At 40.4% G+C, this 144,179-nt stretch overlaps 6 protein-coding genes across 11 annotated transcripts in view; 2 read left to right on the forward strand and 4 right to left on the reverse strand.

The window, feature by feature from the left end:
- Positions 1-6,390: 6,390 nt before the first annotated feature.
- Positions 6,391-70,771, reverse strand: dachc (dachshund c). Of its 5 annotated transcripts, none has more exons than XM_058381005.1 (11): positions 69,984-70,771; positions 42,697-42,812; positions 37,834-37,959; positions 24,574-24,749; positions 24,128-24,329; positions 23,150-23,284; positions 14,263-14,408; positions 13,699-13,846; positions 10,451-10,594; positions 8,691-8,759; positions 6,391-8,024 (listed from the first exon to the last, which is right to left on the reverse strand). In XM_058381005.1, exons 1-11 carry the CDS (start codon positions 70,538-70,540, stop codon positions 7,987-7,989), a joined length of 1,857 nt encoding a protein of 618 aa, XP_058236988.1. In that variant the 5' UTR covers positions 70,541-70,771; the 3' UTR covers positions 6,391-7,986. The 5 variants fall into 5 exon arrangements, with proteins under 5 accessions (XP_058236988.1, XP_058236986.1, XP_058236987.1 ...); XM_058381003.1 differs by having other exon boundaries at positions 24,119-24,329; XM_058381004.1 differs by having other exon boundaries at positions 6,396-8,024; positions 24,119-24,329; positions 24,574-24,746; positions 69,984-70,769.
- Positions 70,772-90,456: 19,685 nt separating this feature from the next.
- On the reverse strand, positions 90,457-96,463 carry mzt1 (mitotic spindle organizing protein 1). The gene is made up of 3 exons (XM_058379879.1): positions 96,179-96,463; positions 93,327-93,472; positions 90,457-91,019 (listed from the first exon to the last, which is right to left on the reverse strand). The coding sequence occupies exons 1-3, from the start codon at positions 96,228-96,230 to the stop codon at positions 90,990-90,992; spliced, it is 228 nt and encodes a 75-aa protein (XP_058235862.1). The 5' UTR covers positions 96,231-96,463; the 3' UTR covers positions 90,457-90,989.
- A 70-nt stretch (positions 96,464-96,533) lies between these two features.
- bora (bora aurora kinase A activator) lies at positions 96,534-104,991 on the forward strand. 2 transcript variants are annotated; one of them, XM_058379877.1, is made up of 12 exons: positions 96,534-96,607; positions 96,819-96,996; positions 98,834-98,940; positions 99,032-99,077; positions 99,735-99,819; positions 99,993-100,046; positions 100,142-100,198; positions 101,028-101,248; positions 102,179-102,332; positions 102,501-103,012; positions 103,820-103,960; positions 104,488-104,989. In XM_058379877.1, the coding sequence occupies exons 2-12, from the start codon at positions 96,844-96,846 to the stop codon at positions 104,503-104,505; spliced, it is 1,548 nt and encodes a 515-aa protein (XP_058235860.1). In that variant the 5' UTR covers positions 96,534-96,607; positions 96,819-96,843; the 3' UTR covers positions 104,506-104,989. The 2 variants fall into 2 exon arrangements, with proteins under 2 accessions (XP_058235860.1, XP_058235861.1); XM_058379878.1 differs by having other exon boundaries at positions 96,580-96,654; positions 104,488-104,991.
- Positions 104,992-106,023: 1,032 nt separating this feature from the next.
- On the reverse strand, positions 106,024-118,130 carry dis3 (DIS3 exosome endoribonuclease and 3'-5' exoribonuclease). Its single transcript, XM_058381206.1, has 21 exons — positions 117,836-118,130; positions 116,778-116,935; positions 116,483-116,676; positions 116,319-116,392; positions 115,278-115,445; positions 114,734-114,895; positions 113,318-113,434; positions 112,927-113,064; positions 112,663-112,809; positions 112,439-112,555; positions 112,140-112,241; positions 112,005-112,069; positions 111,418-111,502; positions 111,143-111,270; positions 110,556-110,642; positions 110,310-110,466; positions 109,855-110,069; positions 108,957-109,125; positions 108,718-108,876; positions 107,524-107,649; positions 106,024-106,472 (listed from the first exon to the last, which is right to left on the reverse strand). Exons 1-21 carry the CDS (start codon positions 118,052-118,054, stop codon positions 106,404-106,406), a joined length of 2,856 nt encoding a protein of 951 aa, XP_058237189.1. The 5' UTR covers positions 118,055-118,130; the 3' UTR covers positions 106,024-106,403.
- A 4,034-nt stretch (positions 118,131-122,164) lies between these two features.
- On the forward strand, positions 122,165-136,809 carry metap1d (methionyl aminopeptidase type 1D (mitochondrial)). The gene is made up of 10 exons (XM_058380925.1): positions 122,165-122,262; positions 127,243-127,406; positions 128,433-128,582; positions 128,794-128,942; positions 130,386-130,428; positions 130,610-130,773; positions 134,063-134,160; positions 135,179-135,226; positions 135,326-135,404; positions 136,431-136,809. The coding sequence occupies exons 1-10, from the start codon at positions 122,214-122,216 to the stop codon at positions 136,507-136,509; spliced, it is 1,023 nt and encodes a 340-aa protein (XP_058236908.1). The 5' UTR covers positions 122,165-122,213; the 3' UTR covers positions 136,510-136,809.
- A 6,832-nt stretch (positions 136,810-143,641) lies between these two features.
- dlx2b (distal-less homeobox 2b) overlaps positions 143,642-144,179 on the reverse strand; it is a 2,925-nt gene continuing 2,387 nt past the window's right edge. The window contains exon 3 of the mRNA XM_058379913.1: positions 143,642-144,179. This exon is cut by the window's right edge and continues 737 nt beyond it. The gene's annotated coding sequence lies outside the window, so the exon portion shown is untranslated.

Genomic DNA, 144,179 nt, shown 5'->3' on the forward strand with positions numbered 1-144,179 from the left:
CTGCTTAGTAAATTATTAGTCATATAAATAAGACCCATGGCGCTTGAACTGTATCTGAAAACGTCTTAAAAAATGAAATGCGCTTCAGGAAAATAAAAAAGTGCTATAAAAAAGTACCTTTCCATCGAGAACATTTTTTTATTGGGGAATGAAGATGCTCGGAATAACAGAGATATTTTTTAATAATTAGATAATTAAGGAGATTAAAAGAGAACTTGAATATTAAATGCAAGGTTATGTCTGTGGTTTGGTGTAGATGATAAGACCTTTATATAAGACTAAGTATGAAATGAAGGGTGTTTTAAACTCCAGTACAGAGCTGAGCTGACCGTGCTGGACACCACAAATCACTACAAAAATCTCCATACACAGGCATCACTTCTAAGCAAAATGTCTTATACTTACTTTCTTTCTTTCTTTCTTTCTTTCTTTCTTTCTTTCTTTCTTTCTTTCTTTCTTTCTTTCTTTCTTTCTTTCTTTCTTTCTTTCTTTCTTTCTTTCTTTCTTTCTTTCTTTCTTTCTTTCTTTGCCCACTTATAGTTCCTTCCTTCCTTCCTTCCTTCCTCTCTATCTCTATCCATTTCATTCCATATCTTTTTATTCCTTATCCTTCCATTCCATATCATTCCTTCCTTCCTTCCTTTCCATCCCTATCCCTTTCCATATCCTTCCTTCCTTCCTTCCTTCCTTCCTTCCTTCCTTCCTTCCTTCCTTCTCTCCCTATCTCCTTCCTTCCTTCCTTCCTTCCTTCCTTCCTTCCTTCCTTCTCTCCCTTCCTCCCTCTCTCCTTCCTTCCTTCCTTCCTCTCTATCTCTATCCATCTCATTCCATATCTTTCTATTCCTTATCGTTCCATTCCATATCATTCCTTCCTTCCTATCCCTTTCCATAGCCTTCCTTCCTTCATTCCCTCCCTCCCTCCCTCCCTCCTTCCTTCCTTCCTTCCTTCCTTCCTCTCTATCTCTATGCCTCTCATTGCATATCCTTCCTTCCTTTGTTCATTCCTTCGTTCCTTCCTCTCTATCCCTTTCCATCCGTTCACTGAACTTAAAGTTATCTTAATTAAAACAAACGTTTATTATTCTATTCTATTCCATTTTATTGTACTCTTTTCTTATTCTATGAACAAACCTTATTCTTCCTCTTTCTTGAAGACTTTCCCGTGTCAGAAAAGTTCCAGCTTTATCTCTGACTGTTACAAAGCGCTGACTCTGTAAACTGCATCCTAAAATGTAAAGGATACGACACTCAGTTCTAGTCCACTAATCTGATTGGAAAAAATGTGTTCCAACAGTGCTTATAATCAGTGTAACTCCACTGGAACGCTTCACTGTGTGTCTCATGCGGCTTGTATGTACACTTCCAGGTCTAGCAGAATCTGTTACTACACTGTAGTGGGTGAAATCATCAGCAGACAGGAATAAAACTTCTGAATTAAAATATCAAAGCTGTGTGCACTTTATTGCCAGCTAGCTAGCTAGCAAGCTGACGTGCTATCAAGCGAGTGTGGCTTCTATTTCTGCTAGCACAATCCTGCATGACTAGCTAGTTTGCTAAGTCATAAAGAAATTATTATGCTAAACCTAAACGGATCTGGGGTTAGAACTTCATACATTATCTATACCCGCTTTATTCCTAATTAGGGTCACGGGGATCTGCTGGAGCCTATCCCAGCACACATTGGGCAAAAGGCAGGGGTACACCCTGGACAGGTCACCAGTCCATCACAGGACCACACATATAGACAGACAACCACACACACTCACTCCTATGGGCAATTTAGAATGACCAATCAACCTAATGCACATGTTTTTGGACTGTGGGAGGAAACCAGAGTAAACCCTCACAGGAACAGGGAGAACATGCAAAGGCCCCTGCCTGTTCGAACCCGGGATTCGAACCCAGGATCCTCTTGCTGTGAGGCAACAGTGCTAACCACTAAGTCTTAACTAACTCGCTTCTCTTTATATTTAATAAAATAATATCCTAACCTAGCTAATTTACCAAAGTACCAAACTAGCTAGCTGATTCACAGGAAAAAATAAACAATAATTTTGCTTCCAAAATATCGGATACTCAATATTCATTCCATATTATGGCTTATATACTGTATCTCCCACTCAACATCATGCTGTTAGACCGAATATGGCCACAGCTGTGATTAGCTACAGCGCTCGTGCCACATCTGCGCCGGTACGCAGCAGAACTGCACTCGTTCAACACTGATTAAATAAACATTTCCTCACAGAAAACCTTCCGAGCGGGAATCACGAGACGGAGGACTGTCCTTAGTCGAGAATGAATAATTACTGTACTGATTAATGAAGAGTGCTACAGCGCTAATGACTAGCTTTTTTTCCCCTCCACTAGCAGGCTGTTAGCTAGCTAATCAATAAGACGACATCATGACGTTCAGGTGTCTTCCTTCAGTATAGTTTTAAAAAGCACTCTGTTTTCGTGAAAGCGATCGGACCACACTCGGCATCTTAAAGTGACCTTCCGCAGCGCAGGTCACTAGGAGCCGCGACGTGTCCGTTATTTTCGTACTTCTTTCTCGTTTCCTTTTTTTGCCGAGATTCTCTGAATGACCGAGTTCGATTGATCAGGCTTATGGATGCTAGTTATGTCACGGCTAACAAAGAGAGCGGTGTTAATGTTCGAGGCCGTGCGTCTTCTTTAAATAAAAGCCCCTTTGAGCCAGAGTGGCAGGTTATCTCTTGGGCGTGATTAATGAAAAACGAATAAAGGGAGGAAAGAAAAAAGACATGCAGCAGGGAGAAAAGGAAAAGGAGAAAGAATAGGCATGTCTGTGTCTGAGTTAAACTCGAGGACAAATTACTGTGTGCTTTCAGTAATGAAGAAAAGCCAGATTTGTAGTCAGCAGTGTCTCCTGCTGTTTGCTTTGTCCATTAGAAGGAAATGAGCAGATGGTTGTTGGCCTGCGCTTGTCCTCTCTCTCTCTCTCTCTCTCTCTCTCTGCCTATCGCTCTCTGTCACTGTTTCTCTTTTTGTCTTTCTGTTCGTCTGAGTCTCATGGGCCTTTTCTGTCCGTGTCTGTTTCACTGTTTCCCTGCCTGTCGCTTTCTCTTTTTATTTCTGTCTCTTTCTCTTGTCCTTCTAGCTGTCTCTGTCCATGTCTGTTTCACAGCTTCCTTGTTACTTTCTGTACTTTTTTCCCCCTTCTTCTTCTGTCACTTTCTCCGTCACTCTGTTCCATCCCATTCTCTCTACTTAGTCGTTTCTTCTCCTTCTCCCCCTCTCCTCTCATTAAGCCTTTTTTCTGTCTTTCACAAGTATGTTCATCTCTGTCCTCTTTCGCCATCAATCGTCCTCTTTCTGTCCACTCCGATTTCATTCTTTCTTTCCATTGCGTTCGTCCTGTGTTTCTGTTTCTCTCACTGTCACACCGATTCCGTCCATCGTTCCCTTTCCCTCCCTTCCTCCCTCTGTTCCTCCCTCCCTCCCTCCCTTCGCCGTGTCCTTATTGTCCATTAATCTCTCTCCTCGCAGTCTGGCCAAGCACAAAGCTGACAGCGAATACCCAGGGGACGACAGCGAAAACAAGCCAGTCCAGCTGTCAAGAGGCGGCCAGGAGATGTCATCTTGAGAACACACACATATATATATACACACACATAGACAAACTTGGGGATGCACACACACCAATAAAAAGGAGCGACAGTAGTGTTGGGAAACAATAAATACTCATTAGGGAGCAGTTACATGGGGAGATGGGAGAATGTGACAGAGATGTCTGAACAGTGTCCACCAACATCTGCTTCCCGTACTGCTGACTAGCAGCAAAAATCCGTCTGAATGGCTCCCTTCTGTGGAGAAAGTGGAAGACGTTGAGGCATCAGTGATCGTGAGATTTTAGTTTATTTTTTTTTTATTTTTCGCCTTCGTCGATCGTCCCTCAGGACTCTCTGCAGCTGGAGTGCCAGTTTTTCATTTTGGAACACTACGGGCTCAATCTGACTCCATGTACAGAAATCCCCCTTGTAGAAATATGCGCATCATCAAAACTGCACAGTGTGTAAAAGCGAGTTGAGTGGCGTCGAAGAAGTCATAAGAAAGGTTCCTCGGTACTGGAGCACAGGTTTTGAGCGTAAGGTTCACACTTTCAGCCTCTTCACTTTCCCCTCCTCTTGTAGCAGGAAATTTATTTTATAAAGTAAACAAGTGATGCTTTAAGTTTTCAGCATCATCTCTCTTAACCAGCAGCGAATGAATGGGAAGTGTGTAAGCTTTTAGTGAGGAAGATGAGGATTCAGACTTCACCAAAAAATTCCTACACAGATCCATCCTTATCTAGAGCAACTTACATTTAAACTCATTTCACACAACTGAGTAATAAGGGCCTTGATTAGGGGCACAGCAGGGGCAGCTTGGTGGACCTGGGTTTGAACTCACAACCTTCTGACCAGTAGCCACCGCCTTGGCTAAGACTTTTGTTCGGTTCGTTAGCACTGAATATTAGAATAATCGTGGCTTTGACGTATTTAAAAAACGTTCTTGCGAGAATTCTTGATTGTGATTGGTCGGAATCGATGTGTCGATTCATTTATTATCACAGCAGCTCTGATACAAATGCGCTCACTCTAGTATGGTATCATTTCCATAATAGATCAGGGACCAGAATGGTGGAAACACACAAACTGTATAAAAAGGGTGTAATTGATATAATAAAGCTTTTGGAAGGAGTCTCCAGTGTCAGCGCTGTCGTAGCAGTCTGTGGAACCTAACATGGGAAAGCAATTTGCACTGAACCCTGATGTGGGTAATATGACAAGCTGTTTCTATTCTCATTGAGATACGCTGGTTTTGTGACATCGCAACTTGAAATGAAGAGTCGCTGTGATGCAAGAGGACTAAATGACACTAGGATGTGTTGTTATCACACCATGCTGATGTTGATCCTCTTCCTAAAACTGCACACACCCCGTTCCAGTCCTTATCTATAACGTGGTGATACTTAAAAAAGGCCCGATTTTAGCTTCTAAAAATACTCGAAGGAACATTTCCTGTGTCTGTTTACGCCTAAAGTACACAAAGTGTTTCTCAAGGGTTCCTCAGTGGTTATTGGTTTCTAAAGTGAGCGTACATGGAGCCGGACTGAGAAAGGAAACATTTCTTGTTACAAAAAGAGTTAAGGAACCTTTTTGGAAATTTTCCAAATGGAAAAACTCTCCTTTGGCCAGACAGAACATTTTTACTGAGAGCAAAATGGCTTCCTTTTGCAAAGGAAATGAAAGTTGTTTTTTTTTATTATTATTTGAGGAGATGAGTCTTTAGTGACACGCTTTAATGAGAATTTGATGTAGGACGAGACAATAAAAGATAAAACTCTGACTGTAATCGTTACAGAACAACTCCATCCTGGCGAAAAAAAAACAAGTGGAGCTGGATCAGGCAAGACTTCGTCAGGCTAATTAGCACCGGAGTCAGAGAGCTCGGAGCTCGGAGCTCGGCCTAGTGGTGTTTTTTTTTTCTTCCTTTTTTAGGAAACCTCAAGTCAGCAAATGTTAAGTATGTAGTAAAGCTCCACGTCCATTAAAAGGTTCCTTTCGGAATTCACACTTTAGCTCAATGAATGGCACTAAATCCTGCCCTCTTTTAACCTCCCTTTTTAGCCCGGAGAGTAAAGGTTGATCAAAGTAAACAATACACTCTCATATGGAGAGCAGTCAATTTCCCAGCATTTCCTGTGTGGAGCTTTCGGAGTCAAAAGCAGCCCAACCCTTTGCAAACGAGACTCAATTTCACGGCACATTATCCCCACACCGTTTTTTTTTCTTCTTCTCCCTGTTCCCTAAACACTCTCCCTCTCTTTTCCTCTCTCATCACTAAGAGCAAGAAAGAGCAGCATGAATTAGTAATGGCTAAAAGAGAAAGGCCTAAAAGCCGTCCGCTCCTCTCTTGCCCTTTCATTATCCGTCCACGGACCCTGGTCCTCATCGCTTCTTCGCACTCATTTAGATAACACGTCCTCCAACCTTACCTCAGCCGCCAGACGCCTCGGAACGCTACGGCTAACACGCACGCTAATGCATAATATCCCCTTTCTGATTAGATTACATTAGCCTTATCTTCCTGCTCCATTGTGGCTGGACGCTATCGCTAACTGCATTGCACGCTACAGTGAGACACGTCTGATTTGTCACATAGGCTGTAGCCATGCTTAATGACACCACTGCGCGAGGGATACCGTAATTGATGTCCGGTAAAAAAAAAAAGGGGGGGGCGTGTCTGCCCCTAGTGGTCAATTGCAGCTGCATATGAACAAGTGATCTTTTCGTGAAAGCATCGGCTTGAATGAAAATTGAACATGACGGAACGGTCCATTTTTTTTATACCACTTACACAGAGCACACACACATATATAAATATAAATCTAACTGTATATTAATTTAACTAATTACTTTGCATAAAAGATGAGCCTGTCCCAATTTTTTCAAGCCAACATGGAGCAGCTAACACATAATGAGAAGCAGTCTGTAACATAAGTTAAGGGAATATTTTTAAGTGGTTCGTGATCCTGTAGAAACAGCGTTAAGTAGAAGGTACTCTTAACCCTAAAGAGTCCTGCAGCTCTGGAAGAACCACCGTGTGACCTCCTTAAGAAGAGAGAGAGACCCACAACCGTCTAAAGAACCCCTTGAGAAACCACACCATCTCACCAAAATGCACCGAATCAACACTGAAACATGTAGCAAATACATTATTTTTTCCTCTTTTGGAGAATTTTAGGAGGCCAGAGCGCCGTGGCGCTTTAACACAGGGAAGTAAAAAGGGTTTTCGTGCAGGTCTTCCATTTGTAGGATGTTCAAAAACGTGTATAAAAGCAACTGGGGCGAAGCGATTTATAATACATTTCCAAACTTATAGATCTTGTCATTAAAAAAACAATAATCACTCTGGGACGCTGTATAGGTGCCAAATGTTGATGAAATTTCCAAACCTGGACAAAGGGCATTAGTTATTAAAGAAAAACAAAGGGCACGTGTGGATCGGAAACGTGTCGGTAAGGTGTGACCTGCTTTGTACCAGGTGAAAAAATATTTTTATTATATATATATATATATATGTATATATATATCAGACGGACACGACAAATGTAATGACATGCCAGCATGCTCTCCTAATCAGGTATGACGATGGATTATGGACCTAATCATAATAATCATAATAATAATAATAATAATAACTTAGATGCAAGATATTTCATTAAAGAGGTTTGTATTGAGTTCCTAACAGCGCTACGACATACAATGCACAATATTATCTCTACACTTTTATGTACACGTTTTTTTTTTTGTTGTTGTTTGTTTTCTTTTTTTTCCGTTTGAGAATACCTGCTATTTGATATAATCATCAAACATATAATAATAATAATAATAATAATAATAATAATAATAATAATAATAATAATAATGACAGAAAACAAAAACAAAAACAAAACAAAAAGAACATAGACAATCTTTCGGGGACTAACAAGACAGCTACACGAAAACACATTAAATGTCATGTAGATATTCAATAAACGATGAAAAAAAAAAACCTCAATACACCAGACCCCCCCCTCCCCCCCACCCCCTCGATGGAAATAGTGCTTTATAGATAGTTAAACATGGCAGGGCTATAAAAGAGAAGCTCTGAAATCTTTTTGTTTGTTTGTTTTCTTTTTTCCATGGTCTGTAAAGTGTGTGTGGTTTTTTTAAATATCCTAGAAAAAAATGTTGTGAAGGTCCACATGGTGTTAGCTTCTGTGATAAGAAAAAGGTGCCTCGGCTTCACTGAGAGGCACAATGAAAGCATTGATTTCCAATGCGTGTGACAGTCTCCTCGCAAGTAATTTGTAGACACTGACCCTTCGGGGTCCTTGAAATGTCTCTAGTCCTCTGATACAATCGATTTTTTGTGATTATTCGCACTTCTGCTTCCTGCGTCTCCGCACTGATTTACATGTTCTCTCGCTCCATTTCTTCAGAACATGACCGCGGTCTTGAGAAAGAGCCGTCCATCTGTAGACACACACACACACACAAACACACACAAAAAAAGGTCTTTAATGAACCCGAAATGTATTTGAATATTTGCCAGACTTGACTGATGTGGGCCTCGATGCGCGATGAATAGCCCCGGTCCGTGAGGTTGTGTTCTTACACGGGCAGATCTCAAAACGAGATGAAAGGTTTTGTCGAGAGAGGAGACGCGCATTAAAATAAATGTCAGCCGAAACAGAGTGCCCACGCGCTCTCGACCCAGACGAGAAAAAGGAGAAAGGAACCCCTTTGAATGATTAATTACTACATGTAAATTATGTAAATTATGCCCATGCAAATATTTCACGAGGACAATTAAGAGAGCCATTAATTACTGCCCACCCGCCTACCCCCCCCCCCCCGCCCCCACCCCCGTCTCTCTTTTTTTGCTTCGCTGACATTCAATTTAATTTCCTTCTCAATGCTTTAGATGTTTAATCTTTGAACAAAGGCTTCATGACACAATTTCTGGTCACACTGCTGAGACTTATGATCAGGGCCACTGATATGATGGGTGCGCTGACACCCAGCGCGTGATTTGTGTGCTAGTGCGCCTCAGAAAAAAAAAAAGGAAATTGGAGAAAGAGTAAACAAATCAAGACTACAGTTCCCAGATTCGGAGAGTGGACGGTGATGGGATGTTACCTGGTATCGTCCTGTCGGCGTCTGTTCTGTCCCTGCTCAGGTCGCTCTCCATTTCCGGAGCGGGAGGCTCTGAAGAAAACAACGAGTTTATTGACAAAGATCAAAATGTGAAAGGAAAAATCCTCCGTGAATGAATTCTCTTTTAATTTGAATTTATTAGCATTATAGATTACACATGATCTTTGGTGCTGGTCATCGGCATCATCATCGGTTTGCTGCATTACTCACAATGCCATTCAACTACCTGCTGATAAAGCTTTAGCCTCTGTTTCATCTCTAACTAAAGAGTGTGATGCAGAGCCGCTTTAGTACCTCAATCTCTCACATCTGTACCCTCTACTCAAACAGATCAGGGTACAACTTTAATTCTAATACCACCAATTCACCATTTAACAGATCTGTAACTAGCCTCTGTTGTAACTCACTACATGTGAGGTAGACTGTGATTAATATACACTGACCAGGCATAACATCATGACCACCCGGCTAATATTGTGTTGCCCTGACTCATCATGCAGTGTGTATTCTGACCCCTTTCTATCAGAAACAGCATTAACTTCTTCAGCAATTTGAGCAACAGTAGCTCGTCTGTTGGATCGGATCACACGGTCCAGCCTTCACTCCCCACGTACATGAGTGAGCCTTGACCGCCCATGACCCTGACTCCGGTTCACCACTGTTCCTTCCTTGGACCACTTTTGATAGATACTGACCACTGCAGACCGGGAACACCCCATAAGAGCTGCAGTTTTGGAGATGCTCTGATCCAGTCGACTAGCCATCAGAATCTGGTCCTTCATCAAACTCACTCAAATCCTTACACTTGTCCATTTTTCCTGCTTCTAACACATCAACTTTGAGGACAAAATGTTCACTTGCTGCCTAATATATCCCACCCACTAACAGGTGCCATGATGAGGAGATCATCAGTCTTATTCACTTCACTTCTCAGTGGTCATAATGTTATGCCTGATCAGTGTACAGCTTCACTACGTACTTGAACATGGAGTCCAGTGACTCCACTAGTTCCACATTGAGTTTCACATGAATGTGACATTAAAAGCCTCTAGAAAATGGGTAAAAAAAAAACCCTAAAATCTGTTAGCTCTTATGTTTAAGCTCATGGTAACTAGGTTATGAATATCAGCCTGTGACATCAGCTAACTTTTCACAGGAATAGCAAATAGACAGCTGCAACCAACAATTGAACACCAGAATCGACTATAAATAAATATTTAATGTGTGGATTAAAAGAAACAATGTCATCTAGGAACAATGATTTCGGTAATGCTAAGCTTGATCACGACAAGCTATTCTTAGCTAGCTTCAAGTACAAAAAAACACCAGACACACATCTTGGCTAGTGGAGGACATCTGGGTTCCTTCATTTCTGACTGAAATGTTCCTTTAACAATCGACAACCTTTTTCCACGAAGACGTGAAAAAATAAACTCCTGGAAAAAAAAAAGCGTTTAGAAAAGAAATAAATAAATAAAAGAAACCCCGGGTGTTCGGTGTGTGTCGAACGCGGGGATAAACAACAGAAGAGCAATTGCGGATGTAATCAATACAGAATGATGGATCGGCAGCGCACAATGCAGGAGGAAGAAAGCCTGTGATTTATACTCCATGTGCTACAATTGTAAAGTTCTGCAATATATCAGCAGCCTAATGACATGCATTTTTCAGCTCTCTGTGTGTATGTGTGTGGAGCACCAGAAGCTCGTTCTTCCGGCTGTGTGTGAGGTGTGTTCGCTCACCGTTTGGAGTGTGGGAGTGTTCGCTGGCCGTCGTCTGCTGCAGCGTCTGCTCGGCTTGGTCGCGCCGCTTGGACTCGTACTCCAGGGCTTCCTGGAGCTTCCGCTTTGTCTTCTTCTCTTTCTTTAGTCGCTTCTGGATCAGGGCTGGAAATGTGAAAACGTGACGGTTTAATGCTATGGAGAATTCTCGCTGAAATATTAGAGCACAGTGATGGTAGTGCCAGACGGGCTGGTTTGAGTATTTCAGAAATCTCCTTGGGTCTGACCATTTATCTGTCTCTAGAATTCACCCAGAATGGTGTGAAAAAACTAACACCCAGTGAAAGGAAGCATCTTGTTGATGAGAGACTGGATGTCTAACACTGGGTGTCTATGGTGGTGTCTTCATTCAATGATTGACTCGAGATGCTTTTCTGCTCAGCGTGGTTATCAAGAGTGACCGTTTCAGCCGTATTATCTACGGCTCTATATGTGTGTTCGTTAACAACAACCATAAACAAACCCAGAAATATAAAAGAAGAAATATGGCCGAAATTCTGCAGTGTCAGAATATGTTTAATGGCTGTTCTGTAAAACGACACAAAATTGGACTGATATGTGACATCGCCAGATTCGTACGGTGTGTAAGAAATATGGATTATTTCCGGGTGTATCCGATATTGGAATATCAGCACGTCTGTAATAAAAATCGCCCACCAGCGCTGAGCAGAGGGACCATTACGGTTCACAATGGCAGGAAAATCCCTGATCCAGTTCAATCCACACACACACACACACCCAGCTAATTAAACTAGGAAATACTACAGCAGCAATAAGTAACGCTGTAGCTAAATGATTTTAATGAGTAAACGCTCTGCGCATAATTGCTGCTCAGATGTAGTTCGGTAACAACTCGGTATATGGTGCAATGCGTGTATTAAATGTTCGACGGAGCTCAATTCTCAACTGACCCCCTTCATTTTCTTCTGTTTGTAATAATGGACTTAAGACATTCGAGTCAGCGAAAATGGGCTTCTTTGCATTAGCTCTAATGCTCCCCTGGGCATTGGAGGCTTCCTCTTTCCCTTTATTAACCGATCTGGAATCAGCCCTCACATTTCCACCTTCTTCATTCACCGTTAAGAGATAAAACAGCAAATTATTCTACGATGAGTTGTACAAGCCGAGTCGTACAACCCGAGAACTCACTTAGTGCTAATGTGATGTATTATGTACAGCCAGCGTCGTGTTTATCGTTTTTTTTTTTTTTTTAATCTGGTGTGGGCGAATATTAAGACGGCATCGTTTCAGCTTACAGACATAATCAATCATTAAAACAAATTAAAATCAAAGTGAGTACATGTAATTACAACCAGCACTTCCTTTTGAATATGGGCACTTTGTGTTGTTCTGCTTGTAATCTGCGCCTTTGTTTATGCACAGATCTGCCTAGGTGTGTGTGTGTGTGTGTGTGTGAAGGAAAATGCTGAACCTACAGTTTATTTCTGTCGGCTCGATCATAGCGTGGGCGATATTAAACAAATGACGGAGGGCCTCGTAATTAAACAACGTTAATTAACGCTGCATGTTTTCCCGTCGCCGTGTTTTAGCCGCTTCACGTCTCTTAATGTAACCAAAGTCTGAAGACCGGAATGTTTGCGGTGATTCAGATGGAAATCAATGTGCTTAGAAACGTATGTATAAAGTATTTAAGCTTAAAGAATAACGTTGCTTTCATGCATGAACGAGTTGATTTAGTCTGTATGATGATAATACGGCGAGAGGTTAGCTTGTTAGCTGTGTAATCTTCCTAGAATGTTTTGATGATTTCTCTTTGGCTGTGTTTTCGTAAGGGGCCATGGAACACAGCATTTGTGGGATTTTAACTCGTTTTCTGCTAAACAGACGTAAGGTATCTGTCACGCTAGCATCGAATCATTTCCTCCGAAGCGCTTCTCCTTTATAAAGCAACTAAGCCGATCTCGGAACAGCTGCTGGATGTATAAGAAAAGATGGATGACATCTCCGCCAGAGTGAGAGAAATATTCTATCTAGTTAATCACATTTTCAGGATTGATAGCTCAGTGGTTAAGGTTCTAATCCAGCAATCGCAAGGGTTGTAAGTTCAAATCCCACAGAGCTGTTGCTGGACCTTTAACTAATGAGCTCAGTGCTTGAATTGTGCCCTCTATAAGTAACTCGGAGCACACGGCTGGCTCCTTAATCACAATATACTTCATATGACATCACGGTCCTCAGTGTAAGTCTGCTGACGTCGGATCTATCTTCACTAGCAGCAACCTCTGGGTACCTCATTTTTAGACAGTGTTCATTCAAGAAGCCCAATTGTTGATATATCTTAATGTATATTGACTGCTGATTTTACAGATTGAATTATTTCTATCCTGTTATTTCTATTAGGGACAAATTTCACTGTTCAGTTGTAGTTTGCAATATTTGCATATACAAAAGCACATTTAAACATGTGAGATATCATGGTCTTGGATGTCATTTACCAGTTCCTCGTTTATGTCTATTTATATCAGTTAAAAATGTGTCAAAAAATGATTGAAATAAATGTAATTTTTTTTTAAATAATAATTATTATTTATAAATATATTATTTTATGATTAATTTAATAATAATAATAAATTATTAAATTATTAAATAATTAAATAAATAAATAAATGAATAAATAAATAAATAAATAAATTAAAAAAAAGGGTTTGGCCAAAATGTTTTTTTGTTTTTTTTTTTACTGTGACGCACTTTGATACCTCAAAAAGTCATAAATATATTTTATGAAATGACATGGAAAGGGTTTCATTTGCTTTTTAATCTTGCATTCTTGCTTTCTGCCGGCAAAGAAAGCCGAGTGTGATCAGGTTGTTGGATCGAAATGTGCCGCAAAATGATTTAAACATAATGCAGAATTTTTTTAAGATAGAATCACGATGCATGCAATAATCTAGGGATTGTTACCCAGGTCTGAGATCAGTTAATCTATCCCACTCAGGGTGTGAAGTTTAAACCAACCTGCTCTCATAAAAATACAGAAATATTAGACTTCATATTCAACGCCACACCGAACTAGAACTGACTTTCATCAGGTTTTGTCTAAGTTTCTGAGAGTTGGGGCTTTTTTAAAGCTGGGAATTTACACCATTATTTGTGTCACAGGCTCAGGGAGAGTAAGACTTTCGTTGGTATGGTAATTTGCTGTACATGACTGAAAGATCCCAGATCAGATTTTTGGGTGTGGTAATGACCTCGGTTTTTCTGCTCCACGCAGAGCTGTCTCTCCAGAGTCTCACGGAGTTCCCTCTCCCGATACAGCTCCATCTTCAGCTCTGTCTTCTCTAGCTGCACCTGCTTCTCCTGCGCCCGGGCGTTATCTATAGCCACTTTCAGCAGACCCTGAACACACACACACACACACAAAATAAATAATATGAATAAATTACACAGCTTTTTAATAATCATCACATATAAATTTCAAATTTTTTAATGCATTATTTTGTGTGGAAAAAAAAATCCTAAAATGTAATTAATATGTTGAAACACGCATATAATACAAAATATGTATCATCCGTATTCAATAATGGAAATTCTTGTTTTTAATCCATAATTATGTTTAAAAAAACAAAACAAACGAGTTTTATTATAACAATTGCATAGAATGGATTGAATTTTCCACCTGTGCTGTTCATTTATTGCGGAGCACATAGAATAAACTAAAGTAAGATGGTTCATTCTTGAGACCTAAACTGTAAACAATCAAGTGCTTTTCTTAGCACTGCGTGCTCCATGTGCTTTCTAGGAACTGGACTTACCTGGATGTTAGTGAGGAGAGTTTCTATGGAAGACAGGCCCTCTGGGAAGAGCAGCGGTGCGGGGAAGCCTGGAGGAAGCGTGGGGATGGTGTGAGAAACCCGCTCGTAGGTCTCGCGAGATGTGGGTGTACACAATACGCTGTCTTCTGTAACAAGAATAATAACAATAATAATAAAAAACCCAGTAGTTATAAATTCTAAGAATTTAAAGCTATAGCTGAAAGTTAAAGGTTCGGAGAGTTGAGTGACAAGTGACGTGGAGGGAAGTGGGATTTACTGTGAGCTTTGACTGTGACGAGATGAACAAGAAGAGATTGGATTAATGAACCTTATTTAAGGTTATACCGCTGTTCCATTAAACATATATAGCAGTGGTGAGAGCTGAAGAATTACTTTACTGACCGCTTCATGGTTTTTATGAAATGATATACTGTTTTTTAACATCCTTCATTTTTTGATTCCTTCTCAGTGTTTTGGTTAAAGATATTCCTTGTTTTTTTTTTACTGAAGGCAATGAAGCTTTAGTATTTCTTATAGAGTCAATTTCCAATTTGGAAAACTAGCCACATTTTTATTTCTTATATTTGGAAAAAATCAAACTGTTTGTTAGGCTTAATTACTGTTTGTAATGATCAGAAGATGTTGTAGTTCAGTAGTATTTAACTAATAACTAATTTATTCAGCTAATATTGATTGTTGGCTTATACAATACATGCCTAGAAATTGAGGCGGAATATGTGTTATTACATCATAAGATCCAGGAGCCAATCACATACCAGTATGCAAATACTAATAAAACAAGCTTCAGTGTAGCTTAGACAGCGACAGATTTGTAGCCTCAGTGTAGCGTACATTTTTCTCAACTTCATTTTTGAAGTACCTTGAACAAATCTACAGGGAAACACCACGAGCCTCAGACAGGTTCAAGGCCAGTGTTACATCCATGTTCACAACCGCTAGGATCCTCAGTCCATGACCTCATCACACGACCTCCTGTCAGGCTCCCATGCCTGCTCACAGTCTCCTGATTGGTTATGACACTAGCCTGTTTGCAATCACACTACTGGCTTTAAACACTCAGTGTCACTTTGTGAAGTTATCCTGCTTCACGTGATCTGTTTGCAGTTGAATCAATCTGGCCGCTTCATGACGGCTTTCAAACAGCTGAGAATCTCCTACTTTCAGACTTGAAAGTCATTCTTATATGCACTTTCAACAAGGAATAAACTGATACTTTATTCATGTTACGTAAACATGAACTTCATTATTATATGCAAATGGGGGAGAGGGATGTTTGACTCGCACCTCCAAGGTTTCTTTGTGCTTCCAAGGGTTTTCTCCAGTTTCTCACCCCAATCCCAAAGCCATGTGTTTTAGGTTGATTCGCATCTCTAAATTGTTTGTGGTGTGTGAGTGATGGGTTAGCACCCAATCCTCTGCCCTGTGCCCTGAGTCTTCTGGAATGGACTTGAGGTTCACCAGGACACTGTGTTGGATAAGCGCTACAGAAAATGGATGGACAGATGAATGGGTGGATGAGCAAATGAACTACACCCAAAAAACGTGGTTCCTTGAGAGCTTTTTGGACGGTTAAGTGTTCTATCTTTGCTCTGTCAAGGGTTTTATTCCTTTGGCAGACCTTTCTTATCCAAAGCAACAATGCAAGCGAATCCGATCCATGAAACCGAAGCAGTAATGCAGAACTCGGGTTACACCACAAACCAGAAATTGCAGGTTAGTTGTAGATGAACCCAGAGCCACAAACAAGCCCGAGTGTTACTTACCTACAAACGCTTTATCCTCTGAAACAGCAGGTTTTTATATGCAGAGCCGAGCATTTCAGCCGTGCGTCTTTATGGCCGAGTGCCAGACAGGTCTAATAACACTCCAAGGTCGTTACAGCACATCAAAGCTACTTTGTGTTTCTAATGCGGCCCGTGTCACTCGGCCTGAATAAATGTCAGCTCGATCGTTTGCTGAGAGTCAGCATGTTCTCTCCACCTCTGGCCTCCGCACTGTAAATTTCCATCTCTTCTGCGCAGAGCCGTCTCAAATCCGCTCTTATTATGACTCGGACCGTAGCATCTCTGTTTCTACGGCTACAATACACCTGCTGCTTCTGGACCTTACGGTTCTAGTAACATTTCTGAAACAGGATAGTACAGATTTCATGGAAATACCTTTGAACAAAATCATAAAACATGTTTTTAATGACTAAATCCCTTCAGAGGAGTTCATTAAAAGGGAGCAAACGTCTCAGACCAGGAAGATTGTTTTCTTTCACAATGTAATGTAGACATCTCACTGCAAATCTGAAAGAAAATTTTGCAAGCTAATGTATTCCTTTTTGAAAAGAATAATAAAACAACCAATCACCCATCCAAGCAAACGTACTGACTATTCTAAATCCACGATTTGGAGCTACAGTCATTTTGGCCAGTATATCTGTCTATCCCTGAAACGTCTGATGCGAGCGTTAATGTGTCATAAAATATAAAAGCCAATCAGATTTCAGTATGCAAATTAAGACGACGTTACAAGTTTTACATTTGTGTGTGCAAAATCCTTCTCCGATTTAAGAACCGTGAGGGTCATTTGTTTTCTGGTCCAATCTGAATATATATCACATATATAATGCTATAATATAATAAAGATTAAAATAAATCTATGCAAATTCATGGTACTTAAATAATAGTTTCTCATTCATAAAAAGGAAAGTGTGTTTATGCCTGTTTTATTTTTTTTTTGCAGATTCAAAGAATTTGTCATACGGCACACAAAAAAGCTACCGTATCTTTACCTTTTTATTGTCTAATTAAAAAATGATATGATTTTATATATATGTATAATAAATTTGATGATATTCGTGTATAGTTCTTCCAAAAGTTTTCAGTGACTTGGAAAAGCTTCTGCAGCGACGGCAGCCTGCATCAGTCGTAAAGTTTCGGATGCTCGATAATTACAGCAGCGCTGATCTGAGACCTGCACTTAAAGCAGCAGACGAGGCAAACGCACACACCGCAGCGCGCATGAGTTGTTTTTGATCAGGCCGAAGCCTTGATCTTGACTTCAGTCACTTCAAAGGGCCTGCTAATGTATGAGGCCTTATGGTATGAAGCAGGTTAACCAGGGGCAACGGTTATTACGGGTCTGTAGCGAGAAGGAATTTGTCGTAGCATTGTACCTTTCTCTGATGTTTAGCAAATGCAACTAATTATACAGCATGCCAACGTTTAATATGGAACTCATACCTGTGCATGTGCACGGCATGATCGCTGACTGATTTCTGTTTTGCAAAATCTTGATAAACATTATTAAAGCAATTATATAATCACAAAGCTCATAAGAATGTCTTCATAGCGACACATGGCGTAATGGATCTATCAAAGCACCATGATAATAAGTCAGTGATCTCAATAACGTGCCTAGCCGCATGCTTTCGTAGCTGTTGAGTGCTTCTTTTACAGCCCAGATATCGCTCGGCACATTTATCAATGCTGCTGTAAAAATAAATAAATAAATAAATAAAAAATTCCACCGTCATTTTTAAATGCTGCACAGCACACAGGCTCTCCTGAACAAGGGTCCTGTATGCATGTAGCTGTAATAACCGACTTTGTGCAGGCTAATAAAAAGTGTTGTTCGGTGGGGGGGAGGTGACTTTCTGTTCAAAAACACAGCTGCTTTATTTCCATAACCCTGTCTGCCCATATGGCTCGGCCACTCACCCAAACCGTGTGCATAAATAATGCTGGTTTGCCGTATGTTTAGGACAGAACAGACCTAGCGACGAGTTGAGCTTCACTGTTATGCTAATCAGAAAAAGGGAAAGCACAAATGTGACTAATGTATAAATACTGTACAACCATATGGTGATGCTAACTTGGGTTAAATTCCAGCAGGTAAAGTTCGAGGTAAAGTTGTTTCGGTTACGACAAAAAATATTTCGGACAAACTTTGACGCTGATTTGTCTTCACGCTGACGCCTGTACGTTCATGAATCACCTGTGAAGTGCAACGAGCTTTCGTGCTACAGCTCGTCTAAAAGGTAAAGCTGTCAGAAAGCGAAATGAGGACAAAAGTGGCAAAAAAAAACACGGCAGAAGTTATTTTGACTCATGCCTAGTTGTTGTTGTTGATCTTTCGGCTGCTCCCTGTTTGGGGTCGCCACAGTGGAACAGTTGGTCCACATGTTTCAACTTGGCACAGGTTTTTACGCCGGATGCCCTTCCTGACGCAACCCTCCCCTTTAATCCGGGCTTGGGTTAGCGCCCTGCCCGGGAATCGGACCCGGGCCACGGCAATGAGAGCAGGGGATCCTGCCACTGGACCACCAGGAGGCTGATATTTTGACTCATGCCTATAAGCAATGAAAATATTTTGAAGGCTTAAAATCTGGAGAGGGATTTTAAAGAATTGAAATAAATGCCCATAACCCAGAAAATGTACAGTGTGATACTTCTATCTCTGAGTAACTGACTTACATACTAATGTTTTACCAGGGATACCAGGTGAAGAATCTAGACGCGGATGCTTAGGGATGCTACATTACAGCCTGATCAGCAGGTATGCATGTAATTAGCTATAAAGCTACTTGTTAATAAATCTGTGTACACGCTAAATATACATTCAATCACTTTATTAGGAACACCTGCTCATTGGTGCACCTGCGCTTCATACACGATCAGGTACATAAAATCATGCAGATACAGGTCAAAATGATGATCTGCTGGGATTTATACACACAATCGCCTCTAGTGTTTGTCTCTAGTGGTGCAGGAAGGAAAAAAAAAAACAAAAAAAACGTGTTCATGATTGTGGTTTAAAATGGATTTCGGTAACCCAAATATCACTCTTTACAACAGAGCTGAGCAGAAAAGCATCACAGAACAATGTTAAACCCTGAGGTAGACGGACTACGACATCAGAAGACCGAATTCCTATCAACCAGGAACAGGCTTGTGCATTCGGAGAGTAGCGCAGGCTTGCAGGTGTTCCTAATAAAATGGACGTGAGCCCACAGATCTAGAAACGTACGAGGCGGGGAGCGTTTCATTAATTCAGCCTTCTTACAGGACTATCTGCAACACTGCTGCAGCTGCAGGACTGCTTCCATATGCAGCTACGTATTCCTCCTCTTTAAACACAGCTTCATGTCAGATTTAAGTTTCTGTTGAATAAGTCACTTTCAACACAGTTTTGTCGAAGCAGCAGTTTTGACATACGGGATATTAGGCATGGCGCAGTATGTGAGCACTTTTAATTGCATTGAGACGTTCCGTGCTTAAAAATATTCCACTTATCTCTTCTGTGTTGGACTGTTTGAGTGGTGATTATAAAGAGCACAGGCTATTTTTACAGGGGTGGGCTGCGGGTGACAGGAAATATTTAATGGAAGTCAGTTAATGAAACTCTGGACCGGATTTAACTGCACGTCTCACTTTCTCTCTCTCTCTCTCTCTCTCTCTCTCTCTCTCTGTGGTTCGCTCTGTTTTTTTTATTTTCGTCCCCCCCTTTTAGAGTAGATTTAGCTGCCTCTGTCTATTTTCTATGGTTTCTCTGTCCATTTGTCCATCCGTATCTGACTTTATCAGCTCGAGTATCAGTCACTTACTCGTTCTTCATTCCACCGCACACCTACTTTATCGCCGTCTATTCTCGGACGTCCTTCACTTTAAAAACCATGTTAAAAATTCTCGCTGTAGCTTTTTGGCCACAGCGCATTTTAAGTACATATAATGCCATACAGGATCCATTTAAACGAGCAGGTGCTCAAAATCTCACCTTCTGCCCGCTATGTGATAAAGGCTGATTAGATTTACGCCCCCCCCCCTCCCCCCACTTAGCTGACCAAAGCATCTTTATCCGATCTCTCCGTCTTGGCAGGAGAGTGAAGCCCGCTGTCACATCCAAGGTGTTTCAAAGATGAAAAACAATCCATCTCTTGCTCCCTCATCCATCTCTCTTCCCCCCTTCCCGCTCTCCTGGCTAAAAAAGCCAGGCATCTGGAGGAATGTGATTAGCCGAATGCCGGCATGGGCCGCTGGAGCACTCAGCGGGAGAAAACCTCACGCCGTGCTGCTGAACTACGGTGCCCCCACAGGGACAATCGGTGCTGAGTTAGCACCGGCCGCACCTCTATGAAATCTGATGGATCTTTTCATAGCGTTTTTTTTTTTTTCCCAGCACAAACTGGAAGCCTGTTTGATCATAAGCAGTCCTCTTCAAACCAAGGTCGTTTCATCGCTCTCTTTCTGTCTCTGCTCAGATTCCTCAGGGTAATGAACTTTCTCGTGCTAAAGTCCGCCGTAGTCAGCATTAGAGCGAAAGACCGCCAGAGAGCGAGCAGACCGAGGAGGAGGATGAGGGACAACGTCTTTGAGGCTAGTCCTCTTTGAGGGAGACGCCTTGATTTCTGATCTTGACACTTTCAGTTCTGCCCCCTGAAGATTCGTTTAAAAAGCAATGACAAAGAGGTCCTGCCTGCTCTGCATTAGCTGCTGAATGGTAAAACGCTTCTCTTTTCTTTCATAAAACAAACCTAATTTTTAAGCGATGCTGCTTCGCTAGCTTAGAAAGTTCTCTGTGGGACCTGTAGGCGGTGGACAACACCTTCACTGCAGTGCGGAGCTTTTTGCTTACCTGACAGACTGACCCCTACTGAGAAAACATGATTTCTTGGGATCTCTGTACAATAGATAATGGTGAAAACACTGACCTGTTCTCCATCGATCTATTGGAACTGGACAGATTGAATCCATTTTCTCAAGGAAAACTATGTGAAAGTTTGGCATATTGTGTATATTGTGCATAGCTAGAAGTAAGTATGCCAAAATATGGCCAAAATTGATACAGAAAAATTGTCAAATGTTTATTTTTAACAATGCTGACAAACAACAAACCGACAGAATATATTAAAAGTTCATTTCAACTGCTAACCTCGCCGAAACCCTAACGCTAAACTTTGTGACTTTTCATATGACTTGAGTTGTTGAGTCTAGCGCAATTTGAAACCAGGATAAAGATGCACTTCAAGTAGTTTCTTCAAGAAAGAAAGCATCCTTCAGTTTGAACCGTTAAAGGATCTCAGCAGACCCCTACACCGGGTATTAATAAATCTAAATAAATGCTCCACTATCTAAAGAAAACCCTTTTTTTCCCCCCTAATAGTGTATGAATGTACAAGCTGTATACGGATGCTGCATTGGGAAGGGGGGGGGTATATACGGTGCAGACGTGCAAATTATTTGTGATCAAAACAAATTATGTGCTAATATTTGCTGTCGTTATTCGCTACAGCTCGTTACACCTCGGCTCTTCTAGCGCGTTGGGTCTAGGTATGATGAGCAGATCGTGGATATTGGTTACAAATGAAACAGCTTCTCAATTACCTGCTTCAGCTCGTCAGCCGGTCATGCCTGACGAGTGTCTGTTTATCACAGAGTGTTCATCTCACTCAGAGAGAGAGAGAGAGAGAAAGAGAGAGAGAGAGAGAGAGAGAGAGCAATGCTGGTTCTCATTAATCTAATGCACTGCGGCCCGTCTCATCATCGTTTACACCTTACTCCGACGTGACTTTTATTATCGCCCCTCTTTTAGTGACGCCTCCGCTAAATGATATTGCTGTCCGAGCATCTCGCGTACGATCTCGGCCATTTCTCAACTTGCGCAAGGCAAACCTTAGGAGTCTCTTCGAACTCGTAAACTCACGAGTCCGCCCGGCCCGCTGCCACCGCTAACACACACAGCACACGGCGGCGTAGACGATCCGGAGGTATCGTGGCGCGATGAGAAATTTGTGCTGACTACTCGCCCTTGCAAAAGTCCTCATTAAGCTAATGAAAGCCTTCAAATGCAGAAACCAAACAAGGGTTCTGGGAGGTTATTACAGAAAATTACACCTCCAGGAGAGCTGGGGAAAAAGGAGGAGGAGGTAGAGCGGAGGGGGAAAAAAAAGCTTGTTCATTAATTCACGCTTCGCAAATCGCTAACTAATTTAGCCCCGCTGCCTTCTCTTTCCCACCCTAATGGATTATTTTCATAGAAATGTGAGCGAGCACATTGATTTTCTTTGTTCTCGGAACACGCGTTCTGAGACCCCATGCATGAGCGCAGAGAAAACACACTGAATTTTAATTTACATTAAAGCACATCAGGGGATCGTTCACAGGTCTGCTCTTCATACTGCTGCTGTGGTGCCTCTGCAGACAATACCAGAATAATCAGGAGAAGAATATAGATAAGTGAGCGAGGCTCAAGCGCACAATCGTGGCTCTCCATCACCTTTACAGTCGTTAGCGCATTATGTATAATTGAATGCAAAAGTTTACACCCCCCTTTGTTTTTGTTTTTTTAAATGAAAAGTTGTAGTTTATCTACAAAATAAATGAAATAGCGGCATGTAAGCATGTAAACATCTATAGAGAATATTTTTGAAGAGCAACGGGAGCAAAAAGTCATTGTTTTGTCTTGATGCTTTTATTTTCCAGATCTGGTCTGAAGAAAATACATCATTTTGGTAGAGTAATAATGGATAAGTCAGGGCTGCATTTCTTGTCATTTTGTCCTAGGGGTGTACAAACTTTCGCACTCTCCAATACGACTCTTCCAGTAAATATAACTGTAGTTGAACTGAATGTGTTAATAACAATATTAAGTCATATTTTATAGTGCAAATGGTTTTGGCTGGTTGATCATCCAGTTACCCAGAATGCACTGCACAAATACATTATACTTATAAACCATCTTAGAATTTTTCAGCTTCCCATACAATTCATCTGAGTTGGAATTTTTGACCGGAACGTCCAGTTTAATTCCAAATTTTGTCCAATTTAGTTTCGTCATAAGCATGGCCAAAAATGTCATAAAGTAATGTAAAATGCCTCACCCTTTTCTGCATGCGTCCTCCTAGAGTCATGACCAGCATCCTGGGTTGCCAGATCTCCCTCTTTTGGTCCCGGGGGTGCGTTGGGAGACAGGCCTAACAGAGCGTGACCCAAGGAAAGGCCATTCTGATGCACAGCTGCAGGTAAAAGAGTGAAAGTAGACAGGAAGTGTGAGGATGTTCCAGGGGGGGGAGAGTAAATCCAACATATTAACATTCTCTACTGATGTATACGATAACGCCATCAAAGAACGGCTGCGGTGTGTCACTTCAACTATCTACTCCAGACATGAAAAACAAAAACGTCACTTTCCCAAGCCTGAGCTAACATGATATTTGAACATCGCTCTGAATTTCCCCTCAAACTTTGACCATAAATTAGTCATCTTAACCCGAATAAAGCGCAGAATCAAATCTTACTGTGGACAACCGCTAAACCAATAAGGAAACCAGACACCTGGGTAGGATGTCTTATAAGTGCTTTAAAGTTGTCCACTTGAAATCTGATAAAAAAAAATAGGATTTAAAGCACAGCTAGACGTGCTGCGCCGTTTTGAGGTCATACTCTCGGATCAGTTACCCAAGATAGAACTTTTATATTAGTGTATTAGTCGAGATGATAAAAGCAGAAAGCTTGACATGTGCTCGTGCAGTTTTATCTCCTAAAGTAAGATCCAGATTCAATGAAAGTGTTCCTTTCAGCAGATTATACCGTATCATCTTATACCTAATGCTAAAAGCCTGGCACACACGCGAGGCTGCGGCGTGTGCCGGAGTCGCCACATTATCATAAAAGCACATATCCCAAGTGCTGTGTGAGTGGACTAGTGTGTAGTGTAGCAGAAATGAGAGTTAAAAATGTATATTTATGACAGATAATAAAATCTCATTCTTGTAATTTGGCTGTTATATGGGTAAAAGAAAAACCAAAGTTCTGTATTAATGTAGCCCCTCATCTGTGTGTAAGCCTGCCTTTCATACACTTGGCTAGAAAAGTTTGGAGTAGGGAAGCCTTCAGCGTTGTTTGAAAAGTGTGTACAGACGTACACGGCCGATCAGACGAGCTCTCGGTGTGAGCAGGAGAACTGGACACGCTGCTGCTCTGCCTGGAGGACGCATGACTCCCTGACCTGCGGCCGTCCTCCAGAGAGGGAGATGGGGATGGACTGTCTCGCACGCGCTCCTGAAACACACATCATCATTTTCCAAAGCTTTATTCACAACTCATGTAATCAGGCTCTAATCATCCTGAAACACTTCTACTGTGGCCGTTCTCGCCTTCTGGATCTGCCTGATTTCATTCTGATCCCCTGCTACAGCTTGGGACTTCTGCCCTTGTCATTAATAAACACTTCCTTTTTTGTTTGTTATGTTTAGGTACAAAACAATCAAACAGCTGAAGTCTGTTCCTGAGATGATGTTCTGACCTTAATGACGGAGGTGGCCACTCGGCTCGAGTCGTTCTGCGCCTGAGCGGTGGCGGCCATGCTGGCGATGGTGCTCAGGTGGTTCATCTGATTCATTGCCATAGTGACCGAAGCAGGGGGCAGGCTTACAGGAATCAGAGGGTGTGACATCATCATGAATGGCAGCTCCAAACCTGCTGAGCATATAAACAAAACATGTAATTGTATTCCAGGCCTCAAGTACTAAAGTCGTGTGCAAACGCTGGAGAAATAGAAACCTATCCTGTAACAACGCATCAATGCTAAAGCTCTCTTTATCTCCAGATCCGATGAAGAAGGAGGTATATGACTGGTTCACATACCCTGTGCACCTGCATGATGAATCTGATTGAATGGACAGTGACGGTAGTTAAAAGTTGCTTGTCAAGGATGATGGATATGATATCCAATGTGCATGCGATGCAAATTTAAAAACAGCCCATTTTATAAAAACATAACCATAATGGGACTTTAATCCCAACATGCAGTTACACCTCCATAAAGAGAAGAGAAAACATTTCCAGTAAACACAACTTAATTATGAAATCTATTTATGCTGAAGGATGTGGTGTTAGGTCTCAGCATGGCGGCGAGTGTTTTCTGTTCCATGCTGCACACCAATTAGCTCCTTCTCGAACCGCTGCAGATGTCTTCATCCATAACCACCCGGTGATAAATTAAAGCAGATGCTATTTGGAGCGCAACACGCCGCGTGACAACAGCAGGAAAAAAGAAAAGTTGATTTTCTCTGATCGTCTCTGATCGCTGGCTGCTTGCTTGTTTAGTTCGCTAATCTAATACTCAGTGTGCCTTAGCTTGTTCACTTCTACAGTGTGTGTGTGTGGTGGTGGAAGTATGGATGTATATGCTCTCTCCTCTTTGTATTGGACAGGTCAGTGCTTGAGGTTGGATTCGGTCATCTGACTGTGGCTGCTGGCCATCCCTTTGAAAGTGTGGGATGAAAAAGGAAGCACATTTTAGCGCGTTTCCTTCAAAAGACCCGGCTGTTTTTCCAGCAGAAGTTAAAACGATCTCTGTAACCGATTCTGGAGACTATGCTCACAGCGAGATGGGAGACATAATAATACACACACATGCACAGATACACACGCACCCATATTCACGGCCACCTGGCAATCTGTTTTTCTGCTTTTGAACCGAAATACCAGCCAAAAGCTCGGCAAAAGGTCAGAGGTGCCCCCTCAACGGCGGAGACTAAACTTGCGTGGGAGAAAACAAAAGGCGACATGCTTTCTCCCAAACCTACCCCCCCTTTCTGACATTTTTACTCAGAGACAGAGGAAAGCAAATGAAGAAAAAGACAAGGGAGGTGGGGGGGCTCTTGATTTTCATGGGACAGATGACACGCAGATCAGTCATGCTGCTCAAGCAGACGAGAAAGCAAGATCAAAGAGGACAAAGTGTGTGTGCGCGGCCGCATGTTTGTCTTCAGGGGGCTGTTATTTGGATGAGCTGATCTCCGGCACATGCCAAAAGCACTTGCAAGCTGTTCCTTCATTTTGTTTTTTTGGCCCGTAACTAACTGCTGCCTCCACGTTAAAGGTTAAATTAATCCACAATGGACAAAAGAAATGTGCTCTTTAAACACTTGCTGGGCTCGTGACGCTGATTCAGGGGCGTGTCCGGGTTCTTTAGACACAAGGTATATATATATTTACAAAGAAAAAATACCTCATTTGTTTTTTTGGGCACATGACTTCACAGTTCTTACTGCATGAAATATTGCAAGAAATGATGACGTATCCCTGAATAGCAGAAAAGTAAAAATGATTGAGAATGGGTTGGCTCATGTGAGAGACGGCCACGCCCCCTGGCCTGCTTTTACTGATTTTTCTTCCTCAGTATCCAAAGATGTAAAGCAACATAAACAGGAATGAACACATCCCAACCTCAGCACTAAGTGGCTGGGGAACACTAAAACCCTCATGTCTTCTAGAAAGTCACCTCTGGATCGATGCCAAATGCACACACACACACACACACACACACAGAACTCCACGTCATCTCCAGGGCCCAAAGCCCCTGCTACAGCTGCAAAGTGAATGACAACGCAGCCTTCTAATGTCTGAAGGCCCCGTTTTCTGCAACACATGGCACCCAATATTGCTAGCTGAGGAGCTTTCAATCTCTATTTACCTAAAACAAAAGAGCCCCGAGAGTTTAGAAATCAGAGACACCCCCGCCTCGACCGCGATGGCTCCCATTGTGCAACCCGGCGCTGGAGCTATTATGGGAGCGTAAATGATTTCGACAGGAAGTTGCGATTTGTATAAATATTTAGCGTCGAATATGAGGGGGGGGAAAAAAGAGAGGGAGAAGCAAAACAAACGGAACGGCGAGGAGAGAAAACAAAGGAAGTCTAATGACAGAGCGGGACCGGAGCCAGGCTGAGCACGGCTGGCTAAATCCAAACACAAAAGGGATCTTGGAGCTGATTTGGGCACAAACTGTCGCAATAACAGTGCGCGCAAAACAATGAGGCAACAAAAACACCTGGAGGGAAATCAAACAGGAGGAAATAAAGCACAATGAATAAAATTCGCTTGCTGCCAAGTTGAATTGTGAGGTCTGTGGATAGAGTTCGCGTTTGCGCTTACTGAGTGTGCAGGCGCTTTTTTCGCCCCCAAACTTCTACCCCTGACTTCTACCTTCTACCTCATTATCTCTAGATTCGAAATGGCATTGTCGGTGAATCTAGGGGTGGGGATCGAAATGAGCTCACTTTGTGATGTCACTAAACAATATGCAAATGATTAGGAACTTTTCGCCAAATACGCTGAGTTAGAAAGTTGCAGCTAATTTTGTTTGGGTTACTGTCAAGATGAGACGTGCTTCATGATGCCAAGAGCCATGTGCTCGTGTTTTGGTTTCCACCCTACTGTCCTGTCATCGGTTTCTTCCTCTGTTACACTCACCTGTTCTTCGTTGTGTTTTATTGGGATCTCCATGAACATGTAAATTTATACTTAAGGGAATAAGCAGATGTGTTTATCCAGAGCAACTGGCAGAAGAGTCTCTATCAAGGAATACATCCTGATAGTGGTTCACAGACTGATAATAATAACATCAGGCTCAAAACTCTTATTGGGATGAAATATAGTAAGAAAAACAACTAAGCTAAAATTGCCCATTCTGAAAGCCATTTTCAGAACAAAGATCTGATGATGTCTGCGAAGGTTGGGGGGTGTGGCTATTTATAGGGGCTGAGTTAACTCTTAATAGCTCTTCTTACAGGACCATCTGAGCTGACATTTGGTGTGCTGCTAATCTGTAACTGGATAAACTGAATTAATACAAAATCAGCCAATCAGCTTTTAGCAGGAATTTTACACAGAGAGAGAGAGCTATTGAGCTATTGTCACTGAACTTAATAATGGTCAAGAACTGGCCACTTGAGGCACTATTTCTGTGGAGGTCCGTGAGATCACTGCTATATTTACTAACATTGTGTCAGATGGTTTGCTCTGTCAGCTCCTACATGCTTTAATGCTACAAACAACTACATAATATTAAAACCACCTGTCCAATATGGTGCTGCCAGAACAGCTCTGACCCATGTACCCTGTCGGTAGCTAGTTTACATGCAGTTAACTAGTTGAGCATTTTCAGTGAGCGTATTAGTGCATGTTTATGAATTTCTAAAACGGGGGTTTTCTCAGGATTGAAACCCATTCGAAACAATTAATGTTTTTCTGCATGATCTGATTGGATCTGTTCAAATTTCACGACAGAAGCTAAGCCTCCAAGCAAACATCTCAGTGCGCATTCGCATGCTTTCCTTCATTCCGCTGGAGGATATCGTCAAGGAGTCGCTGGTGCAGCAGATTGTACGCGGCCACCAGTGACTTCTCATAAAAATACCACCACATGTCATTTTCCTCCTGCCAGTAAAGCCAAAAAAAAAAAAAAAACCCCTCTCTCTTCCACACGAAAATCCAAAGCCTTCAGAGAGAAGACAACCTGGTGATTAGGGCATGTGTAAGCGGGTGATAAGATGTGATCGCAACTTAATGACTTCCATCCTGCATGAGGGAGAGGAAAACAGACAGACAGACAGCAAACACAAAGCGCCACAAAAGTTAAAGCATCCAACAATACAAACACGCCAAGCGCACATTAGCTGCCCTTCAGACACGCCGTCATCATCCCGACTCCCCACATGTCCATTCAACACAAGCAGCAAAGCAAATCCTTGAGGTTCGCTACTAATACCCCTTAAAAAGAAGCTAAAAACCTGTCCCAGCCTGACGAGCCTTAGAAAACACACATGGACTTCCCAGACGAAGGTGTGTCTGCCCGTAAGTGCCTGTTGGGAAGGTGTTTAGTCTGAGAGTTTAGTAAAGGGGGCTTTGTAGTGGTCGGACGCACACCAGAGCCATTTCCACGTCCCCCACAGTAAAGCGCAGGGATTTATGGAAAACCAGGAGCCCTGTGTTGTGTGTTTTTCCCCCTAAGCTGCAATTAATGATGCCTTGGTGTGTTTAATGTCGAGTTAGCCTTATGGAAATAATCACGGTACATGAAGCGACGGCTTGGGGGGGGGGATGGGGGGGTGTTAGAAGTGAAGAAAATAACAAAGGGGGTTGTGTAACTCGGGTGGATTGTGTTGTTTTGGAGTTTTGCTTGTTGTGTGGGACAGAGAAGCCACCAGGTGAGAGCGGAATTTTTTGTGAGGAATTTTTTGTGGGTTAAACTCGTCAATTTTTGGTATTGTAAGTATCTTATTACTTATTATTTATCTCTACAATACACCACTCTACACCACTCAACCCTGTAGAGTCAAAGCCTCGTATCTGCATGATCACAGTGCATTTCCAAAACAGCATGCAAAATCATTGAGTGTTTTAAGGGAAGAATTGTTTGGTGGAAGGTAAGACGGGATTGAAAAGCTGTAAAAAAAAGAAAAAAGAAAAAAAAGGGCGGATAAATAAATAAATAAATAAATAGAATAGAATAAATAAACAGTGAGAATAAATTTAGAATAAATAAATAAATAAATAAATACATATATATAAATATATATAAATAAAAAAAGAAATAAATACACATAAATAAATAAAAAAAGAAATATACAAATAAATAAATAAATGAATAAATACACACATATATAAAAAAAATACATGTGTAAATAAAAAAATAAATACACACATAAATAAATAAATAAATAAATAAATAAACAAATACACACACAAATAAATAAATAAAAGAAAATTAAAAAACAAATACATGCATAAATAAATAAATAAATAAATAAATAAATAAATAGATACACATGCAAATAAATAAATAAAAAATAAATAAATAAATAAATAAATAAATAAATAAATAAATAAATAAATAGTGTGGTTAGATGTGCTGATGTGATATCCAATCAAATCAGCTCTCATTTCCTTTCAAATACTGAGTGTGGATAAAAATAACTCCACTTCATTTGACTAAAATCTCATTTTGGCCTCCACAAGGTCTCAGGACACAGTAATGCCGATGCCAGTTTGGATCAGGGTGTGTTTAAAAATACCGCTACATTAAATGATTTTAGATTCCCTATTTCTCTGTTGCTCTGCGTACGTCCCTGCAGAAAATAGCAACTGAATTAAAAATGGGGGGAAAATAATCAATGGCACCAAAGTTAGGTGAGTGAGGTGAGTGATGCTGTACGGAAATGTTAATGTACAGCGATGAGGAAATCTAGAATAGTTTTTTTTTCCATTAATATTAGTAAAGGAGATATGCTCAAATATGCTGTTAAAAAAATCAATATAGTATAATTTACTTTTTTTTTTATAGTGGAAACACATTCGGTGAAAATGAAAGAGACCTAACAAATTAGGAGGTTTTAATGAATAGCGTTCAATATATGCACCACTACTGCACTGTTGTATAGCATTTTAAAGAATTACTGAGCATTTCTGACCTTATCTCTATCCAACACATCTGTAGCATAGGTGTGATCACAACAGACAAGAATTTCCACACCTTTTCCTCTACTGACAAAAACTGTGAAAATCTGTTTAGTGAAGTTTAATTATAGTGGAAGTCTAAGAGCAGTTGTTAAACTGTAATGTCATTCCAGGATGCTCTTCTTCTTCTTCTTCTTCTTCTTCTTCTTCTTCTTCTATCGGCTTTTCCCTTCAGGGGTGGCCACAGCGACTCATCTCTCTCCACCTATCCCTATATTCTGCATCTTCAACACTAGCTTCATATCCTATCATTTATTCCATCCATATACCTCCTCTTTGGCCTTCCTCTTTGCCTCCTGCCTGGCAGCTCCATGTCCAACATTCTCCTGCCGATATATTCACTCTCCCTCCTCTGAACATGTCCAAACCATCATTCTAGTATGCTTTTAACGTACAGTATAAAAGCTTCCTCTCTCCTTAAGGACAAATGATATGGATTCACTGCAAAGTATTATACAGACTTAAAAATTCATAATAAATTATAAATTCAAGAAATTGTGAGTTCGCAAAGTTCAACAGCTGCCCCATACGATTTAAGTAAAAGTTTTCCTAATGATGGGAGACTAAACACAAACAGGTGAGAGCAAACCAAATACCAAGACTGCAAAGGGGGCGGAGCCATGACCAAATATGGAAATGAACCCGGAGTATTCCTTTAATGTATGGTTATGTATGGTTTTCCATCCATAATCATAATTTTGGTAGACAAAAAAAATGTTTAGATATTTTTTATTGGTACGAATATGCAACAGATTAGAAATATTATATGTTTAGAAAATAATTATGTGGAAGTAAAAAAAAAAGTGTCAGTGTGTGATAAAGCGCTTCTGTGTCATATCAGATCTGTTTGTTTGGGCTGAGCAACATGCTCTCAAACACACACACACACACACACACACACTTTCTTTTGAAGCTGCCACACACAGTCATCGAGAGTTGGCGTAGCTGAGCAGCTGCTCCTGATTACTCATGTTTACAATGAACATCGGGCATCTGCCGAGTGCAACCTTGTAGACACGCGCGCACACACACACACACACACACACACACACACACACACACTGTGATTCACACTTTAGAGCAACTTACAGAAACTCGGTCTGTCCTCATCACAATGGTGTGTACTTGCCGGATATACTTCACTAAAACCCTGCTACTGGTACCTCAACGATACACTTTAATGATGTGTATAAGGGTCAGTAAGCACTTTTGTCCAAGCAGGAATCAATACGTATACATTATACAGTGTGTTCCATTGTGTATAATGTTTTATGTGCATTACTCGTTTTACGCTGTCATGAAAAAAAATAATAATAAAATCTCGTTTTTCTTGTCCTGCAATCCACAGAAACACTCACCAGTTTCCAGTCGATACTGTATCTCTGTCCTTCCTGTTCTAATAGTTGCTTAGAAAGTGTCTAAACACACACATTTCCTCTCATACAGGCACACACACTCATCATACTGCTGCTCTAATTATAACCAGCCATTCACACAGTGTATTAGTGTCTTTGCACATTGAGGCGCTCTCCTGGCGCGGACCTTTTCGTTAAAGGTCAGCATGTTCTTGTGCCTCAGATTCATCATGACAGCCTCAGACCTACTCATTCTAATGCAGAGAAGATCCAGTCTATATTCAGATTATTAACACACCCATGCAGTCGAAGTAAATACGTCCGCCTTCCATGAAAAAGGCTGTTTCATGAAAATAAATGGAACCAAGTGAACTTGCTATTCATTCCTGTTATACTCTATTCGACAAAAGAGGTTTCTCAGTGGTTTGTGGTATAGTTAAAAGTTCCTCACTTTCTAGCAGGGTTCTACTTGGAACCTTGATCTGAACAAGAAAACTTTTCACTCCTATTAAAAAGGCTCTTTTACTCAGTATTTGGTTTCATTCCTTGGTACTTTGGTTTGACCCTAGCTTTAAAAAAAAAAAAAAGTGTTCTAGGGTTCTACAGACAAAGCCTATATAACGACAAGCCAAAGAACCCAGAAGCCTAGATTCGACACTCCTGATATGACATTCGAGTGTCTAGACTGACCCTGAAGGCTAAATCTCGCATGTTCAAGTGTTCATCTGGGGGAACTCTCATCTGTTCCATGTAGAACCTACTATCCATCCATCCATTTTCTATACCCACCTTATTCCTAATTAGGGTCACAGGGATCTGCTGGAGTCTATCCCAGCACACATTGGGCAAAAGTCAGGGGTACACCCTGGACAGGTCGCCAGTCCATCGTAAGGCCTAGAACCTACTACAGATCCATTTAAAGAACCTTTAAAGAACCCTTTTTTCTGAGAAAACACAAATTTGCTGAATGAATGAATTGTTTCTTTTTAAAATCACATTGAAGACACAATATATCAAAACAGCTCAAGTTTTTGGGAAGTACAAAATAATGATATGATTATAAATAAATAAATAATAAATTGTACAGCTTTAATAGGAATTTCAGCCTCTCTGTTGCTTGAGTCCAAACCCTTCAGCATGTAAATGCATCACGCTGTTAGAGGTAAACATCTCCAACTCCTTATTGCCCATAAAATGTTACGATTTACCCATAAAGCTCAGTCCAGTTCAGAGGTTATCTACGTCCTACGCCTCCTGCTCCTCGGAGAGCATCATCATCACATGCACTCCACTTTTCTGCTGATTCTCAGCTGGTTGGACAGGATTTAATAGAGAAAGAGAAGAAGTGGGGTTTGGGGAGCGCCCAGGCTGTTCAACTTCATTAAGCGTTCATCTATTATCAGCTGATTTTCCCCATTATCCCAGCGTCCTGTAGGAATCCTATTTCTCCCTCCATCAAATCCCATTATAAATTTTAAGGAACGTTACGCTTATCTGTCACCTGAAGCCCACGAGAGAGAAGACACTAGTGGGTGTGTGTGAAGGGCTAAGACCCTGGAGACATCACACCTCAATCCAGACCAACTTAATTCCTTGTCTTTGCTTCTCACCACTTTACTTTTCTTCTTCTCACCTTTTATATACTACTCACTGTTTTATTTACTCTTGTTCCTTCTTCATCTACAAAGCTTTAGATGAAACGTTTACATTTAGGACGCCCTTATCAAGAAGTTCAGAAATCCACAGTTCTAGAGAAGGTTGTAGACATAAGAAGCCCACTGATGTTGGGAACTACATAGAATTTTTTAGGGTTTTCCTCAAACGGACCAAGTATAGATTTTTTCCCCCCAAGTACACTGAAGTCCAGAACAAGCATTGTTAATTGTTAACGACCCATATGACAGATACACTATATTGTCAAAAGTTTTGGGACGTCTGCCTTTACATGCACATGAATGTAATATGGAGTTGTTCTGCCCTTTGCAGCTATAAAAGCTTCAACTCTTCTGGGAAGGCTTTCTACAAGGTTCAGGAGTGTCTTTATGGGAATTTTTGACCATTCCTCTAGAACGCATTTATGAGGTCAGGCACTGATGTTGGACGAGAAAGCCTGGCTCACAGTCTCCGCTCTAATTCATCCCAAAGGTGTTCTATCAGGTTGAGGTCAAAACTCTGTGAAGTTCCTCCACACCAAACTCACTCATCCATGTCTTTATGGACCTTGCTTCGTGTTGGAACAGGAATAGGTCATCTCCAAACTGTTCCCCCAAAGTTTGGAGCATGAAATTGTCCAAAATGTCTTGTTATGTTGAAGCATTAAGAGTTCCTTTCATGGGAACTAAGGAGCCGAGCCCAACCCCTGAAAATCAACACCTGAATTCAATGATTTGGAGGGGTGTCCCAAAACTTTTGGCAATATAGCGTAGCTATGATAGTGAGCACTTGTATTTCAGCAGATAAGATTCTTTGGCAGTGATCAAGGTTTGTGAGTTCTCTGGAGTCTAAACTTATTAAGTGTGAGTAGTGAGGATTTTATACAGATATTTTGTGTTTCTGGTATGCAGATCTCAAACGTACCTAATACTTAATCCTTGTTTTATTTTTCAGGCCTAAAGTCAACTACTTGGTTTTAAAGGCGGTGGTCTGCATGCTATTGAAAAAAACCCACCTTGAGAAAACAGACCCAGAGTAAAATAGTTTTGAGATGTCTGCAACTCTTTCGAACCTGACTCTGAATACCCTTAATTCCCAGTGTAAATATTGACGTACATTTTACACTTAAGCCTAAATAACTGAAGCCTAATCTGGACTAGGTCATTCCAGGGTCGTTCCAAATCTTGTATCTTGAACAGCAAGAAAGATTGATTCCTCTTTATGGTGATATCAGTCGATACAGTTAAAAAATGTTCTGTCTATGTCCTTATCCATATGTATTGTCAAGAAGCAGTGTACCAGTGGCAATCGTTTGTCACATCACAATAGTTGGGCTTACTTTCTTTGGCATTCCTTTGAATTAAGGGGGACCTCTGGTTCAAGGACCTCTTAAGGATTCCCCCTGCATGGCTCCTGCTAGAGCTCATCCAGGCATGTGCCACTTAACGGAGACCCTGGGGTAGCCCCCCAGGAACCGCTACAGGGACTACATCCCATAATTGGCTTGGGAACATCTGGGGATCCTCCTGGAGCAGCTGGAATTTGTTAATGGAGAACGGTAAGTCTGATCTTTTCAGCTTGGTCCATTGCCAATAGGATGGTAGACGAGCAAATGAATAAATCAACCCTTGCACTTGTTTACATGAGTGTCAGTATTTGTGCAATCATCTTAAACAAATGACAATGATGTCCATTCCATATAGCTATTACTCTTTAACCCTACAGAGGGGGACACTTCACCAAAGGTACGGAATGAAGCACTTCAGAATGGACTATCTCAGGATTAAGACCACCAAAGAGCAAGTGTAGGAAGCAAGGCTTAAAGCCTGACAGATGATAGATGTCTTTTTCACTTGCATGTCTCTTTTGATAAAAGCTTCTGCCAAGAAATAAACACTAAGTGTTAGGTTTATCACTGTTTTCCTTCAGTATATCAGTCCAACTCGGTGCTGTTATCAATGCTGAAACCCAGCTGTCTGTTTAGCATCTTCCACAATCGGGTAAGAGGGACACTTCCTTGCTACATTCCTCAGTGACAGGACAGCTTGAAAATGTCCAGAGTCTTCCACTTCCTGCTCAGAGGGCACAGCTGTTCAAGGGATCTCTATTTAACCAAGGATGAGCTCACATCCTGGCAATCAAGGCTGCTAAAAACAGGGCACCAATCATATCTGGAGCACTGCCAGAGTTCCACTGTGAAGTCATTTATTGCAAGTGCAGGATGTATTATAAAACAGTCCATCACTTGTTCTGTTACTTAATGCAGGTAAATAATTAAGGGTGCATTTCGTCAATTAACAATAGCTTTCAAGCTATTAACAATAGCGCTTTCTCTCCAACGTTCCTCAATCGATCCCGAGCTTGGCTTACGCTTTGTTTTTTTCATATTCACCCAATGCCTGTAGGGGTTTCATCCAGGTCCTCCCAAATCCCAAAAACACTCCAGTTGGCTATGCTAGGTTGTGCAAATGTGTATGCATGGTGTCTCATCCAGGGTCTATTCCCACATTGTTCCCAATATTCCTGGGACAGGCCTTGCATCCATGACATTCCGAACCAGTATAAAATAAAAAATAAGGTTCTGAAAATAAATGAAATGAAAGAAATCTTCTTTAATGACCTTTTACCCTCCATTAGATTGGGAAATTATATTCAGTATTCAGTCATCAGTTCATACTCAGTGTATTCTATCTGTCCCTGCATGGCTGGGAATGTATGGAAAATCACGCTAACAATCAGTATTCTTTCACTTCTTTTTTCTGGAGATAGCATCTTGTTTAGAGTGTAAATGCCGGGAAGGCCCCAGAATATACAAACACAGGAAACAGAAGAGTTACTAAAAGATCTGTGTTGTTTAGCAAATTGTATTTTTGCTAAGCCATGAAATATTGAGTTTTGGGCACTTTGTTTGTTGTTTATTTTTAAAGCTTAGTAAAATTATTAGCAATGCCTGCAAAGATCCCAAACAGTCAGGATGAAGGTTTTTACAGATGTACACTAATCTGACAGACTATCTGACTTGCTGGCTAGCATTAGCCACAACAATTTGATTCAATTTGTTAGCTTACTCTTGAAGAGACCCTCGAGACAGATAAGTAATTATTTTATAAAAAAACATCAACACTGGGATAAAAAAAATAATTCATCGTCGTGAGAATTTATTATTTATTATTATTTATTATTTAAATTTATTATTTATTATTTATTATTATTTATTATCCGTGACTGGATTTGTGTTCCGTGTACATTGTCAACCTTAATATATAAAATAAAATCATTTTGTCCCACATAGGTAAACAAGTACCTAAAAATAACACAAAACTCAGCAACCAAAACAAGAAGGACTCGAAGACTCGGAAAGGAAGAAATTGCTATTCTGTTCCACTCATCCCTCTTATACACGTCTCGCTTTTCTCTATTAGTACTCTGGGCGAGGACTCGGCACTCAAGGTTACCCTCACTTTAAACCGCCGAAGATAAAAAGCGCCATCCTCATTAGCATCTATAGGTAAAACCTGGCTAATCTTATTCACACTTATCCTTCTCGCTGTGACATCTTGGCCCCGTTCTTCTATTCTTTCTCCCGCTAAAGATTATGACCTCATTTCCTGAGCATTTTCTCCCTTAAATCTGCTTACGAATCATAAAATAAGAGACGTTTCAAAGTGTCTCTTAGATCCATCTTTTCTTTTCTTTTTTTTCCCCTCCTCTGGTGTAATTGAACACGATAATAGACGCTGCCAGAGAGGTGCATGAATCTCCATAATAATAGTGATTCCTAGGAAGACTTATGTTCTTTTTCAAACTGTTTTGTTTTTCTATATAGCCGCGACATCTGTTTAAAGGATCAGGCCGGCTTTAGGAGAGGAAGCCGTATTTTTTGATAAAGGATGTTATATTTAGCTGCTACACAAGGCTGCTATATTTCCTTTTTTAAGCCGAGGCAGGATAAAATGGGGATGATGCAAAATTCTTCTGGTCCTTATTTAGCCAAGAAGTCAGGGGTTAACGGCAGGATATCTTATGGGATCTTAATAAAAACAGAACAATAATAATAATAATAATAAGGAATTCAGGAATGTATTCGGGACTGTTTAAACATGGAGTATTTTCAGACATACCGTTCGCAGCAGCACCGACTGATTTAGATTGATCAGATTTAGTCTGTACTTTAAAAACAACAGTCGGAGAATGTTTACACATGCAAAAAAATGAAACGCATGGATGTGTTTGGAAAGTTTTGTGAGACTCACCCATGCCTGAGTTGAGGTCTCCGTTCTCAGGGTCTGCGCCATGGTTGTTAGTAGCGTGGTAACTGTTCAAAACCTCCAGTTTAATCTTCTTCTTCATGGCCTCGGCCAAAGTAGCAGCTGTCAGACCTGTACCGCATGCACAGAGAGAGAGAGAGAGAGAGAGAGAGAGAGAGAGAGAGAGAGAGGAATTTGAGTTGAAGAAAAAGTGAAACAGACAGCACAAGTTAAACTTCTCACATTACTACATTGCTATATAAGTTCAAAGTACAAGGGTGGACAAGTGATAAATGCATAGCAAGACCACCGGCTAAGTAAAAGCTCCTGTGATCTGTCCACTCCCATGAGCTGATCGTCTATCACAGAAAGTGCTAGCTAAGAGCTGATGCACTAACATGTGACAAGACAGTTAGCTAGATGTAATAAAGCAAACACACAAAGTATATAAATCTCTATGGTGGGAAAGACTGTATAACCATAGCCCTTATCTTCTCTTGACAAAGTTTCTAATCAAGCACATTATATTTACAAGCTTGACGAAAAGTCACCAAGTTGTTGGTTAACATTAAGCATTGGTTGGGATGAATTACAGCGGAGACTGCGAGCCAGGCCTTCTCTGCCTGACCTCACAAATGCGCTTCTAGTGGAACGGTCAAAAATTCCCATGAACACACCCCTAAACCTTGTGGAAAGCCTTCCCAGAAGAGTTGAAGCTGTTATAGCTGCAAAGGGCAGGACAACTCCATATTACTGTACATTCATGTGCATGTAAAGGCAGACGTCCCAAAACTTTTGGCAACGTAGTGTATGTATAAAGATACAAAGAGTGTAACTAAGCAATCTTTCTGGAAAGCTATAAACTGTTGATATTATGACTTACAAATCTGTAGCCTGTAGGAAAGTGACTACTTTTCATATATATATGTACTAGCAAACTGCAAATACTAGCTTAAAGATAGCCGTTACTATGGTTATATTCCAACAGGAAAACGTATGAGCATGAGAAAGACTGACCACTGGCTCTTTGCATCTGCTTTATGAATTTCTCTCTCAAGACATGGTGTTAACTCTCAGTAGTTTGTTTCATGAACTTTGTGTTTGGGGGAGAGTAGGACAAGACAGTGATATGATGCTAATCTGGGCCTAAATGAATTATGATACTAACTACACACACACACACACATATATACAGTCAGTGTGGAGACCTAACACTCTAATAGTGTGCACAGTAATTAAGAGTGTGTGATACGGGGCATGCTGCTCTGGTTCTGCTCACACCTGAAGAATTGTGATATATCATATAACTGATTATCCTCATCCACCCAATCATTCTTAATGTCACTGACACAAAAGCAGTTCTCGGAGCAGACTGCGAATGCTTGGAGGGCCAGTCGTTTGACAGCACTAGTAGATATTAATAGACTAGTCACTTTGGCATTTTAATTTGACATTGTCCACTTCTCCTGTCACTCAGCTCCGTGGAACTGCTTTTCTCTTCATTACATGAAACACTGACAGTATGAAAAATGAATTAGTTCCTTTTTCACACAGATGACGTTTCATCTGGGGGTTTTTTTATCGTAAAGTACGACTTTTTTACATAGACCTTGTATAATGTATGGGGCAAAAGTTTGTGATCCTTGATGGTTTTCATATCAGATTCACATCCCATCAGAAAAGTGGGAATGATGGGTTCAACAACCGGAAAAGCATTACCATTTCAAAATAACAATAAGTACAGAACGTCACCTCACAGTTAAACAAAGTCATGACCCAAAAATTTTGTCAGTGGGAAAACAGAAAACTTGGCCTTATACACAGACCAGGCATAACATTATGACCACCTGCCTAATATTGTGTTGGTCCCCATTTTGCTGCCAGAACAGCCCTGACCCATCATGCACTGACACCTTTCTATCAGAACCAGCATTAACTTCTTCAGCAGTTTGAGCAACAGTAGCTTGTCTGTTAGATCGGATCACATGGTCCAGCCTTCACTCCCCACGTGCATCAATGAGCCTTGGCTGCCCATGACCCTGTCTCCGGTTCACCACTGTTGGATCACTTTTGATAGATAATGACCACTGCAGACCGGGATCACCCCACAGGAGCTGCAGTTTTGGAGATGCTCTGATCCATTCGTCTAGCCATCACAATCTGGTCCTTGTCAATCTCACTCAAATCCTTACACTTGTCCATTTTTCCTGCTTCTAACACATCAACTTTGACGACAAAATGTTGACTTGCTGCCTAATATATCCCACCCACTAACAGGTGCCATGATGAGGAGATCATCAGTCTTATTCACTTCACCTCTCAGTGCTCATAATGTTATGGCTGATCGGTGTATATAACTTGTGTGATGTGAGGAAAAGTTTGAATCTTGCTTCTACATTATTATTATTTTTATCATTATTATTATACATGTAATGTAGCTTTTTTACGACTATGCTAATAATTTAGCCTGAGATCACTGTGTGAGTTTGGCTAGAGTTTAGTGGTTTTGTCTGCCATGTGTTTTTCTGTACAGTTGTTGAAGGAGAACCGATACAACCAGGCTAAAACCCTGTAGTATAACATGGAAACTGTTGTACTATCAGATAAAACCTGGTCTGACAGAAATAATCCTAAACTCTCAAGAAAACGTTAAGTTGGAGTTTCACCAAATTGGTAACTTCCCATAACAATTTCCTGATCTGAGTTCATGTAATTGCAGAGGTACGGTATAATCCCTACAATCGTGCATTCCTTTGATTAACGCAAAATGTCTTACATACGTGTGACTTCACTGTATAAACAGCACTAGCTGAGGATAAATATAATCTGGGAAATATGGTCCCGTCAAATAAAAGTATATTTGGCCAAAACTTTCCCAAACACTCCGGAGAACTTAATTTCACACACTCAGACCAGCCTAAACTGCAGTCCTGCTACTTTTAGCTACCTGGCATTTAGACAAACTGAAACTGTCTACAATTTATGTGCAAGTTAAAAGGAGACACCGTATGTGTGTGTGTGTGTGTGTGTGTTTTTTCTCAGTCGCTCTCCAAATGCTTTCACAAAATGTCAAGATCAGAGCATGAAAGCCAAGGCCCCCATTCAGCCAGCAGAGAGAACGATATCAAAGCGTTCTTCTTTCTCCCTCTTTGAGCCTCTCAAAGGAAAAAAAACTGTCCTCTTTCCATCTTCCTCTCTCTGTTTTTTCCCTCCCTCCGTCCCCCAGAGGCTTTTGAGTTCCCATCTCCATAGTTGACATTGATAGTGTGACCTCTGTTGAAGATAAAAGAAAACTTGAGGCTGCCTGCATTAGAGATCCCACCCCCTCAACACACCTTTCTTTGGCTCGCTCTCTCTCTCTCTCGCTCTGTCTCTCTCTCTCACCTGCTCTTTCCAAACGAGTACAAATGTATGGGCCTCTCTTTCTAGGACTCTCTTTGAGGAGTGGCAGGAAAAGAGCATATTCACAGACACACTCACACACACACACACACTCACACACTCACACATACACAAAGGCAAGGGCAGCTCAGATGTCGTAGCAGATGAGTGTTTAGCTTCACAGACGCGCCAGGAGGGAAAGGTGGCGGTTTATACTGTAAAGTTCTGCTGTACTTCAGCAGACTTGAGCTAGTTCAAGAATAAAGTTAATACAGAATAAAAAATACACACACATAAAAATAAATAAATAAATTTAAAAAACCCAGACAACCCCAGTACGATGCACGGGTTAGAGCACTTAGCGTGCAGTTTAATGTTTTCTGTACTAAAACACCTCATTTAACTCAACGACTTAATTATCACATGGTAGGTAATTTTAATCAAGGCATGCTAGCAACATGAGATCAGAAAGTGTAACATCTTGGTCCTGGAGGACTGCCTTTGGGAAACACAGTGAAAAGGGGAAATGAAGGAAGGTCTTAATTGGACTCTATCTTGGATTTCTTCACTGAGTGCATTCATTAGGTGTGTGCAGATATTACATTTTTATACAACAATAATTGCCTAGCTGTCAAGTCTGACCCCATTCTGTCCCAAATCACCCGCCATACGATTCGTATATATATATATCGTGATTTATCCCTATTTGCAAACCACTTTCCTTATATGGTCAACGTTTCCTAGTAGTACCTGTTACTCAGTTTATATGTAAACAGTTGGTCTGTATCTGTATAATGTACTTTGCTGACATGCTATGTCTATAAACTGTCCTGCTTCAGTCCTAGTCTTCTCCTTGATTTTGATGCTTTTCAGGGTTTCCTCCAAATTCTCTGGTTCCCGCCTCCCTTCAAAAAAAAAAAAAAAACCCAAACAAGCCAGTAGCTGGACTGGTGGAAATAATCTGCCCCTAGGTGTGAATGAGTGTGTGAATGAGTGTGTGTGATGTCTTGCAATGGACTGGCATCCATCCAGGATGTAATTCCTGCCGCTTGCGTCCGTCCTCGGACACCCGCATCATTTCACTGTGGTTCGGGAAAGTTTTCATAACACCGTAAATAAATGTCTGTGATTGTCAGTAGTAGCTCCATATAGAGGTACAGGTTCTGTCTGATAGGCTTGTGACGATAATTACGACTTAATCACATTGGTGTAATTCTGTAAAAGCATGATAAAGCAGTAAGTGTGGAAAAATAACGTTAACACAAATGGTTTTATTTCCAAAGTTCCAGCAATCTCTCATCGGGTGACTAGAATTTAGCTGCCTTCAAGTTTAGAGACCTTTTAAACGGGAATCAGGAGCTGCAAATGTTTCCCAAAAGCTCTGAATGGAATGCAGCGGTAGAGACAATGTGTCATTGAATATACGGATATATCATGTAACCAGTTGTGGGCACAAGTCTATTGTTAACGTGTCTGATTCGGCACTACCTGTGTGAGACATGATTCCTGAGGACATGAGTCCAGAGACGGAGTGGGGCAGGATGTGTGGACTCTCGGGGGACGTCACACTCTGGGTCCTTTTCGGAGGTCGGCCAGGTCTGGAGCTGAAAAGCAGAGAACACAGAGCTAGTTCAATTCAATTGCCCACACTGAATTATGAGTGCGATCTGAAACTATTGTGCTGCAGGGACAAAAGGGATCAGGTGTATCAAAGGGCAGAACACGTTAATACCATCCTTCACACACACACACACACACACATTTTCACCCACATGCACAGTCTGGTTCTTTATAAAGTGTCCTGATCTAAAGGATCATAAGAAAGTCTTGGGAATAAATAGAAAACCAGGCATTTATTGTATATGTAAATGACATGATGTGTAAAGAGACATTTATACAGAAGAGAGGGAGAGAGAGAGAGTGAGAGAGAGAGAGAGAGAGAGAGAGAGAGAGAGAGAGAAACTTGGACTGATTCACGATGCAGAGTAAGCGTCAGTAAATGCTCTCAAGGACATTCACCGTTCTGCCGTCTCTCTCTTTTTCCAGTAATTAGATCACACAGTAGACTCATCTGCCTTTTCCACAATCAGCCATTTTTCCCTCATGAATTATTGATACCGTGCGCCTCGTTACCTGCTCCTCGGCATTCACGCACTTCATCTGAATTCGAGTTTACACACGCCAAGATCAGCTCTCTGCTTAACGCAGTGACCTGGATTTCTTCTCACATTACTCACACTCACCACATTTATAGCTCGCCTGTTGGATACGAGATAAAAAAAAAAAAGATGTGACAATTAGGTTAGCTGGCTAGCTAACAGTTTCACACGGGACAACGATCGGCTCTGATGTCAAAGGAATTAGCGCTGCAGTCTCATTGTTTCCATGCAAATAAATGTAATTAGCGATAATATTTCTAAGCATGTGGTAAAAAAAAAAAAAAAAAAAAATCTGCCTAGCTAGCTACCAACATACAGCCAAGAGGCAAATTTAACGAGCATCTCATAGTTTAGCATCGTACACATCGCCACACCTCTCCAAATACGTTGTTTAGAGCACCTGACATATCTAGAAGGAACAAAAAGAAGACGACACCGTCATGTTTTATCCCTCAGCACACTTGCAGTGAAGTAGGAGGAAGAGTGTTTCATTTCGTTTTAGATATTAAACTGTTCAAAGCACCATTACTAGCGAGGCTAATAAAGACAAGTGGTAAGGATTTACCACATGAGTTTTTCCACTTTATTAGCCTCAAAGCCAGAGAATCAATCTTAACTACATTTTGGGTAAGTGAAAATCTGTGTAGCTTTCTTTTTTTTTGGTCGTTTCTTTTAACAAACACTGGGCTGTAGCTCATACGCCGCCTCATACACACACACACACACACGAGCGAGCGAGTGCGCACCCACCGCGAGCGCCAATCATCCCTCATAAAATATTAAGCTCTCCACCATTTGCCCTTTCAAAATCTCCCTCTCGCCGCTCCCTAATTGTTCCGTTTCTTTATCTGTCTGCCGCAGAGAGTAAATAAATGAACAAAATGGCTTTTTCTTAATGGCAGCGAGTGACCTTTTAAACTGTAAGCGAGGATTATGACAGGTTTAGCTCTTTCACCTCATCCCATCCACCGACTCACACCACCACAGAACGGTCTTGTACAGTATCACAACATTTCTATTCATTTATAACCACAGGTTGCCTCAGCTTAGAATATCCCCAAAAAGGTAGAGCAGCACATATAACAGGATGAGTCGATTATTATATATATTTATATATATATATATATAAAAAACACATCGTGATATCAAACACAGCCCCTATTTCCCTCCATGTCCTGTTTTCTATAGCACTGAGCTACACTTATGAGAAGAAACACTTTTCCCCTGAAAACGTCCAGCACCCGGTGATTAATATTCATCAGAAGACCGCCGATTAATATTCATTTGCTGACCTGCAAAATTGTCATCTGTGAGTCAAAGTTTAACGTGGCACATGATGAAGAAGAAGACCAGGGGAAAAAAAATGATCGACATTTCAACAGTTGTTGAATGTACTGTTAACTTAGGCTAGTTAATTAGCTAGCTATCAGCATACTTAAGGTAAAGACAAGCAGTCTGCAAGGGAGTACAAGCGGGCGCTATCGCCGAAATCAATTTTATGTTCGAATGCTAATTTCATCCAAGTAGAACCGTTTCTATGAGGAGAACATGCTAATGGACACCGATGCTAAATATGAGCTTCACGGGTTTTATACCTGAGGAACAAGCCTTATAAAGTTGTAATGTCGGCTCGAATCGCACTATTTGTACTCTACCCTTGAACAATATGATATATGACGCAGTGAGCCAATCACAATGCAGTACGGAAATAACATGCAAATCAGCATCGCCCACGTTACATCTTGAGGTCCTGAATGTAAAAATAAAAGACGGGTGTTTTGAGAAGAAACCAAACTATAGTGCAGATGTGGCTGTGACTTATTATAGCATGAATGCTACCATATCCAGAAATATTTCACAAGACAACCCTTTTAGCACAAGCACATCCACAGTTATGCTAACACACACACACACACTGATTTTAGCAGCACAAATATATCCGCTGCATCAATTCAACCCGAGAACATGATGCTGTTTGACTTTCTGTTAATGCTGTAATGATGAGGAGTTATTACTGTATCAGTGCTAATAAAAAACACAGGCCTTTCACAACACACACACTCACTCACACACACACAGCCACACACACACACACACACACACACACACTGTTCTTGCTCCTCTTTCCAGAAGCGAGCTGGACACCTAATGGCATTTTTAATCATTCCTAATGGGCAGCGTTTTAATTAAACCCATACTGACGGCACCAGATTAAATGCGGCTTTAATCCGAGCCACGCAAATGACTAGCTCCGGGAAGCGCAAAGCCTGATCGGCAGGGATGATATAATTCTCGCTGTAATAAAAGCAAATATAAAGTATTAATCGTGCCTCCTTTGGTTAACAAAATGGACACGATCTTTATCGGTGCCACCGCCGTAGAAAGTTCATCTGACTGATGTGTGGATGGGGAAAAAAACGCAATAAACAGGGGATTTCATCAGAAAGAAAGAGAGAGAGAGAGAGAGAGAGAGAGAGAGAGAACAAAAATGTAACTTAGCACTCAGGGTGCCTTTGAGGACATTTAATTAAAATCTAATCCCACATTCATTAAGGCTCCCATAAATTAAGCTGTCATTCATAAGATTTATGGATTCTCATTTGCATACCCCACAATTCATCAATTACAAAGGTATGAAAGGGGGCACAACACCCTGTGGGCTGCCCACTGCCTGGCAAACAACGGAGAGAGAGAGAGAGAGAGAGAGAGAGAGAGAACAGCAGGCTGTCAAGTTCCTTCTTAATCTAATTGTGTTGGAAACCCCTGGCAAATACTGTCTGCCGTCGCCCATATGCACCTTTCAATTCTGCATTGCTCGCACTTCAAATGCGCTCTCCTCGTACGGTCACCGTGCCAAGACAGATGGCACACATCTTAAAGAACCCCTGAACATGTCATTTTAAACATTCTAAATAATTGATGTCAAATAATAAACTATTTAATATGTTTTAATGCGGTTAAAAAACAGCCTACGCCTTTAGCCGCATCAAAAATGCGAGCGTCTATGAATATGCATAAATATGCTAATGGGATCCACCCACGTGCCCTCCTGCGATTCCAAATAGCTAGATAAGTGCTTGCGAACTAGCTCACATTTGTCAGAGTTAAACACGAGCTGGATCGCGACGGGGGTTTCTGAACTTAGCTTAGTTTTGCATTGCAATTCTCACCGGTCAGCTCTGACAGGAGTCAACTTTTATATGAATGTACTCATTTCTATAATAATAACATGCACAAGGCCTCATAACTCTAACTGGTGATATGATGTTTTCTGGAAAGGAGTCTCCATTGTAAGTGCTTAATAATGAAGGAAGCTGTAGTATAAGTTTTCTGATATGGTAACATCTGGATGCTGGGCTTTCTTTTCACTTGACAAGCTGATAATTAGCCAAACGGTTTCTATAGCAACCACAATTGTTCTCAGCATTAATATTAGCTAGGTTAGTGTTCAGATTCTGTGGTATTACAGTTGTACGTTAACCTAGCAGCAATCAGGCCACACAGCATTATTATTATTATTAATATTAATAGTATTATTTAGTTAGTTATTTTCTGTTTCTGTTCTATTGTTATGCACTTCACAAGACATTCCGTCCTATTCAGTGACCTGCATTTGATCGGATTTCCATGTGTTCAGCACAAACACCGCGATCCGCTCTGTTCGTCTCATTGTAAAAGGAATCATTTGTTTTCCTGTTTATTTCGGGTGAACAGGAAGTGACCTAAATGAGCGTAGAAAGTGTTGTGATGAGCGGCGTACAAAGTTAAGCGTAGCAGCAGTTAACCTGATTGGATAATATTTGTTGTTTCTGTGTGTGGCAGGAAGAGACGTGTCCTAGATGAGCATTTGCTGCCGGTGTGTGCGAACACACATCCACCCACCCACACACACACACACACACACCTGTCTCCTATTCACTGCTTCATTAACTCTGCATATTAATCAGCTCTTTCCTTACTCTCTCCTATTCCTCTATTCCTCGGAACACCTAAAACATCCATTCTTACAGCAAGTGCAACTTTTCCCTCAGTGCCTTTACCCTTATTAATGAGGACAGCCTTAAGTCAAAGTCTTCAAGGTTACATTGTGATGACCAGAAGGTCAAGCATTCAAATCCCAAGACTGACAAAGATGACAGGACCTTCACCTCTTGGCCTCTCACCTCTCTGACTGCCCTTGTATTCTGCTTGCCTCACATAAATGCAAATCAATAAATGTAAAACTCCATGGGTGAGCAATGAAATTTACACAAATTTCCATAAGCCTACCTCGAACCCTTAGCTGTTTGGTGTCTCTACTACATTTTCTCTTATGTCCCACACTCTAGATATCTGAACAATCATGCTCATTACCGAAAACTCATTTCTTCATTGACCTCCTTTCTAACCATCCAGCCCGTGTTCTCAAATTTCACAAATCAAGGTTGTTCAGGTTTTAACGCCCTGACACACCGAGAGAGATTGCCAGGGGAAAAGGGGGCGGGGTTTGTAGAGTTACTGGTTTGCTTATAAAATCGAGATATCTTAAGGAAGGTTAAGGTGTGGGTGCTTCGGTGTCTTGTTCGGTCTGGGTTATGTTCTCTGTGGATCTAAATCACACATTGGAAATGGTCTTTTGAAGCAAATGAGCAGTTTTTATTATTTCTCTTTGTCTGCTTTAGCTACATATACAGAAGTCTGCTTAAATATAATAATGTTTACATCCTAATCTGCAATTGAAAACCGTACGTCTAAACATAGTACGTGAAATCAGTATGCCACTACACTGTACCTATTTTAAGATACAATTTTGGACCTACCGGATTGGAGAACAAGAGAAACAAGAGCTCATGAGCGTTGGCCAATGGTGGGTCTCTGTGAGTTCATGTATGCAGAAGAGGGCAGACAGCACTTTCCTCTATGTGTCTTTAGCATAAAAAGATTTATAAAGATGCCTTGGCTTTATGTAGCTCAGAGGAAGCACATGATACCTGGTAGTGGCTGTGTTCAACTCTGTAAGCATGCTGAAGACATAAGAGGGCAGTGTGGTGTGAACGTTAGTCAATGGTCGACATAGCAAGCAAGAAATTAGTAGGAAAAGGTTTAAGCCAGACATTTTGAATGATTGTTTATGTCTGAATGCTGGTCTATGTTGTCTGATTAGTGCAGAATGTCTGTGTTCAATTCGAGCTATATAGTTGAGTGCTAGTGTTAAGTAACAAGCCTCCTGGTGATCCCGAGCTCTCATTGCTTCGGCCCGAGTCCTGGGCAAGGCGCTAACCCAGCCAATAAAGAGTTAACTCTCAATGCCGGTTAAATGCGTCAGGAAGAGCATCCGGCGTAAAACACGTGGACTAAATGATCCTGAACAGGTAGCAGTTGAAAGAACAACAACAACTTGTGTTAAGTAATAATATAGCCATAATACTAGAACTGTTCCTATTTACATTGTTTTACATAGCCTACTCAAGAACACTGCCCCCTGCAGGTATGGAGATGTATTTCTTGTCACATGTGCATGTTAATAAATAGCTATGCACCTTTTTATTTATTCTAAATAGATTGGTAAAGTCCTCATGAAACGGTTTAAGGACCATGATTTGGTTCTGTATGCTTGAAGGAAGACACACAGCCACAAAATATAGTGATGAACCATGTTTGCTGCTAACAAGCTCTTACTGTTGAGCAAGACCTACCTCTAAAATGTGAGACGTAGATGTTTTAGAAAGCCGTAATGAACTATTAAATTAAAATGAGAATACATCCAAAACTTTTGTTTTGTTTTTTTTTTGTAATAGCTTGCCGTTTTATTTTCAGTTCTTCTCTTCATAACACCGGACATCTGGTCCAGTCACACTCTCTCTTCTTCATTTAAAAGTGGCTTTGGATAAAAAAGCTTCATCCGAATGAATAATGGAAGTGTCATAGCACAACATTTTCTTTAAGGAGGCTCCAAACAAAAGAACCTCTGACTGTCCGTTCCTGAATAGTGTATTATTCGAATTTTCATATTAATAATACACACAGAGACACACAAACACACACACACACACAAATTTGAGTGGAACGACCCTTTGAGGAAACAGAGGGGGTTTACGCCAGGGTCAAAGCGGGAAGGCGAGAAACAAACATCCCTTATTCAGACCTCAAACAGGAAGTTGCTTCACGATGGGCCCGTAATTGGAGCCCTTATCGGGTCTCTGTGTGAAAGCTGCTGCCCAAATAAGCCACTATTTATGCTGCAGTCTGTGCTGCAGTGTGTAATGAAAGCTATGTAAATAGTGCTGTGAACTTCAGAGAGAGAGAGAGAGAGAGAGAGAGACTGAGAGAGATAGATAGATAGAGAGAGAGAGAGAGAGAGTTAAACATCTGTGTCTTACATACAAACATTACTTGTACATTCCCATTCTCATCACACACACACACACACACACACACACACACACATACACAACAGGAAATATCAGCAAAGGAAATAATAGTACAGAAAACATCTTACAAACAGAGCTTTTTCCAAAACACATGCACACACACACACACACACACACTATTTCAGGACAAACATAAACTAACCCAAACCTCCTCCGGGTGCTTCGAGTCTATAGAGATTTCAATAATTCCCACAATTCCCTCTGACCTTTTCCAGAATAACAGCTGCTCCTGAAGCATCCTGATTATTAAAGAACAAATTTGTACACGAAGTACATGCTTTCTGAGACGATTTCCATTAAACGGAAATGCGCCGACCGCTCTGTATAAATCACCATATCGCTATCCGTACCGAGTGTTTAATACAGTAGGTGTTTATTAGGAGGATAATGTGTTGCAATGGCTGATAGTGAGTAAAAAGCTATTACAGGGACCTTGTCGTGTGTGTAAGGTGTTAGTACAGAGATCATTCGTTATGTGTTCAGCTAACGCAGGGACGTCTCTGTTACTTCTGGATGATTAATGCAGGAACTAGGCTGAGTTTCCCCCAAAGCACTGCAGTACAAAGAGCATTGTGAAAGGCGAGAGGAAACATCACGCTCTACCAGTTTAAATGAACTTTATGATACTTTTGGGAAACTGGGCCATAAAGGATTAAGGTCACCCTAAACTTCATGAAAATGTGTTTTGGTTAATTAGATTACAGTTTATTAGCATCGACTCTTGACCAATGTGTGTAACTGTAACTACCGTCTTCTCGCAAATATGTTGTCACCCACAAACCAGCTCTGCTCTATAACATCAAGCTGCGACTACTATAAAGGCTCGTACATGCTTCCCCTGAGACACGTGAAGCTGGTCAGCTCGTTTTTCTTCACGCAGGGCAGCGTAACACACTTTGAGGAAGTTTTTCGCCCTCTTCCGCATACATCGACTCACAGTAAATCTCCATCCCGCTGTGATGATACCCATTACATGCCATCCCTCTTACTCAGACAGTGCAGGGTCCAGATTTTGTGTTACAATATGCAAATGAGTTTGGGGGGGTGGGGTGGGGCAGATTCCAATTTGCATATTCATAGGAACAAATGATTGCGCATGCCTTCAGGCCATTTATTTACTGATATGTCAAGCAGGGTGATCAGGCATAACTTTATGACCACCTGCCTATTATTGAGTTGGTCCCCCCTTTTTGCTGCCAAAACAGCCCGTCATGCCCTGTGTATTCTGAAACCTTTCTATCAGAACTAGTATTAACTTCTCCAGCAATTTGAGCAACAGTAGGTCATCTGTTGGAACTACCTCGCTCCCCACGTGCATCAGTGATCCTTGGCCATCCATGACCCTGTCGCCGGTTCACCACTGTTCCTTCCTTGCACCAAAGTTGATAGATACTGACCACTGCAGACCGGGAACACCACATCAAACTCGCTCAAGTCCTTACTCTTGTCCATTTCTCCTGCTTCTAACACATCAACTTTGAGGACAAAATGTTCACTTGCTGCCAAATATATCCCACCCACTAACAGGTGCCATGATGAGGAGATCATCAGTTTTATTCACTTCACCTCTCAGTGCTCATAATGTTATGCCTGATCAGTGTATAATAATACTAATAATAATGTCACAACTTATAACATCTCTGCCATCCTTTTCCATTATTAAATTTCTATACAAAAGTTTTTTTGTTTTTTTTAAATTGACTAAAAAATTACCAGAAAAATAGAAAACTCCAGCAGAGTTGACGTCACCGGTCCTTCCTAGAAGGCGATGCTGTTTCAAAAGTAAGCGAGAAAACGGAGACCATGTAGGGTGGCTTTCTTTTTTTTTTACTGCCTTGCCTTGTTTCATTGTAAAAACCTATTCATTTAAAATCACAACACAGCGAGTCCGATTAGTTATAAACTGACATAAGAACTGAGCGAGAGAGAGAGAGAGAGAGATCAAGAGACTTACATAAACACATGAATCAGCGGGATCAAATAGTTCTTGAAGAGACTCTCAAAGACAACACGGACTACAGATAATCAAAACACAGAAAGAGAAAGAGAAAAGGAAAAAAGGAGGGGTCATTCAGACTGCTGGTAAGTGGCGGGGTTCAAACAACGGTTATTCAGAGTTCGGAGTTCATGAAGACTCTTAGATTAAACACCACAACTCTCCTGGATCAAGAATATTCACAGTCAAAAATACCTAGTTCCCTTTCCAGTCTGGTTCCGTATCTCCTTCTCAGGAATTTGTTTCTCGCTGTTGTTTCCTGGTTTGCTCATTAGGGATCGAAATGTTCATCCAGATTTCTGTCAAGCTGAGTTTGTGACAATGTCTATTGTTATAGAGCTTTATAAATAAAAGTGAATCAGATTAAAGCATGATGGGAAATGCTCAAATACTGGAAAAAAGGTTAGTGGAAATCCCAGCACTGCTAAAGAGCCACCTTTGTGCTAAACAGTTAACCCTCATTTCCTAGATTGCAAAACAAATATATTCTCCGCTTCAAACCCGGGACAATGGAAGATTTGGGAGTTTTTTTTTTTATCAGCTATAGGACTGTTTCCTCCCCCATCAGATTGAGTCCTGCTCTTTAATTAGATTCCAATCATCTCGAACAGCTCGTGGGTCTCGGGTCACGGTGATCAGCGCTGCAGCTATAAATACATGGTTCAGGTTCGGCGTCGGGGCAAACGTCAAAAAGGTTAATTTAAAAAGCTGGTTTTAGGCTGTTATTATTGTCTCTCATTACAGCTCCAGCCCACGGGGAGCTGGACAGCAGGAGGTCAGAGGTCAAGCATGTGACTCTTTACTGTAACACGCGGCCTGGTGCTGCCTTTTAATGCACTGTGATGGTAACGGATCATATGGTATAGAAAACACAGTCAAGGAAGGAAGGAAGGAAGGAAGGAGGAAAGAGATTAAAAATAAAAATAAAAGACAGGCAGGTGAAAGAAAGTGGAAGTGAGCAAGGATGACAAGAAAGAAAGAAAGAAAGAAAGAAAGAAAGAAAGAAAGAAAGAAAGAAAGAAAGAATAGATAGACAGATGGATAAGGGCAGAAAGAAAGAAAGAAAGAAAGAAAGAAAGAAAGAAAGAAAGAAAGAAAGAAAGAAAGAAAGAATAGATAGACAGATGGATAAGGGCAGAAAGAAAGAAAGAAAGAAAGAAAGAAAGAAAGAAAGAAAGAAAGAAAGAAAGAAAGAAAGAACAGATAGACAGATGGGCAAGGAAGGAAGGAAAGAAAGAAAGAAAGAAAGAAAGAAAGAAAGAAAGACAGATGGGCAAGGAAGGAAGGAAAGAAAGAAAGAAAGAAAGAAAGAAAGAAAGAAAGAAAGAAAGAAAGAAAGAACAGATAGACAGATGGGCAAGGAAGGAAGGAAAGAAAGAAAGAAAGAAAGAAAGAAAGAAAGAAAGAAAGAAAGAAAGAAAGAAAGAATAGATAGACAGATGGATAAGGGCAGAAAGAAAGAAAAAAAGAAAGAACAGATAGACAGATGGATAAGGGCAGAAAGAAAGAAAGAAAGAAAGAAAGAAAGAAAGAAAGAAAGAAAGAAAGAAAGAAAGAAAGAAAGAAAGAAAGAACAGATAGACAGATGGGCAAGGAAGGAAAGAAAGAAAGAAAGAAAGAAAGAAAGAAAGAAAGAAAGAAAGAAAGAAAGAAAGAAAGAAAGAAAGAAAGAAAGATAGACAGATGGGCAAGGAAGGAAAGAAAGAAAGAAAGAAAGAAAGAAAGAACAGATAGACAGATGGGCAATGAAAGAAAGAAAGATGGGTAAGGGGAAAGAAAGAAAGGATGAAAGAAAAAGTAGATAGACAGATGGGTAAGGGTGGAAAGAAAGAAAGAAAGAAAGAACAGATAGGCAGAAGATGAGTGAGAGAGAGAAACAGAGAGGAAGAGAAAGCAGGAGGTAGACAGATGTAGAGATGTACAGAGTTCCTGCCCCAGTGACCAGGAGTAAAGAGTTTCAGAGAGACACACCGGAGTCTCGTCACTGTCTCTCATCTGTCTTATTCACAATGTGTGTGTGTGTGTGTGTGTATTAGTGAGTGTGTGTTAGAGTGTGTGTGTGTGTTAGTGAGTGTGTGTGTTAGTGAATGTGTGTGTGTTAGTGTGTATGTGTCTATTACTGAGTTTGTGTGTGTGTTAGTGAGTGTGTGTGTGTGTTAGTGTGTGTGTTAGTGAGTGTGTGTGTGTTAGTGTGTGTGTTAGTGAGTGTGTGTGTTAGTGTGTATGTGTCTATTACTGAGTGTGTGTGTGTGTTAGTGAGTGTGTGTGTGTGTGTGTGTTAGTGTGTGTGTTAGTGAGTGTGTGTGTATTACTGAGTGTGTGTGTGTTAGTGAGTGTGTGTGTTAGTGTGTGTGTGTGTCCTTGGTGTATGTGGGACAGCGCAGGACGGTTTCACCCTGACTCCCGCTGCAGTGCTGTGTGTGAAGCTGTATATAGGCCACAGTGTGCAGAGTGTCTTTGGCCTCACTGAGACGCCGTGTGTCCCTTCTGTCCTCCACTCAGCCCAGGTCCACAACAAAAATAGGCAGATCCACACGGCCTCATATATAAATCACTGCATATCCTCTAAGGCTGCTGGCAGATATGGGGCACGTGTGTGTGTGTGTGTATCTTTAAGGTCTGAGGGTTCCCTTTTAAACCTAATGGAGGGAAAATACAAAAGTTTATATACAGTGCTTTCCACTTTGTGTGTGGGTTTGCGGTGACTTTCTTGTTATCTCTCTCTTTCTCTGTCTCACACACACACACACACACACACACACACCCATCCTTTCCTTTCCTCTCGGCGTGTGTGTTTTATTGTCATCTTGCTGTCTGCAGCATGCGGTGCATTAAACCCCCACTTCCCTTTTTCCCTTTCCCACACCACACACAGTGTGTTTACACATAACTCATTAAGGCCCATTCTCCCACAGAGACCATACATCCACACACACACACACACACACACCCCGCAGGCTACTGTACCACAGCCTTTTAACAAGCACACGGCAGTTTACTTTCTATCCTGTGAAAACACAACTACACTAAACGCCACGTTACCAAGTTACGCTGAAAACACACCCAGAACCCTAATTTCCTTCCATCCAGGAAGCGCATCCATATGTGTGTGTGTGTGTGTGTGTGTAAGCATGTTTGTATTAATTAGTTTTATAGGCTTGCATTTTCAGCTGAATAAGGTATTGAAAGCTGTCAGAATCCTCCATGGAGTATGAGCAGATATCAGCAGTACACATGAGACTAGCTATTAGGAAGAATGGAAGTGCAGACAGACTGAATTCTACACCATTACATGTGTATTCCTAACGTAGTTGATCATCCAAGATATATCTGGTGTCCAAACTTTGTTACTTTGGTTTTCATTTCTTTTAAAAGACAGTGTTTGTCTCACAAGTTAGAATAAGTTCATTGGTTTTTATATATATTTTTAGTTTCCACCAATATGGAAGGAAGGAAGGAAGGAAAAGAGAGAGAGAGAGACAGAGAAAGAAAGAAAGAAAGAAAGAAAGAAAGAAAGAAAGAAAGAAAGAAAGAAAGAAAGAAAGAAAGAAAGAAAGAAAGAAAGAAAGAAAGAAAGAAAGAAAGAAAGAAAGAAAGAAAGAAAGAAAGAAAGAAAGAAACACCTCCTTATCCTGGATGGTTTCTCACAGGCACAACTAATGACCAGATATTTTATTTTTAAGTTGCCAGATTGTGAGAAAAACCTCACCAAAATATCAGTTATAAATGTTATGCTTATTGTTATAAATTATAATAAATATTTATTTTATTTAAGTATAATTTTCTATCATTTTGGATATGTAAAAAAATTATTAAAAAAAATATTAAAAATATCTGATACGAATTAATCCTGTATCTTTAAAATTGATATATATTTTTATCTTTTTATTTGCAAAAAATTACAGATAAATCATGATGCATACCGCATGTGGTAGAATATGTTGAAGTTTAGTAATACTGTATTTCATCACATGTCCTACTGCCTGAATATTACAAAAAAATGTCTAGCTTCAAAGTCACAGAGGACACCTTTAAAAATTCGGAATTGCTAAGAAAATTCAATCCGATTTACAGCTCGTGTTCTGGTGAGCGCTAAACTTAGCCCTGCCCCAAATCATAACCCTCGTGTGTTTGGAAGTCACTTCAGATTAAAGCACCTGCTAAATGAAGAGATGTAAATACTTCATATTGACACAAATGGAAAAGGATTTCGTTGCGTTCTCACTCAATCGGAAGCTAAGCGCTGTAATTCAGTTTATGTTTGAGAAACAACCCAGAAAATTAATGAACCGTTTTCATCACCTCATATTCTGCAACACTTTGTGTGTGTGTGTGCCCGCACCAGGGTTTGTGCCTTTATGATCACACAAGCAGAAAGGTGCGTTAATAATCAAACCAAGTCAAAAACATCACCTCACTCCAACACACACACACACCGACACACACAATCACAATGCAGATTTCTGTGCACTACAGAGGGAGCCGGAACACTGAGACTCCCTGAGGTGGAAATAATGAAAAACCCTTTCATGGAAAAGTCATCAAGCCGAGAGATGGGGGGGACCACTAGTGTGTGTGTGTGTGTGGGTGTGTGTGTCTGCTTGTGTATGTGTGTACTTGTGTGTGAGCGGGGGTCAGGACGCGTGACCTCTCATTTCATACTTTAATTAAAATCTCCCTCTGACGTCTTTCCCTCCTCTACTCCATGCTGGCTCACTTTCCTACTGCCAGAATGCACACACACACACATACACACACACACACAGTATTTAGCAGGACATATTTCTGTTGCCCTATTGTCTCTGTATGAGAGCAGCTCAGTGGGTCAGGATTCTACATGATGAATAACAGGGTTGGAGGTTTGAGTCTTCTGTGTGCCCTTGACTACGTCCCTCGTCCATAGTCAAGGTCTTCAGCTGTGTCTCTTTCCTTCCCTCTTACTCTACAATCCCAGCATTATGGTGATATAATGCCCTTCTCCATAATATAATTCTTAAAATTTATATTTTAAACTGAAAATAGTTCGAAACGAATCATTCCCATTCGACTCAGAGTCGTTTCAAAGCCCTACAGTGTGATTCAGTTTGATTTTAACACCAAAAAGCTGTTAGGGTTCTAAGGCCACGCCTCCTTCACTACAATCTGATAACATTGCTAAATAATAAATACTAGTAATGAAAGAGTTGGCCGTGTAGAATCAAACTTTTGTCCTACACACGCCGTTATGAATCATAAATATTGAATGTCGGCGTATCGATTTGAATCGGTCAGTTTTAACTCCTTTAGCGAGAGTGGGGAAGCACAAAACGGTCATTTTGTCTCGACACACAATACACAGGAGCGCAATTAAACGGTAAACAGCGGCCGGTGCTAATAGGTAATGGAGCTAAAAAATGCTTCATTAGCAGCCAGATGGAAAATTGAATCTCGATTAAATCTCAGCCCCATGTGTTTTACTAAGGTCACATTCAGCTACGTTATAGAGCGCTATGAAAACCACAGATAGACAGCTGCTGGGCGAAGGCTAGCCTCTCTCGCGCGTATGTGTGTGTGGGTAAGAGACAGAGAGTGTAAACGTAGACATATGTCTCACACGTGCATGAGACGATAGATAATCTGTTATACACATGATATACAGCAACATGCAATATTGCTAGAGTGGACGCTTCAAACTATTGTCTCGTATTTTACTTGCGAGGACGCTACGTATGGCAGCGGGCGACATTTTTGTGCTTTCAAGATAAAGTAATGTACATCCCATTCAGAAAAGCACAGACAGCTGTCTTCTAATTCTGGACAAATCTTTCAAAGTATCAGATATGTCTTTGACACAAAAAAATGTGTTGGAAATGTTATAAAAAATAAAATAAATAAAATAAAAATAAATAAATAAAATCTCTATTTTTATAACCTGAGTTTGGAATAATAATAATAATAATAATAATAATAATAATAATAATAATAATAATAATATCAAACAAATTACGACAAGCATAGATGCCTTCACGAGAGAGCATTAATTTATTTCAAACAACAAGCTAGTACATCAGAGGGACGGCTCATGTCATGGACATTTGGGGGGACGAAGTTACGGAGAGGCCAGATTAACATGTCCAGTTTGGACATGTTCAGAGGAGGGAGAGTGAGTATATCGGTAGGAGAATGTTGGACATGGAGCTGCCAGGCAGGAGGCAAAGAGGAGGTATATGGATGTAATAAATGAGGATATGAAGCTAGTGTTGAGGATGCAGAAGATAGGGATAGATGGAGAGAGATGATTCGCTGTGGCCACCCCTGAAGGGAAACGCCGAAAAAAGAAGAAGCTAGCTAGCCTATATTACCGACCAAATGTTTATGTGATTACTTTCTTGTTGAGTCCGAATTATTGTCGTACAATCAGGACAACAATCCAATAAACACATTGACGCACATCATTCGCTCCTGGCTCGGAACTTATTGTATGGTTTAAGACACTGCATGACTTCCAGGTAATCTACAAGGCAACAACAAAGAAAACATCAACGTTTAACTGAACGCTGTGACGTGACGGCCATTTTGGACAACTAGAGTTTTCAGTGGAATTCTGTATCAGTCACCTAGGCCTTTCGTATGTGTGTGTGTGTGTGTTGATAATATAATATAGATCAAAAAATAATTAAATAAAATGAGCTAACACAAAATTATCCCTGTAAAAGATGTCAGGTGAGACAGATTTCAGTCAATTAGCTTGGAAACTCCAGTACAAAGAAGGAGATGTCAAACCCCAAACTTTTGTCTGATTAGTGTACTTTGTGCAAATTTCATATATATTTATTTTTTATCCAAATTATTCCTTTAAGCAGTTCTAATTTAATATCAACACATGTCCAGTGTAGGAGCAGCTGCTTCCCGCAGGTGGCTCACAGTTCAGTGATAGCCGAACAAAGTGAGAGCAGTTTTACGGCCTCGGGCTTTAAACTGAACTACCTCTGCTGTTTGCTCATGTTCTGCTGATCTGAGGTCAGTGCTGCTCTTGTTTGGGTACCGGTGCAGACGGGGCCTAAAACTGATCCTGGGTCTGTGTAAAATGGTGTATAGCTGGAAAAAAGTGATCTGTCAGCTGCTTGTCATTGTTTATAGTCGACAGTCAGTACAGGCACACTGAGGATTAAGTGACAAAGAGACAATGGTAATAACGAAAGAGCTATTTTAGAAATCACACAAACACACACAGATACACACACACACACACAAAACACACACACACATACACATTTGGAGTGCTGACATTTGGAGTTTTTTCCTGGATAGCAAATTTCTGCACCACATGCTGAGCACTGACAGAAGCTATTGAGTTTTGTTTGACTGCAACACACACACACACACACACACACAAACATGAAAGACATTAATAATGCCTGTTCCACTGTTCCATGTCAGGTGATATTTTCCACCCTTCTCATCAGTCCTACTGTCCACCCACGTCCCTAATACACACACACACACTCACACACACACACACACACACTGTGACTAAGACATCATCTGTACAAAACCGTTGTTCTAGAACACGATCATGCTTTCTTCTCTAACGTGGCATACAGGGCTATCGGGTGTCTCGGCAGCTGCTGCGGGGTTTTTCGCTGGAGTCGATGAGCTTAGAAAGATCAAAACACACACACACACACTCTCTCACACTCACATACATTGGGTGTCTGCTTCCACCGGGTCTATTCAACACAAACTCCAAGGCCGTGTGTAATGCCAGATGGAAAACACACGGGAGAACTTAAAGGCTGGAAGGACAATACAAGCTTGATGGGTTACAATTTACACACACACACACACACACACATGTACACCGATTCGACCCCCCCCCCCTTTCTGTAAGCCTCTGTTCAATGCAAGTTTAAGCTCCACAGAATCAAGCATCAACTGTGCTGACTGATGCCGGCTCATGTTTCCTCAGGGGTGGACATGAAGGTCAAGACAGGAAAGAGATGCAGAAAAGTGTGTGTGTGTATGTGTGTGTGTACGTGTGTGAGGGAAAGTGTATGCGAAATACCCCTGAGAAAGCAAACACTTCAATATCAATCAATAGTTGGCTATTACCTACCACCAAGGTCTCCAATGTTTCTCCTTCAGAACTAATCGGATCCTTGAGTGTTTGGACGATTCGCAATATAACATTTGTTTCGATTTCTGTATAGAAGTGGAAGAGAGACGACACACCTAGGGATATAAAACGTCCATATCGCTAAATACTTAACCTATTATCACTAATATCAGCTGCCTCACTGTAGCAAACTTAGATAATGGGTTTAATCTCAGTACAATTGTTTTACCTCACGTTAGCTAGCTTGCTACGAAACCTGTTTGTGTTTTAATATTTTTCTAAATGTTTTACCTCACATTAGCTAGCTACAAACCTGCTTGCTGCTTCTAATCTATTAATGAAACTGTTTTACCTCACATTAGCTAGCTTGCTACAAAACTTGACTAGTGTTTTAAGATTTTACTAAATGTTTTACCTCATATTAGCTGGCTACTACTAGCTAGCTTTGTACAAACCTGCTTGCTGCTTTTAATCTCTTAATACAATTGTTTGTGTGTTACCTCATATTAGCTAGCTTGTTACAAACCTTTAATATTTGACGTTTCACCTGATGTTATCTGATTTGCTAGTAAACCTTACTGCTGCTTTAACTCAGCTGCTTTAATTAAAAGCGTTTTACCTCACATTAGCTAGCTTCTACAAGCTTGCTTGCTACAAACCTGCTTTCTTAATTTAATCTCATAATAAAATTGTTTTACCTCACAAAAGCTAGCTTGTTACAAACTTTTAATACAACTTTCAATATTTGAAGTTGTCCCTGATGTTAGCTGATTTGCTAGCAAACTGTACTGCTGCTTTAACTCTCTTAATGCAATTCTTTTACCTCACATGAGCTAGCCTGCTACAAAACCTGACTAGTGTTATTAATATTTTTTAATAAATGCTTTTACCTCACATAAGCTAGCTACTACAAGCTAGCTTGGTACAAACCTGGTTGCTGCTTTAACTCTCTTAATAAAATTGTTTTACCTCACAGGAGCTACCTTGCTACAAAACCTGACTAGTGTTATTATTATTTTAATAGATGTTTTACCTCTCATTAGCTAGCTACCACTAGCAAGCTTGCTACAAACCTGGTTGGTGCTTTTAATCTCTTGGTAAAATAGTTTAACCTCACGTTAGCTAGCTTGCTACAAGACCTGGTTAGTGTTTTAATATTTTTCTAAATGTTTTACCTCACATTAGCTAGCTACAAACTCGATTGCTGCGTTTAATCTATTAATGAATTTGCTTTACCTCACATTAGCTAGCTTGCTAGAAAACCTGATTAGTGTTTTTAAAATTTGAATAAATGTTTTACCTAGCTAGCTAGATACAAACTTTTAATACAACTTTGAATATCTGAAGTTGTACCTGTTAGCTGATTTGCTAGCAAACCTTACTGCTGCTTTAACTCTCTTATTAAAACAGTTTTACCTCACATGAGCTAGCTTGCTTGCTACAAACCTGGTTGCTGCTTTAAATCTCCTAGTAAAATTGTTTTACCTCACATTAGCTAACATGCTACAAAACTTGGTTACCTCTTTTAATCCTCTGTTAAAATAGTTTTAGCTTGCCGCAAACTTTTATTACAACCTTTAATGTTTGAAGTTTTACCTGATGTTAGCTGATTTGCTAGCAGACCTCTTAATAAAACAGTTTTACCTCACATTAGCTAGCTTTGCTACAAACCCTGACTAGTGTTTTAATATTTTAATAAAGGTTTTTTACCCCACATTAGCTAGCTACTACTAGCTATCTTGCTACAAACCTGATTGCTGCTTTTAATAATTATCTCAATAAAAATTAATTTACTTTTTTATTTTCACATTAGCTAGCTAGCTTGCTACAAAACATTTAACACAGCTTTTAATGTTTCAAGCTTGCAACAAAACTTACCTACTCTTTTTAGCCTCACATTAGCTGACGTACTAGCAAACCTAGCCGCTGCTTGTACTCTTTTAGTAAACTATTTTTTAACGTCCTACTAGCTAGCTTGCTACCAAACATAACTACTGCTTTAAACACTGCTTTATTCACATTAACCTACTTTGCTACGAATTCTAGCCATCTTTTAATGCAATGTTTTTTACCGCACAATATCTAGCACATACCCTATTAGCACTTCGTTGTCTCACTAGCAAACCTGGTTAAGGCTTTTAATCTTTTAATTAAAGCAGAAAATTAGTAATAAAATTTTGAAAAGAATTAGTCCATGTAACGTTCGCTCTATTGCGCTGCCGTCTCCTTTCCTTTGAATTTGTCCAGAACATGGCTTCGCTAACAGCTTTCCAAAACTTTATCTCGGAATCAGCATCGTTCTTGTTGTGGAATACTGACTTACAAATTACGAGCACATAACTAACACTGACATTTATATACAAAATGAAAGTTTTAACTGCTGCATCTCTGCTGTTTAGTACACACAAATGTCCCATTTTCAGTATTACTGGAGGTTTCAGCAAAACTAACTCTGGAGTCTCTAGAGTCAGTTCACACACACACACACACACACACACACACGCACACGCACACAGCTGTGTGCTGGAAGAACGTTGACAGAAAGGTCACTTCACAGGGCTAATGAGGTGTGATGCATCACTCACTGCAGCCATTTAAGACTTTCTGGAAGTTGGAGTCCTTTCTGAGAGGAGACGATTGATAAATAAATCAAAAAGAAATAAATAAACGAATAAATAAATCTATAGAAAGCACCTGCCGATTGTAAGTAAGACGCAGCGGAACTGTAAGCGAGCGGCGTAAGCGCTTTTTTACGGCTTACGAGTCGCAAAATCTGCTGAGATCAAAATGTCTTTTATGGACACCTAAGACCTTTATTGTGGCGGATGCATCTTTAATGGCTCCAACAGCTTGTGCGGAATAGAAGATTATATCCCCGAACAACACACGCTGGGCAGATAAAGTTACGATAGCGCAAACCGTAAGACTGCTAACACAAGGAGGTTTTAGTGTCAGTCAAAAATGCTCTTTACAGGGCAATATGTAAACGTTATTGATGGCAGGCCTCATGATGGAGCCGTTCAGCAACCAATCGGTGCCTGTCTGGGGGCGGGGCTTAAGACGTTGCATAAGACCGTGGAGGAAATAATCACAGATTTCAGTTTGGAATCGAAATCTGTGATGAGCAGGCTAGCGTTAAAACAGTATGATGGCTAGCAAGGATGAGAAATGACAGGGAAATGACCGTTTTTTAGACCTCGACTGGTCTGAAAAATCAATCCAGAATGAAATAAGTCACTTCATTGTGTTCATGAGAGATACTGATATTAGCTTGTGCTTGTGTGTTATTTAGCAAGACTTGAATGATCAGGTTAGCTAGCCAATTCTAGGTTAGCTTGCTTTAGCTATGTAAGTAGCCATGTTGGAAACTGACTGGTGTTTACTGTAGAAAATGCATTAGCTATGTGGCTATTACTTTAGTAATATTTAGCTCTGAGCCATTCGTCATGGACACCAATCATCCCTTTGAAATTTTCTTTCCAGTTTGACCAATTGTGTTTCCTGGCACTGGTTTTTAGATGTGTATCTCTATGCATTAAACCAGCTGTTCTACAATAAACACCGTTTTAAAGGAATACACTGTGGATTATAAAAACCTGATCTGAGATCAGTTATGCGGTCGGTTTTATGGCAAACGACGGCACGGCTTCATCGGGTCGAGCCGATCTGTGATCGGTGTGAAAGAGTGAGGATATAAGAGTGATAAATGACTGGAGACACACTGAGTCAGCACAAAGGGCGTTTAGATAAATGCAGGCAGATAGAGGTAGAGAGATGGAGCGGCGGATGAGGTGATGAGGATGTGTCTTTCCACCACAGACGCTGAGGTAATTGCCTGGGTTTAATGCATAATAGTTAAGACTGCAGTGAGGACAGCATCACATTAGGCAGCAATATTAGTGGGTCAAAGGTGCGAGTGTGAGTGAGTACAAGTTGTGTGTGTGTGTTTGTGAGAGAGAGAGAGAGAGAGAGAGAGAGAGAACGAGAGGGGGGGGTTGTGTGTGTGTGTGTGTGTGTGCGCTTGTGTGTGCATGAGAGAGAGCAAGAGAGTTAACGAGGGTCGGTGAGTGAATAAGTAACAAGAAAGAAACTGAGCATATGTGAGTGTTTGTGAGTGTGTGTGTGTGTGTGTGACTATGTGTATGTTTTTATTAGCCCACCTAACATCACTGCAGCATTTTCCTGTAAGTACTTTTCCTTTTATGGTCTATTTCGGGAACAGTTTGGATGACATGATGTTAAAGGGATCTGCAGCAGCGTGTCATCTTGAGTCAATATGAGTCACTTTTGAGTCGCCATCACACACTTGTGTTACCATGACACACAAGTCTAGGATCAGTTGCTCTCACACTTTTGTTGGGGAGAGCTGGCTAATGTGGGCAAATGAGGAAGATGAAAAATCCCTCGGGATGTGATAGATAAAGGAGCATAAGCTTTAAATGCAGGAGTGAAAAACATTACCACAGGCTCCTGAACAAACATTTTATCTCAGTATATAAGTACCTAAGGAAAATGTTGGAATGCATTTAAGTCTCTTTAGTGTAGTGTTTTCTAAATCTACCTTTCAGCACGGAGTTTTTTATTTATTTACTATTAAACTAGAGGCTCATTTTGGTTTACTGGTTTGCCTCACACCTCTGGGACTCCCGCCTCCGCCCTGAGTGTGTGATGTTCTCCCTGTGCTTTAGGGTTTCCTCTGGGTTCTCTGGTTTCCTCTCCCAGTCCAAAGACATGTCTTGTAGTCTGACTAGCATCTCTAAATTGTCTGTAGTGTGTGAAAGGGTGTGTGATTGTGCCCTGAATCCTGTGGGATAGACTCCAGTTTCCCTGTGCTACAGAAAATAGTTAGATGGAGGCCTCCTTTGTGCCATAACTATTCAAGGTATGGTCAGAAGTTCATCATCAGAGTTACATGACATATTTTACCTGTCAGCTTTTCTGTAGTAAATGTAGAATTCCTCGCCGTTTCTAAACATAGATCAATGGCCGATGGCAGGTTTGCCGTGATTGCTACGACGTGAGATGAATCATTTCAAATCCTTGTTAATCCACAGCTCTCTTTATACAGACAACATAATTTGCAGTGGTCTCTTGATGGGAAGAACAAGCTTTTCTTCTCCCCACGTCAGTCGGATAGTTGCTGTCCAACCGAATGTGTACATTTAAGGTCTCCTTCCTTTAATGTTGCCTAAACAGCGGTTTTTACGAAGACAATCAGGGAGAAAAAGAGTGATGAGGAAAAGTGAAGGCTGGGGGACTGGGTGCTTTTCTCTCATGCTGCGCTCTGTCGTTTTTATAAGGTTTGAAAAAATGCAACCGTAAAGGTCAAATTTCACCTCCTGATGAAAAAACAGACACATTTCTGACACTGTCTCTGCAGCTGTCTTCTCGTGTTTTAGCCCTTCGCTGTGATTTTGCCACCTAAGCCACGCAAACCCCCAAAAATGGGACTTACAAGCACACTGGAATAGAGAGGATAGGATTAAATAATCATGCCACAAAAAAATAGAAAAGACCCTCTAAAATTTTCCGCCTGGCCGTTTTCAATTTTCTGCTCGTTTGGCCAAGACTCGGCTCACGTTTCCGAACAACTCCTCGCCCCATATCCGTCCTAATTAGCCAATCCGGGCCCGGGGAGACGAGCTGATTTGCATAATTTAATCGTAAAGTGGTGATACAAATTTCGAAATGCTGCAGTCGTCAAATGATCTTTCCATCCTCCCGGGGAGAAAAATATTAATACAATTAGGCCGTAATTCAACAAGGAGAGGAAGGGATAAGAGGGGGGAAGAAAGAAACACTTGGAGCGTGCCCCTGTTAATTAATTTTTCTGTGGAGAATCGGGTTCTCCTCATGACTGTTTTAGCTGTAACCGGAATGTGCAGGAAGCAGGGAGGTGCGATTTCACTCTATCAGGCATTCTCGTCTGCTCCTGATGACTCGTGTCACAGTCACTTAACATCTACCAAAGAGCAGTGAGAGAGAGAGAATGAAGATAACTAGACAGTCTGAGACAGTCATTAAACCATCCTCCCCCCCGGAAGGTAGGTGGCTTCTCCCCAGCACTGTTTAACAAAAGCTTCTCTTTAGTATTGGATTAAGTGAAATGACATGCCCCTGTCCCAAAGAGCCGCACTGAACATCCAGATGCTTGCGGGATGACGAGTGAAACTTTTTGCCGAGACATTCCATTTCAGGCACCTCACCAAAAAAGGAGCTGCAGAAAAATCACACCAACAAACACAAATAACACACACCGGGGTGAGATTAGTTATTTCGATCATACGAAAGGCAAATGGCTTTTAATCAGCTCAGTTTAATTTTATGGGTTTTGTTCCACTTTGTGAACACCCTAATGCAGCTGAGTGACAAGTTAAATTAATAGTGGCAGACAATACTACACTCGAATATGTTTTTCTCCATATTTAATTTCGATGTCGCCTCCATTAACATAAATGTAAAGCGGTTTCAACAGCACCTTACAGATCAGATGCATTCGCCAGAGTTCAGACTCAGATACATGTATATATATATAAATATATATATATATATATATATATACATATGCATAAATAAATCTAGTTTTTTTTAGTTCATATGATATTGTCATGTCATACCATGTATAGTGGTATATCTAACAAATAAAATTTGAATCTGTAGTTGTCTAAATACGTCTACATGAAACGATTAATGTGATTTATATTCTTTATTTATATGCTTCTTATAGATCTTGTAGTTTTTGTTCTTGGCATTGCATTAGTAACGTCTGGTCAGTTATCACATTACCCTGACTATATGTAAGATATACAGTGTGCAATCTACAACCTGTCTTTGTGTTACTGTCTCTATTGCTGCTGGATATCTGGAATTTCCTTCGGGATCAATAAAGTATCTATCTATCGATCGATCGATCGATCGATCGATCGATCGATCTATCTATCTATCTATCTATCTATCTATCTATCTATCTATCTATCTATCTATCTATCTATTTCAGAAGAATTATAGGATTGCACAAAACAAACCTCTTGGGCTGTCCTTTCCAAATGTATTTATTTATTTTGATTTAATTTATTACATACTATTATTTTAAGATTTACATTTACATTTTTATCTTATTTTCATATTATTATATTAATATTGTGCACACCTTTTAACCCCCCCCCCCTTTTTTTACAGAAAATTTAATTTTTATTTTCAGCGACCTTAACCACAAGCACCTCTAATAATATTCATTTCCCTCTTGATTAATATCATTCCTTGGATTTTTGACTGTATGACACGTAAATACGAGACTAGAGGATGGGAACTTGGTTTCCATGCAGCTGAAGCTGATGTTGTTATTCGTTTATTTTGTGTTGTTTCACGATTCAGACGCAGATTGGTTCATACGTCATTCCTGCAGCTCTAATCTGTGCATCTATGATGAATAAGGGTGAGTGTGTTTTAGAAACAAAAGCATAGCTTATAAGTGAATAAGATTTACTTTATTTTACCACACTCTGATGTACTTTGGGGTTTCTTCCCCCTCCACACATATGTACATAGAATTGAAGGCTTTTAAAGACTGTAATAGACACACCCTGAAAATCTCGCACTGTATCTCAGCCATATTTGTGCCTATAAGTTATTAACATGACTTATTTAACCATGACACTGTATGTCAAATGATGGCCATGTGAATTTTGCACCTACTGACTGCTGATTAACTTCAGCTTTCCTTTTCAAGGACATGTATTGAGGCAACACTGAAAACCAGCAGTGGTTTTTATGACCATTTATGATAAGCGACTGAATCAACAGTCTAAATTGAGGGTAAACTCATGCGACACTAAAGATATTATTGTTGTTTGACATTCGCTGAGCTATAAATCAGTGGCGCAATGAGATACATGTTCGTAATCCTGATAGGCGACTTCAGATACGGTTGTTTATCCAGTTAAAATCCTGAATTATGACACTTCTGTGGTTTATTTTAAATTTATTTAGCTTTAAAAGATGACCAGGAAGAGGCTTGAGTTGACTACCCTGATCTTCAGTAAGTATTTATTAAGACCAATATTTCAGAAAATTCAGATTCCGCTATCTATTTTCTACCTTCTTGACTTCCTTTTTTTTTTAAACAATAAGAAGGATTCAATTCAGTTCTATGCATTTACATCCCAGTGCTTGGACCTCTATGATGATGTTCACACTTACGTTTCAGTGCCTGGAACCCTAACATTCACAACAAGCCCATTAATCACATTTTATGGCTCTTTAGCTGTTACTCCAGATTCTGGAAACAGACTACACCATATCGCTACACTTGGCAACAGAGCTGTCTGGAATAAATCTAAAAAAATTTTTACAAACTGATCCGGATCTAAATCGATCGTATTTACATATATTGATAGTATTGCACCAGTAAGTGTCTTTCAAAGGGAAAAAAGGAGGCCTGTATTACTTTGCTTATTGACTAAAAGCATTGACACACAAAGTGTGAATAATTTTAGAAACCAGCTCTGGTGATCGACTGTTGAAGCTTTTAAGCAAAGATCTGAGCTTTCCAATTCAGAAATCGGGACTAAACGCTAAACTTGTGCACACACGTACACCTCACTGCACTACTGCTAACCCTGAACCTCTAATCTATCTTTCCCACGACTGAACTCATTACATTTGTAAATGAACGAAACAGCAGTGTTAATATAGTGTAAACTGGATTACAACTGCATGCTGGGAGATAATTACTGTCTGTTATTATAATGAAATTATTATCACTGTATTCACATTATAGGCTTTGGGTAGGCTTACGGGTGGAGGCGAAACCTTTAATTAGTCATGTTTTGTTGTTTTTCCCCGTTTCCAAGAAGAGATAAGTACAGAACATCTCTCACTGTGCAAAGAACAACAGTGCGGCGCTGAGTGGAGAGGAGACGAGCAGAATGAAGCCGTGACATGTTATCAATACTGAGGCATTAGAGCTGATTGAGGCGGAAATAGACAAGTCGCCCTTCATCATGAACACACACACACAAGCACACACACACACAAATAGAGAGAGAGAGAGAGAGAGAGAACAGAGAGAGAGAGAATAGAGGCTTTCAGCATTATTAACAATGTCTGAAACGCCGCTCGTGGCTGTTCATCAGTTATAAGTTCTGATACAATCCAACCTGCACTGCACAAATTCCCACCGCATGCACAAATGACAAAAAGCTGCCATGACAAGGAACAGATGGCGAGCAGCGAGCTCGGGAAAGTGGAATTCATTCAAGAGCAGGTCTAAAGCTGGCTCGGTGTTATCAATCACACGGATATGACCCGCAATAAAAGATCCAAAGAGGCGTGTAGATGCCTTATCAACACTGCTTTATACCACAAAGCGCACCAACACACACTGACCTGGAGGTTTGTTCAGTGTTTACAAGTTTACACATAGTTGGCTGATTCGCCATGCACACAAATGAACTCTTCTTATTGTTCTGTGATAAAGGATTTCACTGTGAAAGGGTGTAATATCAACTGAACAGTGTCTATAAATGTCCTGAAACATGCGGTGCTCTCAGGACACAGGTTTAGAAATGATCAAAGTTTTAAAAAGCTTTTAACACGTCCAAAAATAAAGAGAGAGAAGTATGTCTTTGGACTAAACAGGTCGATTGAGCTGGATTTGATTCACTGTTGCACAAATGAGGGTTGCATTAGGAAATGATTGAAATTAGGGACGATCCTTTAAAACGCAAACTTGTCTCGAGAACCTCTGTGACAAGAATCTTTACGGATTTCACAGGTAAGTAAGAACTGTAATAACTTCCAGAAAACGTTTATTTTTCGAGCTCCTGCCCCGTTCCTACTTTTAACCCTTTAGTTTAAAACTATGAGTCGTGGGAATTGTTAAGATTTTGCACGAGGCGTACGCGTGAGACAAAGAGTAAACTCATTTATATCCACTATTCTATCCGAGATTAGGTCATGAAGCCTGAAGTTCTACACTATACACGTTTAGGTTAGTTCATATGAGACTACATTGCAATCATTTCCAAAATAAAAAAAGAGCAAACATTGTTTACAACGCGTTCTGTGCATGCAACGTGTGCCTGTTAAAAAAAGAAGAAGCGTGTGTTACTCACCCGGCGTTGGTGCAGTCGTTGTAGAGCACCTCGAAGTCTCTGCGCGAGATGAGCTTGCAGCGGTTCACACCGGGCTGGATGGCGCCGAGCCCGCGCAACACGCGCACCTGCTCCACGTTGCACACCACCGGGGTGATCTCCAGCCGCTTGAGCTTGGTGTACACGGTGTGCAAACCGCCGACCAGGTGCTTGAGGAAGAGGTCAAACGCCTGCGGGAGACAGATGAGCTCGCGACCGTCCACGGAGAACGAGGCGAGGCGCGCGCCGCGCACCTCCACCAGGCGACACTCGTTGTTGCGCGGCGTGCTCTCCACCGGAGACGGCGTGGCATATGCGGGCTTGTGCGGCGCGCTGCCCACCGGGAGAGCCGGACTCGCAGAAGGCAGCAGGTCCGAGCGGAACAGGCTGGAAGCCGCCGAGGGCGCGAGCGATGACGGCGACGGAGACAGACTCGCCGGGCTCGAGGAGCCGCCACCGGCCGAAGCGGAGATAGAAATCGGAGGAGGCGCGTGATGCGCGAGCGGCGCTGAAGGAAGCAAAGGAACCGAAGTGGCCATGATCTCTGAGAGTTAACTTTTGCTTTAAATTGAAAAACGGATCACAAAAGTGTTTTAGGTTTCAGAAGAACTGGGAAGTGGATTAAACTACTGAACACACTATAAAGTCCGTTTTGACTGTAAAGTGAAACGCGGCGATGTGAAGTCACGGCATCGATCAAAGCCTGACGGTGACAGCGCGAGCGCAGCGCACAGGACTGACAGCAGCGCGCGCCCGGACCGCTCGTCTCTGTCCCGTAGCGGCGCTCGAGAGGAGGAGCCAAGCAGTGTAGGAGAGGCTGTGTCCAAAACCACACAGTGTACTACCTTACTGCATACTTCTGTGGTAAACCACGCGTGCACGGCGGAGGAGAAGATAATACACAAAAATATAGAGAAAAATAAATAAATAAATAAATAAATAAAGGGTATGAGTTTTGAGGAAAAAAAACACTTACATTAAATGTATTTGAGCATGTTTAATGTAATGTTTACTTTTTGGTTTTGCACAATCACATGAACCTCACACCCAAAATTCTGTAAAATAAAATGAAAAAATGTGCTTTTTCAATAAATACAGCTCTACAAAACTAGGTGATGTGATTAAAAATAATGTGACTCAATGCAGATTTACAATCAATGGCAAAAACGATAAAGAAAAATCCCTGCAGAAGAAATCTTCGGTCAGAAAGTTTTTTGATTAAAATTAGAAAAAAAAATGTACCTGCTGTTCCAATGAATACTCATCTGAAAGCCAGTGATAGAAGAATTATTATTAGAATTATATTGCTAAAACAAGGAACAGCTACAAAATATGCAAGGTAGTCATTTTCTGTAATCTCAGGTCTGCCATTAAAGGATCTTGATCATCATAGTCTGTTATAGATAGAAGACTTTATTGCAGTCATCTTGTGCGGTGTGTTATAATAAAGTTTTAATCTTGCAAAGATTTATTGAAGAAAAAAGGTACAAAACTTCGCCATCAAGCTGAAGATCTACACTATATTGCCAGACGTTTTGGGACGTCTGCCTTTACATGCACATGAATGTAATATGGAGTTCTTCCGCACTTTGCAGCTATAACAGTTTCAATTCTTCAGGGAAGGCTTTCCACAAGGTTTAGGAGTGTGTTCATGGGAATTTTTGACCATTCCTCTAGAAGTGCATTTGTGAGGTCAGGCACTGATGTTGGACAAGAAGGTCTGGCTCACAGTCTCCGCTCTAATTCATCCCAAAGGTGTTCTATCAGGTTGAGGTCAGGACTCTGTGCAGACCAGTCAAGTTCCTCCACACCGTTTATGGGTCTTTTGTGTACTGGTGTACAGTCATTTTGGAACAGGAAGGGGTCATCTCCAAACTGTTCCCACAAAGTTACGAGCATGAAATTGTCCAAAATGTCTTGATATGAAGCTGAAGCATTAAGAGTGCCTTTCAATGGAACTAAGGGGCCAAAGCCCAACCCCTGAAAAACAACACCTGAATTCAATGATTTGGAGGGGCGTCCCAAAACTTTTGGCAATATAGTGTAGTTAAATATTCTAAGGCGGCTTTCTTCCTCAGATGCCTTTTGGTATAAAGAAACAAAACACACCGTCACTTCAAGCAATAATAGAGAAGATTTTGTGTGAAGCAGACTAATGGCTTCTCAATTCACTTGGTGTTGTAGATCCAGCTCTGTGATGCTAGCAGTTTGTTATACAAAACAAAAAAGATCTAAAATAGTAAATACACTGGTGAAAATTTATATGCATTTAAGACACAATAAACTACTTTTGCATTCAATCTGAGTGAAACAAAAGTGTTCAGAGATGAAGATATGGGTGAATGAAGATGAAGTTTTGGATCAATCACAACAGGGCTGAATCCCAAATCAACATACTGCACAGTGCACTACATAGCTGTTATTCCACACTGTATGCAGTGGGAGTTAGAAGCCTTTTGGTATTTACTTCCTAAGTTTTGTTGAAGAAGTAATGGCGCTCCGGTTCTTTGTGTCAGCGAGAGCAGACCGGGTTCACTTTGATTAATTCCCCGTGTGAAAACTTCTGATGAAGAAATACTGAAGGCCATTTAAATTAAAGCTCATTTAAATGTCAGTCCTCATAGTCTGGACTTTACTATAATTGGCTATTTAATTAAAACAATTTTCACGGTCATTAATAGGGTACAGCTCAAGCCTTGTAGTGCAATGACATGTTTTAATTACACGGTATTAGCAAAATGGATATGCTTTAGAAAGCAGGGTGGAAATTTGAATAAGAAATGATTAAGGCAATTATACATCATCCCCTTATGGAGGTATCAAATCTAATTGATGAACTTTATAAAATGAGAAGGAGAGATTGGAAAGCAAACATGGGTTTAAACAGTGTTTTTAATTAAGAGGTGGAGAAAATGCGCGCAAATGTTATTAAGTGGTAATCACGGGACTAATTGCATTTTTTTTGGTGTGTTACACACACACACACCTTGACATCATTGTTAGTTTTACTACATTTGTGTGGTATTTCCATTGTGCTTATACACAACTCCTAACCTTAACCTCAAGGACATGTATACACACACACACACACACACACACAAACACACATACACAGGTGTTTATACTGCCACCTATTGGGAAGGCCTTTAATGAAGGCCTATGAAGAAAATAATCAGAATCTAATGCTTATTTGCACTCATCATGGACCCCTGAACTTTCAACACCTTTCTCCAAAGCTGTCAATATTCTGCATTCAAGTATATATTTCTAAAAACTGATCGCTTATATTGTATTTTATTATAAGTAAATTGGCTCAGAAGAGCATTCACTGGTGTATACACTAGACGTATACAGAACTGTCAAGTATAGAGAACCGTCTTTATTAAGACATTTTATTTGGAAGGACCCGTGATATTTTTCAAGCAACGTGATTACACAATTCCAATCATAAACCTAATGTGATGTGACGAATCATAAAAAAAGGGGGCGTAGACTTAAGTCCGAAACTAACCAAGGACAAGAATTTACAACAATCTTACATTTAGAAAAATGTAGAAATTAAGGCTCGTGCAAAAATGTGCAAGAGACTGATCTTATATCATTATAGAAACGGCAGTCTGAACTGAATATTGGTTGCCAGACCTGTGCTTTCGATGAAAGGGTCCGCTTTTCTCTTCAAATTGTGATGCACATGATTGACAGTTTGACAAAGCTTGATCAATCTTTCATTGAACACATTCATAAGTGTCCGATTATTCATAGTCACTTAATCACATTCAAAACATCTCAAAACCTTACACTCTTTCGGGGAGAATTGTACACAGACTAATCATCGCTTCTTCAAACGTCAACATGTATACACATACACTTGTCATCCGCTTTATTAAGAGCACTTACACACCTACACGTCCATGCAGCTCTCTAATCAGTCAATCATGTAGCAGCAACACAATGCAGAAAAATCTTAGAGCTTCACTTCATGTTCACAGCAAACTCAGTGACTTCAACGGTGCCATGGTTGAGTCTGGTTGGGGTATTACAGAAAGTAATGACCTCTAGGGATTTTCTTTTAAAGTTTACAGATGTTAAGCAAAAGAAGACGTCCAGTGAGCAGAAGTTCTGCAGGGGAAACTACTTTGCTTATGAGAAAGATCTAGGCTCATGTAATGAATAATAAGTAAACGTTGACTACTTCATAAAAGCGTAGCGCATCTCAGAAATGTCCTACTTTGAGGTGGATGAGCTACAACAGCAGAAAACCATATCAAGTTCCACTCCTCTCAGCCAAGAACAATAAGGGTAGAGCGGGAACAGACTCACACCAAACTACACAGTAGAAGACAGCTGAAAAATTCTATCTGTGACCGTGACTAATCTTTTTTATAGTTGATTTCATTGCCTGTAATATATTTTGTCTGGTGTCTGTTTTTGTTAAGCCGTGATGTAAGCCAAGATTTCTCGACTCAACGACACCGAAGATGAAAATTCAGCATGTAACAAGCGTACAAATCGTACCTTTTAAAAACGAATCATGTGTAAATCTGTGGTCTTTAAGGTCCCTCTGGATATTATGTATCTTAAAGAAACACTTTCCCAGGTTAAAGTTACAAAGAAAAGGCATTCCCCTCGAGGTATACCACATCAGTGACGAGCGAAGGGACTTTTTTTTGGTGACAATGGAAACTCAACGGATTGATCCTTACTACAAGAGCAACACACGGGCATTGTCTGTTAATCTTTTCATAATATTTGATAATGAATAACATTTTTCCTCTATGCCATTTCATCCCCAAGACATTACGAACAGTATCTCTGTTGGAAGAAGGCATTCATCTAAATTAATACTGTCAAACCCCACCACACGCCCAGGCCCGTGACATCCAATACAATTATCACAAAGTCTCTTGTGTCCCCAATTTCTGCGCCACTTAAGACCTGTCGCCTGGATTTAGCGTCACCGTGACATTTTACAACACTTTTTGCTGCTGTCAGCGTCGGCGTCTGCTAAAGTGCTACAATTTGCTCATGAAACAACGGGGGGAAATAAACAAGACTTAGTGTGCTCGTGTGTGGTCTCGCGCACCATGACGTCTGATGGGCTATTTATTTCTGTAGCCTTAATACTCAAGAGCTGCCAGATCATGTAATGGCCTGGAGAACTGACTGTAGATAAATGATAGTCTGAGAGCTTAACGTGTTTTAATTCTATCACTTAACATGTACTGTGGATGGAGGTCTGTGGAAGGGATGTACTAGAAGATGTACGAGATTGTACTAGAAATCTGGAAAGTTTATCCTTCATTCATTCAACTGCCTTTTCCTGGTCAGGGTTCATCATGGTACATCGGTCTTTATCATACACACACACACACACATTCATACAATCTTTCATACCTAGGGATCATTTTAGTTTAGCCAATCCACCTGTTTACATTGGACAAACCAATGGGAACCTAGGGATTGTGAAAGAAACAGGGTGAAGATGCAAAAATTTCATGCAGACTGTAACCTGAGCTCAGGAATGATCCAGGAATCCTATAGCTGTATGTGGGAAATTAGCAAGAGCCAAGAGAGCCAAATTGGATGCACTCCCTGGATGGCAGGGATGACATAACTCTTTGCCCTGTCAATCACAGCAAGCCAGTCTTTATGCATGTTGAACATCCCATTCCAGATTTAGTCCCTCCTTTGCGGTTATAAAACCTTCCAGGCTTTCCATTAGTAGCTGTGATCATTCAGATACTGAGATCAGACACTGATGTTGGGTGAGAAGGTCTAGGGTTCAGCCAGTGCTCCAGTTAATCCCGAAAGTGTTCAGTGGAGTTGAATCAGAGTCAGGGCTCGGCAAAGGACTGTTGAGTTCTTCAACACCAACCTTGGCAAATCATGTGAAAGGAAATCTTAAAGCTTTAGGACATTTTAGATAATTGTGTGCTTCTTACTTTGTGGCAACAGTTTGGAGAAAGCTCCCATAAGGCTGTGATGGTCAGATCCACATCATTTACATCAGAAGTTTATAAATGTACAGTTCTTGTGTCTTGGAAAAAGCATCTCTCAGCCTTCACCCTCCCAGCTGTAGCTGTGGTATGGTATGCAAAGCTGGATAGTTGGAGGAAATTACCAAACTGGGGAGAAAATTAGGATGGAAATATAAAAAAAAATGAAATTCAAACACTTGTTTATCCTTGTTGTAAGAAGGACACTAGCCATGTCCTAGCACAAACGTTCAAAACCCGGTTCCTTTATTATCTTAATGTTTTTCCTATTCCTAACACTCTATTCTAGTACAGCTAATCCCTTCCTGATTCAAAACTCTAAAATGTTCAGGACAGAGATTTCTCCAGGACCCAATTTTGGAACCTTTACCCCAGCTAATCACTGGCATTTGGGAGCAAGCAGAAATTGTCATAATTTATTTATTTTTTTGACAAACTATTTCTTCCTGACATAATATCTGTGGAGCTCTTATTCACTGCACCAACCTGGCTGCTGCATCGCTTCATTCGCTTCCCTTTAGGTGCTGATGCTGAACTCTATTCCCTGACCTCCACATCGACCGCTCTTCGCTCCATTGTAATGCAAAGAGAACATTTGTTATAATGTACATTTAGCGCCTGTGAATGATCCTCGATCAATGAGACTGTACGGGATAGACAGGAAGAGAGACAGAGGGAGAGAGAGAAACATGCTATCTGATTCTTAAGTGCCTGATAAATGGGCAATACAAGCAACAGAGTGACTAATAGAGAGAGATGTGTGTGTGTGTGTGTGTGTGTACATAAACTTACCTTGCACTGCACAAGTACTAATCTTTACAGACTTGATCACAGCAAAATTCCGATCGATACACCTCTACTAAAAGAGAATGACATGTGTACACCTACAACCTCCTACTACAGAGTCTGAGGCAAATCAGGGTTTCAGTTTTCCCTCTAAGGTGATATGTCCTTCCATTAATTTCTCTAATAAATATGAAATAGAAGGGGTAAAATAAAATGCATCATCCATCCATCCAAAATCCACCACACCTTAAAATGTTATTTGCATTGAATGGGTCATATAGAGGACCTTTCTGAATCAAGAACCTGGCCTAAGATCAGCTGTCACACTTCACATCATGATCGAGACAATCACATACACAGCAGGGAGCTGATCCTGAACCGGAGTTCTCGCTTGATAAATATGATAATCTTGATAAATATGAGTCCGTGGTAATTTAATTCTCCTTGCCATGCGCACACCTCTTCTGATGGATTAATCGTGCCATTTCCACAAAGGTCCTTCAGGGGAGGATGGAATTTGCCGCGGTCACTGATGCTCAGTGCCATAACTCACCTCTGACGAAACGTCAGCACTGTATCATCTCGGCAGGATGGATGTGATTTTTGGCGTGGTCTGATTTAAATGTGTCCTTCACCGGATTGAAAAGCATGTATTTTTTCTGCAAACGATGTGGAATCGGTGGAATTGGAATGGTAGGAGTGTGTAAAAGACTGATCTTTGATTGTAATCAGTTTAAATATGTATATATATTACATATTCATTTATTTTTATATATTTTTGTAATCAGTTTTATATATATATATTGGGGTATCTTGGGGTAGTTTTAACTTGAATCTGTAACTTCCTCAAAATAAATGATGAAATTACTAATGATAAAATTACGTGTAAGAAATGTGATTAAGAAACGCTTATAAATTATTGAAACATATTCCAATATAATTATACATAATATAATGCATAATATAAATATTTTAAAAATGGACACGTTTTATATCATTTATACAGAAATACAGTACATTCAAGGAAATTTTATGTGTGTGTGTGTGTACTGCAGCTCTTGTGGGGTGTTCCCGGTCTGCAGTGGTCAGTATCTATCAAAAGTATCCTTTAAGTCCTGTAAGTATGGCCCATGGAGGCTCACTACTAACAGGACTTAAAGGATCTGCTGTTAACATCTTGGTGCCAGACACCACAGCACACCTTCAGGGATCTAGTGGAATCCATTCCTCGATGGATCAGGGCGGTTTTGGCAGCAAAAGGGGGACCAAAATAATATTAGGCACATGGTCATAATGTTATGCCTGATTATAAAGGAGTCAGTATGTACTCCCTTTTTGTTCTACAGATTATATAATATTTCATTATTTCAATATTTTCATTATATAATTATTTCATGTCCAAACGGACAGTCTGGGGATTGTAAAAGAAAAAAAAAAGGAAGCCGGTACACGTATTTTCCCCTGAACTAAAACCGTTCCAGCCTTTCCACATTATCAGTGTAATGTAACTTGAAAAATGGGTACCTGTCTTTCTGCGTACCCCAGAGCACAGAGTGAGCCATAACACACACAGTAGCATGGAAACCAATTCATTTGTTAGCTCTCAATCCCAGGATTTAAACCTCTCCTTAAATCCTTAAAGTCATTTATACAATTGATTCGTGGCTTTCTAGAGCGTGTATTATACAGTATATGACAGGCTAATAAAAAATAGTTCATGACACAAGCATAATACACTCTGGACAGTGTGAAGAGCTTTATATGTGAAGATTTCAAGTTTCTCTAAGAAATCAGGTAATAAGCTGTTACTTCTGATGTAGTCGTCATTTACATTTACTTTGCTGGCATTTGGCAGACGCTCTTTTCCACAGCGACATACAAAAGTGCTTCGAAGTCTCTATCAATATATATCTGAATACATTAACACTGCTTCAAGAGATTACAGACAACCTAAAACTCTGTTGGGAAAAAATATATAGCAGTTTTTTGTCCATAGAACAAACAGGGAAAAATTCAATTCAATTCAATTTATTATAGTATAGCACTTTTAACAGTGGACATTGTCTCAAAGCAGCTTTACAGAAGTCTAGAAACATTCAAAAAAAATTATAAAGTTAAACGTTAAGGTACTATTTTATCCCTGATGATCCAGCCTGAGGCGGCAAGGAAAAACTCCCTGAGATGATATGAGGAAGAACCCTTGAAGAAAACTTAGAAGGGAACTTCAACCTCAATAAGCACTGGTTTAAGTGTTTCAGGAACTCATCAGAGTAAATGCAGTACAGAAATATATTTAGTTGTGGAATTGATCAGTTATGTTATACAGGACTCATCAATGAAATGTTATATCATGAACAAAATGACGTAATCAGACCTGTCCTTGTGCTGGACTTCACAACGCTTCATCCTGTACACCTCTCACACCTCTGAGGAGAGATGATTAACCCGTGAGTGCGGTAAAGACGGGCTTGTTCTTGGAAACACTTCTTGAATAACACTACGTTTTCTTCTGGTTTTCATCCACAATCGCCTGAGCAAGCATTTAACTTTTTTTTAATAACTGGCCAGAAGTAATTTTAGTAACAGAATGTGGCCGATTTGCATTTAATAAAAGTCGTAAAAGTACATTTCCAAATCAAATTCAGTTGATTATGCATGGAAAGATGGAATTCCTGAAAGGAACAGAGAAACGAAGAACAGTTGTGAAGAACAATGATCTCCTCATCATGGCACCTGTTAGTGGGTGGGATATATTAGGCAGCAAGTGAACATTTTGTCCTCAAAGTCGATGTGTTAGAAGCAGGAAAAATGGGCAAGAGTAAGGATTTGAGCGAGTTTGACAAGGACCAAATTGTAATGAGCATCAGAGCATCTCCAAAAACTGCAGCTCTTGTGGGGTGTTCCCAGTCTGCAGTGGTCAGTATCTATCAAAAGTGGTCCAAGGAAGGAACAGTGGTGAACCGGCGACAGGGTCATGGACGGCCGAAGGCTCAGTGATGCACGAGGGGAGTGAAGGCTGGCCCGTGTGATCCGATCTAACAGATGAGCTACTGAAGAAGTTAATGCTGGTTCTGATAGAAAGGTGTCAGAATACACAGTGCAGGACGGGTCAGGGCTGCAAAAGGGGGACCAACATCAATATTAGGCAGGTGGTCATAATATTATGCCTGGTTGGTGTGTGTGAGTATATATGTATATACGCATATAGATAGATAGATAGATAGATAGATAGAGAGAGAGAGAGAGAGAGAGAGAGAGAGAGAGAGAATAATACAGCTGGCTACATAGCTTGCTAGGTAACTATAATATTACTAGAATATTACCATAAGCTTGCTACATAAATTACTGTAGCGATGAGCCAAACAATTTACTTAGTAAACACGATACGGTGCCCATAGCGAAGAAGATGTAAACGATGCAGGCCACAAATTTGTCTAAAATCATTCTGAGAACCTTTGAAACAAACAAACAAACAAACCATTTTTCCTCAGTGTGTTGGGGCCTCATGCTAGCTAGCTTATGAAGCATCTCAAATGAGCATTAAAACCAGTTCAAGGTTATAACACAAACCCTAATTTGCTACTCTACTACTATTTATTAGCACTTATTCACTTCTTTAAAAAAAAATTAAAATACACTTCAGGTAACTCTTGTGACCTCAGCGGTGCTGTGATTTTTTCCGTTTTTTTTGTTCAGAGGTGGAGAGAGGTCGAGGGCTATTTGCTAATGCTTAACAGCATGCTGATTTTGATGGATTTGCTCCATAAGTACCGGACTTGCTCTCAGGTGCTCTCTCTCTCGCACGCGGGTTCTTCACAGATCATAGAGCATCTTCCCTCTATCGCTCTTTTTCATTCCTGTGAGCACTCTCTCTCTCTCTCTCTCTCTCACACACACACACACACACACACCTGAGCCCCCAGTGCGTTCACTCCATGTAACATCCATCACACACAAACTAGAAGGCTCCTTCAGCTGGCAAATAACCTTCATTCAAGGAGTGAAGTGGATGTGAATAAAGACTTCCACACAGTCACTTGGGGAGTAGATATAGCAAGACCCACAGGAATAGATGACACTGATCCACATTCAAATCTTAACCTTTAGAGTTAAATAAATTAGCGTGAAGGAGCAGCCTGTCCTCTTTATCTCCGTGTGAAGGTGGACAACCACTGCTCTGTTTGTGGGGCAATAAGTTTAGTCTGGATTTTTGCTTTGCTAATCAAAGAAAAATAATAATATGATCATTATTTTAGTCAGGAATCTGTTCAAAAAAAAATTAGCAAGCTAGCTTATAGAGCATCATTCTGTTTTAATGCCTGATGGTACCACACAACTAATGATTTTTTAAAATTTTATTATTTTTATTTTCTAATTCATTCTTCCATCTGACACAGCTTTAGGTTTTATTTACCTCAGCTGAAAATAGATAGTGGCTAACAGCTAGCATGTTTTCATATTTACAATAATCCTTTGCTAGCTTGACAGCTTCATAAAACTATTTTCGAAGTGATCCTCCAAAACACGCAACCAATAAACAAAGATTTCTATTTCATTATTTATTTGTCGGAGCTTTTAGCTTTCTTTATACCACACCTGAGAATAGATCCTGAAATTAGCAGCAACTAATCATTTGGTGCTAAACACATCTTTACTTTCGTTCACAGAATGACAGAGGTTTCTAGTAATCTGACTAGCATATTAGCAATATAAGCTATCGTGTTTTACCTATTACAACTGAACAGTTCAACAATTTTTAGCTTGCTAGCATCATAATTATATTTTCACAGCTCTTTCCAAAGGGTACTTTTAATCACCTAACATTGCTGCTAATTAGCTAACTAGCAATAACTAATGATAGCTAGCTAGACAGCTTCATCATTTCTTTTTCAGAGCCTGATTCATGTGAACAGGATAGAATTTTCAAAAACAATGTATTGATTTTATTTCAGTGATGCACAGATTCAGAGTTTCCGTAGTACATCTGAGGACGAATCCTGATCTAGGGCAAACTAGCTGCATTGATTCTAATGTTGAACACATCCATACTATTACTTACTGTATATAATAGCTAGCTAGCTAACTGACAAGAAAGCCATTTTTTTGACAGGAAAGCTAAGTTTTGTTATACTCTTAAACCCACCACAGTTCGCAAATATTTAGAGGTTTGCTAGCTTTAGAATTCCATTTTACAAAGCCTAACTGTTACCCAAAACATTTATAAACAACTATTTCTTTTTCCACACTCGCCTTAAACAATAGCATTTTGCTAAACCATGTAGCTAACTATATTACATGTTTGCTTTAGATTCCTTATTTATGGAGGCTAAAAGTGGGTTTGACTTGGATGCTACCGGCTCACTGACTTCCTCTAGACTCTCTTGGTTACCATTTGACCAATATAACCAGCATTTTTTAAACAAGACATGAAAATAAGGAAAATGATAAAAAACCTGGCCAGGCACAAGAATCTAGATGCCTTTTTATTTATATTGAAACAAATTCAGATTATGAATGCCGTAACTCATCTTACCCAGCATGGTTGAAATGTTGGAATGAGAACTAAAAACCTCTCGAATCTCATCATGGTCGAATGAATCAAAGCGGAGAGCATGAGGCCTGTCAACATAAACGCTCAGCACTGACACACAGCCTTGGAGAGAGTCATTTTATAAGGAGTAGCTGCCATCAAAGAAAATTGAGCTTTGGGAAAAGTGCCTAGTTAGAGGAAAGATATGAAGCTGGCGCTTCCTGAAAATAGAGGGAAGTAGTTTAACGTTTGAGTTTTTGGATTAATGTTTTGTCATGGTTGAAGATACTCATCTTGGATCACTGTACCAAGATATAATCTTATTAAAGAAAAGAGAAACGGAAGACTTCTTGGGTTAAGAAGCTAGCTAATTTTTTAACATTGCTATTTCAAGATGTTACTTCAATGACAAGGTACAATTTAGTCACTACTGATGGAAAAATATCTCCCTTACTCCTGAAATCTTGACCAGAAGTGTGTCCACAGGATTCTGGAGAAGCAAATAACACCAACGCCTGCTTTTATTTACACTTTTGGCAGCTGCTTTTTACTCAGATTGGCTTACAACTGAGTGTGAAGGTGAGACCAAACATTGGCATCTTTACAATCTTCCACAATCTTCCATTAGTAATCCAGATCCTTACCATTGACGCTGCTTTGAAATAAGACCGAGGTACACTAAGAAGTCCACTCTCCCTGTAGACTAGATTTTTGTACAAACATGGCCTGATTGAGAATGACAAGAGGCTTCCGGTGCTGTCACCAACAATGTCTGACCAATCTCAGCATGCGGTAGGAGGTGTTTCCCTGATCAGATTGATGGCACATAAACATTAGTCCATCCACACTTAGACAAATAACAACACATTCATTGCCAGCTCTGCGCCGAGTCCCCTGGGAGAAGCAGGAGGTCAGTCAGTCATCGCTTCTAAATGAATGTGATAGAGACCTCATCATGGCTAGCCTCCTTGAAGCTGGTAAAGCCATGTCTCCTCACTGTATCATAGCTAATGGGAATGGATTATGCGCGTGCGGGGGTGCGAGACGTGGTTTAGCGACCTTCAGAACGCTTAATTGAAACAAGTATCGAGACCTGGCAGCGGCGTAATCAACAAAAACCATGGGCTCATTAATCATTATAAATAGTGCTGTCGCAAAGGCGAGCACCGGCATCATCAGCTTCTTTTGTTTGTCTTCTAGTGAGGAGCGCGACTGGGCCAGGCGCGGGTTAATGGGAGCCGAAGCACCATTTCGCTGGCGACACTGATGAAAATGGGCGCGCAGGTGACAGCGCTCTATAAGGCTGATCATTAGGAAGTAATGGGGATTGATGCACTACGGATTGAGTTGGAAACAGAGCCGACATCCAGGAAGAGTTCAAGTTGGAGCTGGACAGCTGTGATGTAAAGCTTAATCTCAGGCGCCACTGAATGAGAAAGCTGCGCCTTGCTTAAGCTTGTTTTGCTGGTACTTAATCACCAGAGTGTCACTTTCAGTGGCATGGTGCACTGTTGTGGCCTATTACTGTGGATTAATTTCCAAGTAGAGGCTTTGTGGTAGAAGTGACAATAAAGGTTATGGGCCAAGCTGCTCAATTCCCATCCTATCTGTTCAGAATCCAGTACAGTGTGATTAGTTGTAGTGTGAATGCAACACTGTGTGTCCTGAACCTGAGTGCGACTAGTATGATGGAACACTTGGACTGGAGAATCACTGAACCTCAAAACCCAAAGAAAACTTCAGGTGAAATGTTAAATTAGGCCACAAACTCTAGCTGACTTGCACTGAGTCACTGGAGGAGTGCACTTAAATTAACCGGAATTATTACAAGGCATTTATCTTACTTTACTGGACTGGCAACGTTATTAATTCAAGGGGAGGTTTCTCTTTTTTGTCCAAGGATGTTATTTACTTACAGAGAACAGACATGTTTGCTAGTAAACAACCTTCCTAGATAGTATTAATGAATCGTATGCTAGTTATACTCATAGCTACATGGTATTTTCAGCAAAGCTGGATTGGGGCGAAGACAAGATATCTCATTTTTAAATACAGAAGCTGTTTAGTGATTAGCTATTATAGCATTTTAGAATTATATTATAGCAGTATTAGCTATTATATAGCTGTTAAGTATACTTCCTATAGCTACATAGTGCACTAAAAAACTATACACTAAGATACTGGCTAGTTGTCTGTTAGGGTTTATGCTAATTTATGCTAGAATTTACATTTGACCCTTACATTTTACATTCGGCTGCTCCCTACATGTATGAGGGGAGCAACTTGGCACAGGTTTTACGCCGAATGCCCTTCCTGACACAACCCTCCCATTTTTATCCGGGCTTGGGACCGGCGCTGCATCCAGTGGCTGGGGTTTGGGCGCTGGCTGGGAATTGAACCCGGGCCTTGTAATCTGGACTGGATTACGACGTACAAAACCAGAGCTGGGCTTTTCTTAAATCTAGATGATAAGCCAAGAAGATTCATAATCAAAACTTAAATAATGAATATCGTGTAAAGGAAAGCTAATCTTAACTCCTTAATGTCTGGAAAAGAGTCGTCCCAGGCTCAAAAACACTGTATTGTTTTTTAACACTACATATTTTAAATCCACTTCTTGTTGAACAGTAGAAAACTCACCTTCGAAAAGCTGCTGAAAATAAACCCTTAACATTTGAAATATTTCATATATATATTTCCAATGTCTTTCGATCTTCTGTCAGGATCTGCGAAATCAAAATCGTTTTTTATCACATGAATGAATTGATTTCATTTAAGTGCTTGTGATGATGAGGTAGATGACCTTATCATCACATGCTGTACACGGTCTCTTTATAAGGTTAGAAATAAAACTGCCCCCTCCTTCACAACCACCCTCACCACCCCCCCACCCCCTCGATAAAAGGTCAATAATGCCCGTGAAATCCGCGGAACAAAAATGAATCCCATTCAAAATGGGTCTATTCATTTGTAGCGACCTTTATTTTGCATCCACATTGTAAACTCAGCTTTAAATGCAGACCTTAAGGTCAAACAGATATCTAACAGGGTTTATTAGGGCTGGGGGAAAAAAAATAAATAAATAGCACACTCCTAAATTAATCTGCATTATTACAATAATTAGTATTTTACATTTTAAACATCCAATTAACCTTGCACAAGGTTTTTATTTTTCAATCAAATTCATCAACTTTAGATTAATACCAGATGTTTTCCACCTACCTGGAAAACGAACCACCCTGTTGCCTCACTCGGAAGGATAAAAGATGAAATTAATAACTTTATGGAGAAACTATGAATCATTACATAGTCCAACACACAACGTTGCAATTTAATTACAAACATTGGATTAAGTGAAACAGAACACAGGGGAATTTACATAGACATTTGCTAAAGGTTTATGCATTATTAAAAAAGCCCTGACATTGTTTTTTCATTGAACTGCTCCGCTAATTAAAGCAATTAATACATGCATTAGTGTTCAGATATATGATAATTAGCCATTAGCATGAGTGTTTTGGCTGTGTCACAATTTATACAGTGTATTTTCTCACCCAGTCTGACCCAATTCTCTCATTGAAACTTTTGACTTTTAAAGCTGATAAATATTTCTGCACATTCAAGTCAATTACAATTTATTTCTGTAGGGCTTTTAACGATAGACACTGTCACAAAGCAGCTTTATAAAATATATATATATGTTTTTCCTCCTTGAGAGGAATCAGATTCAAAAGGGAACCTCATCCTCATCTACTATATGGTTAAAAAGTGGAACTGAGTTACCAAGAAATACATTTTAGTTCTAATATGATGTTTGATGAAGTTATGAAAAACTTTTTACTGATGGAGACTATTATGCAGCACACTGACCAGGCATAACATTATGACCACCTGTCTAATATCGTGTTGGTCCCACTTTTTGCTGCCAGAATAGCCCTGACCCGTCATGCACTGTGTATTCTGACACCTTTCTAACAGAACCAGCATTAACTTCTTCAGCAATTTGAGCAACAGTAGCTCATCTGTTGGATCGGATCACACGGGCCAGCCTTCTCTCCCCATGTGAATCAATGGTCCTTGGCCGTCCATGTCCCTGTTCACCACTGTTCCTTCCTTGGACCACTTTTAATAGATACTGACCACTGCAGACCGGGAACACCCCACAAGGGCTGCAGTTTTGGAGATGCTCTGATCCAGTCGTCTAGCCATCACAGTCTGGCCCTTCATCAAACTCGCTTAAATCCTTACGCTTGTCCATTTTTCCTGCTTCTAACACATCAACTTTGAGGACAAAATGTTCACTGCCTAATATATCCCACCCACTAACAGTAATCAACTAATCAACTGATCTTGGCTTACCATAGACTCAGGTGTGACTTCTGCTTGGTTGGAATGAAAACCTGTGCCTACACCTGCCCTTTGCAGATAAGATTGGACACCCCTGGTCTAAAGTCATCTCCATGGTTTCTGAGTGGTATCATCCACATCAATCCCATGTACCTCCAAGCTGCCCATCTTCAGCAGCAATAATCAGCCTCTAAGTCTTGAGACTCCAAGCAGAAAGGGCATTAGGGCATTATGAACAGTAGGTTCCCCGTGACCTTACTGTTATTGTGGTAACTAGGTATCAGATATTATTTTAGCATATCAAATGACATTTGTGACAATGTGGTAAGTCTCCAGTAGCTAGTACTCAGGGGTAGAGGGGGGGGAGCCCCTTGCTCAATTACCACCCACAATCTTATTATATGAAGACACCTCCAGCATGACAATAAACCCTCTAAGAGTTAATAAGAGTTCTCTCTATGCTGTTTTCTTCCCTATTAGCATATTCAGTGATCTATTGGAGATTAAAAAAAATCTCCCGTTTTCAAAACGATGATCATGTTATGAACTATTTCTAAAGTGTCACATGAAAAGTTTAAGGAAGTACAACTAGAGATGATGAAAAGGTACACATATTTAAGCAAGATTAAGTTTAAGAAACCATAGTAATGTGTCAGGCTTTTAAAAAATCCATTTCTATTCAATAAATGTAAATGCATTTATTTACTTTATTCTCATGTATTACAAAAAAAAAACCTCTTTTCTGATGGAGACTATTGTGTGCAACACACCGACCAGGCAAAACCTTATGACCACCTGCCTAATATTGTGTTGGTCCCCTTTTTGCTGCCAGAACAGCCCTGACCTGTCATGCACTGTGTATTCTGACACCTTTCTATCAGAACCAGCATTAACTTCTTCAGCAATTTGAGCAACAGTAGCTCGTCTGTTGGATCGGATCACACGGGTCAGCCTTCGCTCCCCACGTGCATCAATGATCCTTGACCACCCATGACCCTGTCTCTGATTCACCACTGTTCCTTCCTTGGACCACTTTTGATAGACACTGACCACTGCAGACTGGGAACACCCCACAAGAGCTGCAGTTTTTGGAGAGGCTCTGATCCAGTGGTCTAGCCATCACAATCTGGCCCTTCATCAAACTCGCTTAAATCCTTACGCTTGTCCATTTTTCCTGCTTCTAACACATCAACTTTGAGGACATAATGTTCACTTGCTGCCTAATATATCCCACCCACTAACAGGTGCCATGATGAGGAGATCATCAGTGTTATTCACTTCACCTCTCACTGTTCATAATGTTATGGCTGATCGAAGTACACCTGTTGTACTGGTTTTATTTTATTTAACTGATTTAACGTCTATTTAGTGGCTGCATTTGTTTCCCCATGAAGTACAAATCAAATAAAATAAAAGAAATAAATTAATAGACACAAGTTTCTACTGATCTCAGATGTATTCAATCATTGTTTCTTTTGTTTCCTTTGTTTCACACTGGAGCTCTGGGTCAACTGTAGCTAACAAATAAAGGCTTGTAAATCTTTTCGGTAAATGTACTCACCTTCAAGGCTGTAAGGAAAGGATTTTAGGTTGTTCCATTAGAGAAAAGAATTCTCTGGAGAACCTTATAACAATCTAGAGAGAGCTTTTCTTTCAGTACGCCTTCCCTTTAAACAATCCAGAGTTTATAATCAGCCAAAGAACCTTTGAATAATCTATTTAAAAATATAATGTATATAATTATTATCATATACTGTTTAGACCACATTTGATTGTGATTTCCTAAAACATGGAGTCATGTGCACTGCGCTCCATCAGTCTGCTAAGTGCCGCAGATCTTTCGAATACTTTTCCTAGCCACAAGCTTCTGGACCAATCAGGATGCAAGCTGAACATCCTCTGCAGTTTTCAGTGACAATAGCAATGTTTAGATTAAAGCGTTTTGCATGCAGGAAGTGATCGGTGGTCGGTCGTCTATTGTGCGAGTCAAGCTAGTTCTTTCTTTAAAAGTCACATTATTTGTCGGAATGTACCAAATACTCTAAAGTTCTGGCTTAAAAAACCTGGTCTACTATCAAATAATCTGTGCGCCGTGTGCTAATACTTCATAAAAACAAGCCGTAAATGAAACACTTCCTTTGGATTAGCAAACAGACTCAGATTCGATGCCTGTAAAGCACGACAAAGTGCTTCATGCCAGGAAGCTACTTCATACTAACAAGCCACTCGCGCTGCAGGTTCATAAAGCCGTCCCATACATTAACTCTGTAAACAAAGCACTACAGTGACGAATGCTTGGCTTACGCTTGCCGTAATTAAATCATCACATTTAATCAGAGGACGTACTCCAGGAGAGCTCTCTCTCCGAATAGAGAGGCTATGTCTCCATACGGCCAAGGCGATTAAAGACGCATCAGCTAAATGAGTTCTCCATCGCCATGGGGGACCTTCTGTCGGCAGGAGCCAAGGACACAAGCACCTCTCACAACTCCAGCCCTGCTGGACACTAATGAAGCCGGCGCTGCCTACAAGTTTTCTCTCATGCTGATCTATTAGCAGCTTCTGCTAAACCCGAGCCCTGAGCCGGACTGTTTAACGAGAAATGGACGAGCAGAGATGACTTACAAGTTCATGACATGGGAGGAAATAAAGGCCCTGTTGCATCAGCTGCGTGAAAAAGTGAGTTCAGTGGAATAGGATTGTACAGTTTACAGCAATGAAACATATTCACTTTAATGAAATAGGCCTATGATTTGAAGCAACTTTATAATATTATAGTCCCATAATTCTGCTCATGTTTAATATTATTGTGTTTGTTTCATATATATAATCTACATATTAACTACACTGATCAGGCATAACATTATGACCACCTGCCTAATATTGTGCCGGTCACCCTTTTTGCTACCAAAACAGCCCTGACCTGTGGAGGTGGACTCCAGTAGATCCCTGAAGGTGTGCTGTAGTATCTGGCACCAAGATGTTAGCAGCAGATCCTTTAAGTCTTGTATTTTGTGAGGTGGTGCCACCATAAAGGATACTTCCAGGATACTTTTGATAGATACTGACCACTGCACACCGGGAACACCCCACAAGAGCTGCAGTTTTGGAGACGCTCTGATCCAATGGTCTAGCCATCAGAATTTGGCCCTTCGTCAATCTCGCTCAAATCCTTACGCTTGCCCATTTTTCCTGCTTCTAACACATCGACTTTGAGGATAAAATGTTCACTTGCTGCCTCTAATATATCCCACCCACTAACAGGAGCCATGATGAGGAGATCATCAGTGTTATTAACTTCACCTCTCACTGCTCATAATGTTATGGCTGATCCATAATGTCTATGGTTTCTATAGCAACACAGGGACTTGTATGATGGACACATCAGATAAACTAATTTAAAAGAAGACGTTCATTTAGTATTTTTGGAAGGAGTCTCCAGTTTCAGATCTTTGTAACAGTCAGAGATAAAGCTCTAACTTGAAATGTTCGGGAAACAGGATGTGAGGTTTCTTAATAACATGACAAGCTGTATTTATTTTGGTCTTAGAGAGAAACATTTCAGTATGTGGTTCAATGTAAATCTATAGGGAATTTATTCAGGGCTTCAATTTCACTGCTAGATGATTAGATGGGACTCACTAAACCTGGGTATTAACACACACACGTTGTACCTTTATTTGTAAAGGAACACTGGTAGGGACCTAGCTGTTGCACGTTTTTGTGGGTAAATTTACAGCCTACCTTTCGGAGTGTGAGTGTGTTTTAATAAAAGCTCCTAACATATAAATAAATGATGTGTGTAAAATGTTTATTGCAAAAATGACATGCTAGCATGTATAACAGGAGAATAAACCAAACACATACATCAGTCTGTTTTTTTTTTTTTTTTTGGAAGAACAATAAGGTCCAGTGATCTCATAGCTATCCACAGACCTGGTCATAATCATAACAGGTCAGCAGGATAACATGTTGTCTCCATCTAGTGGACAAACAACACAAAGACACAGCTGCTTATTCAGTTTTATCATCCCGGTCCTGCGCTGAAATCTTATGGCAGCCACAGTGTAAACAAACACAAAGTCTCTCAAACATTTATAACATTAAGAGACTTTTAAAATACTGGATGTGGGAAAGCACACCATGTTCAGTGAGCACTGACCAAAGGGGTCATTTTACAGAGAGAAAAAAAAATAAAAACAAGGCTAAATGGAAAATGCAGGGGGGGAAAAATCCCTTATTAAATATTAGTCTCTTGGTGAATGGATGACATTTGTTGAGTTTTATTTTTTTTATTATTAAATACGTCGAGCTTGGCGAGATGACTTCTTATCCTTGGCTTGTGCTGTTGTCAGAGGCCTGGAAAAGAAAGGAAGACACAAAGATTACAAACACAGATATATCAGTAATGTTAAATATTAAACCATATTAAACCACATTAAGCTAAGTGATGGTCAGAAGTAGTAATAGACACAGTCATATACATATAGAGTGTAATCATATACAGTTAAGGACAAGAGCAGATCCTTAATACAAGTTTTAAAAAAACAAAAAAGGGAAAAGCATGCTCTGCCCTGGGCTGACTGTGACATACTATACGTTCATGACCTCATTTTATGACCGTGATATCCTTTGTCTTGACCTAGAAATTCTTTCTGCTCTGTTTGTGCATTTAGATAACCCTTTTCTTAATAAACTCGCCAAACCCCCAGTGAACACATCAACCACCACGTCTGTTCCTGTTGACGTCTTTTGTTTACCTTTAGATAACACTGAATATTACACCATCCTTCTGTATAAATAGTCCCTGTACATCTCAGTAAATATCCAAGAGTTTTGCTATTCAATCACCGTCTCTGTGGTTCTTTGGCAAAAAGCTTCCCTGATATCAGCAGAGCTAGCGGCAGTGGCGCGGCTCAGGCTTCTACCCCGAGTGAACCCGAAAATTCTGACAAAAGAAAAAGTATTTTGGTAATGATTTATTAATGGTTTGAATGTTTGAACATGTGCACACTTGATCACAGGTGGAAAAGTGGATGGATGGATGCATGCATAGATGGATGGATGGATGGATGGATGGATGGGTGGTGGATGGATGGGTGGATGAGTGGTTGGATGGATGGGTGGATGGATGGATGGATGGATGGGTGGGTGACTGAATGGATGGATGGGTGGAGGGATGGGTGGGTGACTGAACGGATGGATGGATGGATGGATGGATGGGTGACTGAATAGATGGATTTGGATGGTTGGGATGAAAGGATGGATGGGTGGGTGACTGAATAGATGGATTTGGATGCTTGGGATGAAAGGATGGATGAATGGGTGGGTGACTGAATGGATGGGTGGGTGACTGAATGGATGGATGGGATGAAAGGATGGATGAATGGATGGGTGGGTGGATGGTTGGTTGGATGGGTGGGTGACTGGAAGGATGGATGGGTGGAGGGATGGGTGGGTGACTGAACGGATGGATGGATGGATGGATGGATGGATAGATGGATGGGTGGATGGATGGATGGATAGATGGATGGGTGGGTGGGTGGGTGGATGGATGGATGGTAGGATGGATGGGTGACTGAATAGATGGATTTGGATGGTTGGGATGAAAGGATGGATGGGTGGGTGACTGAATGGATGGGTGGGTGACTGAATAGATGGATTTGGATGGTTGGGATGAAAGGATGGATGAATGGGTGGGTGACTGAATGGATGGGTGGGTGACTGAATGGATGGATGGGTGACTGAATAGATGGATTTGGATGGTTGGGATGAAAGGATGGATGAATGGATGGGTGGTTGGATGGGTGGGTGACTGGAAGGATGGATTTGGATGGTTGGGATGAAAGGATGGATGGGTGTGTGGATGGATGGATGGGTTGGATGGATTTGGGTGGCTGGATAGATGGAAGGAAGGAAGGTAGGAAAGAAAAACAAAAAAAGACGAAGAAAGAGAAAATAAAAATAAATAAATAAATAAAAGAAAAAAAATTAAAGAAAAGAAAAACAAAACTAAACAAAGCTTTAAAAAAAAAGAAGAAGCTGGTTTTCTAACTACATCCACAGAGAATTCCGTCTCACATAAAAAATAACATCGTTTTGCGCGTTAATGAAACTTGCAGTTCGGGGAATTTTTAGCTAAAGTGCAAAATCTCAGGTGTTGTTTATGCAAATTGTGCTTCATTTAGCACATGCAGTGCAATTTACATAAATCAACCTGCACGGTGTTTCTGAAACTGAGCAACACTGCATGCAAAATGAATGACACCAACCCTGAATTCACACCAGACACGTCGTATAGAGTTCGGTCTCAGGCTAGAACACAACATCCTATACAGAGCCACTCACACGCTGGCTTCAGAACAACACGGTGAAACTATTTTATCCCATTGTTAAGAAAATAAATCGTTTAATCAAACCCATATGTGCTTTGTGAACTCATTCCTCCTTTGCTGTTATAATAACCTTTACTCTTCTGCGAAGGCTTTCCACTAGATTTTTTGGAGGGTCGCTATGGAGACCATTAGTGAGATCAGGTACTGCTGTAGAAAAGGTTCTGGAGTAAATTACCCTTTGTTTCCAGATATCGAACTTGTTTACGCCCATTAAAAACAAAATAAAGCGTTTTTCTAATCGCCTGTTGGACTGAAGTGTGTGTAAAGTTACCTTGAGTGTGTCTGTGGCTCTGCGAAGCTCTTTTATAACTGAAGAGAGAGCTTCGGGGTTGATGCCCTGCTCACACAGCCGCACGCAGATGGACAACGACTCCATGTCGAGTCCAGTGTTAAGGAGTCTCGAGATCTCCAGGAGAACTGAGAAACACACAAATGGGGACAGTTCTGAGAGGAAACAACAACAAACTGAGGAGGAGGAACATGGAATTGTTTTCTGTCAACTAGCATGTAAAACCCGTATCTGATATTATTTCATATTATTTCTAGATGACATGATGAGTAATGTTCAACTAGAATTAAATGTTAGACAGCTATTAAACTCTTAATGCTTCAGCTTCAGCATACCAAGACATTTTGGACAATTTCCTGCTCCCAGCTTTGTGGGAACAGTTTGGGGATGACCCCTTCCTGTTCCAACATGACTGCACACCAGTGCACAAAGCAAGGTCCATAAAGACATGGATGAGAGAGTTTGGTGTGGAGGAACTTGACTGGCCTGCACAAGAATCCTGACCTCAACCTGACAGAACACCTTTGGGATGAATTAGAGCGGAGACTGCAAGCCACGTCTTCTCGTCCAACATCAGTGCCTGACCTCACAAACGAGCTCCTTGGGGAATGGTCAAAAATTCCCATAAACACACTTCTAAACCTTGTGGTCCCAGAAGAGTTGAAGCTGTTATAGCTGCAAAGGGCGGGACAACTCCATATTACATTCATGAGCTTGTAAGGCAGACGTCCCAAAACTTTTGGCAATATAGTGTATATGGAGGAGATAAAGCGGGTAAAAAAAAGCATTGAACACGTCCCGATTTTTCTCAGTAAGTATATTTATAAAGGGGCTACTGACACGAAATTTTCACCAGACGTTGTTAACAACCCACGCAATCCATACATGCAAAGAAATCAAGTCATAGATGTCCATAAATTTAAGACGCCTCCTGTATGGAGAAACTAGTTGCAAGCATTGCTCAGGTCCAACATCTGGTGAAAATTTCATGTCAATAGAGCCTTTAAAAATATATTTACTGAGAAAAAATGGTGACATGTTGTCACCTATAAGTCAGTCTATCAGCTTATGAGAATCAGTGTCTTGAACCCGGAACAATTCGATAAGACATACCTCTGTGCTAATCCACATAAGGAATAAACACAATGGAGTGTGCTCTGTGTCTGATGCAAAGCTGAGTTGCTCCAGAATTAATTTTTTCCTTATTAGCGCAAACCTCCAAGAAACAAGTTTCTGTTACCACTTACTTTATATTAGCTAAACAGTCATTTCCTCTTCCAGCCCCCCCCTTTATATGAGTTATGACAAATAAATTCTGTGGCTTGTTTAACTGACTGTTACACTGGATACTACTATGACTCCCTTAATAATACTAATAAATGTTTATTTACAGAATGTTTATAGATCTATGTTTTTTAATGATTAGACATTATAATTATGTGCAGCTTCTGCCATGCAAGTCTGTGCAAACTGTTACTACAGAAACGATACCATATTGGAATGAGCACGTTTATATAAACCTGTGATTTGAACAACAACTGGACCTCCTGTGAAAGCCGCTGTTACAGAAACCTAATCAACACCTTCTAAACCCATCAGAATTGATAACAGCGATGTGGTGATATTCACAGAGGACACCCCCTCATTCACACCTGGTATGACATCTGTTTCGCTCCCAATACAGGTGTGAACGGGTGTGAGCGTGTCACGGAGGAGCACCAGGAGACAAACAAACATAGACCACTTCCTTTTTCTCCTTTATTTGTCACATATACATTACAGCACAGTGGAATTCTTTCTTTGCATATCCCAGCCTTGGAGGTTGGGGTCAGAGAGGAGGGTCAGCCATGATACAGCGCCCCTGGAGCAGAGAGGGTTAAGGGCCTTGCTCAAGGGCCCAACAGTGATAACTTGGCGGTGCTGGGGCTTGAACCCCTGATCTTCCTGTCAACGATCCAGAGCCTTAACCACTTGAGCCACCACCGCCCCTGTTTTCGCATATCCCAGCTTATTAGGAGGCTGGGGTCAGAGCGCAGGGTCAGCCATGATACAGCGCCCCTGAAGCAGGGTGTGTTAAGGGCCTTGCTCAAGGACCCAACAGCAGCAGTTTGGCAGTACTGGGGCTCGAACCCCCAACCGTCTGATCAGTGACCCTGAGATTATCGGATCTAGGCCACATCAGAAACATGAAAATTAATAGTAAAAGGCCAGGTGTAAACGACATGGGGTAGCTGGATGGGGTTGGGGGCGTGTCTAATTTGCATATTCATAAAACGAAACCTATCTGCTACAAGACCATTTTTGGGGTATTTCTTAGGCTTAATGTGACACAGAATAAGGATTTAATTTAATAAAACGATAAAATCTCACTAAAGACGGTGTAATTTAGTTGTTTATTAGTGCATGAAATTAACGTCACATGATAAATGTGAAAATGAATGAATGCATGGTCACCTTAGTGGTACATCACGTGACCACTAGAAAACGCCAGGTGTAAATGACTTGGGGTAGCTGGATGGGTTGGGGGCGTGTCTAATTTGCATATTCATGAATATTCACAAAGCGAATCATTATATCTTTTATAAGCCCATTTTTTGGTATTTCTTAGGCAAAACTTCACGCTGAATGACGATTTAATTGAATAAAACGACAAAATGTCACGAAAACGGTGTAACTTATGTGTTTATTAGACCATGGAATAAAATATATCTGACTGTCGGCTATAGATAGCTCGGTGCACATCAACAACATTTAGCACAAAATAAATTCCGAAACGAATCCTGTATTTAATTCTGCAACTAACAAAGATTTTAGTAAATAATTCGGACACTCACCGTCCATCGTTTCCCGGACAGCGTTCATGTTTGTATTCGCGGCACTAGCCATGACCACTAGCTTAGCCTAACAACAACCCTTATTCCTTTCTTTCCGTCTGAGGGTTTTGATCTCCGACCACTATCTTACTTAAAAATGAAATAAATTCACGTGTAAATAAGCAGATGTTTTATATAGCAGGTTTATATTTTTGAGATCCGTTCACATTTCACCTTTATACGAACTGTACTAGGAATAAAGCTAGGGCACATTCGAACGGAAGTCAGCGACGTCACATTTTTCATGCTCGTCTTTCTGATTGGCCGGCGAGACAGCGTTCTGCCCTGTGATTGGCTAGCGAGGGCTGAGGGGAAAATTAAATCAAACGTTTGAACCACCTTAGGAAACCTCCGAGGAAACTGGTGCCTGGATCATTCGTTGGTGTTTGTGTGAGTAACTATGGAGTCTAGTTTCCACTTCTTTATCACTCAACTCGGTGATTAACTCGTTCATGACCGATCAGTCGCGTGATTAGTGTGTTGATAAGAGGTTAATGTATGTTTAGAGTTAACAGTCTCTCTCTCTCTCTCTCTCTCTCTCTCTCTCTCTCTCTCTCTCTCTCTCTCTCTCTCTCTCTCGGGATCTCTCCCTGTATTATAGTCTCTAATATCGGAGCACAGGAAGGATGGGAGATGTAGCTGAGATCCAGATCACACCAGAAACTCCAGCGAAAGCCACCATCCGGAACCCGTTTGAGAGTCCCACCGACTACCATCGCCTGCACGAGCCTGTGGTGCACAGTCCGTCTGAGTTTAGGTGCTCTCGTGCCTCTTCCGCTGTGAGTACCCTTTAAGTTTAGTTGTCTCTGTTAAGTTGTCTTTATTTGTCATATTGCACTGTGAAATCCTTTCTTCGCATATCCCATCCTTGGGGTATGTGGACAGAGCACAGGGTCAGCCATGATACAGCGCCCCTGGACCAGGCTGGGTTGAGGGCCTTGCTCAAGGGCCCAACAGTGGCAGCTTGGTGGTGCTGGGGCTTGAACCCTGTTCTTCAATTCAGTTTAATTTGTATAACAATGAACATTGTCTCAAAGCAGCTTTACAGAACATGAGAAAGTCCTAGATGTTAGACAAAATCATCCCTAGTGAGCAAGCCTGAGGCGGCAAGGAAAAAGTCCCTTAGATGGTATGAGGAAGAAACCTTGAGAGGAACCAGACTCAAAAGGGGAACCTCATCCTCATTTGGGTGACACCGGACAGAGTGTGATTATGAATTATTATAAACACAGAAGAGTGTGATATGAACAGTGTCCTGTCTGCAGTTATGTACAGTCTACAGTGTGATGTAGAATGTTAGTGTGTATTAAACAGGAGGTTGTTGTCGTCCTCGAAGTCCACACAGCGTTGCTTTGATATACCCAAGTCCTCTCGAAGCAGAATCCAGCTGGAGCTGGTCCATCTCTGGATGCCTCAGGATCGTCCCAGGGTTGGCCTCTGTCTAATGGAGCTGGCACAATCTCCAGATGCCTCGGGATGGGTAGAAAAAAAGGAACAGGTGGAAAGGAATTAGCATAGCTGCCGTTCATGATATTAGCAGCACTAGATGATAATGTGCATTTAATCAGATGTACTTGGAGTATGTGGTTGTGGGAGGAATTATGTGTATTCCAGGCTAAAGAGATATGTCTTTAATCTATGTTTAAACTGGGAGACTGTGTCTGAGCCCTGAACACTGTCAGGAAGACAATTCTAAAGTGTAGGAGCTGAATACGAAAACGCTCTATACTCAATACACCAGCACAGTACACAGGAATACATAAAGGGCAAATACATGACTGTGTCAGATGAGTTATATAATAATAATACAATATTATCAATGGTAGCTTGAGTGTTTAAGGCTCTGGGTTGCTGACTGACTGAAGCCCCAGCACCACCAAGTTGCCACCATTGGGCCCTTGAGCAAGGTCCTCAACCCACCCTGCTCTAGGGGTGCTGTATCATGGCTGACCCTCAGCTCTGACCCCAACCCCCAAGGATGGGATATGCGGAGAAAGAATTTCACTGTGCTGTAATGAATATGTGACAAATAAATACAACTTACTTAACACATATTCATTATACACTCACACATTATACATATTCAGGAGTAAATACACAGGACAGTATATACTCATGACAATAAATAGACAAGGTGATAAATATGAACTTGGTTTAAAATATAAACATGTCCTCTGATCAGTAAAAACTCATAATGTTATTATTGAATATATTGATTGATATATACAGGACAGTGTATATCATCTGGACAGTAAATACTCAGGACAGTATATTTTCAGGACAGCAGAACAACAGACAAATCCGCCTTAAGAATTAGAATTCAGTCCATCTGGCCATGACAGCTATCTAAAGTGCCTACTGAGAAGTAAAGTGGTGTATTCTGCGTTTCCATGGCAACATAAATTTCCTGGGGGGTTTTAATTAGTGTAAATTATTGGCCGTTCACATTTTTACGAATTAGCTGTGTCAGAATAGGTTAGATTATCAACTTTGGTAAAAACTCTTTGCTTTAAACAAGTACACAGTGCATTCTGATGTAGTCTGCATTATACTCTACTGATGTATACTGACACAGCATGGAACACAGGAAACTGACAAGAATTCATGATTTTCCAGACACCGGCAAAGTTCAAATGGTCCATCGACGAAATGGCAAACCTCCTCCCAGTGCACATAGACCCCGAGGATATTCACCGCCAGGCGTTATTTATGAGCCAGAACAGGTGGGACCTGCTGCATGCAGAACTGGGATCTGTAACGAGGGTTACTTTCACTGCTCATAACAGCTTTATTGTGTGTTTTTCTTTCACCAAGGACGGACACTGAAATCGAGCAAAAGCGACAGAACGCAATTGAAAAAGTAAGTAACATTTCGTTTGTTGTACACCGATCAGGCATAACATTATGAGCACCTGTTAGTGGGTGGGATATATTAGGCAGCAAGTGAACATTTTGTCCTCAAAGTTGATGTGTTAGAAGCAGGAAAAATGGACAAGTGTAAGGATTTGAGCGAGTTTGATGAAGGGCCAAATTGTGATGGCTAGACCACTGGATCAGAACATCTCCAAAACTGCAGCTCTTGTGGGGTGTTCACGGTCTGCAGTGGTCAGTATCTATCAAAAGTGGTCCAACAGTGGTGAACCAGAGACAGGGTCATGGACAGCCAAGGCTCACTGATGCACGTGGGGAGTGAAGGCTGGCCCGTGTGATCCGATCCAACAGACGAGCTACTGTTGCTCAAACTGCTGAAGAAGTTAATGCTGGTTCTGATAGAAAGGTGTCAGAATACACAGTACATGACGGGTCAGAGCTGTTTTGGCAGCAAAAAGGGGACCAACACAATATTAAACAGGTGGTCATAATGTTGTGCTTGATCAGTGTATATTGTACCAACATTGCACATTTATCTCTTCACTATTTGACCAGATTCAGAATGATGAACTAAGATTATAAGACTACAGAATGATATTTGAGGCACATTGATGACTGCATTTTGCTAAATCTGTCCATCGTTTAGTTTTTTACTAAAGGTGCTATAGTTCCGTCGCCGTGGGGACCGCCGGGGGCGAGTAAACAGTCAACGCTGCTGAACCACGTGAAAAGTAAGTTAGGTCATGTGATCGATAATGGTTTATTTCCCAGTATGGCACATAGTAAGGGGGAACTTCATAGAACAGATTTCCTGAGAACCTTTCAGTTTTCCTTCAACTATTGTCAGTATCATGCAACACACACACACACAATTCATTTACACATTTTGTCCATTTATTTGCAGGTTTGTCGTCACCAGTCATAACAGAGGAAAATCTATCACCAAAGAAAATCGATGGTTTGTGTTTCCTGTCTCAAGCCATGTTGTTTTCAGACTTCTGCTATGTTTCATGTGGCTTTGAATAATCTTCCTTTTCCTTTTGTGAATTATAGCGATCTGTCAGACCGCTCTGTCTTTACCTAAGGACTTCGATATGGAAAAAGTATTAGGTAAAAATTCTTCGTGTTTCCCAAGAACTGAAAAACCATCTCTTTTTGAACTTTGCTGCAGTTTACGGACGTCGCTCACTTTATTAGGAACACCTGTAAAGTACATCTAATCATGTGGCAGCAGCACAATGCAAAGAAATATGTAGATCCAGGTCAGGAGTTTGAGTTATTGTTCACATCAAACATCAGAATGGGGGGAAAAATGTGATCACTCTGGCATGGATGTTACCGGGTTGCTGATCTCCTTGGGTTTTCCCCTCACACACACACAACAGTTTATAAAGAATGGTGTGAAAAAGCTAAGAGAGCTCAGAGGAAAATAGCCAGATCAGCTACCAGAAAGGATATAGTAATTCTTTACAACCACCAGAAAAGCATCTCTGAGTCTATGTTCATGATAGCCTTAGATTCTTGTTGTAGTTCATCCACCTATAAAGATACAAAGACATCAACTGTTTCTGAAAATCTCAAACCAGCCCATCTGACACCAACATCTGTAATCAAAGTCACAGTTCTATTCTGAAGCTCTTAAACTGTATCTGCAATATTGTAAGCGTTAGAGAATTATATAAATGATCAGGTGTTCCTAATAAAGTGGACACCGAGTGCATATTTCATATCAGCATGTTACTTTAGAGTGAATTCAAGAGACACGTTGTCGTATCGTAGCTCATTTCACTGGAATTATGTATCTGTAGATTCACACAACATGAAGAATCATTTATTGCTTGTTAGTGTGTGTGTATATGCACAGCTGGACAAACTTCCTCATCCATGGCTGTGTGTGTGTGTGTGTGTGTGTGTGTGTGTGTGTGTTAAACCCTCACAGGTGATTACTACAGGCCGGACGATGTCTCGGAGCAGGTGCAGGAGAGCCTCAGCTCCTCTTCACTGAGGCGGAAGCTTTTCCTGGACGGCCATGTCAGCGGCTCGGATTCGTCCAGCCCTCCCAGCCCGGAGAGAGAGGCTCAGGGTGGAAGCAGAGAGATGATGTCTTCGGTCATCGCATCACCCATGAAGTGTGGGAACACGGAGGCCACTCCTTCATCTGTGAGTGCTGGACATAAGTACACACAACAACTGTAGAATCGTAGAATCACGTGCACTACCATACTAGTCGCCATGCAAATTTACATACTAGCATACTCGCACTCTTGCATATTAGCAAACTCGAACAGTTGCATACATTGTTTTTCTTGCATACTGGAGCTCTACCATGAATGAACGCTTACATAGCATACTTCTACACACTAGCATAGCATATACACTATCGGTGCAATGGAACTGTTGTATACTTGTACACACACAAACTCTTGCATACTAGCATCTTTGAACTAGTATACTTGCACACTTACACTGACCAGGCATAACATTATGACCACCTGTCTAATATTGTGTTGGTCCCCCTTTTGCTGCCGAAACAGCCCTGACGCATCAAGGCATGGACTCCACTAGATGCCTGAAGGTGTGCTGTGGTGTCTGGCACCAAGATGTTAACAGCAGATCCTTTAAGTCTTGTAAGTAGCGAGGTGGGGCCTCCATGGGTCATATTTACAGGACTTAAAGGATACTTTTGATAGATACTGACCACTGCAGACCGGGAACACCCCACAAGAGCTGCAGTTTTGGAGACGCTCTGATCCAGTGGTCTAGCCATCACAATCTGGCCCTTCATCAAACTCGCTCAAATCCTTACACTTGTCCATTTTTCCTACTTCTAACACATCAACTTTGAGGACAAAATGTTCACTTGCTGCCTAATATATCCCACCCACTAACAGGTGCCATGATGAGGAGATCATCAGTGTTGTTCACGGCACCTCTCAGTGGTCATAATGTTATGCCTGATCGGTGTATGTAATAGCATACTTGCATAACCTGAAAAGGTCTATTTCATGGCTCCTTGACAGTAAAGTGTTGGTTCTCTTGTACTGTAGCTTTAATCAGTGTGTTTTTATTCCCTCTGTCTCTGTGTTGCAGGGTCAGTTCTCATCCAGTCCTATCCAGGAACGAGGTCGTGCTTATAGTCTGGGCAGCATGACCAGTCCCATGTTTCCTGAACTTTCATCTCCTACATTTCAGTCCCCCACGGTGTCCCCTATCGTCCTGCAGCACTCGCTTACACCACATTCAGGTACTTGAAACTCGTAAGCAATTCATCATAAAACTGATCTGTAAATTATTTCCAGAAAAGATTTTGGAGGAGATACGTGTGTGTGTGTGTGAGAGAGAGAAACATTAAACATATTATTTATTTATTGTATACTATGCTGCAATTAAGCTCTTTTTCTGCCCCTGCTAGGTGAGAGGAAGCGATTGTCCTTCCTATCCCCAGACAATCTTCCTTCCTGTAGCCAGAACATGGCAGTAAACCGGTGTGGCGAGAGCCCGTACGTAGAGGGCTGTTCTCCCATTCGCAGCTGCTCGCCTTTCCACCCTCACCACAGCAGCAGATCCTCCTTCAACCTCCAGGACAATGAGGACATCTTCCTCAGTGAGCCTTTACCCGCTATGGAGCTGGACTCCTGCTCCCTCGGGGTCCGGGCTGAGCATGGCGAGAGTCAGGCGTCCCTGCCGGACGTGGAGAGGATGGAGCAGAGCAAGCCGAGTGAGGAAGAACTGGAACGGCCTTCTCCTCTCTCATTTCCTGAAGAAGAAGAAGGAGAAGGAGAGGTGGAAGAGGCGACGAGAGGAGAGGAGTTCTGTCGACTGGGCAGCTCGAGGACAGGGAGCGCGTCCAACGCCGAGAGCACCCGCATGTTCGTGTCGCTGCTCGATGAGAGGAGCATGGCACCGTATGATGCTAGCATGCAGGTCCGTATGCTAACGAGACTCGTAGGTGTTCTGGGGTATTACTTTAGTATCAGAAAGAGTTACAGGTTGAGAAAAAAATGACTGTTGGTGACCTCTATTTATTATTATTATTATTATTATTATTATTATTATTATTATTATTATATTTTCATGGAAGTAAATCTCAGCCAAAGTCTTTTTATATTTACTTCCAACAAGATTGCTAAGCTACAAAATCTCAAATAAATAATAGGGTTCTTGTACAAGACTGGAAACATAGCAAATATAACTGTAGTGAGATTTAATGCAGATAACGAAGATTGTCCGTTTTTATTTGCTCTTATTATTAAATGTTTTTATGAATGTTTAAAAAAAATTTTTTCCACCGAAAAAGTGCAAGAATGTCCAAGATGAGCTGTGTTTTACATTTTTAAGTTCACAACGAAGCTATAATTTACTCCATATCACGTACTATATCACAACTATATGGAACAACTTGGGCTTAACTCTGGGAGGCGGAGCCTAATGTAATGTAATAATTGGGGATAATTTATTTGAATCAAAAAATTATGACCACATAATTCATATCTGAGGCAACTGAACTTGACTTCCTTTATTCATCCATTAAATCCATAGCTTTGGTGTGGGGGGAAAAACAAAAGACGTGAAATGGTCAGACACCAGTCGTGTCTCTGAATGTTCACAATGTACACTGAATTTTTTTTTTTTTTTTATCCAGTTATTCCTTTATTGGCTGTTCTGTGTGTGACGTGTAGTTTTGCGCCTCATGGCCCGAGCGTGATCCGTCCCTTGTTGTTGTGTGTTCAGGTGGACAGCGGTTATAACACGTACTCGACATACACCGCCAGCCAAATGGACAGCGTCAGTACAGACAGCCAGAGCAAGGAGCTGCAGGACACACACACGGTCGAGGAGGGACTCGCTCACTCTAAACACACTAAGTCGAAGGTAACACACACTCACAGAGCGGAGATTCACTGATGTAAATACACAAAAGTTATTATACACTCACCGCTGACAATTTATTAGCAACAGCAGTTAGCAGTTATCTACTCAGCCAATCGCGTGCTGATATATGGCAAGAGCTTCATCAAACATCAGAACGATGTTTCTGTGTCGGTTCGAGCTGACCAGGTTTAGGGTTCAGTTTCATTCAGCTGTTCTGTTCTTGGCTAAAATGAATGGACAAGCTGTTGTAGATGATCCACCTCAGGGTTCGATCAGTTCTGCATCATTTCTGTTCATCATGACTGGTTATGTTTAGTCCTCTCTGACCAACAACCCGATGTTTGACGTGAACGTGAACTGAAGCTCTTGACCATGTTCCTGCCACATGATTGGCTGATCATGTATTGATCTTGGCTGAATTGCAAGTATTTCTGTTACAAAATTCTCTGTTTAGAGGCTCATCACAGTTTAATGCACCTTCATTTAATTGAGACAGACAGTTGAAATGCAGCTGTGGTGTTTTCCAGCTGTTATCATCCCACTGAACACGAGGGACGGATCAGGGACTCCACGTCTTTCCTCAACCGCTGGAAGCTCAGAATAAAAACCGTTTACATGGTGCTTTTGTACTCGATACCATGCTGTTATACAGTGAATTGTTTTGCACAGGTACCTTTAATCTTCTACATCACGACATAAAAAATGTTATGGAACGTTAACTTTACCTCAAGGAGTTCTGTCAGGAACTGAGAAAACTTGACTTTAAATTGTGATAGATGGATATATATACGCTAACTCTTATTTAATCGTCAGAACAAATAAATACGTATCTGTACTAGCATTAATTGGTTTATTTTTTTAATCGATATGGATTTTGTTTTCCTTTTTTTTGTTGCAATTTTTGTATGCTCTTAGTTATTTATGAATTCCTAATCAGAACCACTAAAGTGCATATGAGCAATAATCGGTGTATTTAATGTTGCTGTGCGCAGCGTTAATCCTGTGTCTTTCTGCTAAATTGCAATAAAAGAATTTTGATTTGATATTGAGAGTTCTGACTAAAGGATTCCTCGTCTTCAAGTCTCGCTTCTGTATATAAACTCGCATCATAGTACGGAAATGTAGAACCAGTACTCCTGAAAGGTGATGAACCCCACAGGAAATTCATAGCAAAATCCAGGGATTTATTTATTTTTGTTCCTGCATCTAGAAAGCCCATTTGAGTTCGGTTTCATACGTTAAAGAATCCATTATGTCTTTGTGGGAAAAGGTTTTGAGTTTTCCTTCCTTTTCTTACGGTGGCAAAACAAAATGAATCCAAATACACAATAACAAATCCGGAAACAAAATAATAAATCAGAAACTTTTTCAACCTTTCTACTGCCGCAGCCTGCTGGACCTCTTGTATATCTTGAGTGATGGATGTCTCGTCCAATCAGCGGTAAGAATTCTGTTCGCAAACTATACCTACCTTTTCCAGTTTGAATTGTTGTTTTCTGGATTTTTATTTTGTTTTCCGATTTGTTTTGTTTTTGGATTCCTTATTTCGTTTACGGATTTATTTTGTTTCCATATTGGTTTTATTTTTCCGATTTTTTAAATTTTGTTTCCAGATTGGTTTTGTTTTCCGGATTTATTATTTTGTTTTCCGGATTTGTTTTTGGACTTATTTTTTTCCAGATTTGTTTTGTTTTCTGATTTGTTATTTTGTATTCCGATTTTGTTTTGGTTTTCAGATTTATTGTGTTTTCTGAATTTATTTTGATTCCAGATTTGTTATTTTGTTTTGCACTTCTTGGCCACCGTATTTCCCTTGTACTTATTCATCTTCAGCAGACTTAACCAGTTCATCTAAATCAGAATTGCTCAGAAATCCTTCTGGAGAACGTGGGAGCGGGATTTTAAAAATCATCTTTAAAAAGTGTGTAAAAAATCATGTCTGAAAATATTCATTTTTATAAAAAATTAGATGAATATGAAAATAGACGCATAAATGAATCCTCTAAAAAAAATAAATAAAAAAATCTAAGAAAAGTGAAAATTAATGTACTGTAATAAATAAATATACTAAAATATTTTTTATTTATTTTGATCCATTTGAATGTGAGACTAATCTGACTTGATGATAAAACACAGGAAGATTCGTTTAAAAAAAAAACACTTTAATTAATAAAGTTCCTCTGCCGTCACTGTCTGTAAATTCCTATCATTCACTCATTTCTGAACCAAAGGCCAGGGACCTCGTGACATTCAGAGAAACAGAATAATGCAGCACCCAGAAATCCAGTCACACACACTCACTGAAACTGACCTACAGTTCATCCAGACCTCCACATCTCCGTAGTATAGCTACTGGACCCGAAAAGTGAGTGAAAGAATATTTACAGAGATCAATTAAAAACGATTTCTTAAGTCTCGGAATATATAAAAAATATCGGAGGTCTCAGCGATCCAGTTTTTGTTTCTTTGCCTCGGGTTCTGGTTCTGGGAGCTGGACGCTGACACCCGGGATCTGAAAGAGAAGGAGACGTTTAATAAACTGTACATAGACCTGTGGCCAAAATACCTATTTACATCAGAGTAACTGCTGAACATTGCCTTCGTTTACATTTTCCATGCATTAAAACTCAAATCTCAGTAATCATCGCATTCAGTGCCGGCATTACAGCATGATTAATTAAATAAATGGCATTTACTGGCATACACCTTTAAACAAACTACCAAGGAATTAATACGACGAACGTTATTAACCAGTTATACAGCAGCCGAATTCTCGATTCTGATTGGTCAGAAAGTGTTGATTGATTAAGCACAACTCGTGACAGTAAAGCTATCAACAATTCTGATCTGATCTGATGTATATTTTCTATTGCACATAAATAAACTTTAAAAACATTTATTCAAGATTTATAGAAGGAGCCTTCAACGTCAGTGACTTTGAGGTATATGTCAAGCTACGTTTTTTTTCTCTGAGCTTTGAGAGGCTGGTGAATCTACATCATTTATAATGTAAACGAGAAGGCAAAAATTATGTGCAATTAGAAACTGTATAAAATGTATGTATTGTACTGTAATACACGTGAAATTGTCCATGCTGTGGTTAAAGAAGGTTAAAAACTCGGAAAAATAATCAACTTTAGGGTGTTTTGATGTGGCCCAAAAAGAAAGCACACTGATCAGGCATAACATTATGACCACCTGCCTAATATGGTGTTACCCGTCATGCACTGTGTATTCCGACACCTTTCTATCATTAACTTCTTCAGTGATTTGAGCGACAGTAGCTCGTCTGTTGGATCGGACAGTGCTCATAATGTTATGCCTGATTCTTATATAACATTAGAATGAGTTTGTCTGCTTAAACACAATACAGCTACATCATCATTTTACTAGATTTTCTCCTATTTTAGCTCTTTTCTCTTAATATATTAATAATTCTAAAAAAACAAATCCTGGTCATTTTAATTCATTTACGGTTTATATGACTACATGACCAGGCTGTACATTTCCAGATGTTCCTGGGTGTAAAGGATCAGACACAATGATATGATGACTGGACTCACCACTGGCTCTAGCAGAGCCATCCTGATCTTCTGGTGCTGGATGTTGGAGGCGTCCAGACTGATGGTCACTTTGACCTTGTCGAATATGTGGAAGGTGTGCTGCTCCTCCACGGTCAGGGTGGGGCCCTGGAAAGAAAACACAAAATGAAGGTATTACGTATGAAAGCCAGGGATGTTTGGTTGTTTAGAATAATTAGAAAAAGTGATGAAGCTCTTTCTGGGGAACACATTTACATCTATTACACATTCAAAAATGAGCTTATGACTTATTTTGGTATTTAGATGAATCTGTAGCTGAGGCACTTTTACAAATAAGTGTGAGGAAGTGAATATATACACCGATCAGGCATAACGTTATGACCGCCTGACTAAAATTGGTCCCCCCCTTTGCTGCCAAATCAGCCCTGACCCGTCGAGGCATGGACTCCACTAGATCCCTGAAGGTGTGCTGTGGTATCTGGCACCAAAATGTTAGCAGCAGATCCTTTAAGTCCTGTAAGTGCCCCTCCATGGCCCCCACCTCTCAGCTTACAGGACTTAAAGGATACTTTTCATAGATACTGACCACTGCAGACCGGGAACACCCCACAAGAGCTGCAGTTTTGGAGATGCTCTGATCCAGTCGTCTAGCCATCACAATTTGTCCCTTCATCAAACTCGCTCAAATCCTTACGCTTGTCCATTTTTCCTGCTTCTAACACATCAACTTTGAGGACAAAATGTCCACTTGCTGCCTAATATATCCCACCCACTAACAGGTGCCATGATGAGGAGATCATCAGTGTTATTCACTTCACCTCTGAGTGGTCATAATGTTATGCCTGATCAGTGTATGCATGTATTAGCAAAATACAAATTCAACATCGTCAGTAAACACACGTTGTGTGTAGAAGTTAACATGGTCATTATGAGGAAAAGTTTATTACTGAGTTTATATTAGAAGCTGAGAAGGAAATGAAAAATGAGAAAATTCACTGGACTCCTCAAGAGATGCACTTACTTTGCTAGAAATATTATTACTTATTTTCAACATAAGTAAAACTAAAGCAGATACATGGGCTGATTTGGTCGGTTTTGTCTGAATTATTCATTTTCCAACGGTAATTATCATCCTCACTCATCATTCATCATCAGGAACATTGCTGGCTAAACTATTTTAAATGTTGTGTCATAGTTATGAAGCTTAGCGAGAACCTCAGAGTCGAAGCTGAGCCGCGGTCCCGGTTTGTCCTTGTTCTCGAAGAACACCGTGCCCTCCAGGCCGAACTTTGGGATAAGGATGATGATGGCGTTCTTCCTCACAAACAGAATGAAGCCTTCTTCGTTCAGGATGCCTTTGCTCTTGAAGAAGAGCTGTTGGGCAAAAGACTGCGTGTTTTAATAGATGGAAAAGTGAAAAGAGAAAGCAGCCATGATACGTTTCTGTGCCGGACCTGCGTGTGGAAGGCCACAGAGGCTCTCTGGGCGTACTGCGCCATCTTGTGTCTGTAGTTGAGATTGTTGCACAGAGCTGACTGCTTGTGTTTGTCCATGAGATCGGGGTAGGTGCTGTCAGCGTGGATGGCCACAGCCAGCAGCCGGTGCACTATGATGTCAGAGTATCTACAAAAATAAAAAAATTAACCTTTATTTAGAAAGTTTATTATACTCCAAACTTTTCATTTTTTGCATCGTATACTGCTCCTTAAGCTAAATTCTTTATTGCTCCACCCCCCTTTAATTTCCATCAGCTCTATAAGTATTGGAACAAGAATGGCCAAAAGTCGAGATATTATAACAAACACAACATTTTTCAGAAGCACAGCTTTCTGTAGCTAAATGACTGACATCCCAAATATTAGCAAACATTTCAGCAGGAGACTCGCTGCTGTTATTCTGTCTAAGACTTCAGATAATTATTGTATAGAGTCCAATAATCTTAAATCAGATGTTTTCAGAAAAGAAAAGCACTGCTTATGAAAACATAGGTTTGGAAAAATAACTATATATTTTCTCTGTATGTTTAATCTTAAAATATCATTACTGATTCATTTATTTTTTATTTTTTTAAACCTGTTTTGTTTTGCATTTATTCTTTTCATTTGTACAAGTTCTAGCTTGAGATCTGGACTATAAACTAGAAGTCAGCATGGATGTCAAATTTATGATCTATATTCTCACTCTAAAATAATAAAAGGCCCTTCCATAGTTAAAGCCCTTATATTATATTTAAAAATATTAAAAATGCTATTTAAGATAAGGTAATAATTATAGCAATTCTATAATAATTATCACACTTATAAACATTATTAGACATTTGTGAGCATTTTCTGTAGGGTAAAAACGAGTCACCTCCTGATGGGCGAGGTGAAGTGCGTGTAGATGGGCGAGGCCAGGCCGTAATGGTGGAAGTCACTGTCCATCCCCGAGCAGAAGTAAACCGCCTGCATCATGCAGCGTGTGGCCAGGATACGCAGCAGAGTGTTAAAGTAGAGGAAATTCTCTAGAGTTGCCTCGTTTAGAGAATCCGCCAGAGCCTTGGCTGAATCTGTCCGGATCACTAGATCCTGAGGAGGAAAAGGGGTCAGCTGAGTGCAAAGGTTTACACACCCTTCTTTTTAAAATGAACAGAACATTGAATCAGTGTTTGGTTGTGCAGATGTTCCTTCATTGTGATTTTTCCTGCCTCTGGACCTACTGTGAGAGCTGCTGTGATCCAATGATGGTCCAATCAGAACGCAGAATTAATGGATCTGGGTGCCGTATTAGCACAGGATCCGGTGTTAAGAGGTAGATTTAACACGTACCTTCGACTTGGCGGCCTTGATAAGGATGTCGTAGTTGGATGGAGGAGGTGCGGGGTGTTTCCGGAGCAGAGCGCATTCGGAGAACTCCTCGTAGATCTTCTGAGCCACGGAGATGTTCGCCAACAACATGAACTCCTCCACCATGGAGTTTGTGTCTCTGAGAAAATGTTCAAAAACGTTCAGCACACTACACTGAAACTGTGGTGAAACATTTGTTTTAATTAAATGATTCGATTCTGGACTGACTTTAGCTCTTTGGTCTGGAGGTCTATAGGGTCATGAGTCTCGCTGTCCATGTGGAACCGAACTTCAGGGGAAGACAGCGTCAAGGCCCTGCAACGACATCCATCATCCTGTTAACAGTCGCGTATATAAGACGTAAGCATCGTAGTTAAAAAAACGGCGTGCATGAGAGGAACTGAGGGCATGAAGCCTTTATTATTGCCACACATACATTACAGCACAGTGGAATTCTTTTCTCCACATATTCCAGCTGAGGAAGTTGGGGTCAGAGCACAGGGGCAGCTATGATATAGCACCCCTGGAGCAGGGAGGGTTAAGGACCTTGCTCAGTTGCCCAAATAGTAGAGCTTGCTGGTGCTGGGGCTTGAACCCTGATCCTCCTGATCAACAACCCAGAGCTTTAACCATTTGAGCTACCTTTTCCCCGATATTCTTAAAATCTGACTACATTTCAAATTAAAATATTGTAATGCTCTTTACACACCTGTTTAAGTAAAAATAAATAACGGACATGTTCTACATAAAAGCTGGTTGCCATACACTAGGAATTAAAATTTACGCCAAACTGCTCCATTGTCGTTATTCATTACCCTTTTTCAATTCGCCGGGCCTTTAAGATCTTGGCCAGCATGTTCAGACCTCTGAGGCTCTTCGTGACGTCATCGTTCATGCTGGAGTCATCGATTCGCATCTGAGCTTCAGCGTATGTCAGAGAGGCCTGAGAGGACGTAACAGTTCTGTTAATACATGTTAATTGCCTGAATACTCATGCAGTTTTCGTACATACATAAATAGACACAAACGTAAAACGTTAAGAGTGATTATGTAGAATCTTTGTGAGAAGTCATGTAAAATCAGTGCCAACCTTGGAATTGATGACGCTCTTGGTGAAGCGGGTATTTATGATTTCAGCATTGTGATTCATCTCCCAAATACAAGAAAATGCTAACCTGCAGGAACAGAAACGCTAAAAATCAGTCAGTGAGACGATTCAGAGCAATGTACACGGATCAGGCATAACATTATGACCACTGACAGGTGAGGTGAATAACACTGAATATCTCCTCATCATGGCACTTGTTAGTGGGTGGGATATATTAGAGGCAGCAAGTGAACATTTTGTTGATGTGTTAGAAACCGGTAAAATGGGCAGGAGTAAAGCTTTGAGCGAGTTTGATGAAGGGCCAAATTGCGATGGCTAGACCACTGGATCAGAGCGTCTCCAAACCTGCAGCTCGTGTGACTTAAAGGATCCGATGCTAATACCAGAGCACACCTTCAGGGATCTAGTAGAGACCATGCCGAGATGGGTCAGGGCTGTTTTGGCAGCAAAAATGGGGATTAACACAATATTAGTCAGGTGATCATAATGTTATGCCTGGTCGGTGTAAATACTATAGCTATGTGATAACAGAGTCAAGTGATAACTGAAGTGCGGGAGGCTTAAGTTACCTTTCCACATTGGAGCGCAGAGAGCAGAGATTAGAGCTCAGGAGCTCAGGGACCATATCAATCCTCTGTGGAAAAATATGTTAGACACAATTACACAAAATTATATTATGAGGTGTGCTGCATTCGTGCATTTACCTTTCCACAAAGATAGACAGTGGTGCCTCTGCTGGCTGCCTCCTGATCTAACGCATTTCCTGGGCGAATAAAGTGGCTCACATCGGCAATATGGACTCCGACCTGTGGCAGAAAACACCCACAGTTAGTATATAAATATATATAAATTATGTAAATGCTTCAAGAGCTCATAATACTTTAAAACTTAAAAGAAGATGACATACCATGACTACATGCATCTGTGATGATAACGGAATACATAGCTTCTTAAAAACTTACTGTATTTCTAAAATCTCTCAGAATCTCACACACACACACACCTCCAGGTTTCCGTTGTCCAGTTCACGACAGTGTAAGGCATCATCAATGTCTGTGCAGCCAGGAGGGTCGACGCTGCAGACGCACAGGTGCCTGAGGTCCGCTCTCACCTTCAGATCCTGAGAGGAAGGCAACATGTTCAATAAACGCATATGCAGAACTATGGCTAAAAACTTATTGTACTTATAACAAGAACACTGCTTCTTGAGTTGTGATGGTGTTTTACCTCTTCTGTGACACTCCAGGGCATTTTGGGTAAGAAGCTGAGCACGGTCTGCGAGAAAGGCTGATGCGGAACGTCGTGCTCTAAAAGCAGAACCTCCGTCTCGGTCTCCTTATCGCCCGCCCCTCCTAGGTTCCTCACAAAGTGACCCTGTGAAGGACAAAAATCACTTCAATGTAAAAAGACGGATAGCGGTATGTATATAAAACAGCTACTTGGATACAAATAACATTTCTGACGCAGTCCCAGCCCTGACACGACACTCACATTGGGATATCTGGAATTCCTCGGCCAGCCGTCGATGGCCACGATGATCCTCTGGCCCACCAGTGAGGAGGCCTGACGTGTCTCGATGCGGATCCGAGGGATTCGTCTGTCTGCCGGGGTGAACAGATGCCTGGTGGACTGTGGATTGGAGAAATAAAATACATCATCGTCAGTTTCAGCATTACAACCATGTCCACTTTCTGTGTAGGTATAGTACACATTATTAGATTTACTTAAGACTAGTTAATCGAGCAAGAACCGGATCAAAGCTGGTGGCAGTGCTGATCATTTTTCCAGAAGCTATATATTCGTTGTATATTAAAATATTTGTATTTGTGAGTGTTTTATTACTCGTCATGCCAAGCCAAACAAATGCACCATGTTCTGTTACCTCTTTGATTTGAGACTGGTTGAGCATCCCGCAGAAGGGGCGCCAGTTCCTCTTGATAATCCCCACCACGCGGCCAGTGGGCTTTAGCATAGTGGTGTCCAGTACAGGGCTCTTCAACTATGTCCAGAACAGTCAACAGGTAGACCGTTAGAAAGTCTCAGAACACTAATCTATTTTATTCCTTATATATGACAAGAAACTTAGCTTCTAAATTAACATATAACAATCCTACACAATTGATCCAAGCTAGGAAGTGCTCAGATATAATTCTTTAATACCATTCTGTAACAATAATATGAACTTGATTTGAATAAAACAACAATAAAGAATTTGTTCATTATGAGTTACTCAAAATGGCAGAACCAACAGATCTTCACTTCACTTCCTGCAGCCGAGCCTTTTCTGAGTAACTTACTAAAACGTTTGAGGAAAGCATAAACATTTCTGACAATTCTATCTTGCCACTAATGTGACAGTATACCAGTACATTGTCTATAAAAAGGCTTCACAGCTACGCGAGCTAGCTAAACCGTTAGCCTCATAGCTGTATGCTGTGTTTGAATTACTGTGTGATTTAAGTCGTAATAAATCCTTTCTGAATTCGAAACACACATCTGAGGAAAACACTGATATTTCTGTCAGGGTCACTTAGCATTTACACTGTCTATACAGTACAAAAAAACTACCAGGTAGTTAGCTAAATCTAGCTAAAGATAATTTATATATAGATAATTCTCTTGGGTTGCATTTAAATGGAGCTTTAAGTGAAACTTTAGTCGTACTCAATCTATTCTAAGTTTATATTCTCACGCTACTTTATTTGATCTATATAAAAGACTGGTTCCTGGTTATGGGCTGCATGTTAGCTAGCTAAATCATTGGCTGGTTTGTCTACTGCTGCATTAAAAATGTAAACAGAGCCATGTTTACTGATTTACGGTGTAATACTGAGTCCTGTCTTAGCTCAACATGTCTGTATGAAATATTAACGTTTCTGACTCTTTTTTGTTTATATACACACACACACACACACACGACACTTTACAGCTAAATGTTAGCTAGCTAATTCATATGACGTTACACTCCTAAAGGCTCAGGTTTATTGGGTTTATTTTTATACACAGCGACTCTCTGTGTTCGAAACTACAGTATATAAGTCTTTTCACTAGTTGTGAGGCACTAGTAAGCTTGGTTTGCGATTAGAGTTGACCAGTAATTAGCAATGTTCCAGCACATATGAGGACAAAATGAATTTCATTTTATCATTAGCTAACTTAAGCTTAATGCTAACTAACTTCTCGGTTGCCTAGCAACAGCATTCTAACAAATGAAATAACTCGAATGACAAATGTCTTGAGGGTTCGCTTTAGCTGTGTTGAAAAAACCAGCTCTAATTTCTCTGAGTGCTGTAGTCACCTTCTTCTCTGCCTCCTCTTCCTCCGTGTCTTCATCATTCTGCTGATCATCCTGCAGGACCACAGAAGACGGAGCGACCCAGCGCTCTTTGGGGAAGAGCTCCACAGCCACAACGTCCTGGTGCACCGCTCGATTCAGGTTTTGTAGGCCCTGAAGGAGAACCTAGCGCACACACACAGTGAAAAATATTCTTATTTTCATTGCTCATTTCATGTGTTACCATAAAGACAAAGAGATAACATTATGCTAGCTAATGCAATTAAATGAATAATAAGCAAACACATCTTCTACAGGCCCCACCCCCAAAAATACTCGTAGGCAACTTCAAGATACTTCTAATTTTCCTACATTTGTTTTTTCCTCACAAATACTTTTGACTGTCCCTTCAAACAGCTACATGAAAACTAGCTGGACATTCCTCAGTCAATAGCTAGCTAGCTTATGGTCAGTGTGCATATTTCACTGTTACACAAGAGTTCTCTCCACTCTAAAAAAAAAAAAAAAAAAACCTCTAACAGACAAACTAGTTCTTCTTTTCTCCTACCTCCGTGGTCTTGTCTCCTTCTCCGTGGATGAAGACGGTAGCCTCCAGGTAGTTATCGGTGCTTGCCCGGAACGAGCCCTGCAGAAAGGTGCCGCTCTTGATACCTGCCTGAATCTTGGACAGAGGCAGATGCTCCGGGAAAAGCAGCTTACTGCCACTGATCTCATTCTGACAAAAAAACCCCAAACAAATACATTAATTAATAATAATAATAATCTTATAAAGCAAAACAGAATGTTGGCTCTTTCAACTCTACAACCAAATCCAATATCCAATGTACACCGATCAGCCGTAACATTATGACCACCGAGAGGTGAAGTGAATAACGCTGATGATCTCCTCATCATGGCTCCTGTTAGTGGGTGGGATATATTAGGCAGCAAGTGAACATTTTGTCCTCAAAGTTGATGTGTTAGAAGCAGGAAAAATGGACATGCGTAAGGATTTGAGCGAGTTTGACGAAGGGTCAAATTGTGATGGCTAGACGACTGGATCAGAGCATCTCTAAAACTGCAGCTCTTGTGGGGTGTTCCCGGTCTGCAGTGGTCAGTGTCTATCAAAAGTGGTCCAAGGAAGGAACAGTGGTGAACCGGCGACAGGGTCATGGACGGCAAAGGCTTACTGATGCACAGGGGAAGCAATACAATATTAGGCAGGTGGTCATAATGTTGTGACTGATCAGTGTACATTTATAATCACACTCTCTGGTGTTTATTATCCCACTGCCCAGTGTTTATAATCATTTATAATCACACTCTCTGGTGTCACCGAAAGAGGATGAGGTTCCTTTTCGAGTCTGGTTTCTCTCAAGGTTTCTTCCTCTTACCGGCTAAGGGAGTGTTTCCTTGCCACCGTCGCACTATGCTTGCTCATTAGGGATTTGGGATTAATACAAATCATTTAAATATATTCTAGTCTAATATTAATCTTGACCTTATGTACTATATTTCTGTAAAGCTGTTTTGAGACAATGTCCATTGTTGTTAATACACATAAAATTGAATTGAACAAAAAAAAGTTATCCTAATTCCTGGTCCGTACTTGATCATCAGAGGTCAGCGCCAATCTGTCGACCAGCTCGGGATTGCCGATCAGGCTTTTGATGTACTCCTCACCTGCAGAGAAGATCCCCAAAGTAAATTAAATCAAATAAACACCAAGCATGAATTAATTCATCCTGAATGTGCCTATTGAGCTTGACATACATCTGTAAGCGATCACGCCGATCTGCTCGGCTTTCTCCCTGTTTGAGCGGTCGTTTGTGAGCAGCACCACTCTCAGCTCTGCACCGCTCTGAGATCTGCTCAGGTGCTCGGTGTACCACTTAGCCGACACGCGTATGGCTCGGTCATTGCGGTCATTGGCGCTCTCGTTCTGCTCCCTTTCAATAAACGTGTCCCTGGAATTGAACAAAGCGGCATCATTAGGTTTTATAGACAAAAACACTGAGTTTTTTACATTCATCAGTCTCATCATCTTTATCCATTACAACGTGAGTACCTGTGATGTTCGTTCGTGAATGTGTAGAAATGTTTCTCTTTGTCGTGGATGGCATCTTTAATCCGTTTGTACACCGGAGCACTTCTGTGCCGGACCTCCTGTAAAACTGTCTGGAGGATGATCACGTTCCTGATCAGGGGATCCTCCAGAATGTCAATCTGTCATTAAACAGAGACGAACAACGCACGTGAATCGCCGTACAACATGAAACACAACTACTACACAACATGAGTGCACTTACACCACACTTTTAGTAAAATAACACACATTCACTATCTTTATGCCTCATCCTAGGGACTGTTGATGCCTCTGCAACAGAAAGCTACCCGTAAAGGTGCAGTTTCTCAGTTTTAGACGTGTTTCTGGATCTATAAAACTCACCTGATTTTTTAAAAGACACTATACAGAAAAAGAGATCCATTCACTTTGACATAAAATTTTGACATAGTACAGTAGTTAGGTTTTATATATATTTTTCTGGCCCAAGCCAAAATTCACAGTGTACTTACAGCCTTTACAAAGGAGGAATAGTGGACAGAACTTCCTCACTCAAATAAAAATCTATTTTAAAACATGAACTGGATGCAGATGTAGTCTACAATAAGATACGGGATGTAGGACTAATTCAGTATCCAGGATGATTAGATAGTGAGTTAAATCTCATACTTGATAACACTATATTGCCAAATGTTTTGGAACACCCCTCGAAATCATTGAATTCAGGTGTTGTTTTTCAGGGGTTGGGCTCGGACCCTTAGTTCCAGTGAAAGGAACTCTTAATGTTTCAGCTTCATACCAAGACATTTTGGACAATTTCATGCTTGGTCACTGGTGTACAGTCATGTTGGAACAGGAAGGGGTCATCCCCAAACTGTTCCCACAAAGTTGGGAGCATGAAATTGTCCAAAATGTCTTGTTATACTGAAGCATTAAGAGTTCCTTTCACTGGAACTAAGGGGTCAAGCCCAACCCCTGAAAAACAACACAATGATTTAGAGAGGTGTCCCAAAACTTTTATATAGTGTATAGTGTGTTCAGAATGAGACAGTGACACATACCTGATGTAGAACTACATTAGTATCCGGGATGAGATAGTGAGGAAATGGACACAGGTTGCTCTCTATACAGGCATCACGCTGCAGGACTGGAGACTCGTCTTTACACTCGCTGCAAATTTCACTTCCGCACCAAATATCATCTCTCAGATAGTGCTCACGGACTATTTTCAACACGCTACCCGAGCGGGTTTTCTTAACAAACGTCTTGGACTTTAACATGGCTCTCTGCGCTGATCGGGTTTCAGCTCAAAACGAGTATAAAAACACAAGGCACAGGGAACCCACGTGGGTATCCGGGCCAACCAAAAACATTTCCGGAGTTTATTTTTTTACAGAGACGGAAAAAATGTTTTCTTTGGCTATATTCATTTTATGCTTAGTCGACATACTTATTGACGTGACACAGATAAGAAAAACCCCAAAACATAACTGTACATGTACTGCGTTTATGTATTTCAGCAAGCTTTCGAACTCTAAACTCTGCGCATAGTCCTGGTCGTCCAACTATTTTTTTGGGGTGTTTTAAATATCTTAGCCACTAGAGGGAGACATTACACAAAATTTGGAGCTGTTGAGCTATTGCCCAAAGAAAGTATTTTTTATAGCAAATTCTTCTTTTAGTTTGTCTTTGTATGCTTGTGTGTCATTATTTCCATTTTCGTTCTCACTGCTTATTTTTGGAAGGTTGTTTGTGTGCGTCTTTAGCCTATAGTATAGCCCGAACCATCATAATGAGTTATTCCAGCTATACTACCATGTTTGACCCTCTGTAGGGGATCTAACTGACCACAGCCTGTCATGTGCTGATTCATCATGGTGTGATAAGATGCTTTTAGCAATGTTCATATCACAACAAAACCACGGAACCAAAGCTCTAGTCACTATGTGTGTGTGTGTGTGTGTGTGTGTGTGTAAGAGAGAGAGATCCCAGACAGAGAAGTCACACACATTACATCTTGGTGTGTCTCTGACCTGACCTGTTTACTCATCCCGAAGAGTTTTTCGTCGTCTTTACCTAACTGCACCCACACTCCAGTAAACAGGTCCACTGCCCTTATGAGTCACAGTGCAGCTCTATATTCAGAGTGTTTATGCTGCTCTTCTCACTGTGTTACAAAGCACAAAAATACAGGCACAGGGATCCCTGCTGATCAGGTTAGATACAAACTAGACAGGGTTCGGGTTATTATCACCTTCCTTCCTTTTCCTTCCTTCCTTCCTTCCTTCCTTCCTTCCTTCCTTCCTTCCTATCTATTCTTTCTTTCTTTCTTTCTTTCTTTCTTTCTTTCTTTCTTTCTTTCTTTCTTTCTTTCTTTTAATTTTCCGACTCTTGAGCTCTTTCTTTCTTTCTTTCTTTCTTTCTTTCTTTCTTTCTTTCTTTCTTTCTTTCTTTCTTCCTTCTTATCTATTCTTTCTTTCTTTCTTTCTTTCTTTCTTTCTTCTTTCTTTCTTCCTTCTTTCTTTCTTTCTTTCTTTCTTTCTTTCTCTTTCTTTCTTTTAATTTTCCGACTCTTGAGCTCTTTCTTTCTTTCTTTTCTCTTTCTTTCTTTCTTTCTTTCTTTCCTTCCTTCCGTCCTTCCTTTCCTTCCTTCCTTCCTTCCTTCCTTCCTTCCTTCCTTTCCTTCCGTCCTTCCTCTCCTTCCATCCATCCTTCCTTTTCTTTCTTTCTTTCTTTCTTTCTTTCTTTCTTTCTTTCTTTCTTTCTTTCTTTCTTTCTTTCTTTCTTTCTTTCTGCTTGTCTTTCTTTCTTTCTTTCTTTCTTTCTTTCTTTCTTTCTGCTTGTCTTTCTTTCTTTCTTTCTTCATATCTATTCTTTCTTTCTTTCTTTCTTTCTTTCTTTCTTTCTTTCTTTCTTTCTTTCTTTCTTTCTTTCTTTCTTCATATCTATTCTTTCTTTCTTTCTTTCTTTCTTTCTTTCTTTCTTTCTTTCTTTCTTTCTTCATATCTATTCTTTCTTCATATCTATTCTTTCTTTCTTTCTTTCTTTCTTTCTTTCTTTCTTTCTTTCTTTCTTTCTTTCTTTCTTTCTTTCTTTCCTTCTCATATCTATTCTTTCTTTCTTTCTTTCTTTCTTTCTTTCTTCATATCTATTCTTTCTTTCTTTCTTTCTTTCTTTCTTTCTTTCTTTCTTTCTTTCTTTCTTTCTTTCTTTCTTTCTTTCTTCATATCTATTCTTTCTTTCTTTCTTTCTTTCTTTCTTTCTTTCTTTCTTTCTTTCTTTCTTTCTTTCTTTCTTTCTTTCCTTCTCATATCTATTCTTTCTTTCTTTCTTTCTTTCTTTCTTTCTTCTTCTATCTTTTCTTTCTTTCTTTCTATTCTTTCTTTCTTTCTTTTCTTCTTTCTTTCTTTCTTTCTTTCTTTCTTTCTTCATATCTATTCTTTCTTTCTTTCTTTCTTTCTTTCTTTCTTTCTTTCTTTCTTTCTTTCTTTCTTTCTTTCTTTCTTTCTTTCTTCCTTCCTTCCTTCCTTCATATCTATTCTTTCTTTCTTTCTTCCTTCCTTCCTTCCTTCCTTCCTTCCTTCCTTCCTTCCTTCCTTCCTTCACAGTGTTCAGCTCATTATCACTCTGGAACATTTTGCCAAAGCAGTACCACAGTTTGTACAGAGAGCTTCCCCGTATTTATACCCCAGGGTTTATAAAGACCATACAGGCACATGTTTGTGGACACCTGATGATCATACTTGTATAAGCTTGTTGAACATCCTAGTCCGGATTTAGACCACTTTGCTCTTATAACAAGCTCCAATCTTCTTTCCACTAGAGTTCGGAGTGTGATTATAGGGGTCCGGCTTCGGTGTTGCCGTTCATTCCAAAGGTGTTTAGAAGGATTAAGGTGCCTGTGCTCTTACTCCAGTCTTGACAAGTCATGTCTTCATTTACATTACATTTGCATTTCTGTCATTTGGCAGACGCCCTTATCCAGAGCGACTTACAATTTATTTCATTTTATACGGGTGAGAGATTGAGGGTTAAGGGCCTTGCTCAAGGGCACAGCAGTCAGACTCACACTCATGACCTTCTGATCATTAATCCACTAAGCTACAACATCCCACATTATAATGGAGCTCTGTGCTTTGTGCCCAGGGGCACTGGCATACTGGAACAGGTTTGTGGGCCTCTTAGTTCTAGTAAAAGTAAATTGTACAAGAACAACTGCCATTGTATAGAATTGTGAGCTTCTTTGCACTTTTTTGGCATCACTTTGGGGAAAGCACCATATATAGGCATGATGTTCAGGTATCCACAACCCTCATTTTTGTTTATATTTTTGTCTGCTTTTGTCTTGCTATCCTAAACTACAGTGTTCTTAGCTTTGTTGCGATCCAAATGCATTTTATAGTCCCTTCATCACTTTTGAAAGGGTTTGCAAGGGCATAGTCAAAATTGCATTTTATTATAAAATGGAATTGAGGTGTAGCTGATTTTGTTGCTTTTAACACAGTTTAACACCTGTTTGTCAAGACACAGGTTCCTGCACATTGTAGGGTTTTTGTTTAATCTTGCAAGTCTTGCTGTAAATTTCGATTATATACTTATATTGCTGCACTATACACCAAGCATAACATTATGACCCCCTGCCTAATATTGTGTTGGTCCCCCTTTGGCTGCCGAAACAGCCCTGACCCGTCATGCACCTTTGTATCAGAACCAGCATTAACTTCTACAGCAATTTGAGCAACAGTAGATTGGATCACACGGGCCAGCCTTCTCTCCCCATGTGCATCAATGAGCCTTGGCCGTCCATGACCCTGTCGCCGGTTCACCACTGTTCTTTCCTTGGACCACTTTTGATAGATACTGACCACTGCAGACCGGGAACACCCCACAAGAGCTGTAGTTTTGGAGATGCTCTGATCCAGTCGTCTAGCCATCACAATTTGGCCCTTCATCAAACTCGCTCAAATCCTTACGCTTGTCCAATTTTCCTGCTTCTAACACATCAACTTTGAGGACAAAATGTTCACTTGCTGCCTAATATATCCCACCCACTAACAGGTGCCATGATGAGGAGATCATCAGTGTTACTCACTTCACCTCTCAGTGGTCATAATGTTATGCCTGATCGGTGTAGCTGTGCATATTACATAACCGGTGTAGCTTATGAGGTTATAGGTTAGTGAACTCATAACTGTCTATAATAATTATTAAACTACAGCGAGGAAAATTATTATTATTATTATTATTATTATTATTATTATTATTATTATTATTATTTGTAGTAATATATGTTATATATGAGTGTTAGAATGAAAGTAAAACCTGACTAATGTGTTATTGCTTTATGTTACCTGTAATAAATATCTCTGAAAATAGACCTGACAGGCGCGCGCGCGCGCACCCGCGCGAAACTCACGTGACCCGCGGTGCACAGAAAACATGGCGGCGCCCTGTGTGACAGCTCTGCGGCGTGTGTTATTTCAATCAGGTAGGGACGCAGGTCTTTATTTTAATGTAGCCACAAATGCAGATTTTCACATGATAGATGTTCTCCTGATCAGCGCTGAGACTGCACCGTGTAACCGTGCTTTTTCTTTCGGCTCGGACCTTCTTGGTAGTAAGCTATGAATCATTCATGTTTTGGTTAGGAGTGGCTGTGTGTTTATTACTGTTTTCGTCAGCAGTGCGAAACTAACATGTCACACCCATTTTTCTTTTGGCACAGCACATAACAGGTGAGAATGTAGGGTATCAATTAGATATTATACCCCCGGTGGCCAATTTATTAGGTACACATACCTTGGCGTCACCTACCTTGACTTACTGTGTGTCAGTGAAAAGGGGTGTTGGATTATTCTCAGCTCAGCAGTGGGATCATTAAACAATTAACCATGTGATAAAGTAAAGAATAAAACACAGTGGAGTGTACTGTTGTGGTCAATAATCAGGACTGGGTGGTGTGTTTTTATTATCGCCTGGACATTTGAGAGAAGATGCTTTCCAAAAGCATGTACTAAAGTATTATATTACTGTTATAGCACTGACTAACTGCTGTAACCCAAGGGTATCTATCCATCCATCCATCCATCCATCCATCCATCCATCCATCTATCTAACCACCCACCCAAACCCATCTATCTATCTACCTAAACCAGATCTATCTATCTACCTACCTACCTACCTACCCACCCACCCACACTACCCACACTACCCACACTACCCAACCCATCTATCTATCGTTACAAATTATTTATTAAAGCACTTTACCCATCCTAAATTTACTCCCTTGTTTAGTCTTGGCCTATTCCCACCCACGATTTAGGTCTCCCCTATGAAACGACAGCTACTAGTCTGGGAGACTAAAAGCTAATACCTGCTTCCTCTAAGATGTGTGAAGCCAGCCAACAGCGTCTTTTCATACTGCTGCTCCTACTGTGTCACAGGGTGGTGAAACACCATCATAACCTTTATGAAGCCAATGAATATCTTGTGTCCTCTGCGACTGATGGGAGAGAGAAAGTTTTCCATTCCTCCCGCCCGGAAACCAGAGAATTTTGCTTGTCACTATTGTGGATGGTTGTTTTATTATGTAGATTCACACTTGTGATAAGGCGAAGGTTTCTGATGCACCACTCTGTAGCATGGACATTTAGTTTTTATCCACTTATAGTTGTGTTTATGTTGTTAAATGTCTGCTAAATCCTCTGATGAGGTTTAATAAGACAAAAATGCATCTGAAAACTGGCTGAAAACTTAAAGTGACCGCTTTGCTTCTGATCGTTGCAAAGCACTGACACTGGAGACTCCTTCAGTACTACATAAATACTCTGTTCATCTATTGTTGCCATAGAAACAATGATAGGGAATTGTCAGAGCTGCTGCTCTAGACCTTCTGACCAATCAGAATTGAGCACTGAGGTCAGGTCAGAGATTATGACCAGTTCTTTGGTTCATATTTGAACGTTATTATTTTAAAGTAATCCTGCTGTGTTCCTATTCATATTACTGTAGCAGGGAAACGGTACATCAGTGCAGATCTACATTTAACCAGGCTGTTTACAACACACACACACACACATACACACACACACACACACACACATACACACACCGGAGGAGGGTAAAATTACTCCAAATCCTTACTCAGCCATATCCTCTCTCCTATTCGTTACACCACCCAGACCACACTACTGCTCAGGCATGAGCTTGCTTGCTTGCTTGCTTGCTTGCTTTCTTTCTTTCTTTCTTTCTTTCTTTCTTTCTTTCTTTCTTCATTCATATATATTCTTTCTTTCTTTCTTTCTTTCTTCATTCATATATATTCTTTCTTTCTTTCTTTCTTTCTTTCTTTCTTTCTTTCTTTCTTTCTTTCTTTCTTTCTTTCTTTCTTTCAAAACATTTCTTACTACTTTATTTTCTTCTCTTTCTTTCTTTCTTTCTTTCTTTCTTTCTTTCTTTCTTTCTTTCTTTCTTTCTTTCTCTCTCTCTCTCTCTCTCTCTCTCTCTCTCTCCCTTTTTTCTCTTTCTCTTGCTTTCATTCTTTCTGACTTGAGCTCTTTTTCTTTCTTTCTTTCTTTCTTTCTTTCTTTCTTTCTTTCTTTCTTTCTTTCTTTCTTTCTGTTTTCAGACTCTGTATGTTCTTTTTTTCTTTCTGTCTGTCACTCTTCTGTTTTACATTTTGTCTTTTATTCATGTCTCCTTCTTTCTGGTTTCTGTCCTTCTGATCATCTGTTTGTTTGGTTTTCCGGTCTCTCTCCCCTCTCTCTCTCTCTCTCTCTCGCTCTCTCTCTCTCTCTCTCTCTCTCTCTCTCTCTTTTTCTCTTTCTGTTTTTCAATCTGTCTGTCTGTTTTATTTGACTATTGTCTATTAGTCAAATAAAAGTCATCTATTTGACTGTCTGTTTCTGTTTGATTATTGCCCTGTCTGTCTGTCTGTCTGTCTATCTATCTATCTATCTATCTATCTATCTATCTATCTATCTATCTATCTATCTATCTATCTATCTAACTATCTATCTATCTATCTATCTATCTATCTATCTACCTATCTATCTAACTATCTATCTATCTATCTATCTATCTATCTATCTATCTATCTATCTATCTATCTATAGTCTGTTTAGCTACAATTTATATATTTACCCCCCCCCCCCACCTCCTCCACACTTCCTTTGCCGCTGCTCTGTTCATCAGTCCGTGGTTTTTTTTTTTTTCCTCCTCCCCTCCCTCCCTCTCTCCCTTCCTCCCTTTCTCTCTTTCATTGCTCTATTCTGGGTCTGTGGTCACTCAGCTCAGCTCTGTTCTGACTTTGTGGTTCTCTTGCTCTGCATCACTGGGTGGTTTTACAGTAGCGTGTGCAGCGTGGCTCCGGTGTGGCGGCTCAGTATTTTGGCCGTCCTCTCGGATGAATTATGCTTGTAGTAAAGTCCGAGATTTCGGAACAAGAAAATGGCTGATGTAGCACCGAATATTCTAAACACTGGAGGAAGGCTTGAGAGAGAGAGAGAGATGGAGCATGAGCCTCTCAAAATAAAGTACGTCGAGGACTAAAAGCCAGAACTAACACTCAGTGACTTAAAGCAAACACGGGGAAAAGTAAATGTGGTGCAAAAATATTTGTACACTATTGTTAATGTCCTTGAATTATTATGACTCAATGAATGTGTTTATGTGGATTATGATTATATTCATGTATGTTAATTGATATTATTGTGGTTAATAGGCAGACGTATTTTTCAGTAGTGGTGTAGAAATACCAGAGGGTAATCCTATTAAAGGAATACTTTCATGATCTGCCTCTGTAGTGTGTGTGTGTGTGTGTGTGTGTGTGTGTGTGATCAGGCGGGAATTACAACATGTTGATCTTTAGTAGGGAAAAACCTGTTTAGTTCATAGACGATGTTGTTGAACTTTTATATGAAAAATATACTTTTCTATAACACATTTTTCCCTTTGCTGATCAATATCAGTTCCATGACTGAGAACCTGTAATGTGGTCTTTATCAAGGGTGCCAATAATTCTGTAACTCTGACTGCCTATCTATCTATCTATCTATCTATCTATCTATCTATCTATCTATCTATCTATCTATCTATCTATCTATCTATCTATCTATCTATCTATCTATCTATCTATCTATCTTTTGTTTGTTCATTCTTTCTTTCTTTCTCTTGCTTTTGTTCTTTCCATTTTCTGACTCTCTTGAGGTCCATATTTCTTTCTTTCTTTCTTTCTTTCTTTCTTTCTTTCTTTCTTTCTTTCTTTCTTTCTTTCTTTCTTTCTTTCTTTCTTTCTTTCTTTCTTTCTTTCTTTCCACCCTTATCCATCTGTCTATTCTTTCTTTCTTTCTTTCTTTCTTTCTTTCTTTCTTTCTTTCTTTCTTTCTTTCTTTCTTTCTTTCTTTCTTTCTTTCTTTCTTTCCACCCTTATCCATCTGTCTATTCTTTCTTTCTTTCTTTCTTTCTTTCTTTCTTTCTTTCTTTCTTTCTTTCTTTCTTTCTTTCTTTCTTTCCACCCTTATCCATCTGTCTATTCTTTCTTTCTTTCTTTCTTTCTTTCTTTCTTTCTTTCTTTCTTTCTTTCTTTCTTTTCCCTCCGTGTCTCTATTTCTCTCTGTGTTTCTGCCTCTCTCTCTCTCTCGCTCTCTTGCTCTCTGTTTCTCTTACTGTCTCTCTTTGCCTGTTTCTTTCTCTCTGTCTCTTTCTCTCTGTCTCTCTCTCCCTCTCTCTGTCTCTCTCTCCCTCTCTCTGTCTTATTCTATCTGTCTGTCTGTCTCTCTCTCTTTCTCTTTGTCTTTTTCTGTCTGTCTCTTAAACTCTCTCTCTGTTTCTGTGTGTTTCTCTCTGTCTCTCTCTCTCTCTCTCTCTCTCTCTCTCAGCACATTCTTTCTTTCTCTTGCTTTGATTCTTTCCATTTTCTGACTCTCTTGATCTATCTTTTTCTCTTCTCTTCTCTTCTCTTCTCTTCTCTTCTCTTCTCTTCTCTTCTCTTCTCTTCTCTTCTCTTCTCTTCTCTTCTCTTCTCTTCTCTTCTCTTCTCTTCTCTTCTCTTCCTTCCCTCCCTCCCTCCCTCCCTCCCTCCCTCCCTCAGTAGTTTTTAATTGTGTGTGTTAGATACTGACAAACTGTCAATAGCTGTGTGAGAACTATATTTATGTATTCACACCATTCACCAGCTGCCCTTGGTTTTAATCTGTTATTGACTTTCAAGCTGTTTTCTGGTTTCAGAGGAATGTGTAAAAGTTCTCGTCTGTGGTAATCAACCCCACTACAGCTACAGATGCAGTGAACAGAAGCACCAACATTGTGTAAAAGATATTGTTTTTATTTGTGTTTTTATTTTATTCAGTCACGTGGTGTTTTATTTATAGTCATGGTTGTTGTTTGCTTGTGTTGGGGTTATTGTGTTTCTGGTTTGTGTAATAGTTGCATTATGGTTGTTTTCTGGTCGTGTTGGTGTTGTGGTCAGTCTCCTCAGGCCTGTCACAGAGAGCGGTGCGGTTGCCAGGATGTCAGCGATGCTCGTGCAGTGCCCAGTGTCAACAACGCCGCTACTTCTTCTGGAAAAAACGAGCGGGTTCGCAGAGCGTGGTTCGGCCCGCCGTGGTGAGACCGCCTTATCCGGTACCCGAGGTACTCATAATAATATTCAAAAATGTTGAATTGAAATGTTTTGCATCTTATTAACTGCATATTGCTTTAACCGATGGACGTTATAACTCAGTGTTGTCCTGTAAAGTACATGCCCAGGATGACTCACGATGTCGGAATATTAATGATCTGTAAGGAAAAAGGGAAATAAAGTCCATGACTGTATGAGGATTCATTTCCATCTTCCCTTTATAATCATCTGATGAAAGGCTGACAGATGAGCATCTATCCCAGATGTGTGTCGTCCTCGTTAATGTCCCCAAACAGGATGCACTGTAAATCAGCCGACAGGAACACACATGCTTCTACACACAGACTGTTTATATGTGCAGTACGCACTGTACCTGTGTCTCCAGACCCCTGACTCCCAGATCTGAACAAACTCAATCAGTTAGGGTGCGATAAAACATAAAGACGTGTGAATACATGAATGTAAACTGTTCTTTCTTTCTTTCTTTCTCTTTCTGTGTTTCTATTTCTCTCTTTGTTTCTGCCTCCCCACCTCCGTTTGTCTCTCGTGTGCGCTCTCTCTCTCACTCTGTTTCTCTTTCTGTCTCTCTCTCTTTGTTTTTCTCTCTCTCTCTCTCTCTCTCTCTCTCTCTCTCACTCTTTCTCTCTCTGTTTGTCTTTCTCTCTCTATCTTTCTCTTTTTCTCTCTTTTTCCTCCCGCACTCTCTGTCTCTCTGTCTTTTTCTGTCTGTCTGTCTCTCTCTCTCTCTCTCACTCTTTCTCTCTCTCTGTTTCTCTTTTTCTCTCTCTGTTTCTCTTTTTCTCTTTGTTTCTCTTTTTCTCTCTTTGTCCCCCACACTCTCTGTCTCTGCCTTTTTCTCTTTCTCTCTCTCTCTCTCTCTCTCTCTCTCTCTGTCTTTCTCTCTCTCTGTCTCTGTCTCTCTCTCTCTCTGTCTTTCTGTCTCTCTCTCTCTCTCTGTCCTTTTCTGTCTGTCTCTGTCTCTCTCTTTCTCTCCTTCTTTCTCTCTCTCTCTGTCTCTCTCTCTCTCTCTCTCTCAGCACATCCAGAAGCCAGGCTACATCTCCTCCAGCTCTGTGCCCGAGTGGCCTGACTATATTGAGATTAAGGATGAGGAGCAGATTGAGGGTTTGAGGAGAGCGTGTCGACTCGCTAGACAAATCCTCCTCCTCGCTGGAAGCAGCCTCAAGGTTCTTATCCTCAGTTTCTAGAACATTCGGTTTATCTGACTCAGGGTCTGAACTTCGAGTCAGTGTATCATATGTTTCCACATACATGTACTGAATAATGCACTAATGGGGTTAGTATCCAAAATCAGATAATAAGATTATGTGGTTTGTGTCAAAATGAACATGTGGGGATGGAAACATAATCGGGTTCATCCTTTAATTCTGATCACAGGTCGGTATGACAACAGATGAAATCGACTTCATCGTCCACCAGGAGACAATCAGATACGATGCTTATCCCTCACCGCTGCACTACGGTGGCTTTCCCAAGTCTGTGTGTACGTCAGTAAACAACGTGGTGTGTCATGGCATTCCAGACAGGTAACCACAGCGGTGCCGTTTCATTAGTCTGGTGTTTAAAAAGCACTGGAAGAACTTTCCTGTGAAGAACTGAACTGTTGTAAGAATGCGCTCTTAGGCAAGATAATAGAGAACATTCCTCAACAAGCTTGTTTTATGTACTCGCTTTTAGCGTTGGTGTTAACGTGACAGGAAGTTACCTCAGATGTTTGCGGTAAAAAAAAAAAAACGTGGGTGTGTGTTTGAGTGAGGTACAGGTCTCGAACTTGTATTCACTGAGGTGACTAGCTAGCTAAAGTGACCAGAGTGTTATTTTTTAGCGAGCTAGCTTGTTTAGTTTTCAGTTCATTCGTTTTAAATTCATGAAAATAAAACAAATATTAGTGATTGGCTCATTTTTTCTTAGTAGGAGTCTTAAGTTAGCTAAATAAGCTAGCTAAAGTGACCAGAGTGTTATTTTTTAGCGAGCTAGCTTGTTTAGTTTTCAGTTCATTTGTTTTAAATTCATGAAAATAAAAGAAATATTAGTGATTGGCTCATTTTCCTTAGTAGGAGTTAGCTAAATAAGATAGCTAAACTGACCAGAGTGTTAATTCTAGCTAGCTAACTTAGCTAACCGGAGCCTCCTCTTGAGGAAAATTAATCACTAACATTTGATGAATTTATTTAAAAACCATTGTGGACACTTTGTCATTTTGACTTTATTTATTTATTGTAGTTTATTTATTTCTAGCAGCAGATTTACAGCCTGATGGGGCAAAGAAACTCAGGTAAAGCTTTTGCTTGGGTGTAAATAAACTACTCTTTAAAAGGAACTAGTCTAACATAACTAGTAACTGATTTTATAATTCTGGCACAACAATAAACCTTTAATAAAAGTCTGAAACACCAAACATTAACGTTAGCCACTTCCTCATGTTAGCTAGCTTGAAGCTGGCTACAAGCTTGTATTTCAGTAAATGTTGATTTCTGTTAGCTAATTTTAAATAGCTCGTCCAACAGGTTACAGGTTACCGCGAATGTTTGGATGCCAACAGCAACGTTTGGCATTAGCATGTTAGCAAGTGGTTTGCCAGCTAAATTTACCACAGGTAAACTAACTGGCTAACATAGTTAACTGGCTACATTCCTCCTAACAAAAGCTGAGCAGATGTACAAATGAATAAGTATTGCCTGACTTTCTTCTGCCCTCGTATATTGTTACCTCAGTTTGTCACGTGTGAGGTGGAAGCTGCTGTTTAATGGCTAACCAACTATAATTATTGTTAGCTAGCAAACCAACGCGAAGTGAAACGCCAACTTGTAGTTAATATTCCCTTCAGGTACTGTTTATAGTCTTCTCTAAATAATTATGTCAGGAAAGCAGACTTCTTGTGAATGAAGTCTCGTTAAAAAATGAACACGACTAGAAATGTTGATTATTAAATGTCGTACTTATATATTATATATAAATTTCTTTTTCAGTCGGCCACTTCAAGATGGAGATATCATTAACATAGATGTGACTGTAAATACACACACACACACACACACACACACACACACACACACAATGTACACAAAATACACTATTTATTAAACTATTCATTATTATTAATATTATTATTATTATTATTATTACTACTGCTACTACTACTATAAGATCTTATATAGTTCTTCATAAATTCTGTTTTTGTTATAACATGTAGGTTTACCTGGAAGGTTACCATGGTGACACCTCAGAGACGTTTCTGATTGGTTCGGTGGACGAGCGAGGTAGGAAGTTAGTAGACGTGGCGCGACAGTGTAGAGACAAGGCCATTGCAGTTTGCGGACCGGGACGCCCACTGTGTGTCATCGGCAATACCATAAGGTACACACTGTGTGTGTGTGTGTGTGAGAGAGAGAGAGAGAGAGAGAGAGAGAGAGAGAGAGAGAAAGGGTGAGTGAGGGAGAATATGAGAACTTGTGTGTGTGTGTGTGTGTGTGTGTGTGTGAGTCAGAGAAGAGTACAAGAAAGAGAGAAGGCTTTGAGCATGTATGAGGGACAGTGAGTGTTTAGCCACACACACACACACACACACACACACACACTGCCCTCTGTTTATTTAGTTTTTCTTCACTCTTCGTTGTTTTGACAATTTCATGCTGAATCTATTTTTCAGAAAAATTTAAGCTGCAGAAAGGAAGAGAGAGAAAGAAAGAAAGAAAGAAAGAAAGAAAGAAAGAAAGAAAGAAAGAAAGACTATAGGGGAACAAAAAGAATGAGAAGTAAAAGCAAAGCAAGAGCGTGAAGTAAAAAGAAGAGAAAATGAAAGGAGACCGGAAGACAGAGGACAGAGAGAATGACAAAGAAAAAGAAGAGAAGAGGAGAGATAAAAAAAAAAACAACAACAACAAGTGAATAGCAAAACATGAGGAAAGAGAAGAGGCAGGAGAAAAGGAAGGAGGAGAGAAGAAAGACAGAGTTAAAGAGCAAAGTAGAGGGGGAGAAAGGAAAAGAAGTGAGAGCGAGAGGAAAGACAAAAAGAGAACAGACATAAATAAAGAAAAGAGAGGAAAAGCAACAAGAGGGAGGAGGACAGAGGGCCGGAGAAGGGAGGGAGAGAAGCACAAAAGAGGAAAGGATGAGAAGACAACAAGGAGAGAGAGAAAAAGAGAAAGAGAGAGAGAGGTAGGAAGAAGAGACAAAGTCAAAATTAAAGGATAAAGAGGAAGAGATGATTGGAGAAATGAAAGAGGAGAGAGATATGGCGGGTGAAAATACGTTATTTACAGATCCATCCTTCATGATGGATTAACATGGCAGAAAACACACACAAACTCTCTCTCTCTCTCTCTCTCTCTCTAATCTATAATTAACTCAAGGACTCTCCAGTGCTCACTAGCCTTTGTCTGGAGTGTAAGGATTCAGCCTACACACACACACACACACACACACACACTTGAAACTCGAGAACGTCAGCTCTAAAGCCTGGCTATAAGAACATCATCTCAACATAAACACGTGAAAGACAGAGAGACAGAAGCAGGGAGGACGTGATGAGTCGTGGCTCTGAACCCTCCATTTCCCATCGCAGTGTTCCGAACAGCACTACATAGAGTTAATGTATTTCTGGGCTCGCACAAAACGAACAATTACCCAGAGTGCACCGGGGTTCTCTCCCTGCAATGGGGTGTAAATTACAGGTTAGCTGGTCTCGTTGTGCGTACATGCGCGCGTGTGTGTGTGTGTGTGCGGGTGTGTGCGCGAGTGTGTGTATGAGATGTAAATTACAGGCTAGCTCGTGCTGTCTTGAAGAAATGCAGTGTCTGCCAGGCAGAGTCCAGCTCCCTGCCGAGACACACTCACAGCCACGGGGAGAAGGAGGACATGCAGAAAGGGACGACACACAAAAACCTCTTTCTATAGTGTCACACAAAGGAACACGACTAGAACAGCATTGGCCTGGTCACGCTGATTAGAGCAAAGGGTTCTCACATACCCCCTTTTTTAATCTACAAGCCCACTTGTGGGAATGTTAATATTTTGCTTCCAGTCAGTTCAATTCTGTTATTATTTCTTTTAAAATCCTATTTTATATAGAGTTACCAGATTTATATATTAAATATTAGAGTTGCCGGATTTGTATAGCGCACCATATAGTTGATCACGAGAATTTCCCGCATCTATCTATCTATCTATCTATCTATCTATCTATCTATCTATCTATCTATCTATCTATCTATGTAGATTTCATATTTGATCCATTTATACAGCCATTATATTCGTATTATCTTTAACATATATATTTATAATATATAACGTATATATGTATATTTACAAACTTGACTTCTGTATCTGTGTCTATCAAGACAATACAAGGCCCTAACCAATTACAGTACAAACCAAATTCTTATGTAGAACTATACTTTGTCCATTTTATGTGTTAATGGTTGCGTTCACTGTTGTGTAATATCTGCCGAACAAGCTAGTACATGTTATCACTTTGCATCAGCAGCCTCACTTGAACTGTGATATGGAGTTGCGTTAATGTTGCAGGGATCAAGAAAGTATCTATCTATCTATCTATCTATCTATCTATCTATCTATCTATCTATCTATCTATCTATCTAGAGAACTCAGTTCTCAGAACTCAGAAGTATTGAAATATAATGCACTATAATGCTCTCCATTTATAAACAGTCTTTCACATTGTCTGGAGATGGCCTTATAACCCTTCTCATATTGATGTAAATTTCCCATTGGGATGAATAAAGTATCTATCTATCTATCTATCTATCTATCTATCTATCTATCTATCTATCTATCTATCTATCTATCTATCTATCTATCTATCTATCTATCTATCTATCTATCTATCTATCTATCATGACTGTGTATCTATCTATCTATCTATCTATCTATCCATTGATCTGAGCAGCAGTTGCTTCCATGATGTCCTTTCTTCTTCTCATCATGCAGACACACAATACCTGAGTGCTTCAGAAAACCATTCTAGTGCAAAACTGCTGTCCGATTGCTTTGTCTGGAGATTCTATTGAATATGTACAGCAGTAATTTATTAGACTTTTCCTGTGTGCTTTAATACGAAGGCAGCTTCGTATAATAATTTTGTGTGTTTTTTGCGTAGATTTTTGTACAGGTATAGACATGCCTCTCTAAAGTAAGCTGTGCTTTTGTGCTCTCTCTCTCTCTCTCTTTTCCCCCCTCTAACTCTGACTTCTTCCTTTCTCTTATTCTATGTTCAGAGTGTGTGCAAAGACTAACACTATCATTACATGCACACAAGAGCCCATTACTTCTCCTCAGGAAAGACCTTTGTCTGTGGTTTTTTTTTTTCTTCCCTCCTCTTGTTCTAAATTTTGTACTTTTCCATATAGTTTCTCTAAATTCTTTTCTTGACTTCTTCCTTTTTACTATCTGCTTTTATATTCTTCCTCAGGAGAAGAATTGACACCTTTTAAAGTCATTTTTGCCGAAGAGGAATTGACCTTGTCAGGCCATAGCAACCAGACATCGTTCAGAAATACTCTTAGAGATCGATAAAGTTGCATCCATGCCACCCAGCATGAGCTCCTGTAGTTGCCTCACTGCTCGATTACTGGTTTCTCACTCTGTAGTACAGTGCTGTCTATCTGTGTGTGTGTGTGAATTACAGTGAAATCGCCCACTCGAACGGTTTCTGCGTGTGTCCGTACTTCATCGGTCACGGCATCGGGTCTTACTTCCACGGTCACCCTGAGATCTGGCATCATGGTAAGGGTTCAGTCTTTACTGGTGTGGTCTCAAAACCATAAAAAGAAAACACTCTTGGTGTAATATTTTTAGTGAAATTGTAATCCGTGGTCAAGAGTCTAGGGATTTTTTTCTTTGCTCTCTGGGTGGGTGGAATGGGATGGTCCACTCTCTGCTCAATCACAGGGATATTAGCCAATCTTATATGACCTCACATATGCAGATGTGGGCGGAGAACACTTTCCTCGGGAATGTGTTACGCTTCCCTGTGACAAAGCATGAGCGGCGGTTTTAAACGATGCGATTGGCTGGTTTTACATCTCGGAGGAAGTCTTCACTCCTCATAAGATAGGGGAGAGCTGGCTGGTTTTTGGACTGGAATTGGCAGATGGGTCACTTTTTCGCCCCAAATCCACAACAGTTAAATTAACCACCTCTCATATTAAAATAATGTACACGCACATTTTTCATCTCAAAAGCAGGAACCATAAAGGAACTTAACTGGAATTCACGATTTTAAGTTGGCCCTGATTTTATTCGTAAAAATGCAGCCTTAACATCAATTGGTTGGCTTGGTTCTTTCTTTCTTTCTTTCTTTCTTTCTTGCTTGCTTGCTTGCTTGCTTGCTTGCTTTCTTGCTTTCTTGCTTTCTTTCTTGCTTTCTTGCTTGCTTGCTTGTGGCTGTTGAGGGTTGGTCATTTTTGTCCCCTGCAGTTCCTCTTCCCACACAAAAGTACCTACTCTGGTTATTCAAACTAGGCCCATGAACTAAAATCAGCCTTGGTTCCTCACCAAAATTTCCAGAAGGTTCCTATGGTGTTCATGTGCCTCATGAGAGCAGTCTGTAGGTGAATAGAATAATGATTTAGAATTGAATTTCTCCAAAGAGGCTTACAATCCAGTCCAACCGTACACTCCAAGGTTCATCAGTGGTTTTCTGGCAGTCCTGGTCTTTGAGCTATTAACCCTTCATATCATCATGATTAGGATGTCATGTTGATGCCACTTTAACGTCTTGATTTTTCTTTTATTTGTTCAGCCAACGATAATGACTTCCTGATGGAAGAGGGCATGGCCTTCACAATAGGTCAGTGCTTGTGTTCCTGTTAGTGTGTGTGTGTGTCTGTGATTATATTCTATTAGCATTCTCTGTCCATTATTCTTATTTTTCTCTTTTCTTGCCCAGAACCCATTCTGATGGAAGGAACGTCTGAATTCAGGATCCTCAGCGACAAGTGGACAGCCGTCTCAGTGGATGACAAAAGGTTTTCTTCTGCTCTCCACATGTTCAAGCGTTGAGACCAGAGCAGGGTTCTAGTGACAGCCCTATTACCATTTCCCATTACTGCTAATGAGCCTAAATTAGTTATTACTGGAAAGGTAGAAGAGGAGGTTTTCTGTTGATTTTTTTTCCAAAAGGTCTACTAAGACCCAGCAGAGTGGTATGAGAGTTTTAGGTATATCACCATACGGGAGTAAGCATTTAGTTAAAATCAGTATTGTATTGGGTATAATATATGTTCTATATTTTATGCCATGAATACGTATTTCTAGCATGGACAGGTTCTAATTTAGCACATTGGGTTTGTTTCAGCTGTAAGCTCTTTACAGCAGTTTCGGAAATGTATGCTTGGCTGGTTTGATACGTCTTGGAGGAAGCATGTTACATTAGCATTCAGCCTCCTCAGGTGTTGGGTAGTATGATGGAGAGCTGGCTGTTGGATGGGAATTGGTGGGTGAGCACATTGGGAAGAAGAATGAGGGAAAAACTCCCAAAAGAAAATCTGGTAAATCTGTAAATAACAAACGGACATCCAGCACACAAGCTTTGTTTACAGACTGATCAGATTACTGGATCTTGACAGATATTTGTGATATTAGTATCAGAAACAGAAATTGTTAAATTGCTGCATTTCAAGTGTCAGTGCTCATCAACACTGGACTAGAAAAATCATCCATGTGAAAATCACAGCTTTTTATAAAATGAAATAATCCACAATTTTTTCACTTGTCTGTTTAATGACATAGATACATTTGCCCGAGTAGCCTGTCCAGCATACCCTCAGGCTAATTGCTGATGGCTCTGCCGGCAGGTGTGGACAGTCTGCACCACTGCTTGATCAGCACTTCAGACAGACTCCCATGTTTTAAGGTGGACTGAAGGGAGATGCAGTGTCAAGAGAGAGGGCCTAATCTCTAGATTTTCCTTAACAGTGAATCACTTAATCTGTTTAAATGTGAGTCATTCGTGTGTGTGTGTGTGTGTGTGTGTGTGTGTGTGTGATTTCCAGATCAGCCCAGTTTGAGCACACGGTCGTCATCACCTCTGATGGTGTGGAGATTCTGACCAAATTGCCAGATGAGGAGTGAATGCGGTCAAGAAGCTTGTGTGTGTTGTTGCTTAAAGACAAACAGGGATTTGCGACGTCCAGTGTAACAGAACCATTTCATATGAAAATACTATTTTTCAGAGATGTACTTTAACACATTTGGAATAAAATCTGTTCAGATTTGTTCGGATTAAAGGAAGAACAACATTTTTGTGCCTTATATTGTTTTTGTTACCAGTTTTATTGTAATCCCATTTAAAATGTGTGCAGTATAAAGCTAAGAGGTCTTTTGCTGTTTGTCTTTTCTTTTACAAATTAAAGCACGGAAGCCCCCTTTTTTAGTCTGCTTCCATTAAGCTCAGCTAAATGTTTCATTATTTCATAGCTCTATTAGGAGAGCGTATCTTACGTCACTCCTAAAACGTCAATCTGTCTCGAGATCAGCGCCGGAATGAGCGAGAAAACTTCGTTACGTCTTATTAACATGGCTTACGCTCACTATCTGCTCTCGTCATGAAATTACACTGGAGTAACGTCGTTACACGAGCGCATATCCACCGAGAGGTGATTTTATTTATGGCATATGAGGGCTCCCTGGCATCGTGGGGTTTCCTATATAATCGAGTTTAGTAACTGATCATATTTAGGTCTTATGATGAGATTGGACAGGTGGAGCTAACAAGCTAAACAAAACCATGGTAGATCTGCTCTTGATGGATGATACATGACACAAGACGGTATACACAAGGACACGACAGAAGTAAATATCAGATTTTATGCTGTGGTGCATTTATAGTTACATACACCGATCAGCCATAACATTATGAGCACTGAGTAAGACTGATCTCCTCATCATGGCACCTGTTAGTGGGTGGGATATATTAAGCAGAAAGTGAACATTTTGTCCTCAAAGTTGATGTGTTAGAAGCAGGAAAAATGGACAAGAGTAAAGACTTGAGCGAGTTTGATGAAGGGCCAAATTGTGATGGCTAGACGACTGGATCAGAGCATCTCCAAAACTGCAGCTCTTGTGGGGTGTTCCTGGTCTGCAGTGGTCACTATCTATCAAAAGTAGCCTTTAAGTCCTGTAAATATGGCCCATTAAGGCCCCACCTCGCAACTTACAGGACTTAAAGGATCTGCTGCTAACATCTTGGTGCCAGACACCACAGCACACCTTCAGGGATCTAGTGGAGTCCATGCCTTGATGCGTCAGGGCTCTTTTGGCAGCAAAAGGGGGACCATCACAATATTAGGCAGGTGGTCATAATGTTATGCCTGGTCACTGTATAATGTAGTGGAATATCTGAGTTCCAGTTATTAATTAATCGTTAATTATCTTACAAGTCTCTCTCTCTCTCTCTCTCTCTCTCTCTGTCGAAAACAGAAAACACTCTTCACCTTCTAGAAATCTTAGAAACAAATGTAGAGACTTGACACTTCCATTAATGTTAAATAACTTATTTTGTATATTAGTCTAGATTACACTGATCTAGACTAGATCCAGCAAACTGCACTAGTGTGAAAGCTGCTGTTATAGAAAATTAATCAACCCCTTCTGACCAATCAGAATGGAGAATTCATTAAGATTAATGATTAATTAATTAATCCAGATTTAGTGATCAGATTAATGACGTATAACTAAATAACCAGGTGTAAACGGGGTCGAAAGGTGTGAAAGTGAGCACTTGACTTGACCTGACCCAACCTGAACTGTTAAACCCTTTCTTTTGTAAATTGGGTGTGTCCTAAAAAGGAGCCATTTGGAACGGTATCCGGTTAAACCCGATGCTCGCCGGTTAGTCTGCTTTTGAACTCGGCTCCATACCGAGGGAGCAGCCACCGTGGTCGGACGGTGACAAAAGCGCACGAGAGAGAGATTAACGGTGGAAACCCGCCCATTAGGAGCGTCTTCAATAGTCGCCATGGCTACGTCCCAAAGTTACTATAGCAACCATAGCTTGTGTGATACACTACTAGCATGTTGCTACGCGTTGACGTAACGCGTTTAACTGCATATCAACAGGTGGAAGTCAAAGTGTAAAGCAGAAGTTCCCACACAGGATCTTTATGTGGTTTAATAGGCACACTTTACTATGGAGTTACAAAGTAAAACAAATGGCTGCGTCCCAAACCGCACCACATAGCCTTAAACACTGATTTAGCCCCCTGTGTAGTTTACCTTGCGGTTTGAGATGCAACCATTGGCATCAAACTGTTTACCTAAATATTCAGCTCATGTAGACTTTTATTTATCCTTATATCATATTCTTACATCCATATCCTTATATATCCATATCTCCTATTATGATTTTTATTATCGTGCATATTCTAAGCATAATAATAATAATAATAATAATAATAATAATAATAATAATAATAATAATAATAATATATCTGTCGTATATATATATATATATAATTGCCTTTAGATAATATTACTTTTCTTGCTGTTGACAGATTCCTCATTCTTTACTTTCTTTATATTAGACATATTTTTTTATTATGATGAGTCTAAGTAGTGAAGTAGTAGTAATAATAATAATAATAATCAGAAGAAGAAATAAGTAAATATTGGGATTTTCTGATAATAATAATGATAATAATAAAAAATAAAAATAAAATAAAATTAATATTTAAAAAATACATAATAATAATAATAATAATAATAAGAAGAAGAAGAAGAAGAAGAAGAAGGAAGGAAGGAAGAAATAAATAAATAAATAAATAAATAAATAAATAAATAAATAAATAAATAAATAAATAAATATTGGGCTGACATAGTTTTAAGGTAAATTCTTACTATAGCTCTTGAATTTTGTTCTTCTTTCCGTGTGTGTGTGTGTGTGTGTGAGAGAGAGAGAGAGAGAGAGAGAGAGAGAGAGAGAGAGTGGAGCTGTGGTCGATAGCGGCTCCTCTAAACGCGACTCTTACATCGAAATGTAATTGCAGTCATTTTGCAGAGTCTTTGTGCACATTTGCTTTTTCCGTGTCGCAATTACAAGCAATTTCGGCGAATCTTTTTAGTGGAACAAAAAGAATGGGATGGGAGGTGTGGGGAGGGGAGGAGAGGATGGAGGGAGAGGGGATAGAGAGAGAGAGTGAGAGAGAGAGAGAGAGAGAGAGAGAGAGAGAGAGGTATAAAATTGAGTCTGGGTGTTTGGCAGTGACCGGGTGGGTGGAGAGGCGGCTCAGCTCGCGGTTAGGTTTTCAGCCGCCTGCTAAAGCGTTTGCAGGTGGTCCTGCGCGCGCAGGGGGTCTGTTAGAGAAAAGAGCTGCTTAAAACAACCATGTTATCATCATGACCTCCCACTGAGACTTGCAGTCGAGGACAAACCCGGTGGACAAAATACTAGACATTTAAGTCTTTTATCAAGTTAATAAAGGCTTACCTTATCTGCGCCTTGGGCATTTTAACTATAAATATTTAAATATGTAGAAAAGAATGAGTCCACAGATGGCTGAAATTGTGAAATAATCTTTCTATCTTGTTCTGTTCCTTAAAAAATGTAATACACTTTATTAGATTTGCTGAAAGCTCCTTTTTTTCGTTGTTATTACAGCATATGTGGCATGTATAAAATATTTCTTTTAAAAATATTTCTGACGAACGAACAAAATTATTATGATTTTTTTTTTACCCCCAGAAATAAATGCAACATCTTGGGAGATATTAACCTAAAATTTGTAATTGTAATCTATCTATCTATCTATCTATCTATCTATCTATCTATCTATCTATCTATCTATCTATATGCATTTTTAAATGTATGTCAAATTATAGGTAGTGTTTTGAATAATACTTGAAGCCATATATATATATATATATATATATATATATATATATAGCGTTAGTCTTTAGTGACGTGGCTGCCATATTGTATTGTTGTTATAGCGACCAAATTGCGCGTAGAATCCTGAGCTTGCAGCGTATTATGGGATTATTATGGGATGCGCAAACGTGTATAGGATATAAGCCGCGGATGTGTACAGTGCTCAGCAAACGGATACGATTAGCCGAGACTCCTAATGATGTGGTTTGCAAATAAAGGGCGGCATTTCAATCATTACCAGCTGAAACTCTGCAGAAATATGTGTAATGCGTACAGTGTGCGGTAATAAAGCCATAAATAGGCTGACTGTACATTGGCGGAAATTCCAATGGCTGCGGAATTTCGACGGAAAAACTGGTTCTTCCTCCTTGTGCACCTCTTATCTAGAGGTTGAACACCTCAAACGTGTGGGATGTTCAGGGTTAAATTTAGGATGTGTAGGATGAAAGCCCATGCAGAGGGGAAGGAAAACCCCCTATTATGCTGCAGACTGAATTTATGTCAATTTGAAGATATTATTATTGTTTTAAAAGTTCTGGATTTTTGCAATGGTTTATTATAAAATATATATTAGTGTGTAAATATGATTTACTATTTACTTTGAATGGACACTCCCCCAACAAACGCCCACATAGGCTGTAAACTCCGGTGATTTTTACACTGTTATTCAAAATGCATCAAGTAGGCACGTGCTTTTTCTGCTTTTCTGGTGATTCCCATTACAATCTGCATCCTTAACAATGAAAAAAAAAATGTACAGCAATGCTATAGAACATGTTATGGAACATATCTGGACCACTTTTCTGATGATTTCCATCCATCCAACCATGCAACCATCCATCCATCCAGTCGCTACAGTCGAGTTACTAATCAAACAAAAAAAAAAAAGTTTTAAGCAATGGCTCTTTGGTTGTTAGTAGAAGCATCAATCGAAATGCTGTCAAAAAACCTAAAAAGAATCAAGCATATCTTCTACATCTTTTTCTACCTTTAGTGCCTTTCACCTGGGAAAGGGCAACATGGTAATGCATTAAAGCTACATCAGTGGTCCTTAAGGTCCTATTCTACACCATAGAGGTATAAAGATACATACAAATTACAAAATATATACTCTTAATGGTATCACCTCACCAACAAGGACAAATACAGTCTGATATACCTTTATTTCTGAGAGTGTAATCTTCCTGTAGTATCTGCTATACTGATAAAGGATATCACTGAATCATTTAATGTTTTAAAGTGTGTTGGCTAAATGTGGCAGACGACACAGCTATTAAAAGTTTCTTCAAAGTATTTTATACACCTTTATAATTCAGGCTCATTAATGATTCTTCATTTGTATATATATACATATATACATATATATATATCCCTAATGAGCAAGCCAGAGGTGATGGAGGGGAGAAACTCCCTGAGATGACATGAGGAAGAAAGAAAGGAAAGAACCTCTTCTGGGTGACACCGGACTGTATGATTAAAATAATTTATCATCTAGAGCTGTATATTATACAGTCAAAATGTGGTAATTGTGCTAACAGGAATTTATGAGCTTGTGAGTAACTCCTCTTTGTTGCTTTGCCAGATTAAACAGCACTGAAAACCATGTTACTTTTAATACTGACACTGTAGCCTGCTTCAATTCATTATTTTTGAAGGTGGTCAGTAGCTGATGGGCGACACTTTGGGCTGAGGGATTACCCTCGGGAAATCTGTGATGCTTTTTCTATGTAACAAGGCTCTTTATACATTTGCGTCAAGTAATTAAAAAATAATTGTTTGAATTTTATTCATTTATTTATTTTTTACACATTACCACCATTCAGCATTCCGTAGCCTATAATGCAACTATGACTGCCTGAAATCGTGGGTCACGTGGTATAGGCTCATATTTAGGGTCAAGTTCATATTTTATAGCTCCCATCATTTATTTTTCTCCTCAACCTCACAGGTGACACTGAGTTTGTTATAGACCTACTGTAAGTGCAGTGTTTGTTTTCATAATTGGAAATAAGAAATGTATCTTTAGGTCAGTTCCGGTAATCGTGAAGCACACACAAAGTTTTAATTGCACTATGGGGCTGTATGCATATTGTGCATCCTCTAGTGTAGATATTTAAAAAAGGCTGAGTTTCAAGAAATGAAACTTTTACAGAACCGCGTGTCCCCCGTACCAAAAATAATCCAAGGCTGAGTCGGAGCTGGAAGCGCAGGGCGTTTTGGGAGAATAATGTTTCCGAGGCGGTTCTGCTTGAGGCGGTTTTATGCTTTTTTTTTCCTCCTCTCTCTCTCTCTCTCTCTCTCTCTCTCTCTCTCTCTTTTACTTTGCTTCAGTGCCGCTCATAAAACGTCTGGGAGAGGCGCGCAATGACTCCAGAAAGTCTGCAGTGGGAAGAGCCGTGTAGCCGCACACGGAACGCCCTCCCCTCCCCGTTTCTCCGCCGCGTGCCAAGCTGAGACGCGCCCGCACACCGCCGCGCGCTGCTCTCTCCAAAACGCATGCTTCCACGCACACTTAAGCCGCACACTCGTGCGCTAAATAGTAGTAATACTTCCGCTCTATCTACGTTTGCGTTCGCATATACTAGATAGACCAGGTATCAGTATATCAATGTCAGTTTGCAATTATTTTTGACATATTTATACAATAGTATGCGTTTTTCCCCCCTTCTGCTTACATAGTCAGTATGCTCTAGCGACCGTGTAAGGGTTATATCCGGGGTTTCCCCTTGTGTATTAGTGCTTTCACGTTTATGATTTGCACTGGAAGACTCGGACATGGCGTCTGTTAAATACACGTTCTCACTCGGCCGGAGGTGTGCGGTTTGAAGCACTCCAGCCGTTTCCACTCTTAGCGCCCTCAAGGCGTCGTTTCTCCTTCCACCCCTGCCACGATTTGCTTGTACAAAATAAGGACATCCATCAATAAAGCTACCTTTATACTCTCAAAAAAAAAAAAATAAATAAACTAAAGTGTCAGAAGCTTCAGGTTTAGTAGCTATATGTTGCCTGGAGACCTTTACAAGTAATTTAAGGTATATAAATGGGCCACGAGGTTAAGGGCTAAATAAAGGTACAGGACATAATCATTCATAAAGGCCTTTCATTGTCAACGGTGTGTTAAGAGGTGACCTCAGGGGTACATCATGTAAATTACACAACTAGACCTTAAAACCTTCATGCACGTTTTCAGGAGAAAGATGGGCCTACACACTAACGGCACCTTTGATGATAATACCCTACCGACAAGGAAAAGCAGTTTAATACTCGTTTGTCCCTCAGAGTCTAGGCAAAAGTTACGTAATAAATGTAGAACATTTTGGCAGCTTTATTTCTGAAAGTGTACATTTGCCTTAAATGCTACAAAAACATTTGTGGGATGTATTATTGTAATGTTCAATGTATGGTGCTCATTCAAATACTCTTTGGAAAGTTAAGGGCTTGGAAAAGGAATAGGAAGTCACTCCATTTTAGGGTTTTTACATAAGGTTTCCCCAAAATAACAATTATCTTTCACATTTTCTCAGAGTGCACTGTACTTGAAATGTGTTTTTTGTTCTCCAGGAGAAGGATTCTCCAGGAAATTTCCATGCGTTGTATAAATGCTGTCCCATTTGAAAAATAAAAACTTACTCACAGGTCCCTTGAGGGTTCTCTTGACATAAGGGGGCACTGAGATATGATTCCCACAATTCTCTGTCTTTAAGTTGTCATTGTTTTTTTTGTTTGTTTCTTTTTTTACAGGAGGGATTGCTCCGAGCTATTTTCTGCCCCCAACCAAGAGTAAAAACCCGGCACCAGTCACTCCGCGGTTTATTTGTATTTCAGTGCAGCCACGTTGTAAAGTTAAAGTTAGTCAGACACAGTTCTAGGTCGACAT

Source organism: Hemibagrus wyckioides, linkage group LG26, assembly GCF_019097595.1.
Source record: "Hemibagrus wyckioides isolate EC202008001 linkage group LG26, SWU_Hwy_1.0, whole genome shotgun sequence".
In the NCBI taxonomy this organism is placed as follows: domain Eukaryota; kingdom Metazoa; phylum Chordata; class Actinopteri; order Siluriformes; family Bagridae; genus Hemibagrus; species Hemibagrus wyckioides.

Excerpts from the sequence above, each read along its gene's own strand:
- dis3 (XM_058381206.1), bottom strand. The coding sequence starts at position 118,054 with ATGTTAAAGTCCAAGACGTTTGTTAAGAAAACCCGCTCGGGTAGCGTG. Across the intron at positions 116,677-116,777 it reads TTCACGAACGAACATCACAG|GGACACGTTTATTGAAAGGG; the intron begins GTACTCACGTTG and ends GTTCAATTCCAG. Across the intron at positions 112,810-112,926 it reads GGAATTCCAGATATCCCAAT|GGTCACTTTGTGAGGAACCT; the intron begins GTGAGTGTCGTG and ends TGTCCTTCACAG.
- dachc (XM_058381003.1), bottom strand. The coding sequence starts at position 70,540 with ATGGCCACTTCGGTTCCTTTGCTTCCTTCAGCGCCGCTCGCGCATCAC. Across the intron at positions 37,960-42,696 it reads AGGAATCATGTCTCACACAG|GTCTGACAGCTGCTACTTTG; the intron begins GTAGTGCCGAAT and ends CATGCGGTACAG. Across the intron at positions 8,760-10,450 it reads ACACTCCCACACTCCAAACG|AGCCTCCCGCTCCGGAAATG; the intron begins GTGAGCGAACAC and ends TGTTTTCTTCAG.
- mzt1 (XM_058379879.1), bottom strand. The coding sequence starts at position 96,230 with ATGGCTAGTGCCGCGAATACAAACATGAACGCTGTCCGGGAAACGATG. Across the intron at positions 93,473-96,178 it reads TGTCCGGGAAACGATGGACG|TTCTCCTGGAGATCTCGAGA; the intron begins GTGAGTGTCCGA and ends TGTGTTTCTCAG. Across the intron at positions 91,020-93,326 it reads GAGCCACAGACACACTCAAG|GCCTCTGACAACAGCACAAG; the intron begins GTAACTTTACAC and ends TTTCTTTTCCAG.
- metap1d (XM_058380925.1), top strand. The coding sequence starts at position 122,214 with ATGGCGGCGCCCTGTGTGACAGCTCTGCGGCGTGTGTTATTTCAATCA. Across the intron at positions 128,583-128,793 it reads TCGCTGGAAGCAGCCTCAAG|GTCGGTATGACAACAGATGA; the intron begins GTTCTTATCCTC and ends TTCTGATCACAG. Across the intron at positions 128,943-130,385 it reads TGTCATGGCATTCCAGACAG|TCGGCCACTTCAAGATGGAG; the intron begins GTAACCACAGCG and ends TTTCTTTTTCAG.
- bora (XM_058379877.1), top strand. The coding sequence starts at position 96,844 with ATGGGAGATGTAGCTGAGATCCAGATCACACCAGAAACTCCAGCGAAA. Across the intron at positions 99,820-99,992 it reads GCTGCTGAACCACGTGAAAA|GTTTGTCGTCACCAGTCATA; the intron begins GTAAGTTAGGTC and ends ATTTATTTGCAG. Across the intron at positions 103,013-103,819 it reads CGTATGATGCTAGCATGCAG|GTGGACAGCGGTTATAACAC; the intron begins GTCCGTATGCTA and ends TTGTGTGTTCAG.